Genomic DNA, 121,896 nt, shown 5'->3' with positions numbered 1-121,896 from the left:
TTCTTTCACAATGTGGTTAAACAATAGCTTTTCCATGGGGCTTTTGATGGGAACTTCAGAAGAACTGCATTTCTTCCTGAAGACTGAGAACCACAGGGCAGGTTTCTCCACCAGTCTGAAGTGGTTGTGGCCACAGCTGTCCATATCAAGTTCTGGGTCCTGTCTGTGCTGCTTGGTCCAGGAAGAGCAATGTTGACAGGATGTAAACCCGAACATAGTGGGTTTATAGTGTCAAGAAGGAAGGATTTGTGAAGATACTAAAAGCTATTGAGCTGACTGACTTAAATAGGTGTTTCTATGATGTGTGAATTATTTCACTAAAGTTGTTTTTAAAAATGTCAAGAACTCTTATTTAATAGGACCTGTGGGTCTTAGACTGACTCCTGGAAGCCCTGTTAAGATCCTGCTTCAAGCTTTGTGAGCTTACAGGTAGTCCATCTTATATATAGTTTCTTTTTCCTATCAGCACGTTGTTCATATTTTTGAAGTTTGGTAGCCCTGGGAACAGTGGTAACTGGAGCATTGGTGTTGGTACTAGAGTGTTAAAAAGTGAAATGTCTTTGGGCTCTGTGCTTCCTGGTTTGTTGAATTTTAGCAACATCTGAGTCATCCCTTTGCCTCTGGTCTTGGAGGCCGTCCCCAGGGACTCTGTGTCCAACTGTGTTGATGGGAGCCTCATAAGCCCAGCAGAAACTAAGTGGCTGCATGTTGCTTGGACATTTATGATAAGAAAGTCATGAGGAGTGACACGATCGGGAAGTGAATGAATTGTTGTCCTTTCTTTAGCTAAGTATGTGCAGAGTGTTGATTTACTCAAAGCAAGAAGGGTTCTGAACGTCCTTAGGATTGTCCAAATATAATGAAATACCTGGTTCCCAGTGTGACTATTTTACTCTATAATTGAAAAGCAAAATTTGAGGGAGGAGCCAAGATGGTGAAACAGCATGAAAGCTTTTTGTGTGTCTCATGTCCATGAAATACAGCCAGACCAACACTGAACCATCCTAGAAAACTGATTGGAGGATTAAAACAATAATCTGCACAACCTGAACCACACAATTCATCAAGTATGCAGTGCAGAGAGCTGAACTTGGGGAGTGAGAAGCTGCGAAACATAAGGGAACCCCTTTTGCAGATAGAGAGAGGACGGAGACTGGGGGGGGAGCATACGGGAAAAGCACCCCTCCCCAAAAGCAGCTGGAGAGAAAGTGAAAAATTGGAAACAGCCGCAGGGACTAAACTAAAAAGGGAGAAAGGAGAAAGGAGAGAGTTTAAATTCCATTAAGACTGTAAACAAGGGGAGCACAAAGGCTGCAACTCTGCAGCTGGATACCTGGCGGTGCTCTGGTGGGAAAGACGAATCCCCAGGAACAGAATGGGGCCCAGAGGTTCTCGGGCCACATGGAGAAAAGTGGTTCCACTGCTGGAAGGACATTTGATGGAGACTGTTGAAGCCACTTGGTTCCAGCAGACCCCAGAAGGCGGCCACATTCACTGGTGCTGGGGCAAGGTCATTAAAGGGGAAGCCTGTAGCCAGATGTGTGTTGTGATTTTCCATAATCCCTGATACACTACTGCTACACTGTCTCACGAACGTTTTCTGGGGTGGGCTGGCACCTGGCCACAGTCTCAGGGCACGGGCAACAGCAGGGTCCAGTGGACGTTCCTGGGTGTAGCTGACATTGGGCCATTGCTCACTCAACCATTTCTCAGTGAGACCCTCCCGCAGAGGGGCGGAATGGGTCAAAGCTACAGTCCTTTGGAAGTAAGGGGCTAGGTAAAACAGCCACATCTGAGACAAAACTCAGGAGAGAGGTACTGCCTGGGGCCTGGTCACAGAGAGTGAAAAAGTGGGGAGTGGATGAGAGCTGAAGACGGAGGACCAGTGCGCGATTGCTGATCCGGGAGAACAGACTGGGTAGCTGGGTGGCACCATTTTCACAGCTCCCACGCAAGCGCATACACACCTATGAGCACCGCAACAATTCACCCCAGTAGGTTAGCAGCACAATCTAGTGGAGAGTGGAACTGTTACACTGAGCCCTGACCAACTGGGCCAACTTCACTCTTCAAGAGCACAAGCCTCACCACTGGCTTAATTTATGAACTATAAAGAGCTACATAGACTGACTTCTAGGGGAAAACAAAACAATTTCAGCCCTACTTCAATCTGTTGACAGGTTCATCTATTCAATTTTTTTCTTTTTTTCTTTTTCCTTTTTCTCTTTTATGATTCTTTTCTTTTTCTTGAATGCAGAAAGAGAAAAAATTCATTTTTATTTTCAATTTTTATTAAAAATATCTGTCTTTAATTTTTATTACTATATTTTTAAATTTTGTGTAAATTTTTTCAAATTCTACTTTACTTCCATCATTTTATTTTAGTCTACTTCAGTGTAATCACCTTTTCAAATTTTCAAACAATTTCCTTTTCTTTCTTTCTTTTTATTTTTTTCTCTTTTTCATTTCTTTTTCTTGAATTCAGAAAGAGAAAAACTTCATTTTTACTTTCAATCTCTTTTAAAAATATTTTTATTTAATTTTTATTACTATATTTTTGCTTTTATGTAAATTTTTTCAAATTCTATCTTACTCCCATCATTTTATTTTAGTCTACTACAGCGTATTCACTTTTTCAAATTTTCAAATGATTTCTTTTTTCTTTTCTTTTTTCCTTTTTTAATCTTTTTTTTCATTTCTTTTCTTTTTTCTTAAATACAGAAAATAAAAAATTTCATATTTGTAAAATTTTTATTGAAAATATTTTTCTTTAATTTTTTTATACTATATTATTTACTCTTGTGTATATTTTTTCAAATTCTATATTACCCCCATCATCTCATTTTAGTCTACTTCAGGGTATTCCATTTTTTCAAATTCTCAAACGATTTCCTTTTTTTTCCTCCCCCCCTTTATTTCTCTCTAACATGTCAAACCACTTTCAACACCCAGACCAAAACACACCTAGGATCTAGCTTCATCTATTTGATTTGTGTGTGTGTGTTTAATTTTAATGCTTTTTTAATTTTATTTTTTTTAATTTCAATTTTTCTACCTCATTAATTCCTTTTTTCCCTTCAAAATGACAAAACGAAGGAATTCACCCCAAAAGAAAGAGCACGAAGGAATGACAGCCAGGATTTAACCAACACAGATACAAGCAAGATGTCTGAACCATAATTTAGAATCATGATAATAGGAACACTAGCTGGAGTCAAAAATAGATTAGAATCCCTTTCTGCAGAGATAAAAGAAATAAAAAATAGCCAGAATGAAATTACAAATGGTATAAATGAGCTGCAATCATGGATGGATGCTGCAGTGGCAAGGATGGATGAGGCAGAACAGAGAAGCAGCGATATAGAGGACAAACTTATACAGAATAATGAGGCAGAAAAAAAGAGGGAGATTAAGGCAAAAGAGCACGATTTAAGAACTAGAGAAATCAGTGACTCATTAAAAAGGAACAACATCAAAATCATAGGGGTCCCAGAAGAGGAAGAGAAAGAAATAGGGGTAAAAGGGTTATATGAGCAAATCATAGTGGAAAACTTTCCTATCCTGGAGAAAGACACAGACATCAAAATCCAGGAAGCACAGAGGACCTCCATTGGATTCAATAAAAACCGACCATCAATAAGGCATATCACAAAATATTCAGGCAAGGAGAGAATCATGAAAGCAGCAAGGGAAAAAAAGTTCCTAACCTATAAGGGAAGATACTTCATGTTTGCAGCAGACCTATCCACAGAAACTTGGCAGGCCAGAAAGGAGTGGTGGGATATATTCAGTGTGCTGATTCAGAAAAATATGCAGCCAAGAATTCTTTATTCAGCAAGGCTGTCATTCAAAATAGAAGGAGAAATAAAAAGGTTCCCAGACAAAAAAAATTAAAGGAGTTTGTGACCACTAAACCAGCCCTGCAAGAAATTTTAAGGGTAACTTTCTGAAGGGAGAAAAGATGAAAAAATATATATAAAAATAAATAAATACCAAAAATAGCAAAACATTAGAAAGGACCAGAGAACATCACCAGGAACTCCAACTCTACAAGCATCATAAGGGCAATAAATTCATATCTTTCAGTACTCACTCTAAACGTCAATGGACTCAATGCTCCAATCAAAAGACATAGGGTAACAGAATGGATAAGAAAACAAGATCCATGTATATGCTGTTTACAAGAGATACACATTAGACCTAAAGACACCTTCAGATTGAAAGTAAGGGGATGGAGAACCATCTATCATGCTAATGGTTAACAAAAGAAAGCTGGAGTAGCCATACTTATATCAGACAATTTATACTTTAAAATAAAGACTGTATCAAGAGATGCAGAAGAGCATTATATCATAATCAAGGAGTGTATCCACCAAGAAGACCTCACAATTGTAAACACTTATGTGCTAAATGTGTCAGCGCCTAAATATATAAATCAATTAATCACAAACATAAAGAAACTCATTGATAGTAATACCATAATAGTAGGAGACTTCAACACCCCACTCACAGAATGGACAGATCATCTAATCAAAAAATCAACAAGGAAACAATGGCTTTGAATGACACACTGGACCAGATGGACTTAACAGGTATATTCAGAACATTTCATCCTAAAGCAGCAGAATGTACATTCTTCTCCAGTGCACATGGAACGTTCTCCAGAATAGACCATATACTGGGACACAAATCAGTCATAGGTAAGTACAAAAAGTTCGAGATCATACCGTGCATATTTTCAGACCACAATGCTATGAAACTTGAAATCAACCACAAGAAAAAATTTGGAAAGGTAACAAATATTTGGAGACTGAAGAACATCCTACTAAGGAATGAATGGACTAACCAAGCAGTTAAAGAGTAAATTAAAAAGTATATGGAAGTCAATGAAAATGATAACACCACAACCCAAAACATCTGGGATGCAGCAAACGTGGTCATAAGAAGAAAGTATATAGCAACCCAGGCCTTCCTACAGAAGGAAGAAAGATCTCAAGTACACAACCTAACTTTATGCCTCAAGGAGCTGGAAAAAGAACAGCAAATAAAACCCCAAACCAGGAGAAGACAGAAAATAATAAAGATTAGAGCAGAAATTCATTCCATTGAAACAAAAAAAAAAAAAAAAAAAAAACACCAGTAGAACAGATCAATGAAACCAGAAGCTGGTTCTTTGAAAGAATTAACAAAATTGATAAACCACCAGCCAGTTTGATGAAGAAAAAGGAAAGGACCCAAATAAATAAAATCAAGAATGAAAGAGATCACAACCAACACAGCAGAAATACCAAAAATAATAAGAAAATATTATGAGCAATTATTTGCCAATAAAATGGGTAATCTGGAAGAAATGGACAAATTCTTAGAAACATATACACTACCAAAACTTAAACAAGAAGAAACAGAAAAGTTGAACAGACCCGTAACCAGTAATGGAATCAAATTTGTACCTGAAAATCTCCCCTAAAAAAACAAGAGTCCAGGGCCAGATGGCTTTCTAGGGGAATTCTACCAAATATTTAAAGAAGAGTTAATACCTATTTTCTTGAAGCTGTTCCAAAATAGAAATGGAAGGAAACTTCCAAACTCATTCTATGAAGTCAGCATTACCTTGATTCCAAAACCAGAAAAACACCCCACTAAAAAGGAGAACTAAAGACCAATTTCCCTGATGAACATGGATGCAAAAGTCCTCAAGATATTAGCCAACCGGATCCAACAATACATTAAAAGAATTATTCACCATGGCCAAATGGGATTTATACCTGGGATGCAGGGCTGGTTCAATATCCGCAAAAACAATTAACGTGATTCATCATATCAATAAAAGAAAGGACAAGAATCACATGATCCTCTCAAGAGATACAGAGAAAGCATTTGACCAAACACAGCATCCTTTCTTGATAAAAACCCTTAAGAAAGTAGGGATAGAAGAATCATACCTCGAGATCATAAAGCCATTTATGAATGCCCCAACACTAATATCATCCTCAGTGGGGAAAAACTGAGAGCTTTTCCCCTAAGGTCAGGAAGAAGACAGGGATGTCCACTCTCACCACCATTATTCAACACAGTATTGGAAGTCTTAGCCTCTGCAGTCAGACAACACAAAGAAATAAAAGACATCCAAATTGGCCAGGAGGAGGTCAAACATTCGCTCTTCGCAGATGACACGATACTCTATATGGAAAACCCAAAAGATTCCACCAAAAAACTGCTAGAACTGATCCATGAATTCAGCAAAGTGGCAGGATATAAAATCAATGCACAGGAATCGGTTGCATTCCTATACACCAACAATGAAGCAAGAGAAAGAGAAATCAAGGAATCGATCCCATTTACAGTTGCACAAAAAACCATAAAATACCTAGGAATAAATCTAACCAAAGAGATGAAAAATCTATATGCTGAAAACTATAGAAAGCTTATGAAAGACATTGAAGATGACACACACAAAAAGAAAAAGATTCCATGTTCCTGGATAGGAAGAACAAATATTGTTAAAATGTCGATACTACCCAAAGCAATCTACATATTCAATGCAATACCTATCAAAATGACACCAGCATTCTTCACAGAGCCACAACAAACCATACCACAATTTGAATGGAACCAGAAAAGACCCCGAATAGCCAAAGCAATCTTGAAAAAGAAAACCAAAGCGGGAGGCATCACAAGCCCAGACTTCAAGTTGTATTACAAAGCTGTAATCGTGAAGACAGTATGGTACTGGCACAAGAACAGACACTCAGATCAATGGAACAGAATAGAGAACCCAGAAATGGACCCACAAACGTATGGCCAACTAATCTTTGACAAAGCAGGAAAGACTATCCAATGGAATAAAGACAGTCTCTTCAGCAAGTGGTGCTGGGAAAACTGGACAGCGACATGCAGAAGAATGAACCTGGACCACTTTCTTACACCATACACAAAAATAAACTCAAAATTGGTAAAAGACCTCAGTGTAAGACAGGAAGCCATCAAAATCCTCGAGGAGAAAGCAGGCAAAAACCTCTTTGATCTTGGCCGCAGCAACTTCTTACTCCACACGTCTCTGGAGGCAAGGGAAACAAAAGCAGAAACGAACTACTGGGACCTCATCAAAATAAAAAGCTTCTGCATAGCGAAGGAAACAATCAGCAAAACTAAAAGGCAACCAACAAAATGAGAGAAGATATTTGCAAGTGACATATCAGATAAAGGGTTAGTATCCAAAATCTATAAAGAACTTATATCAAACTCAACACCCAAAAAAAACAAAGAATCCAGTGAAGAAATGGGTGAAAGATGTGAATAGACACTTGTCCAAGGAAGACATCCAGATGGCCAACTGACACGTGAAAAAATGCTCATCACTCCTCATCAAGGAAATACAAATTAAAACCACAAAGAGATACGACCTGACGCCTGTCAGAATGGCTAACATGAACAACTTAGGCAACAACAGATGTTGGCGAGGATGTGGAGAAAGAGGATCTCTCTTGCATTGTTGTTGGGAATGCAAGCTGGTGCGGTCACTCTGGAAAACAGTATGGAGGTTCCTCAAAAAACTAAAAATGGAACTACCCTACGACCCAGCAATTGCACTACTAGGCATTTATCCGTGGGATACAGGTGTGCTGTTTCAAAGGGACACATGCACCCCTATGTTTATAGCAGCACTATCAACAATAGCCAAAGTATGGAAAGAGCCCAAATGTCCATCGATGAATGAATGGATAAAGAAGAGGTGGTATTTGTGTACAATGGAGTATTACTCAGCAATCAAAAAGAATGAAATCTTGCCATTTGCAACTACGTGGATGGAAGGGTATTATGCTAAGTGAAATTAGTCAGAGAAAGACAAAAATCATATGACTTCACTCATATGAGGACTTTAAGAGACAACACAGATGAACGTGAGGAAAGGGAAACAAAAATAATATAAAAAAGGGAGGGGGACAAAACAGAAGAGACTTATAAATATGGAGAACAAACTGAGGGTTTCTGGAAGGGTTGTGGGAGTGAGGATGGGCCAAATAGGTAAGGGGCACTATGGAATCTACTCCTGAAATCATTGTTTCACTATATGCTAACTAATTTGGATGTAAATTTAAAAAAATAAGTAATAAAAAAAAAACCCCATAACCACCAATGAAAAAAGAAAAGAAAAGCAAAACTTGTACCCCTATGAGAGTGAGAGAGGCCGACAGACAGACAGGGAACACATAGAGATAAGTAGATTTCTTTAGATTGGCATGTACCAGATCCTTAGAGCAGGATCTGGAAAGTCTCAGTAGTCAGGAATAACCCTTGCATTAAGGCAGAATCATTCCACATGAATGCCTCCCATCTAGATAGAATTGATTCTATTTGTTTTGAGACCATGAAGGAGGAAAATTCTTGATCGTCTTTATGAGAATTTTCCCGCTGTACCTAGGCTGCTTCTCACAGATTGGTTCAGCTCTCTCTCCCTACCTCATCTCTGAATTCTTCCATTAACTAACTTGTCTTGCATTTCCCACCTCCACCTACTCATGGCCATTGACTATGAGAACCTAGTGTTATTGGCCCCATTGGATCTAATCGAGTTCAGCGTCACCTACCGATATCAGCAGCCAGACAGCTGCCAGATGCACCAAGAGTGCCCACAGCCGAAGATTTTTTACCTTCGTGACAAGATGGCCTCTGTCTTTGGTGCATTTGAGCCCCATGACCAACCGTTGTGCTGACAGCTACTTCTTTCTTTCAGACAATGGCTAGTCAAAGACAGTGGGTGTCTACTTTCCACCATTACACATTTTTGTGACCTCATCTCTGAGAGCTGAAGATTAAAATGTTATAGATTTCAGAGGCTACTTTCTAGACAGGTTCCTTTGCACAAAATTAAGCATGGTATGTGAATTAGTGTGAGTTGCATTGTGAGTGTTTTGCTCCTAAAATGCTTCTAAGTCTGGTTTTTGTAGAATGAGATGTATTCTGTTGTTTTGGTGACCATAGCCAAGAATTTTATATTCTTTGAGAGATCATTTTTCAGAGTTGCTATTGATTGATTTTGGCACAATACCATGAAATAGAAACATGAATTCCTTTCATTGGCTATTTGGAGATGTGTGTTCAGGTAACTTAAAATCCCACAGATATTACCAAAATATACATGATCACCTGATTGTGCGAATCTTTGTGTACCTCAGAAATCTGACATTTTGAACTGTGGTTCAGAATCAAAGCGAATATTGAAAGAAAACATCAAAATGTGAACCATAATATGTAATTTATTTTTGGAAAAATAATCCCATATTATTATAATAGCAGTTGCCCATCTCTCTCAGATATATCTGTATCGGTAAACATCTTTCTCTAGAACAATCTCATTTCTATCTCTAGTACATTTTGTGTTTTACTTCCTCCCATTCTTCCATGAATTTTGGGCATAGTTTGGAGATATTCCGAAGGATTTTATCCAGGTATTTTGTGAAATACAATAGAAGTCATTGACTTCTTATCTACTATAAATTTGCATTTTCTTAATTTTTCTATTTTACTTTGGCTTACAAATTCTTACTATTAAAACAGAGTTGCAATATGTTTGTAAGCAAAATAAAATTTCTCAGTGTTGCCTATTACATCTTTCCTACAGCTTCAGTGTCGTATAATTTGTATAGAATAACAACACCTTTTTAAAGAATACAGTTTGTCGATATTTGACATATGTAGGCAGCAATGAAACCATGGCCACAGTGATAGAAAACACAGTCATCACCCCACAAGTTTGTTCCTGCTCCTTTGTAAGCCATCTGTCCTCTTGCTCTTCCATGAGGAGACATTTGAGAGGTGTGCTTATAACCTCCTGGAAGCTGGTAGAGGGTTTATAAAGATGATTCTTTGTGACAGATATATTGTAAACATCTTTAAGATTCCTCATCATCTCCGATATTATTTCAGCCTGTCCATATTTTGTCTGACCATTTCCCTCTTGGCTCTGATGTGTTTGAAATTCTGTGGAAACATAACATTATTACTGCATCCATGGGAACTTGTGCTTGTCTAATTTACCTCTGGAGAGCTGTTTTTGCTGCGAGTTTACTAAAGTACCTTATACATAGACTTGTAATCATAAGTAAGCAGAAAATTTTATAGTCACTGGACCTTTTATATGCACTCAGTATTACAGATTTCCCTCTAATACGTTCAATTTCCATTATCATTTAGATCAAAATATGTTAAAATTTCTGTAGAAATGTCTTCTTTGACCTATATGGACTTTTTAAAAAATTCAACTATAATTAACATACAGTGTAATATCAGTTTCAGGTGTTCCACATGGTTCAGTGATTTCATGCATTTCTCAGTGCTCATCACAAGTGTATTCTTGATCTACTTGACCTCTTTCACCCATCCCCCCACCCAACTCCACTCTAATCCATGTCTTTTTGAGAAACTTGTTGTTTAATCTCATGTTTTTTTTGTCATTCTCCAACTAAGAACTTTTTGTTCTTGATGTCTAGTTTGAGTCATTTGTGGTCTGAGAACCTACTTCCTATGATTTTATTTACTTTGTTCAGATCTTGCTGTGACATCTCAAGTACCTGCTATAATTTTATAATGTCTTCAGGGAATGACTCTGTTCAAGAAACACTTTCTGCACTTTCTGGAAACGTTTGTTTTCATTTCTGTTGTTGCTTGTGTGTTTTCTCTAGCCATCTCCCCCTTCCTTTCTGATTTGAAAACCTTTGTTGTTGGTGATGTGGGAAAAGTCATAGGACCTGATTTGATAAAATTGTTTGTCAGTTCAGGAAATAGCCAAATGAAGAAAACGTTTCTCCCGTGTTTCTCGTGGGTCAGAGGCATCTTGTAGTCCAAAGATTTTGCCTTTACTTTTGTTTTGTCTGATACTCTGAAACAATTTGTGGTTCTGGAGTTTATTGTGGCTATTGGACTTGACAAAAAATAATTGGAAGTAAATGGTGCATTGGTTATTAAATTAAAATAAGTCTGCCATTTCCATTATTGAAGATTAGTAGTTTGGTATCTGTTTAATAGAATGGAAACATAGCTTTTGGTAAAAAATAAGATATCTACTTTAATTCTCTTCCTTAGAAATGGTTGTTGAAATATCAGCAAGTAGAAAGGAAATTCTTTCTATAGCTTATTCTACTTCTAAGATTTTAGTATGCTAGGCCTTGGCTACATTTTTCTAGAGTGTTTCCTGAGACAGAGGAAATAAAAACAAAATTAAACTATTGGGGCTATATCAAAATAAATCACTCCTGCTCAGCGATGGAAACAATCAACAAAACTGAAAAGCAACTTACTAAATGGGAGAAGTTATTTGCAAATGACATAGCTGATAAAGGGTTAGTACCCAAAATATACGAAGAAATTATACAACTCAACAGCCCGAAAACAAATAGTACAATTTACAAATGGGCCAGTCACAAACACACATTTCCACGAAGGAGACATTCAGATGGCCAACAGATACATGAAAAGATGTTCAAGATCATTCATGGTCAGGGAAAGGCAAATCAAAACTACCACATGATATCACATTACACCTGTCAGAATGGCTAAAATCAATAAGACAGGAAAAAAAACTAGTGTTGGAGAGAATGTGGAGAAAAAGGAACCCTCATGCACTTTTGCTGGGAATGCAAATTGCTATTGCCATTTTGAAAAACAGTATGGAATTTCCTCAGATAATTGAAAATAGAATTAATTTGTGATTCAGTAACTGCACTACTGGGTATCTGCCCAAAGAATACAAAAAAAACTACTTATAAAAGATATATGCATCCCTGTGGCGGAAAAGCTTAGGAATCCCCTGGGCTTACACCAATGGGTTAACAAGTCACAAAGAAATACAAAGTCAATATAATGCTCGCACCCAAGTTTGGGTAAACCAGATTGGCATTCCAAGAATAGGGGGGTGCAAAGACAGCCCACAATAGGGAGGGGGTGCTGAGCCCCCCAAAATAGAGAGAGGCAATGTCCTGAAATAGAAATGGTGCAAAGGTGCCCAATTCACAGGAATAACAAGTTTAGATATTCAGGGTGAAACCACCTCAAATTTAGTACCATAGCAGAAAGCTGCTTTTATAGGAGAATAGGGCCAGGGGAGGCAAATTGGTGAATTGGACTTCAGACCACTGCACTGCAGGCAAAGCAGCCCAGAATGGAGATGGTTAACAAAAGAAAAGATGGCTTATTAACCCTGAGGTTATTCCCCCTATCTGTCTCATCCCCTAGGCTGGCAAAGATAAATAGGCACGGCGCCTCCTGTCTGCTGTTAACAGCCATCTACCCATCTGCCCGGTGCCTGGATTTTGTTTTATATTGACCCAAACCCCAAACACTGTATATCTTCAAAATCCCCTTTTCCCTGTCATATCCACAAGTTAATGTTCCTAGTTTCTTTGACTCTTTGTACACACCCATCACGTTTGCAAGCCTTCTGATCTGAATAAATATGGGGCAAGGACCCTTATTCAGTGCTCTTGTCTTTTTCCTGGACATTAGCCATCTCTCGTTTGAATCCTGCATCCGCTCTTTTGCTGGCCAAAAGAGAACTTTAGACTTAGAGTCTATGACACACCCCTATGTTTACTGCAGCGTTATTTATGATAGCCAAATTGTGGCAGCAGCCCAAGTGTCCATCCATAGATAAGTGGATGAAGAAGAGGTGATATATCCATTAACACACATACACACACACTAGAATATTACTCAGCCATAAAAAGGAAGGATATCTTGCCATGTGCAACAACATGGATAGATATAGAGGATATAATGCTAAGTTAAAGGTACATACCATATGATTTCACTTATATGTGGAATTTAAGAAACAGAACAAATGAGCAAAGGGGGGAAAAAGAGAGAGATGAACCAAGAAAGAGATTCCTAACTTTAGAGAACAAAGTGATGGTTACCAGAGGGGAGAAGAGTGGGTGGATGGGAGAAATAGGTGATGAGGATTAAAGAGTACACTTACCATGATAAGCCCTGAGTAATGTACAGCATTGTTGAATCCCAATATGTGTACCCGAATTGAACATAACACTGTATATTAACTATATTAGAATTGCAACACTTAAAAAATAATTTATTTTGCTGAACCACACCTTTATTATAATACCACATTCGATTATGATTTTGACTTTTTGTCACGAACTATACTTTTATAAAAAATATCGTTTCTACATCAAATTTAATTTTCTTTATCCCTCTTCTAGGTAAAGAGTCGAATATATGAAGGTAAGATTTCAGGCTTCTATTTTCCTTGTAATCTATTCTTTTTAAATCTCTTTTTTGGGGCGCCTGGGTGGCTCAGTCGGTTGGGCGTCCGACTTCAACCAGGTCACGATCTCGCGGTCCGGGAGTTCGAGCCCCGCGTCAGGCTCTGGGCTGATGGCTGATGGCTCAGAGCCTGGAGCCTGTTTCTGATTCTGTGTCTCCCTCTCTCTCTCTGCCCCTCCCCCGTTCACGCTCTGTCTCTGTTCCAAAAATAAATAAACGTTGAAAAAAAATTAAAAAAAAAATAAATCTCTTTTTAAAAGATTCAAAATCCTGACGTGGGCTCGATGTCACAAACCATGAGGTCATGACCTGAGCCAAAATCAAGGGTCGGATGCTCAACCGACTGAGCCACCCAGGTGCTCTGTAATCTTTTCTTAATACAGCTGTTCACTGTGGTTTCTAATTCCGCTAGAAGTAAAGACATTGACTTATCAGGTATAGTTAGCCCCTTAACTAGTTAGCCCCTTAGCCTTCTTGTTTGCATCCTAAGTGACAACACAGATTGAGTAGCCACCAACTGAGACAGGTGACCAAGTAGAGGAAAAAATCGGACAATTAGAGAGAAGCAGATGAGTTTACCTCTGGTCAGAAATGTTTAAGAATCCAGTGGCAGGAGTATATTGGCGTGACCTGCCTACTGGGGGAAATGCACAGATTAAGGCACTATCTGAGCCTGTCAAGAAGCTCAAGGCTTAGAGAAGAAGTCAGATATTGCCAGGCCACGTGTGTGTCACTAGAGAGGTTTAAAACATGTGTTACAAGTCCTGGGTGGAGAGAGCCTCTAATGCCAGTGGAGAGTGAGTGGAAGTGAACAAGATGCAAAATGGGGCTAATGGATTGTGTATAGGCTTCACGGACTGTGCTGATTAAGGGATTTGGCACATAGTGGGTCCTCACATGCTGGCGTTGCTATGGGGAATATAGCACTGCTGGTATAGAGAATGGCAACCTCAGGGCATCAGAGCTCTCCCATTGTACAAATAGCAGGTAAGTTTGCAGTTTGGGACCAAACAATAGAATTCAATGCCTGAAGATTCTGGAGTGCTGGGCCCTGTTCTAGGTGCTGTCCATGTGCTATCCACCTGTAAGGTGAGTGTTTCCTACATGGTGTTTACCAGTGATGCAGGTGGTAACCTTTGCATCTTGGGCTTTCACCATCTTGTGATTTGGGGAGTTATCCAGGGTTCTAGCTACTAAGTAGTAAAGTTGACATTTTACCCAACTGTGTTTGATTCCAAGGCCATATCCACCTGAGTGAGCATCCCACCCTGGTTCTCATGGATGGGACCCTGTGGAGCAGCAGAAAGATATTGGAGGCCTCTGAGGGCCAAAAAGTGACATTTAGAATACTTTGTCTCTCAGTATTTGTTTAAATGTTTATTTACTTATTTTGAGAGAGAGAGAGTGTGTGCATGAGTGGTTGAGGGGCAGAGAGAGAGGGAGAGAGAGAGAATCCCAAGCAGCCTCCATGCTTTCAGTACAGAGCCTCACATGGGGCTCAATCTCACCAACCGTGAGATCATGACCTGAGCCAAAATTAACTGATTAGGCGCTCAGGCGCCCGCTCTCTTGTTATTGTTATTTTTATTGTTATTGTTATTGTTATTTATTTATTTATCTATATATCTATTTAAAGGATTTATTTAATTTTGAGAGAGAGTGAGAGTGCAAGTGAGGAGGGGGCAGAGGGAGAGGAGGACAGAAGATCTGAAACAGGCTCTGTGTTGACAGCAGCGAGCCTGATATGGGGCTTGAACTCATGAGCGGTAAGATGATGACCTGTGCTAAAGTTGGATCTCAACTGACTGAGTCACCCAGGTGCTCCTTTCATTATTTTTAAAGGTTGGGTGAAAGTGGGGGGAAAACGTGGAAGAAATTAGGCAGGTTATTTTTTCTTTTTGACTTTTTTTAAAAAGTAATTGCACTGACTTGTTTATTTGATCATGAAGGACAGAATATAAGTATGTAGGATGCTTGATTAATCTCCATTTCTCCTCTGGTGATGTCAGAGCAATTTGAGCTGTTCATATATTCTAAGAAGAATGTTGCTTAATGATGGGATATTAGGAAACACCTGGGTGGCTCAGTCGGTTGTGTATCTGACTTTTGATTTTGGCTCAGGAAATGATCGCAGGGTCATGGGATCGAACCATGCCTCGGACTCCGCACTGAGCCTGGAATACGCTTAAGATTCTCTCTCTCTCCATACCTTTCACCCGCTCATGTGTTCTTTCTCTCTAAAAGAAAAAGAAAGAGGAGAGATATATAGAGAGAAACAGAGAGAGGGAGAGAGAGAGGAAGAAGGAAAGAATGAGAGAAGGAAAAATAAAGTGCCACTAACTAAAACTTGCTTTCTTCAGGGACCACAGTAATGCCAAAATGTTATATGTGACCACAGTGCCAGATCATATGCCTTTGCTGTTGACACAATGGGTGGTTTGATTTTCCTGTTTTGGTACTAATCCTGAGAGATTGCTCTTTTATCTTTTTGGTTAATTTAGATCAAATATCTGAGAAGATTAAGTACTACATGAAGGAAAATGCAAAACACGCAGAAAAAAATGTCCATTTGTGAATAGAAGGTATAACCATCCTCCCCCCTTTTTTCATTTTCATGATTTCACCTGGAATTGTGTTCACTTCTGGTTCACTGATTTTGCCATCTCCTCTTTCATCCTGATGTCCCATTTCATTCCATTGTCTACCAGGCTAAATTCAACGCAATCATCACACATGTAAAATACCACATTCTTTATTTCTGTAATGACTTACCCACCAAAGATAAGTTTTTATGTCAACGTAGTTAATATTTTTGAATTCTCGGGGCGCCTGGGTGGCGCAGTCGGTTAAGCGGCCGACTTCAGCCAGGTCACGATCTCGCGGTCCGTGAGTTCGAGCCCCGCGTCGGGCTCTGGGCTGATGGCTCAGAGCCTGGAGCCTGCTTCCGATTCTGTGTCTCCCTCTCTCTCTGCCCCTCCCCTGTTCATGCTCTGTCTCTCTCTGTCCCAAAAATAAATAAAAAACGTTGAAAAAAAAATTAAAAAAATATTTTTGAATTCTGAATCCTTTATTACATATTTGTGTAGATCAATGGAGTGAAGAAATGTGCTCAAGAAACCATGTGGCAAAATAAGCTTCCCTCTTACAAAGCACATAGATGTAAGATAAAAATCCCTTCTTTGTCCTGGGGCACCTGGGTGGCTCAGTTGGTTAAACATCCAACTCTTGGTTTCAGCTCAGGTCATGTTCTCATGTTTTGTGAGTTTGAGTCCTGCATCAGGCTTCGTGCTGATGGTGGGGGCCTGCTTGGGATTCTCTCCCTCTGTCTCTCTTTGCCCTTCCCCTGCTCACTCTCTCTTTCAAAAAATAAATAAACAATATTAAAATACCTTCTTTGTCCTTTAAAAATGGAAGTAAAAGTAATGAGTAAGTATTCCTGATGACTATGTGTTTTGTTGAAGAATAACAGTGAGACACTTGAGTGCACTAATGAATTTTTTAATAAAATCATTCCAAGTGCACACGCTTCATTGCAATCTGAGAGAAATCAGAATGTCAAGAATTGGGACTTCCTGAGTGATCATAATTTGACGTTTGCGCCCTTTTGGTCATTGGGTGAATTGAGCCCCTCAACCCTCCATGCTGTTCACTACTGTTTCAAGCAGTAACACTATAGTACCTCTTTTATTTAGGAGTTAGGCAGCATTTGTTTTCATAACCCTGGATTAATTTTTATATCATTCAGTGCTGCTGGGAGAGAGCACTAGAGGTTTCTTGCCATGTCGAATGGTTCTGTTCCTCTTAATGCAGAGCAGAGAATTTTGAGAGAATCTGGTGACAATATTTCTCTTCCATAAAGAAAAGTCATTCATTGGAGCTGTTTGGCTTGAAATATTTTACACTTTCTTCGCTTTTTCATTGTCATCCAGTCACAGTTCCATTGACTGGAAACCAAGATAGTTGCTGTGAAACATTTACATCTTCCGCTGTTCTCTTCATCCTTCATTTCTTTATGTGTCTGTCTTTTCTCTTTGGCCCAAACTGGATCGACTGTTTTTAATCATACAGGGGCTAACTGTGGGGTATGTTCTATTGACAGTGCTTCTTTGTACACGTTTGGTTTCTATCCTACTTGCAAATCAGGGAAAGGAAAAATCTACAAAGAACTTGAAAGGTGCTATTTTAGTAAACACTTCAGAAGTTTCAGAAGTAAATTCCCTCTATTTCCTGCAGGATTTCCATTGTACACTTTAGCTTTGAAGAAAAACAAATCTCTCATGTCTTAGAATATTTGATTTATATGTTATCTACTGAGTGATCTTCTTCTTGGGAAGAAGTCACTAGAAAGAATGTTTTGTTCAGGTTCACCTCTCTCTTTACGAAGTTCATACCAGCGAAGTGAAATCGAAGTCTGAAGAAACAGGCTGTGCAGAAAGAAAATGCTCAAGTTAAGATCCACAAGAATCAGGTAAAAAAAAATTACTATCAAATGTTATATGAATCAGAAATGAACATCATTATGTTCCTTTTGAGTTTCTCTTCTTTAACTGGTAAAATACATGCATTAGAAAGTTTCCCATCATAAATATTTAAGTGTACATTTTAGTAGTGGTAAGTACATTCACGTTCTTCTATAGTCACTCCATCTTTCTCAAATCTGTCTTAAAGTCAGGAGATACTGGTGCATGCATCAAGGGTTTAATGCAGGGAGTCTTGACGTCTCATAAATGTAACCTGGAAGAGGTGTTGCTTGGAGGGAAGAAAACTGCACTTGATAGAATGAGTTTGGTCTGGGAAGGTAAAAAGTGGCTTCCTGCCTTGGGAATCCTGTCCTTTCTCCTCTCCCCCTTCATGGCCACACTCGTAGTAACAGGTGCACACACTCAAGTACACTGTTGGGTTTTTTTTGTTAATTTTTAAGGTTTATTTATTTTTGAGAGAGAGACAGAATGCAAGTGGGTTAGGGGCAGAGAGAGAGAGGGAGATACAGAATCCGAAGCAGGCTCCAGGCTCTGAGCTGTCAGCACTGAGCCCGATGCAGGGTTCGAACTCACGAGCCATGAGATCATGACCTGAGCTGAAGTCGGATGCTCAACCGATTGAGCCACCAAGGCGTCCCTCAGGTACACTGTTTTATGCTTGACAGACAGCAAAAGGGAACTGGGGGACAACTTTGATGCACTTAAGTGTGGGAAAGGGTCAAAGGATGCCAAGTGGGACACACTGCAGAAAAATGTAGACGTTTGTGTTGGAATGTGTGGACAAAGACAGAAGCTCACAGGAGAGTAAGACTTTCAGGAATTAATTGTTACAAACACTGTTGTAAGAACAAATGTGTCAGGAAGTGGGGATAATTTTCTTTCTTTGAGGACATTTAACACCAACACTTTTATTGTAGTAATCATTAAAAATTGTGTTTCTCCCTTCTGCCTTGATTTCTGTGATCTGCACCTTCCTTCACTTTGTGGAAATCTCAGGGTTTATTTTCATTGTCCTTTACATTTCAGTCCCATCGTAGCGACATGACTGCCATATGTATATATTTTATTGTTAAACTCTAGACATTGGGTAGGAAATATTGGGAGGAGAATTCAGGTGTACTGTGATGGTATCCTGCTGCAAATAAGATGGGAGTTTATGTCTAGCAGGAGATCAGGGGTGCCGGCATTACTGCATCCTGTGAACTCAGTTTTCCTTCCTTTCACTCTTTTCCCTTCCTAACCTTTCCCTGCATTCCTTTTCAAGGAGACAATATTCTGAAGGTGGGCAATTCACATCACTTTCTTTTCGTCAGTGTATTTTGCATTCTTCTCAACTGGTGTCTTTGAGGCAGGTGGCAGGAGTTCCCTCGTGAACTGTAGAAGTGTCCAGTAGGTCATTGTACAGTGTGAATAACACCATGTCCAAGAAAGATGTCTCTATGGCCTTGATTGTGCTTCCAGGTTCCATGCCAAGGGAGCCTGAACCGCTTCTGGACCCCAGGCGTGTGGTGTTGTCAGACTTTGGTATTGGGTCCACATGGGGAGAGAGCCTTACTAGGGTTAGGGTTCGATCCCTGGATGTCACCAGGGCTGAAGCGACTCCAGTCTCATGATCTCCCTAGAGGGCTGAAGTGAGGGCCATGCGATGGTGAGGGTCAAGTGTAGGGTTAGGGTTGGAGATAGGCTTAGGTTTCGGTTGAGGGTCCTGGTTAGGGGTAGGGTTAGGTCCCAGGAGGCTCGAGGCGCTGAACCCACAGCAGTGCAGTGGTCTCCCCGAAGGGCTCAGTCGAGGGAACAAGGGAGGGTGCCAGTCAGGATAGGTCTTTGGCTTCCAAGGCCACAGAACTCTATGGACCACTGGTCGGGTAGGTCTCAGGAATTCTCTGGCGCAGCTGTGGCTGGGCCTGGGAAAGGACATGGTGAGCTTCCGGGTTCCATGCTGAGTGACCCTGCACTGCTTCTGCACCCCAGGTGCGTGGTGTTGTCAGACTTTGGTATTGGGTCCCCATGCGGAGAGAGACTTAGCTAGGGTTAGGGTTCAGTCCGGGGACGTTGCCAGGGCCGAAGCGACTCCAGTCTCCTGATCTCCCTTGAGGGCTGAAGGGAGGGCTCATGCGACGGTGCGCTTCAAGTGTAGGGTTAGGGTTCGAGGCTGGCTTAGGTTTTGGTGGAGGGTTCCAGTTAGGAGTAGGGTTAGGGTTAGGGTTAGATCCCAGGAGGCTCCACGCGCTGAACCCACAGCAGTGCAGTGGTCTCCCCGAAGGGCTCAGTTGAAGACACAAGGGAGGGTGCCGATGAGGATCAGTCTTTGGCTTCCAAGGCCACACAACTCTATGGCCCTTGGTCGAGGAGGACTCAGGAATCCTCTTGGGCAGCTGTAGCCGGGCCTGGGAAACGACATGGTCAGCCTCCAGGTTCCATGCTGAGTGACCCTGCATCTCATCTGGACCCCTGGCGCATGGTGTGTCCGAGTTTGGTATTGGGTTCTCATGGGAGAGAGCTTTAGCTAGGGTTAGGGTTCAGTCCAGGGACGTCGCCAGGGCGGAAGCCACTCCAGTCTTGAGATCTCCCTCGAGGGCTGAAGTGAGGGCCCATGCGATGGTTCGGCTCATGTGTAGGGTTAGGGTTCGAGGCCGGCTTACCTTTAGGTGGAGGGTTTGGGTTAGGGGTAGGGTTAGGGTTAAGTTCCCAGGAGTCTCCATGCGCTGAACCCACAGCAGTGCAGTGGTCTCCCTGAAGAGCTGAGTTGAGGGCACAAGGGATGGTGCCGTTCAGCATCAGTCTTTGGCTTCCAAGTGCACACAGCTCTATGGGCCCCTGGTCAGGGAGGCCTCAGGAATCCTTTTGGGTAGCTGCAGCCAGGCCTGGGAAACCACATGGTGAGCTTCCAGGTTCCATGCTGAGTGACCCTGCACCGCTTCTCGACCCCAGGCACGTCATGTTGTCAGACTTTGGTATTGGGTCCCCATGGGGAGAGAGCCTTAGCTAGGGTTAGGGATTGGTGCAGGGACGTTGCCAGGGCAGAAGCGACTCCGGTCTTGTGATCTCCCTCGAGGACTGAAGTGAGGGCCCATGCAACGGCTCAGGTCAAGTGTAGGTTTGGGTTCGAGGCAGCTTAGGTTTCGGTGGAGTGTTCCAGTTAGGGGTAGGGTCAGGGTTAGGTTTCGGTCCCAGGAGGCTCCAGGCGCTGAACACAAAGCAGTGCAGTGGTCTCCCCGAAGGGCTCAGTTGAGCGCACAAGGGTGGTTGCCGGTCAGGATTAGTAATCGGCTTCCAAGGCCACAAACCTCTATGGGCCCCTGATCAGGGAGGCCTCAGGAATCCTCTCGGGCAGTTGCATCCTGGCCTGGGAAATGACATGGTGAGCTTCCAGGTTCCATGCCGAGTGATCCTGCACCAGTTCTGCACCCCAGGTGCGTGGTGTTATAGATTTTGGTATTGGGTCCCCATGGGGAGAGAGCCTTAGCTAGGGTTAGGGTTGGGTCCAGAGACGTTGCCAGGGCCGAAGCGACTCCAGTCTCGTGATCTCCCTCGAGGGATGAAGCGAGGGCCCAACAATGGTGCGGCTCAAGTGTAGGGTTAGGATTCGAGGCTGGGTTAGGTTTCGGTGGAGAGTTCCAGTTAGGGGTAGGGTTAGGTTTAAGGTTAGGTCCCAGGAGGATGCAGGCGCTGAACCCACAGCAGTACAGTGGTCTCCTCGAAGCGCTGAGGTGAGGGCACAAGGGAGGTTGCTGGTCAGGATCAGTCTTTGGCTTCCAAGGCCACAAACCTCTATGGGCCCCTCATTGGAGAGCCCTCAGTAATCATCTCAGGCAGCCCTAGCCGGACCTGGGAAACCACATGGTGAGCTTCCAGGTTCCATGCTAAGTGTCTCTGCCCCATTTCTGCACCCTGGCTCGTGGTGTTGACACTTTGGTATTGGGTCCCCATGGGGAGAGAGCCTTAGCTAGGGTTAGGGTTCTGTCCAGGGTCGTCGCCAGGGCCGAAGCGACTCCAGTCTCGAGATCTCCCTCGAGGGCTGAAGTGAGGGCCCATGTGACGGTGCGGCTCAAGTGTAGGGTTAGCGTTCGAGTCCGGCTTAGGTTTCGGTGGAGGGTTGCGGTTAGGGGTAGGGTTAGTGTTAGGGTTAGGTCCCAGGAGTCTCCAGGCGCTGAACCCACAGCAGTGCAGTGGTCTCCCCGAAAGACTGAGTAGAGGGCACAAGGGAGGGTGCCAGGCAGGATCAGACGTTGGCTTCCAAGGCCACACAACTCTATGGGCCCCTGGTTGGGGAGGCCACAGGCATCCTCCTGGGCAGCTGCAGCTGGGCCTGGGATTCGACAAGGTGAGCTTCCAGGTTCCATGCAGAGTGACCCTGCACTGCTTCTGGACCCCAGGCGCGTCGTGTTGTCAGACTTTGGTATTGGGATCCCATGGGGAGATAGCCTTAGCTACAGTTAGGGTTCGGTCCGGGGACGTCGCCAAACCGAAGCGACTCCAGTGTCGTGATCTCCCTCCAGGGCTAAGTAGGGCCCATGCGACGGTGCAGCTCAAGTGTAGGGTTAGGTTTTGAGGCTAGCTTAGGTTACAGTGGAGGTTCTGGATAGGGGTAGGGTTAGGGTTAGGGTTAGGTCCCAGGAGGCTCCAGGCGCTGAACCCACAGCAGTGAATTTGTCTCCCTGAAGGGCTGAGTTGAGGGCACAAGGGAGGGTGTTGGGCAGGATCAGTCTTTGGCTTCCTAGGCCTCAGAAGTCAATGGGCCCTGGTCGGGGAAGACTCAGGAATCATCTGGGTGCTGCAGCCCGGCCTGGGAAACGACATGGTGAGCTTCTAGGTTCCATGCCATGTGACCCTGCCCCGATTCTGCACCCCTGGCACGTGGTGTTGTCAGACTTTGGTATTAAGTCCCCATGGGGAGAGAGCCTTAGGTAGGTTTAGGATTTGGTCCAGGGAAGTCGCCAGGGCCGAAGCGACTCCAGTCTCATGGTCTCCCTCGAGTGATGAAGGTAGGGCCCGTATGATGGTGTGGCTCAAGTGTAGGGTTAAGGTTCGAGTCAGCTTAGGTTTCGGTGGAGGGTTCCGGTTAGGGGTAGGGTCAGGATTCGGGTAGGTCCCAGGCGGCTCCAGGCGCTGAACCCACAGCAGTACAGTGGTCTCCCCAAAAGACTGAGTAGAGGGCACAAGGGAGGGTGCCGGTCAGGATCAGTCTTTGGCTTCCAAGGTCACACAAATCTATGAGCCCCTGGTCAGGGAGGCCTTAGGCATCCTCTGTGTCACCTGCAGTAGGGCTTGGGAAACGACATGGTGAGCTTCCAGGTTCCATGCCAAGTGATCCTGCCCTGATTCTGCACCCCAAGCGTGTGGTGTTGTCAGACTTTGGTATTGGGTCCCCATGGGGAGAGAGCCTTAGCTAGGGTTAGGGTTCGGTCCAGGGACGTCACCAGGGCTGAAGCGACTCCAATCTCGTGATCTCCCTCAAGGGCTGAAGTGAGGGCCCATGTGACGGTGAAGCTCAAGGGTAGGGTTAGGGTTTGAGGCCGGCTTAGTTTTCAGTGGAGGGTTCAGGTTAGGGGTAGGGTCAGGGTTTCGGTTAGGTCCCAGGAGGCTTCATGCGCTGAACCCACAGTCGTGTAGTGTTCTCCCTGAGGGCTGGTTTGAGGGCACAAGGGAGGGTGCCGGTCAGGATCAGATGTTGGCTTCCAAGGCCACACAACTCTATGGGCCTCTGGTTGGGGAGGCTTCAGGTATCCTCTCGGGCAGCTGCAGCTGGGCCTGGGAAACCCCATGGTGAGCTTCCAGGTTTCATGCCGAGTGTCCCTGCCTCGATTTTGCACCCCAAGCGCGTGGTGTTTTCAGACTTTGGTATTGGATCCCCATGGGGAGAGAGCCTTAGCTAGGGTTAGGGTTCGGTCCAGGGACGTCGCCAGGGCAAAAGCAACTACAGTCTCGTGATCTCCCTCGAGGGCTGAAGTGAGGGCCCATGAGAAGGTGCCGCCCAAGTGTAGGGTTAGGGTTAGAGGCAGCTTAGCGTTCAGTGGAGGGTTCCAGTTATGGGTAGGTCAGGGTTAGGGTTAGGTCCCAGGAGGCTCCAAGCGCTGAACCCACAGCAGTGCAGTGGTCTTCCCGGAGGGCTGAGGTGAGGGCACAAGGGAGGGTGCCATTCAGGATCAGAGTTTGGCTTTCAAGGCCACACAGCTCTATGGGCCTCTGGTCGGGTAGACCTCAGGAATCCTCTCAGGCAGCTGCAGCCGTGCCTGGAAAACGACATGGTGAGGTTCCAGGTTCCATGCAGGGTGACCCTGCACCGCTTCTCAACCCCAGGCGCGTGGTGTCATAGGTTTATGGTTTGGTCTTCAGAAGTTGCCAGGGTCAAAGCGACATCAGTGTTTTGAATTCCATGGAAGGCTGATATGAGGACACATGCTCCGATGTGGATCTGTTGTAGAGTTAGTGTGATATATAGGGTTAGGTGTAGGGTGAGGATTCTGGTTAGGTTTACCATTATGTTTAGGGTTAGGTCCCTGGAGGCTCCAGGCATTTACCCCAGATCAGAGTAGGTGTCTCCCCAAAGGCCTGAGTGGAGTACACAAGGGTGTGTGCCCGTCAGGATTATTCTCTGCGTTCCAAGGCTAGACAAATGTATGTGCCACCTTTAGGGTAGGCTTTAGAAATCATCTCGTGCAGGTGCAGTCGCGCTTTGGAAATGACATGTTGATATTCCACGTTCCATGTCGAGTATTTCTTCACTGATTCTGGAACCCATGTGCATGGTGTTATTAGAAAATATACAAATGTATATATTCTGATGGAATGATATCTCCCTTGATGTCTTTGCGGTTTTTAAGTGCCCTACTATGATTGTATGAGTATCAATTCTTTACTTTAGGTTTTGACTGTTTTGTGTATTGGATGTCTCAGGTTGAGCACATATATGTTCACAATTGTTGTATCTTTCGTTGGATTATACCTTTTATCATTATAGTGTCCTTCTTTCTCTCTTGTTAGAGTTTTATTTTTAAATCTATTTGTCTGATATAGGTATGGCTACTGCTGTTTTCTTTTGTTACTTTAGTTCTATAATTACTCTCTTGTAGGTAGAGGTTAGATAGGTCCTATATTTCATTCATTCTGTCACCCAGTGCCTTTTATTATGAGGAGAGAGAGCACGGGGATGGGAGGACAGGGTGGGGGGAATGGGGGAAGATAGAGAGAAAGAGAGAGAATGAGAGTGAGGATGTATCTTAAGCAAGTTCCATGCTCAGTGCAGAGCCCAATTGGGGCTCAATCCAATGATCCTGGCATCATAGCCTGAGCCAAAATCAAGAGTCAAAATCTCAAGTGATTGAACCATCCAGGTGCCCCTATCTGTCACCCAGTGCCTTTGATTTGAGCATTTATTCTGTTTCCTTTCAAAGTAATTGATAGACATGTACTTGTCCTTTTATTACTTGATGATGGTTGTTTCTGAATATTTTTGATCCTTTCTTCTCTTTCTCTTTTTTATGGTTTGCTGGGTTTCTTTAGTACCACAGTTGAAATTGCTTGTCTTTATAGTCTACATATGTATTGGTGGTGTTTGATTTGTGGTTATTATTAGGGTTGTACCTAACCACTTGTGCATATAGAAGTCTATATTAAGTTGATAGTTGTTTAAGTTTGAACCAGTTCTTTACTCCTCTCCTCCCCGTGTTGTAGATATGTAGTGTCATATTTCAAAACCTTTCATATCGTGAATACTTTGGCTGATGTTTTACAGATATACTCATTTTTATTGCTTTTGCGTTTTGCACTTTAATATTGTCACTTTAGGTGTTTCTTTTCCACTTAAAGAGTCCCCTTTAACATTTCTTGCAGGGGTGGTTTGTTGGTTGTGAACTCGCTGAGTATTTATTCCGGAACCTCTTGATCTCTCCTTCCATCTGAATGATAATGTTGTGGATAGACTCTCTTTGGCTGCAGATGTTATCCATTCAGCACCTTTACCATGCCGTGCTGCTCACTTACGGTTTCAAAGTTTCTTCTGAAAAACATCCAGTGATAACCATATGGGGTTTCTCTTGTAGGTAATTGTCATCTTTTGTTTTCCTGCTGTTAAATTTTTTCTTTATCACGACATTTTGCGTTTTAATTACTATGACTTGATGTGGATCTGCTTCTGTTGAATATTTTGGGGGTTCTTTGTGCCTCCTGCTTCTGGGTCTGTTTCATTCCCCGCATTAAGGAAGTTTTCATCTATTGTATCTTCAAATAAATTTTCTCGTTCCATTTCTCAGAGTTCTGAGAATGAGAAATAGGACAGGAGAGACCTATGAAGTGTCTCTGATGAGTCACTGGATTTGCATGCGTGGGGGATAGATTTGGGACTCAAATGAACAATCTACCTTTAACTTAAAAGAACTAGAAAAAAACAACAATCTACCAATGTCCAATGTTCTCAAAAGGGAGAAATTAATCCATATGAGAGTGGAAACGAATGAAACTGAGACCATGAAATCAATAGAAAATATGAAGAAGACCAAAAGTGGGTTTTCTGAAGAGTGAAACAAAATTTTCAAGATTATACACCGACTATGCTAAGACAGAGAGAGGACCCAACTCAAAATAATTATAAATAAAAGTGTAGACATTACACCTGATACCAAAGAAACATAAAGGAGACAAAGAGGCGACCATGGCTAAATTAGATGCCAGCAAACTGCCTACCTAGAAGAAATGGATAGGTTCTTAGAAACACACAATATACCAAGACTGTATCAGGAAGAAATAGAAGGTTTGCACAGACCCATTAAAGGAAGACTGCTTCAATACAAGAAGATAACCAAAGTAAGTAAATTGAATCAGTAATCGAAATTCTCTCAGGGAAGAAAAGCCCAGGACCAGGTAGATTCACTGGTGAATGTGACCAAACGTTTGTAGAAGAAATAACAGCAGTCCTCTCACTGATTCAAAAGGAATGAACACCATAAACTCATTTCACAAGACTGGAATTACCCTGGTAGGAAGCCAGAAAAGGATACTACCTGAACAGAAAACTATAGGCCAGTATTCCTGTGATGAATATAGATGAATAATTCCCAGTGACATACAGGCAAACCAAATTCAGGATCACATGAAAAGGATCATTGACCGTGATGTAGATTTTTTTTTCCCTGTAAAGGAAGGATGTTTCAGAAATGCAAATCAATAAATATGACCCCTCACATAATTGAATGAAAGAAAAACCAACCAGAAACCAGACTCTTAACTATAAATAGTAAACGGAGGATTACTAGAAGGGAGGTGGGCAGGGGGATGGGTTAAATGGGTGATCGGCTAAGGAGGGAGTTAGTAGTGAGGAACACTGGGTGTTGTATGTAAGTGATGGATGACTACATTGTATATCTGAAACAAACATTACACTGTTTGTTAACCAACTGGAATTTAAATAAAAACTTGAAAAAATAAATACTAAAGAAATACATAAATCAATTTAAACTAAAATAAATATATTTTTAAATTTTTTCTTAATGTTTATTTATTTTTGACAGAGAGAGAGAGAGAGAGAGAGAGAGAGAGAGAGAGATTGGGCACGATCAGGGAAAGGACAGAGAGAGAGTGAGACACAGAATCCGAAGCAGGCTTCAGGCTCTGAGCTGTCAGCACAGAGCCTGATGCGGGGTTCGAACCCATAGACTGTGAGATCATGACGTGAATCAAAGTCGGACGCTCAACCAACTGAGCCACCCAGGCGCTCCATAGATTTTAAAAATTAAAAAGAAAAATCCTGTGACGATATCAATAGACACAGAAAAAAAGTTCTGAGAAAATTTAGTATCTATTTGTGCTAAAAAACTCTTTAAAAATTCCCTGTAGAGGGAACATATCTCAACATAAGAAAGGCCATGTATGTGAAGCACATATCTAACATCATACTCAATAGTGAAATTGTGAAAGATTTTCCTCTAAGATCAGGAACAAGACAAGGATGCCCTAGATATGTGAAGGGGATTGGGTGATTCAGGCTTCTGGTTATGGAATAATAAATTACAGATAGAAGATATAGCATAGGGAACATTGAGAATGGTACTGGAATAGTGATGCATGGTGACAGATTGTAGCTACACCTGTGGTAGCGTATCAGAATGTATACACTTGTCCAATCACTATGTTGTTCATCTGAAACTAATGTAACATACTGTATCAGCTATTCCCAAATAACATGACTTTTTTTAATAAGGTAAAAGAATGAAATAAAGTTCAGTGTAAAAGAACTTGTTAATGTCTAATCAAGAAATGCATTAAAGTTCCAAACTAGAAAGTCACCATATCAAATTCTGTAGCTTTCCTATACACTAACCAAATTATCTAAGAAGAAAAGAAAACAATCCATTTACAATAGCATCAAAACCAATAAACTGTATAGGAATAAATTTAGCCAAGGAAGTGAAAGATCTCTCTACAAAAAACTGTAACACCCGTGTACAGAAATGGAAGAAATTCAATTTGGATGAAAGAAACAGGAGGACACACAAGTCAGTGAAAAGCCATCCCACGTCCATCTTTCGGAGGAATTAATATAGATACAATGTCCATACTACCCAAAGCCATCTAGAGATTCAGTGCAATTTTTATCAAGACTCCAATGCAATTTTTATGCAATTAGAAAAACATATCCTAAAATGTATTTGGAACCACAAAAAGACCCCAAGTAGCCAATGCAAGAAAGGACAAAATAGGAGGCACCACACTTCTTGATTTCAAGCTGCATTCTAACACAAAGAAATCAGGTATGTCACTGGCATAAGCACACACACAAGACAATGGAACGGAAATTGAGAGCCCAAACTCAACCCTTGCATGCACAGTCATCTAGTATTTGACAAGGGAGTCAAGAATACACAGTGGAGAAGGGTAGTCTCCTGAATAACTGGGGCTGGGGAAATTGGATATTCACGTGCATGAGAATAAAGCTTAGCACCTTATGTTATACCACTCCAAGAATTAACTTGAAATGGATTAAAGATGTAAATGAATAATACGGAAACAAAATTCTTCCTCATCGTTTCAGCTCTTACTATGCCAACACGGAGCTGTTGAGGTGGTGAAAGGTTGGGTGGAGAGTAGTCCTGGACATAGAAACCTGTGTGTGTGGAACAGACTTTCTTTAGTAGTCTGGAATTATCCCTCTGATCCTTTAAGACTAGCTGCTTCCTTCACTACATTTGCAGACACAGCTAGTACCATGCTGCCAGCAACGCACTGATTTGTCTCCTCCAACTCTTAGAAATTCTAGGTGGGACCCAGTGGGAAGGGTGGAGTTTAGAAGCACTGATGCTGCCCTATTGAAACCAGGTGAGAGGAAGGAGACAGGTGCCATTCGGCTTCATTGGGGTGTAGGTATGTTAGTGTTGGTGTTGGTGTTGGATTTTTCACTTTTTACCCTAACACATCTCAAAAGTTTAATTTCTGTCCTGCAGGTCCACGTGGTTTCCAGGATATTTCCTCCTTTCCCAGAAGTGCCCTCCATGTCATACCCCGTGGGCTGACATTTATCACCACCCATGGGCTTTGGACCACCCCCATCTTCTCCAAACTGGGGTCCTCTGGGACCTCACCTTCCTCCTCCACCATGTGGAAAGATGATATGATCAGTATGAGTTGACTTATAAAACACGTTTTGAGGCGCCTGGGTGGCGCAGTCGGTTAAGCGTCCGACTTCAGCCAGGTCATGATCTCGCGGTCCGTGAGTTCGAGCCCCGCGTCGGGCTCTGGGCTGATGGCTCGGAGCCTGGAGCCTGTTTCCGATTCTGTGTCTCCCTCTCTCTCTGCCCCTCCCCCGTTCATGCTCTGTCTCTCTCTGTCCCAAAAATAAATAAAAAACGTTGAAAAAAAATTAAAAAAAAAAACACGTTTTGTCTTTTACTTGTTATGTGTTTGGAGAAGAGGCAGTGATGGCACCACAGGGCTTTCAGGTCAGCCTGAGTGAGGACAGTGTAATGTGCTTCAATTTCTCACGACATGCATGAAATGGGCAGTCATTTCCACCTAGTGAGCTGGGCAACACGTGTCTCTGAGAAGGAAAGAGGCCTTATACATGCTGACAGACATAACACTCCCTAGTATGTAGCTTGTACAGAGACCATGTGCTGGGCTCTCTGAGGGATGAAACACACCCCTAACATACTTTCTAGGAAGTTGACACCTGAGCTGTTCACAGCTGCTTGATTAGTTATAAAAACACCTGAACCAGGGCCCTGTAAACCTTCCTCAAGAGACAGGATCAGATCTCCCTCTTGTCCTCAAGGGTCACCCGAGGCACATGAAAAATGCTCTGTCCCTGGTAAGGGACCTGAGAGTGTGAATGAATTGAATATAATGAAACATGTTGTGAATGGTTTGTTTTTCTTCCACACAGTTTATGCAAGTCAGAATCAACCTCTATCCACCTCCATCCTTTATGAGACCTAAGACATGATGCAGCTCCCATGGGAAATATCAGTTTTGTCTCTACCAAGGATGCAGAGAAAGACAAGGTAAATTCTGTTGCCTGTTTCAGTTGCAATGCTTTCTGGAAACTTTTATCTGGCCTTGTCTGGTTTTCTTTGTCCTCTGGTGTCTTTACTGTTTGATTTACGTGCTCACAAGCCTCCAGGCTTCTCCAATGTAACATCATCATGTTAGCTAGTGCCTCTGGACACCACAAGTACATGGAGGCTGAGGACCACGTGGCTCTCAGTGTTTGTGGAAGTAACTTGAGGAGGATGATACTTCACTGCACCCTCAAGTCTTCTGGAGCGTCTGACTCCTTCTGCACCTTCTTTACACGGGATTATCCTGATTATTTTCATTTTTTCCTATTTCAGTGTAGGCCACGAATTTGTTCAGAATGTCTGCTATGAGCCTCATGACTGGAATAGATAAAAACTCTTTCCAACATTATATTGTGTGCTTTGTGCAGTGCTGAGGGTTCTTAGAAAAAATTCAGAATTCATTACTGGTCCTTCTGTGTTGGAAAATGTATGATAGAGAATTTCTCCAGTTGTCCCCTAGGTGGAAATACTCTGAATTTTCAGAAGTGGCATGTGTAATAAAAAATGTACGTGGAACTGCAGTCGTGAAGGGAGAGAATCAGTGATTACCTGCAGGGCCAATACCTCACAGAGTTCTTCAGTTGTGTTTATATGAGTAGGTTCTCTTGTGTCCCGGGAGCAGTTGTAATTGGTACTTTGTCTCATGATACCTTATGGGAGTTTTGCCCCTGAAATTGAGACATGTTTCTGTTCATTCTTTTATGTAGAATTTCTACCTCCCTTTTACAATGGCACAAAATAGCTCTGCAACTCATATTGTATTTAAAAGCTGAATTACCTGTGAATTAAGATAAACATACTTGAGACCAATGAATATTCACAGGTAATGTGTTTCCCTCAGAAAACACATTTTCAGGTCCCCTGCTTGACTCCAGGAATCCCCATCTCCTCAGAGGTCTCTGTGGCCTTGCACAGAAGATGTCTTTGTCAGGGAGGGAAGCAGAGTGAGGACAGGCATGGGATGGCAGGTAGATCTTTGACCTTGGTGTGGCCCTGGATCTCTGTGTGGTTCTGGTCATTTCTTTCATTCCTTCATGTTCTGTCTGTTCTCAATGTGCAAAGAAAAAGTCTGCAGATCTGGTGGAAGAGGACACCAGAGGGATCCTGGACACAGATGCCTGCCTCTCTGGAATACGTTCCTTTATTAGACTGGCATTACTGCCATCAATCTTCTAGAACAGGACTCCTTGGCTTTCTGCATTTTTAAACATGGGCAGTGACGTGTGGCGACAGTCGTTTTTCCTTGTGGCATCTGGTACTTTCAGGCTATAGGTGGGACCTCATGGAAGGGTAGAGTTTTCTGACACTGATGATCTGTTCTACTAGAACCCATGAATGAACAAGGGGCCAGATGCTGACACCTGCTTCATTGTGTTTCAGCTCCTGTGGGCGTTCTGCTTCTGTCTGTCATACCAACACACCTGTCACTTCTGTAGGTCCCTATGGGTGCAAGAGGACCTCCTTCTTTCCCAGGTCCATCCCCCACATATACCCTTTATCACTGTTCATGGGCTCTATGGGCTACCTCCAGCTCCTTGATGTTCTCAGGGACAGGACCCACCACCTCCACCTCGACTATTTGTGAGATGAACTGAGCTGTATGAGTTGACATGTTCAGCACGTTCAGCTTTTGTGTTGTTGAGTCTTTGAGAAGACATAGAGATGGCCTCACATGCTTTGTAATGCAAGGGTGCTGCTGGATGAGGACACTGTTAAGATTCCTCAAGTTTCTCAGGACATACATATGTTGGGTTGTGTCATTTCCATTACTGAGCTGGGCTGCATATATCCTTTGTGGAGAAGGAAAGAGTCTTTTAATAGAAAAGCAGGCATATCAGTTCTGCAGATGTGCCCAGTACACAGTCCATATCCCTGGCTCTGTGAGAGATGAGGCAAACCCTTTCTATCAGGGGCTTCAACTGTCCTAATGGGGAGAGAGTCACATGCGTTAAATTACATGGAGCTTCTGGTCTACAATAATGGCAGCTCCAATAATGGGTCCTCAAGTACAAGAGACGGAGACATGAATCTCATGGGAATGAATTGGAGACTGTGCATGAGAAGGGAGAGCTGAGATGGTGCATAGGGGAGGGTGTTGGACTCAGTGAGATGGAATTGGAGTCCATTTGTGGCAGGGCCCACAACCTGGGCAGGGAGAGTGAGCGCAGAGTAACATCCACCCAGAGCTGCTGTATGGGTTCAAGGATAGTTCATGCAGGTATCCTCTCTGAAATGCCATTGTGGCCAAAGTGCACCTAGTTCATTATCTAAATAAAGACTGTTGTTTCCCTTGGAGTTTCTCCTGAAGTTTCTGGATCCTTGTGAAAGAATGCCCTGGAGAATTGTAGTTTAACTTGGTTCTTATGGGATGCTTGTCTGCCTAAGTTTGTGTGCCTCTGTGAGACTAAATGTGATGAAGGGTTGTAGATTAGCTGTGTGGCTTCCTTGGCCTTCAGCCTGAATCAGACTCTTGGCAGGAATTCAGGGTTGACCAGGAAACGCCCCTCCTGGAATCTTGTCACCGCACCCCTGAACCTACTGTCATGACCCTGCATGAAGGTTTGCATCTCTGAAACTTCCCTCACAATTTCCAGAGGCACTGCCTGTGATCCTGCTGTCTCAGCCCTAATGCCAGCTCTCAGTGGGGCCATCTCAGAGCCTCAGCATTGTAATCTGAGAAGCAGGAACAATGTTGGTCTCTGAGGTCAGTGCGATGAAGAGGTGGTTAAGCACATAAGGAATTTGTAAAATGTATGGGATGAGTGGGCATTCACCCTTCTCAGGGTGGAAATGAATGTATCTGCACACAGAAGGTCATCAACAGATGTTCATTCAGTTTCATGAAACTAAGGGTATAATGCCTGAGGTTGGGAGATTGGTAATTTCTGTTTCAAAAGATACAACAAAGACCCCTGTGTTTTTTCTATTAAAATTCAGGTCCTACTTTACAAAGAAGGAAAAGATAAGTATGAGAATGTGTATATTCAGGCATCTACATCTAAGATCTGAGGTAGACACACAAATGCAGCCACACAAATATGTGCTCATCCAAGGCCACAGATGTATTGTAGAAGACAAAATGCATAGAGGAGAACAGAAGATCCCTTTGCAATAAGTCAAAATCACTTTGACGTAGAGGACAATCCGTTTGAAATTTGGAGAGTACACTGAACCATTACAAACCAGCTATGGTTATTATATATTTAGAGATGGTGTCTAATCTGCCCCTTGGTCTGAATGCTTTCCCTGCCCACCCTGTCCACTCCACTTTGTCCTTCCTAATGTCCCCTAATACACTTGTCACAGTTGTGTTTCTGTGTCAGCGTCTGCTTCCAGGAAAATCAACACTCATTCCCCATCAAGCGTACACTTTGGGGTTCCTGTATACACAGTTAGCCAACACATAGTATGTACAGGATTGGTGGAAGAAGACATATCATTCTTTGGGGTTGTAATGCCTGGAAGGGACCTATGGTTCCATCTGAGGAGTTGGATACATCCTTTAGGGAGATCTGGTGGTGGTTGTTATATCTGTAGATAGATACTCATGAGCACACGGCGTGCGTGCTAGTTGATGGAGTTTGTGCTGATGAGGAGGGCAGGTATCTGTCTCCAGGAAAGGGTCTCTTCCGATGGTGAGGAATGGATTCAGGAGACCAGTAAGGAGGCCTTGCATTAACTCAGCTCTTGTGCCCTTGTGCACCTTACCAGCTGCCCCCAATAGCACCAATCCAGGTGGCCTCCAAGGGGCTAAATGGTGCAGCTTTTGTGGTGAGTCACATGATGTCTCACAAAACTTCCCCTGTTGCCTTATTGAGGGATGGGGAGGGCAGAGCTCCATGGTCTGAGATAGGTTCCTTGGACACCACCCAGGAGAGTTGTGTGTAAGCATATGGCTCCTTCTACATCGGCCAAGCCAATCCACTTTGCCCCAGGGACACTGAACCCTGTAAGCCCCTTTTTCCTCCCAGCTTGGGGAAGCAGCCAGCCCTCCAGGGGCTTTTGGGTCATGGCTGGGCCACCAAGGGTAAATGTCTGGCTATCCACATGCTGCCAGCATTGCTCTAGCAAATGTCAACATGACCAGCTGCTGTACAGGGGATTCTCCTCCATTGTGATTGGGGCCTGGGACAAAACAAGACATGAGAGAGGGAGAGACAGGAGTGCCCTGTGCTCCTTGACAGGGCTGCATGCACATAGCAGATATCCTGAAGCCTGGGGAGAAGTGGAGAAAGAGGCAGGCAGGGAGAGAGACACTGAATAAGTGATAGGGGAACTGGGCAAGTCCTGGAGAGTGAAAGGAAGAAATAGAGATGTGGTTAGAGAGAAACAGAGACAAAGAGGAAGTACAAGGAGAAAGTAGAGACCTTGTCCAGGAATGTGGATGGGGTGAGATGGGCCAGGGGAGAGGGGATGTATGAAGTGTCTCTGAGTGCTGGGGCAGAAATGGCAGGTATCATGGACATCAGTTTTCCGTGACTCCAAGACTCCAACATCCCTGGGGCCAAGCTTTGCAGAGGCTATTGCATTTGAAAAGATGGGTATCCCTCATTTCTCCTGGAATTGTGGGGGCACAGCCTCATGTTCTGTCATAGAGAGGGAAGTCTTGAGGGAGAGTGTGCTGCTCATTGGCAGGTAAACGCCAGAGCCTACCCTGTGGGGAGAGGACCCAGACCCATCTCCCTCACTGCCCCAGGCCCTGTTGGATTTCCCCGGCACTCCCTACCAGCTGGTCTTCCTCATGTTCTGAACCCAGGCATCAGGAATTGTGTTGCCCCCAGGTCCAGCAGTCTGTACCTGGCAGAGTTGAACTGCTGATATTGATAAAAAGTATTTGACAAAAAGGTCCATATTCTCCCTCTGGAACTAGCGGTGTGCATCAAGATCGTGGGTTTCTATCCTCCTGTCCACTGCCAAACTGAGGATACCAGATGGTAGGTGAACCCTTTAAAACACCATAGTCTTCTCTTACATCAAATTCAAAGACATTTTCTTGTCCCAGCTTTCTTTTAATTTTGAAGAGATGACAATTAGTAATTGAAGGCATAATGGTCCTATAGGAATTTGACCTCTATGACTGATGGACATTATTTCATACATCTGTATCCCTAAAGCACATTTCGTTGGAAATATTAGCCAAGGATACATACAGTAAATTCATAACAGATGCATAGCTCCCTGTAAGTTGCATTCTGACCCTGTCACATATGTGTCATCAAAGATATTATTAGTGACTATTTAGATAAGCTCTCAACATCAAGATGGTGATATTAGAGAATCTGGTATAAATGGAGTTTCACAGATTCTAAATTAGGAACGATTTTTTAAATTTATAATGTTTCTGTTTTTCTTTTTTGGAGACAGCCTGAGGGAGGAAGGGGGGAGAGAGAAGGAGACACCGAATCTGGGGCAAGCTCTAGGCTCTGAGCTGTCAGGACAGAACCTGACGCAGGGCTCAATCTCATGGACTGCAAGATCATGACCTGAGGGGAAGTCGGACGCCTAACTGACTAAGCCACCCAAGTGCCCCAAGAATGATAGTTCATTGGCAAAAAAAAAGAGAAATTAAAGATAGCATAAAGGATGTCAACTTTTAATTGAAATATTCTTCACACATTTGTTGTATTAGTTTTAGGCATACATTTTAGTCATTTCATATGTCTATAAACTATGTTGTACTTCAGCACAAGTGTAGCTATCCTGTGAAAGCATGCAACAGTATTATTACAGGATTGACTCTATTCCATTGGCTGTCCCTTGTATCCCTAGGACTCATACATTCCATAGCTGGAAGCGGTTATCTCTCTCTCAAAGGTGTCAATTCTTTATCTAACCTAAATAGTCTGGTGGGAAACACAATTGTTTGCTCAGCATGTGTAAATTGGCAGTCTATTTTTCTGTGGACATTGCTTAAAACATTACAAATGGTGTCATTATGTTAATAAAGTCGGTTTCATTCTTCACTCAAAAGAAAGGAGAAGGAAAAGATTTCTTTGTGTCCCAGGCCCTGTCACTAAGACCCTTCCCAATGTGGAGCACAGGCTGAGTTGACCAGAGCACCTTCAGTCCCTCAGCTGAGAGACCAGGGCCTTCAACACTGCAGGAATTCCCATGGTAGCCAGCAGAGAGAGCTCAAGCACCACAGACCCGGAGGAGGGGTTCCTCTGCCTAGGCAGTGATCGCCAGCAGAGGGCGCACCATCGGCTTTTCTGACCCAGGGCACTTCAGAGCAGGAAGGGCTGCTGTTGCTCCCAGAGGACTCAGGGCCTCTGCCGCTGTCTCAGGACAGAGAGCAGAGCTGCGTTTCCAGCGGGTTCTGCCGCCAGCCCCAGGGGAGACCTTGGGAGCTTTGCAGCAACTTGGCATCTCCTGAGTCGCCAGAGAGAAGCTGCCTTGTTGTACTGAGTGCTGAGGAGGGGGCGCTGGGTGGTTTCCCTGGGCTAGCTGGTTGCTAAGCAGCACAGGCCCTTGCATTTTCTGGGCTGTTCCCGTGTTTCATTCCTCCACTTCCTGGACGTATTTTATTAAAGGACTCATGGATTGCGGGGTCCCACGACATCACCTCATCGATGCAGTCGATGGTTTGTTCCAGATTCAGCCTTGTTTCCGGGTAGAAACCCTGACAGAAGTTCAGAAGAACGGGAGCTGCATTCCATTAGGACTTGAATACACGAAATGTTCGTCTCAGGACCTTCTAGAAGAATGAGCTGGGACCCACTTTCCGAGTCCTGCTGGAACCAGAGACCGAGGTAAGGGCACAAACTGTCCCCCACATCATACATGCTTTTTAAAAAATTTATGGTTATTTTTCCAACCTAATGAAGTGATTGAAAACTACAGAAAACCTGGTAGGTAGGTGTCTTAACCTTATGTGATCTTTTACTTTAAGTTGCACTTAGTAAACATGCAGTGTAATATTAGTTTCAGGTGTACAATATAGAGCAACACTTCCACGCGTCACCTGGTGTTCATCCCAGGTGCACTTCTTAATCCCCAGCAGCTGTTTCACCCATTCCCCCACCTCACTGTGGAACCCCTCAGTTTGTTTTCTAGTTAAGAGTCTGTTTGTCACTGTCTCCTTCCCCCCCCCCTTTGTTTTGTTTTATTTCCATGTGTTAGTGAAATCATCTGGTATTTGTGTTTCTCTGATAGGCTTATTTCACCCAGCATAACATTCTCTCGCTCCATCCACCTCGTGGAAAATGACAAGATTTCATGTTTTTCCGGCTAAATATTACATTCCATATACTACATCTCAGTTTTATTCATCAGTTGATGCATGCTTGGTCAGTTTCCGTAATTTGGTTGTTGTAGAAAATGCTGCTGTAAACATCATGGTGCATGTATCCCTTTGAAGAATTATTTTTGTATTCTTTCTGTAAATACCTCGTAGTGAAATTGCTGGATCGTAACATAGTTCTATTTCCATTTTTTTTTGACGAATCTCCATGATGTTTTCCAGAGTGGCTGCACCAGTTTTCATTCCTTCCCACAATGCAAGAGGGTTTCTCTTTCCCCACATCCTTGTCAACACCTGCTGTTTCATCATTCATTGATTTTAGTCATTCTGACAGATGTGCCGTGTTATCTCATTGTACTTTTGAATTGTATTTCCCTGAAGATGAATAATGCTGAGCATCTTTTCATGTTCTCTTGGCTATGTTTATGTCTTCTTTGGGAAAATGTCCATTCATGTCATCTGCCCATTTTTAATTGGATTTCTCATTTTTTGTGTGTATAACTTTATATATTTTGGACAGTAACCCTTTATCAGATGTCGTTTACAAATATTATTCTGTAGGTATTTTAGTTTTGTTGATTATTTCCTTGGTGACAGAAGCTTTTTATTTTTATGAAGTCCCATTATTTTTGCTTGTGTTTCCCTTACCTCAGGAGATATATCTACAAAGATGTTTGTACAGACAATGTCAAATAAGATACTGCCTGTGTTACGTATCCTCTGGGATTATTATGGTTTCAGGTTTCACACATAGGTCTTTATCCGTGTTGGATTTATTTTTGTGTATGTTGTAAGAAAGTGGTCCATTGTTGTTTTTGTTTTGTTTTCCAGGTTGCTGTCTAGTTTTTCCAAAACCATATGTTGAGGAGACTTTTTAAAAGTTTATGTATTTATTTTTGAAAGAGAGAGCATGCAGAAGAGGGGCAGAGAGAAATGGAGAGGGAGAATCCCAAGCATGCTCTGCACTGCCCTGAGATCATGATCTGAGCTGAATCCACAATCACACGCTTTGGAGCCACACATGTGTCCCAAGAGTATCTTTTTTTTCCCCATTGGATATCCTTTCCTGCTTTGTTGAGAATTAATTGACCATATATGTGTGAGTTCATGTCTGGGTTTCCGTTCTATTGATCTTTGCGTCTGTGTTTTTGTTGTTGTTGTTGTTGGTTGCCAGTACCATACTGTTCTGTTCAGTACAGCTTTGTAATATAACCTGAAGTCTAGAAGTGTGATGACTCCAGCTTTAGTTTTGGTCTTCAATTTCTTTTGGCTGTTCTAGTTCTGTGACAAATTTTTGTGTGGTAGGGATTTCATTATATGTGTAGATTGTTTTGTGGAGTGTAGACCTTTTAACAGTATTTTGTTCTTCATATCCATGAACATGAAATGTATTTCCTTTTCTTTGTGTCTTCTTCCATTTCTTTCATCAGTGTTTCATAGCCTTTAGAGTACAGATCTTTTACCTCTTTAGTTAGGTTTATTCCAGGTATCTTGGGGTATTTGGTGCACCTGTCAATGGGATTGATCCCTTACTTTCTCTTTCTGTTAATTCATTATTCATCTACAGAAATGCAATAGATTTATGTACATTGATTTCTGTATATTTTGATTTGTCGAATTCATATATCAATTCTAACAATTTTTGTGGGAGTCTTTCATGTTTTTTATAGAAAGTATTATGTCAGTTCCAAATAGCGAAAGTTCTATTTCTCCCTTGCCAATTTGGATGCCTCTTATTTCTTTTTGTTGTCTGATTACTGTGGCTACGACTTCTAGTACTATGTGGAATAAGTGGTGAGAGGGATCATCCCTGTCTTGTCCCTGACTTTGGAGGAAAAACTTTCAATTTTTCCCCATTGAGGATGAGATGAGCTGTGGGTTTTTCATAGATGACCTTTATTATGTGCAGGTAGGTTGAGTCCCAATCTACTTGCTAGGGGGGTTTATCGTGAATGGATGTGACATTTTGTCAAATCGTTTTCCTGCATGTCTTGAAAGCATCATATTGTTCTTATCCTTTCTTCTGTTACTGTGGTGCATCATGTTGATTGATCTGTGAATGTGGAACCACGCTTGCAGCCCAGGAATATATCCCACTTGATTATGGTAAATGATTATATTAATGTATTGTTGACTTTAGTTTGAAGGTATTTTGATGTGAATTTATGCATACATACGCATCGTGGTATTGGTCTGTAGTTTTATTTAAAAATTTTTAAACATATTTAAAATATTTATTTATTTAGAGACATAGAGTACATAAAAGTGAGGGAGGGGCAGAGAGACAGGGAGAGAGAGAATCCTGGTCATGCTCCACACTGTCAGCACAGGGTCCAACGTGGGACTCGAACCATGCGCTGTAAGATACTGTCCTAATCCGAAATTAAGAGTTGGACACTAAGCCGACCGAGCCACACAGGCGCCCCGGCAGTTTTCGGTTTTAGTGGAGGCTTTATCTGGTTTTGGTATCAGGGTAATGATGGCCTCATAAGATGAATTTGTAAGTTTTCCTTCTTTTTTTATTTTTTGTAATAATTCAAGAAGAATACGTATTATCTCTTCCTTAAATGGATGGTAGAATTCATTACTGAAGCCATCTGGCCCTGAACTCTTGTGTTGGGGGGATTTTTTTTTTATTACTGATTTAATTTCTTTCTGTTTTCAGATTTTATGTATCTTCCCATTTCAGTTTTCGTAGTTTGTGTGTTTATAGGAATTTGTCCATTTTTCTCAGAGTGTCCAATTTGTTGCATATAGTTTTTCATAATATTATCTTCTAACTGTATTTTTGTGGTGTTGACTGTTATTTCTCCTGTCTTATTTGTGATTTTATTTGAGTCCTTTCCTTCTTCTTTGTGAAAAGTATGCCTAGGAGGTTTTCATGTTGATTACTGTTTTCAAGGAACCAGCCCCTGGTTTCATTGATTTGGTCTAGTGTCTTTTTGGTTTCTATATTCCTTATTTCTGCCTTAATCTCTATTATTTCCTTCCTTGGTTGTTCTTCTCATTCCTTTAGTTATAAGTTAGGATTGTTTGGGATTTTTCTTGCTCTTTATGGTAGGCTTGTACTGCTATATACTTCCATCATAGACTGCTTCTGCCGCATTCCAAATATTTTTACCAGTGTATTTTCATTTTCATTTGTTTCAGTGTATTTTCTCATTGATTTCCTGTTTGACCCATTCATTTGGTAGCATGTTATTTAACCTCCCTTTATTTGTGGCCTTTCCCCCTGTGTGTGTGTGTGGTTAACTTCAAGTTTCCTAGCTTTGTGGTCAGAAAAAATGCGTGGTCTGATCTCTGTCTTTGGGTACCTGTTGAGGCCTGATTTGTGACCTAGAATGTGATCAATTCTGGAGAACGCCCCATGTGCACTTAAAAAGAATGTGTACTCTGTCATTTTAGTATGGAGTGTTCTGAATATATCTGTTAAACCCATCTGGTCCAGTGTGTCATTCAAAGCCATTGTTTCCTTGTTGATTTTCTGTTTACAGCTTCTGTCCATTGATGTGAGTGATGTGTTAAAGTCCTCTACTATCGTTATATTATTATAAATGAGTTCCTTTATGGTTGTTGTTAAATGTTTTATATACTTGGTGGTTGCATGTTGGGGGCATCAAAATTTACAATCATTGGATCTTCTTGTTTGGTTGTCTCCTTAATATGAGATAGTGTTTGTCTTCATTTCTTGTTACAGCTTTATTTATTTTTTTAATTTAAGTCTTAGTTGACATACAGTGCACTCTCGGATTCAGGAGTAGAATTCAGTGATTCATCCCTTACATACAACACCCAGTGCTCATCACAACAAGTGCTCTTCTGAATACAGGTCCCCCATCTAGCCCAGAGCTGACCCATCTCCCTCCATGAACCTTCACTTTTTTTTTCTCTATCATTAAGGGACACATGTGGTTTGTTACCACTCTTCTCTTTTCCTGCCCCCTTCCCATGTTTTCATCTGTTTTGTTTCTTAAATTCCACATGAGTGAAATCATATATTTGTCTTTCTCTGATTGACACATTTCACTTAGCATAACAAATTCTAGCTCCATCCACATCATTGCAAATGGCAGGATTTCATTCTTTTTGAAGCTGAGACATATTTGATTGTATATACATATGTATGTATGTACATATGTATGAACATATATATATATATATATATATATATATATATATACATACACATATGCATATACATGAATACACAGACACACACATACACAGGCCCCACAACTTCTTTATACCTTCATCAGTTGATGGATACTTGGGCTTTCTCCATAATTTAGCTACTGTTGATAAAGCTGCTATAAATATTGGGTTCATGCAATTTTACTACTAGGTATTGGCCTAAAGGGTACCAAACTGCAGTCTCGGTTTTAAAGTGTTTTTGCCCAATATAAGTATTGCTACTGGGTTTCTTTTGATATTATTGGCATGATAAATGTTTTTTCATTCCCTCAATTTAAATATGCAGGTGACTTAAGTCCAAATAAGGCTTTGTAGGCAGCACCTAGATAGGCCTTGTTTTTTTGTTTTTTTTTGTTTGTTTGTTTCTTTTCTTTCTCTATCTCTTTTTTTTTTTTTTTCCATTCTGTCCCCCTATCCAATGTCTTTTGATTGGAGCATTTAGTCGATTTACATTAGAGTAATTAATGATAGGTATATATTTAGTGCCCTACTCGTTGTTTTACCATTGTATCTTGATGTTTTCTCTGATCCTTTCTTGTCTGTAACAATTTTGGTCTTTCATTTCCACTAAAAGAGCCCGATTTATATATTCTTTTCTTTTGACTGGTAGTATATTTCTTTACTTATTTTTAATATTTCTTCTTTTTTAAAATTTAACCCCAAGTTAGTTACCTTATAGTGGAATACAGTTTCAGGATTAGAATTTAGTAATCCGTCAATTACAAAATATATCCAGTACTCATCCCAAGTGCTGTCTCTAATGCCCATCACCCATTTAGCCCATACCCCTATTCAGTAACCCTCCAGGAACCCTGAGCTTCTTCCCTCTATTTAACGGTGTCTTATCGTTTGACTCCATCTCTGTTTGTATCTTATTTTTGCTTTCCTTTCACTACGTCCTTCAGTGTTATGAATTCTCTCATCTGTGGAATTTAATATGATATGTGTCTTTCTCTGACATATTTTGCTTATCATAATAAAGTCCAGTTCACTCCACGTTGTTGCAAATAGCAACATTTGACTCCTTTTGATCGCCAAGTAATATTCCATTGTATGAATATACCACATCTTCTTTATCCATTCATCTGTCAATGGTCATTTGGCCTCTTTGCATAATGTAGCTATTGTTGATAATGCTGCTATAAACATTGGAGTTCATGTGCCACTTCGACTCAGCGTTAGTGTATCCTTTGTGTAAATACCTAGTAGTGCAATTGCTGGGTCCTAGTTCAGTTCTATTTTTGGTTTTTGTAACGAATCTCCATACTATTTTCCAGAGTGGCTACACCATTTTGCATTCCCACCAGCATTGCAAAACCTTTGCCTTTGCATCCTTGCCAACATCTGTCGTTTCCTGAGATGTTAATTTTAGCCATTCTGATAGGCGTGAGGGGATATCTCATTATGGTTTTGATGTGTATTTCACTTATGAGGAATGAGGTTAAGCATCTTTTCAAGTGTGACCAATCTGGATGTCATGTTTGTTAAAGTGTCTCTTCATGTCTTTTGCCCATTTCTTCACTAGATTATTTGGTGTTTGGGTGTTGAGTGTGATAATTTTTTATAGATTTTGGATACTAACCCTTTATCTGATATGTCACCTGCAAATATCTTCTCCCATCCCATTCACTTGCCTTTTAGTTTTGCTGATTGTGTCCTGTGCTGTGCAGAAGCTTTTTATCTTGATGTCCCAATAGTTTATTTTGGTTTTTATTGCCCTTGCTTCTGGAGACATGACAAGCAAGAAGTTGTGGTCAGGATCAAAGAGGTAGGTTGCCTGTTTTCTCCTCTAGGATTTTGATGGTTTCCTGTCTTACATTTAGATCTTTCATCCATTTTGAGGTGTGTGTGTGTGTGTTTGTGTGTGAGTGAGAGAGGGAGAGAGAGAGAGAGAGAGAGAGAGAGAGAGAGAGAGAGAGAAGTTTAAGAACATAGTCCAGGTTCATACTTCTCACTGTCCAGTTTTCCCAGTACCATTTGCTGAAGAGACTTCTTTTTCCTTTGGATATTCTTTCCTGCTTTGTGAAAGATTATTTAGCCATATGTTTGAGGCTCTATTTCTGGGTTCCCTATTCTGGTCCTTTGATCTATGTGTCCGTTTTTGTGCCCATACCATACTGTTGATGATTGCGGCTTTCTAATGCACCATAAAGTCCAGAATTGTAATGTCTCCATCTTTGTTTTTCTTTTTCAACATTACTTTGGCTCTTTGGGGTCTTTTCTGGTTCCATACAATTTTAGGATTGTTGTTTCTAGCCTTGTGAAAAATGCTGGTGTTATTTTGATAGGAATTGCATTGAATTTGTCGATTGCTTTGGGTAGTATTGACATTTTAACAATATTTGTTCTTCTAATCCATGTGCATGTGATTTTTTTTTTTCATTTTTTTTGTGTCTTCTTCAACTTCTTTTATAGACGTTGTATGGTTCTTTTAATTTTTTTTAATGTTTATTTATTTTTGAGAGAGAGTGAGCGAGCAAGCGAGAGCGCATGACCAGGGGAGGGGGAGAGAGAGAGAGGGAGACACAGACTCTGAGGCAGGCCCCAGACTCTGAGCTGTCAGCACAGATCCCATCGAGGGACTCAATCCCACAAATGCAGAATCATGTCCAGAACTGACGTTCTTAACGCACTTAACCAACTGAGCCACCCAGGAGACCCTCTATTGTTTTAACTGTATTGATCTTTTCCCTCTTTTGTTGGGTTTATCGCTGGGTATTTTATGGCTTTCAGTGCAGTTATAAATGACATCAATTCCTTGATTTCTCTTTCTGTTGATTCATTACTGGTGTATAGAAATGCAATCAACTTCTGCATATTGATCTTATATTCTGATACTTTCCTGAATTCCTGTATCAATCCTAGAAGTTTTTTGGTGGAGTCGTTTGGATTTTCCATGGAGAGTATCGTGTCTGTGAGCAGGGAAAGATTGACTCATCCTTGCCAACTTGGACACCTTGTATTCTTTTTGAGGTCTGATTGCTGAGGCTAGGACTTCCAACAGTATGGTGAATAATAGTGCTGAGAGTGGACATCCCTGTCGTGTTCCTGATCTTAGGGGGAAAGGTCTCAGTTTTTCGCGATTGAAGATGATATTAGCTGTGGGACTTTCGTATCTGGATATTCTCATGTTGAGGCACCATACTTCTATCCCTCCTTTCATGAGGTTTTTTTTTTTTTCCAGCAAGAAAGGATGCTGCTGCATTTTGTCAAACGTTTATTCTGCATCTATTGAGGAGATCATGTGGTTGTTATCCTTTCTTTTATCAATGTGATGTATCACATCAGTTGATTTGCAGATATTGAATCGGTTGGGCATCCCAGGAATAAAATCCACCTCATTGTGCTGAATAATCCTTTTTATGTATTGTTGGATCCGGTTTGCTACTTTTTGTTGAGAATTTTTGCATCCAGGGTCATCAGGGAAATTGGTCTGTAGTTTTCCTTTCTGGTGGGGTCTTTGTCCAGTTTGGACTCAAGGCCATGCCAGCCTCATAGAATGAGTTTGGAAGTGTTCCTTCCATTTCTCTGGCCATGACCTTATCTTGTTCTTTCATTTGGGATGCATTCCTCTTGTCTTGGCATTTTGGATGAGTATTTGCCCTCTCTGTTACCAAAGCTCATTATGTTCCCTCCTCTGAGATGAATGGCTTTATGAAGAGGAGATCATCTAGTGTCCAAGGCCTGGCACGTCACGGATTGTCTTTGGTGTGTGTTGCATGCACTGTTTTGTGTTCTGGCTGCACTATCCTTCAAGCCAGTTGTATGAGCAATGTATGGTCCTTGGCCAGAATGTGGTGACAATTACCTAGGTCTGCTACGATTTGCTTGTTAAATGAGACTTGAAACGATTGCCACTAGAAGTGAAGCAGAACTGTCTGGTCAAGAGAGGTGGTGTGGTCATGGGCTTCCACTGGTGTTCTGGGGAATGGGCCAGCTCCATTGGGACTGAGGCAAGATTCAATGACCTAGGCCATTCTCTCCAGAACACAGGAATGTGGGGCTGCTGTAAGCATCTTAGGCACCCAGTGTGGGGATTGCCTTGTTTCCAGCAGATGGCTCTGTGGTTTTTTTGCTGGGGGGGGGGGGAGTGTGTGCAGAGCAGGGAAATGGCGCCAGGCAGCTCTTCTGTCCTCTTTGTCCCCTCCTTGTGAACACTGCTTCTCAGGGATGTTCTCCACGATGAGTGTATAATCTCCCCAATGTGTGCACCAGGCGTTGTACAGATCACTGTTTCAATGCCATCTGCCTGCAAGTTGTTTGCGCCTTCTCTTCAGGAGTAGGCCAGTGCTATCATGGCTGTATCCCAGGCAAGACTGCTAACCTTTGAAACTCCACATTCTCGGGGTGCCTGGATGGCTTGGTTAAGTGTCTGATTCTTGATCCTGGCTCAGATCATGACCTCTTGGTTGTGGGATTCTCTTTCTCTGTTGTCTTGCCCCTCCCTTGCATGTGCTCTCTTTGTCTCTAACTTGAATAAACTTAAAAAAAAAATAGTGGCATGGAATACCTTATTTAGGCAAGACTGCCTCTGAGGGGAATCACAGGGATCTATCAGTTAAATTTCCAGCATTGACTAGGAAATTCTTTGCTGACTGGTTAAAGGTTACATTCCTGCAGGAATGAAATTAGGTTTAGTGACATGTGGCCTTAATGTAAGTAACTCCATGATGGGCCTGTGATTTTTCTTAACATTCCAAACCCAAATTTTTACACATACATTTTTTTCATTAAATGTATAGCCCTAAATAAGATTTTAGCCATCTACTGCCAGCCCAAAGATCATATCCTGTGAAACTGTGACTATCTCCTAATCATAGGTGAAGATCGACTCTGTGGCTCTAAGATCTTTGTGGCTCTAAGTTACTTTGATCTATGTTACTAAGATCTTTGTGAGTATAGGTTACTGCTGGCCTTTTGAAGTCTTTGACGCAGGGACTCCCAGCCAGGTTGCTGAGCCATCACTTAGGCACAGAAGCACGCTTTCCAAGTCACCCCGCCCTAAAGCGTTGTCTTTCCCTCTGGTACTTCTGAGACGTACCCTTTGGCAAGTCACATATCCTCATGCAAACATGTCAAATGGGCACAGAGAAAGCTGCTTGCCTGTGACTCCCCCTTCATGGTCACATCTTATCCTTCTGAAACTCTTTGAACTCCCTATCGTTCTTCCAGTCTTTGAATAGCTCTTTGATTTGGAAATATTTGATTCTCTTGTATTCCTGCTAAAAATACGCGTGAAAATATTAAAGCAAGTGTTCTTAACAATAAGTGAGCCAGTCACAATGCTTCACCTGGCCGCGTGTATGTTTTTATTTTTGACAATGTTCAGGCATGATGTGACATACATCCTGTAAAATCTGAGTATCATTCATTATCTAGCATAACCACCTTTATGGAAAGCCATTCAATGACATGCTCGTTCAAGATCAGAAAAACACTTAATTTACATACCACATAATAGAGTGGTATATACATACGTTATTATCTTAAAATATGTAAAGTAGATGTTTCTATGAAGTGTTTATCATGCATTCAGTTTTCTGTACCATGAATGCTATTATTTAAATTAAACAATAGTAAGAACAACAAGAGTAGGTACATGTCCATCACTAGTAACCAATACTGGAACTAGTTATATAATCTTATGTGTTGAAAAACCATGGTTACTAATAATCTTTTCTTTCATGATGGGTTTCTAGTTACCAAAAAAAATTGGGAAGATAATACTGAGTATCCACATACATCAGACTGTTTTCTCGCTATTGATGTCATAATGGTTGGTACATGATCACAATCAATGTATCAAAGAGATATGGTAGTATGAAGTAAAGTTTATATTTGTATTCAGATTGCTTTGGTTTTAAACTCTCCTAGCCCAGGCTCATCCCACCTGGCACATTACAGTCATCCTGTCTCCTTAGGCTCCACTTGGCCATGACAATTTTTAGATTTTTCCATATATTTCATAATCTGCAAAGTTTTGAGGGTACGTTTGTAGAATGTATTTTGTAGAATGATCCTTGGTTGGGATATGTCTAACGTTTGTTCAAATGCTTAAGCCAGAGTTATTGTGTTTTGGAGCAGAAGATCCAGAGGCATAGTGCTGATATGCCCAAATTTGAAAGACCCCCAAGAACAAACCACCAGAGTCCAGAGTCAAAGCCAAGCGGCAAGGGTCGTTTATTGCAGGTTCGAACCCGGACCTCTGCGCACTCGTTACCGGTGATGCTAAGAGGTCCCGAGCAAGGATCTTACAGCTTCTTTTATAGACAGGCACAAACAAGTTAGGGATTTTTTTTTGGTGGTTACAGAGCTGTTATTGGTTGACATTTAAATTTGAACACTCAGCAGAACTTGATTGGTTCCGCCTTTTTTTCAAACCACTCAGCAGAACTTGATTGGTTCCCGCCTTTAGGTCAGACCACAACCGGGCACGCCCTGGCTGGTTCTGGGAACGGCGGGGGGAGGGGGGGAGGTCTTTTCTTTGCAGTTGTGAGTACACCTGGTAATTTTTCTCTTAGTCTCTCATTCCCCCCTTTCTTTGGTGCCTTAAGAGCCAATCTTGGATCTTATGTGTCTGACTCAAATGTTTCGGTAATGATACGTTGGTACTGGGTCCTAAGGACCATCAGTTGGATCGTGTTAACTCAGTCTTTGATAAAGGCAACTAGTTTATTAATAATATAAGGCCCAAAGGTGAGGAGGAGAAGGAGGCGTATAAGGGGCCCAGCTAGAGCAGAAAGCAGGGTGGTTAGCCATGGGGACTGATTGAACCAAGACTCAAACCAGCCTTGTTGTTGTTCTCATTCATGCTTCCGTTTGGCCAGGCCTTCTCTAACTTTAGCCATGGACTCTCGGACTACTCCGGTGTGGTCAGCATAAAAACAACATTCTTCTCTTAAGGCTGCACATAAACCTCCCTGTTGGAGGAAGACTAGATCTAGTCCCCTTCGGTTCTGTAGGACCACTTCAGAAAGGGAGGTCAGAGATTTTTCGAGGTGCGAGATTGAGTCCTCAAGTCTGGCTATATCCTCATAAATGGCTGCCCTTAGGCTATTGAACCCCCGGTGCTGGATGGCTAGTGACGAGATCCCTGTTCCTGCCCCTATGGTACTGAGGCCAAATAAGGTGGCCAAGGTTATGGCCGTAAAGGGTTCCCGTTTTGTTCTTATTGACTCTCTTGCTTCTGTCCCTTCTGTCCACAGATCATAAACAACATTTTCTCGGTGGTAAATAACCTTTGGAAATACTGATACCATGATACAATATTCGGTTGACGAATTAAAAACATTTCTGCTAACACATGGGGTGAGCCCTGTCTTAGAACAAATCCACCAACTGTCAGGAGCTGGAATTATCCATTTAGATTCATCTATAGAGTAATTAGTCAGGGCACAGAGCTGGATATGGCTAGAGGGGACCTTTCCTATACAAGTCCCATTGCCAGTGACCGCTTGCAGTGTGAGGCCGGGGCCCTTTCGATTCCACTTGCAAGCTGCTGGCGACTCTTCTCCTGATTGTGAAAAAGGGGCAGCTAGACCTATGGCTTCATAGAAGGGGGGTTTTATATCATAACATAGCCAGCAGGCCCTTGTTGCCTCAGGGTCCGATTGGTTTAAGGCCTCATACGCTGCTGTTAGCAATTTCCATAGGGAGTCTATGCCTTCTGGGTTCTGATTTTCTTGGACAGCTTGTGCTTTTACTCCTGGGGTAAGGATGGGGGTCTTGCTGGAGGGAGTAGTGGAGATCTGCCCGGGGATAAGCTTATCTGTTTTTTTTCCTCCAATACCTGATTTGGCCCCACAGGTTGTACAAGAGGGGAGACTTTTAATTTTATTTGAATGGCAGTCCCAAAGAGGGGATATTTATATAAGTAGAGTCTCCAAGTGAGTCCTGAGACCCATCGCCTGTCTTTTTTTCCTTCCTCTGTAAATCTTACATGAATAAGGTTACAGTTTTCATCATACCTGGTGCAGGTACATGGTCGGACATAGGACATTTCAATAAATTGGGGTTTTACTTCCCACTTCCATTCTCCATCATTGGAGGTGACCCAACCCCAGGCTGCGCAATAGAGGGTTTCAAACCCTCCACATGTGCACCTCATCGCCCCCGTCCTAAATCCCAGACATGCATAAAATCCATTTCTACTTATTGATACCCTCCTTTGCAGTTGCCTCCATTTACCTCCTTCCATTTCTTCTAATGGACTAACTTTTTCTAAATTAAAATATAAATCTGGCCACCAGATATTTAATGGGGCAGTTCCTAGGGTTTTGTTGTAGATTTCACGAGTCTCTAAGTTAGTAATTTCCCATGTCAAATTATAGGGGGTGTGGGGGTTTGGATTTACAGACAGAATTTGCAGAACAATCAAGAGAAGGGCAAGTACCATAGTTATGGCTCAGTCCATTGGCGGCGTAGGGTCAATTTTAAAGGATTGTTCTTAGTCTGATCAACAGTCCAGGTTGTCTTTGAAGGTCCGATGAGGTCTGAGAACGGGTCCACTGGTTTGGCGTGGGCGAAATGGATCCAGGTGGTGATTCTGTCTACTTTGATGGCAGTAGGCATTGTCAGGATGACCTGGAAGGGTCCTTTCCACCTGGGCTCCAGAGTTCCCTGCCAATGACGTTTTATGAGGACCCAATCCCCTGGCCGGAATTGATGTGGAATAGGCAGGGGTCCAGTCTCATAGAGTTCCTTTAATTTGGGCCATACATCTTCATGGACCCTCTGCAAGGCTTGTAGGGAGAACAAGAATTCAAGACTATTATTGTTCTCAGCTTTGACAAGGTTATCTTTTAGGTTAGGGATGATGGGGGGTGGTCTACCATGTATTATTTCATAGGGCGTGAGTCCCAGTCTGTATGGGGTATTACGCACCCTGAACAGAGCGTAGGGGAGAAGGACCACCTAATTAGCGCCAGTCTCCATGGTCAATTTGGTTAGGGTCTCCTTTAATATTCTGTTCATTCTCTCTATCTGTCCTGAGCTTTGGGGTCGGTATGCACAATGTAATTTCCAATCAGCCCCAAGTATGGAAGCCAGTCCCTGACTTACCTTAGAGACGAATGCAGGTCCATTATCTGACCCTATCATTACTGGAAAACCATACCTGGGCAGGATTTCTTCTAGGATCTTTTTGGCTACAATCTGCGCCGTTTCATTCTTGGTTGGAAAGGCTTCAGTCCATCCTGAAAAGGTATCTACAAAAACTAGCAAATACTTATATCCATATTTTCCTGGTTTTACCTCAGTGAAATCTACTTCCCAATAGGTCCCCAGTCTGCTCCCTCTTTGTCTTACCCCTGTTGTCTGAGGATTGCTACTCGCATTGTTGAGTTGGCACACTGTACATTTAGTGACTACTTGATCGACCTTATCAGAGACATTTCTGATTTTTAGTCCAGTCTGTCTCAGTAAGTCCAACATTCGCTGGGAACCTAAGTGGGTGCTGCGATGGATCCGCTCTAGATCTTGCCATCCTAGTTTATCTGGGAGTATAATGCTGCTTTTGGAGTCTCTCCACCAGCCATCTTTGATTCGGGTCATAGGAAGTTTACTCATCCATTGAATGTCGCTTTCTGAATACTCAGGGCTGGGGGGCAATTCCCGGGGTCTGGGGTCTGGCAGCTGTAGGGTAATTGCGCAGGGGGCCGAGCTATGTTTTTTTGCAGTCTGATTGGCCAAATTGTTGCCCCAGGAAACTGGATTGGTTGTCTTCTGGTGTCCTGGGCAATGCACAATCGCTAGCTTTTTGGGTTCCCATAGGGCTGCTAGCAGGGCAGGAATCTCTTCCTTATTTTTTATGTCTTTCCCTTCGGCTGTGAGGAGCCCCCGTTCTCTGTATATCGCCCCATGTACATGAGCGGTGGCAAAGGCATATCGGCTATCAGTGTACACGGTTAGCTTGTGGTCTCTTCCTAATTTTAGGGCCTGGGTTAAGGCTATTAGTTCAGCCTTCTGGGCCGAGGTTCTGGGGGGTAGGGCTTCTGCCCAAACCACCTTTGTTTCTGAAGTTACGGCCACCCCCACATACCTTTGTCCTTGGTGAATGAAGCTGCTTCCGTCGGTAAACCAGATGGCGTCCGCATCCAATAATGGTTGGTCTTGCAAGTCCTCCCGGACCCCATAAACTTGAGCCAGTATGTCGGCGCAGTCATGAAGTGGGGTTCCCATGTCTGGGTCTGGCAGCAGTGATGCTGGCTTCAGGGCCATTGGGGGGAGGTGAAGATGACCCTCTGACTTGCAGATCTGAGCCTTCTTTGCTGAGGCGCGGTAGCCTAAGATTCCCAGAGTTCGCAGGAGACCTTCGGTTCCCTGGATGCAGGCTTTGGGCATCTCAGCAGCTATTAAGAGATCATCAACATACTGTAGGTGAGTTATATTAGGGTGTTGTTGTCTGTACTCACTTAAATCTTCGTGTAGAGCCTCGTCAAACAGGGTCGGAGAGTTTTTGAATCCTTGTGGCGGTCTGGTCCAAGTGAGCTGGCCATTTATGTCCCTGTCTGGATCTGTCCACTCGAATGCAAATAGCTCTTGACTTTTAGGCACTAGTGGTAGGCTGAAAAAAGCATCTTTTAGATCCAGAACAGTATACCATTGTTTTTCTGGGCTGAGGGCGCTCAAGAGAGTATAGGGGTTAGGAACGGTTGGATGTATGTCCATCACCCGCTTATTGACTTCTCTCAGGTCCTGCACTGGTCTGTATTCCCCGCTGTTGGGTTTGCGCACGGGCAGCAGGGGGGTATTCCATGCTGAGTGGCAGGTGCGTAGGACCCCGAAGTCAAGGAGGCGGCGGATATGCAGTGTGATGCCATTTTTGGCTTCCGCAGGCATGGGGTATTGGCGCACGTGGACGGGGTCCGTCCTGGGCTTGACCTCTATAAATAGGGCTGGGCGATGTTTTGCTAGCCCCATACCACCCGTTTCTGCCCACGCATCTGGGAAGCGTTGAAGCCAGGGCTCGATGCCCTGATCCAGAGGAGTGGGTTCCTGATGGAGCCTATATTCATCTTCTAGTTTCACAGTGAGTACAGATATGGGTTGGTTGTGGAAGTCAGTCACTGTGGGTCCCCCCGGTTGGAAATGAATTTGGGCCCCCATTTTGGTAAGCAAATCCCTCCCCAACAGGGGGCAGGGGCTGTCGGGAATGACCAGGAAGGAGTGGGTTACCTTCCCAGTTCCTAAGTCCACAGCCCTCTGAGTTGTCCAGGGGTACTTCTTTATTCCAGTGGCCCCTTGTATGATTTTTCAGATACTCTTCCATGTGGCTTGACCAGAACTGAGTGCTGTGCCCCGGTATCAACTAGGAACTGGACCAGGGTCCCCTCCACTTGCAATGTTACCCTAGGTTTGGGGAGGGGATCCGAACCCCGTCCTCCCTATTCTGTATCTTGGGTAAACAGTATGGGGGCTATTTTAGGCTGCCATTGTCCTTGGCTGGGGCGGGGTTGTTTCTTCTTGGGGCATTCTCGTATCCAATGGCCTTTTTCTTTACAATAGGCGCATTGATCTTTATCTAAGTGCCGCCTGGGAGGGCGTGTTGTTTGAGTGCCTTCTGGGGGTGGCTGCTCTTTCTGGACTGTAGCGGCCAGGACTTTAGTCATTTTCTCTGTGGCCTTGATCTGTCTCTCTTCTGGGGTGTCCCTGTTGTTGTAGACCCGTTGTGCTATATGGAGCAGATCCTGGATCTGTTTACCTTCTAAATCCTCTAGCCTTTGGAGTTTTTTCTTAATGTCAGGAGCTGCTTGATTTACAAAGGACATAATGACAGCAGCCTGGTTCTCAGGGACTTCTGGATCCATGGGGGTAAACTGCCTAAAGGCTTCCATTAATCTAAGTAAGCAGCTGGACTCTCTGCCTTTCCCTGTATGACCAAATATACCTTAGCCAAATTGGTGGGCTTGCGAGCTGCAGCCTGGAGACCCGCCATCAGAGTCTGGTGATAAGTGAGTAGCCTTCCCCTACCTTCTGCCGTGTTGTAGTCCCATTCATCCTGTGGAGGTCTGGTTAGGGGGAAAGCCGCATTAATGAGGTCAGTGTTAGATGTCGGCTGACCATCGTCTCCGGGAACCAGCTTTCTTGCTTCTAATTGGATCCTCTCTTGCTCCTCTGTAGTGAACAGGATGCGGAGGAGCTGCTGACAGTCATCCCAGGTGGGCTGGTGGGTGAACATGACACTGTCTAAAAGAGCTATTAGGTCTTTAGGGTTATCAGAGAATCGAGCGTTCTGTGTTTTCCAGTTGTGAAGGTCACTGGTGGAAAAGGGCCAATACTGGAGTTGGGGGTTGCCTGTTTCATTGAGGGGTCCTATTTCCCGCAGGGGTAGGGCCACAGTGGAGTCAGGGAGGCGAGGGTTTGGCTCACGCTGGGTGCGCCCGCGGGTTTGGCCAGCTGGCCCCTCGCGGTTGGTTTCATTTTCAATGGGGCCCGGCGCAGCTGCTGCCTCCCGTCCTCCTGGTCCCGGCGCAGCTGCCGCTTCCCTTCCTCCCAGTTCCTCTAGGGGGGCAACTAGTGGGACGACTGGCGGGACAGCTGCTGTGGGCAGGGCCTGGGGTACGAGGGGAGGGGGATGATAGGGTGGAGGGTCTAGGGATAGTAGGTTCTGAATATCGGGCAATATGGGATACAAGGGCGCGGCTGGTGTCCTTGATTTTGGGGGATCTGCAGGCTGCATGGCAAGGACCTTACACAACCCGAGGATAGGAAGGGGGCCAACCAAGGGGGTGGATTTTCCACTAAATTCTGCCATACAAGAATGTAGGGAATCTGATCCGGGTGTCCCTCGCGACCCGGTAGAAAAATCTTTGATTTCACCCTAGCAATTATAGGGAGGCAGAAAGTTCCTTCGGTTGGCCATCCAACGCCGAAGGTTGGCCATTCGGAGTGGCAGAGGGTTATTAATTTTCCCCGCCAGATGTCTAAACTCAAATTCTGTCCTCTGGTTCTAAAATCCCTGAAGTTAGCAACGAGGAGAGAAAGAGGAGAGCTTTGAGATTGGCCCATCTGTATCCTGGAGGTGGAGGAAAGGATTAAAAGGAGAAACAGTAAAGTTATGAGGATTTCTGCCCGGGCCAGGCCAGGTCACCTGTGAAAGAGAAGGAGTTTAACACTTAAAGGTTATAGAATAGAGAACACAACACTTAGATCGCTAGCGTGTTTCAGGTGTCTGCCACCCGAACAGAAGAATTCCGATGGGCCCAAAAAGGTGCCCCAGATGGGTGCCAGTGGATGTCTCCTACTGGACCCGACCGACTGCCCTATAGCGCGTCCGCCAGGGCTGTGTCAGTCACCGATACAGATCCTGCGCGGGAGAGCCAGAAACGAACAAACAGAAACGGACAGAGCCGGCTCACTTACCGATTGGTCTCAGGGACGACCTGTTGACTTGGGGTCTGGTGGGCTTGGGGGGATCCCGGACGAGCCCCCAAATGATATGCCCAAATTCAAAAGACCCCCAAGAACAAACCACCAGAATCCAGAGTCAAAGCCAAGAGGCAAGGGTCATTTATTGCAGGTTCGAACCCGGACCTCTGTGCACTCGTTACCGGTGACGCTAAGAGGTCCCGAGCAAGGATCTTACAGCTTCTTTTATAGACAGGCACAAACAAGTTAGGGATTTTTTTTGTGGTTACAGAGCTGTTATTGGTTGACATTTAAATTTGAACACTCAGCAGAACTTGATTGGTTCCCGCCTTTTTTTCAAATCACTCAGCAGAACCTGATTGGTTCCCGCCTTTAGGTCAGACCACAACCGGGCTCGCCCTGGCTGGTTCCGGGAACGGTGAGGGGTGGGGGGAGGTCTTTTCTTTGCAGTTGTGAGTACACCTGGTAATTTTTCTCTTAGTCTCTCAGTGCCATCCATAATTATCACTTCACATAAAGTTTGTTAACTCTGAAGATTGGGCTCTTTTTTGGTTCCATAAAAGTTTAGGACTGTTCTCGTTCTGTGAAAACTGCTGTTGGTATTTTTTTTTTAATTTTTTTTTCAACATTTATTTATTTTTGGGACAGAGAGAGACAGAGCATGAATGGGGGAGGGGCAGAGAGAGAGGGAGACACAGAATTGGAAACAGGCTCCAGGCTCTGAGCCATCAGCCCAGAGCCCGACGCGGGGCTCGAACTCACGGAGCGCGAGATCGTGACCTCGCTGAAGTCGGACGCTTAACCGACTGCGCCACCCAGGCGCCCCTGCTGTTGGTATTTTGATGGAAATTGCATTAATTCTGTCAATTGCTTTGGGAAGTATAGACATTTTCACTATATTTGTACTTCTGATCTGTGAGTATGGAATGTCCTTCCATTTCTTTGTGTCATCTTGAATTTCTTTCATCACTGTTTTATGCTTTTCAGAGTATAGGTCGCTCACCACTTTGGTTAGATTTATTCATAGATAGCTTATTTTTGGTGTACGACTGTAAATGGGACTGTTTTCTTAATGTCTCTTTCTACTGCTTCTGTATTGTCTAGAAATGCAACAGATTTCTGTACAATGATGTTGTATCCTGTGACATTGCTGAATTCATTTATCAGTTCTAGCAGTTATTGGGTGGACTCTTTAGGGTTTTCTATATATAGTGTCGTGTAATCTGCAAATCGTTTTGTTTCGTTTGTCTGCTGGCTGTGGCTAGGACTTCCAGTAATTTGTTTACTAAAAGTGGTAAGAGTAAACATCCTTGTCTTCTTCATGAACTTACAGGAAAAGCTCTGATTTTTCCCCATTAAGGTTGATTATAACTGCAGGGTTTTCATAGATAACCTTTATTATGTTAATGTATGTTTCCTGTAAACCTACTTTAGGGGGCTACATGCATGAACGGATGTTGTACTTTGTCAAATGTTCCTTTCTGCATGTATTGAAATGACAGTATACTTCTTTTCTTTTAACGTTTATTAATTTTGAGAGAGAGCGTGAGCAGGGGAGGGGCAGAGAGAGAGGGAGACATAGAATTCGAAGGAGGCTCTTGGATCTGAGCTTTCAACACAGAGTCTGACGCGGGACTTGAACTCAGGAATCATGAAGTCATGACCTCAGCTGATGTCAGACTGTTAAAGGATGAGCCACCCAGATGCCCCGATCATCTGGTTCTTATCCTTTCTCCTGTTTATGTATTGTATCACATTAATTGATTTGCGAATATTGAACCACTTTTGTAGCTTGGGAATAAATCCCACTTAATTGTGGGATATATTTACAGTTGTTATATCTTCTTTTTGGATTGTACCATTTACTGTTATATACTGTCCTCCTCTGTCTCTTGTTATGTGCTTTTTTTAAGTGTATTTTTTCTGATACAAGTATTGTTACTCCAGCTTTCTTTTGACATTAATTTGTGTGATGTTTCTCTATCCTCACTATCATTCTTGAGGTGTAAAGTGGGTCACTTGTATGCATCTGAATCTGTTTTGTTTTTTCATCCATTCTTACTCCCTACATCTCTAGATTGGAGTATTCACTCCATTTCCCTCAAAATTGATTGATATGTATATATGTATTGCCATTTTATTGCCTGTTTTGTTGTGGTTTCTAATGATTTTCTCTGATCCTTTCTTGCCTTTCTTTCACGTATTGCTTATTTTCTTTACTGGTATATTTTGATTTATCTCTATTCTTAGCATATTTATGACTGGTTTTAGTATATGGCTACTGTTAGGTGTTTATATAACCTCTTCTGCATTTAGCAGTCTGTATTAAGTTGATGGTCATTTACCTTTTAACCCATTACTTTCTCCTCCCTAGGTTTTTGGTAGATGTTATTATATTTCAAATCCATTTCTCTGAGTTCTTTAACTGATTTTTTCCAGAAATGTTGATCTTTTACTTGAATTGTGTCTTCTACCTCTATACTGTCACTGTTGGTCTCTCCTTTCCACTCAAAGAATCCCTCTTAATATTTCTTGCAGGACTGGTTTAGTGGTACAAACTCCTTTAGGTTTTGTTTGGGAAAGTCTGTGTCTCCTTCATCCTGAAAGATAGCCTTGCTGAATAGAGTATTCTTGGCCGCTGATTTTTCCATTCAGCACTTTGAATATGTGATGTCACTCACTTCTGGCTTGCCAAGTTTCTGTTCAGAAATATATAGCTAGCCTCATGGGTCTTCCCTTGTAAGTTAAGGACTGTTTTGCTGCTTTTACGAGTTTTTCTTTATTCTCACCCTAATTTGTAAATTTGTTTACAATAGGTTTGTGTGTTGGCCTGATTTTGTTGATTTTGATGGGAGTTCTCTAGTCTCCCGGATGTGGATGTTTGTTTCCCTCCCCCAATTAGGGACGTTTTCAGCTATTATTTCCTCAAATAAATTATCTGCCTCATTCTCTCTTCCTTCTGGGACCCCTACAATATGAATACTATTATCTTTCCTGTAGTCACTGAGTTCCTTTAGTCTCATCTCATGTTGCAGAATTCTGTTCTCTCTCTTTGGTTTAGTGTGATTAATTTCCATCACTCAGTCTTCGAGGTCACTAGTTTGTTCCACTGCTTCTTCCATCACTCTGTTCATTCCAGCAAGCATGTTTTTCCTTTATTGTGTCCTCAGTGTCTGTGTTATATCTTATCTCTGTCAGGGGTCTCACTCTTCTACTCATTTCGCAACTCCAATGAGTATCCTTATGATCATTGCTTTAAATTCTGTATCAGGTATGTTATTTGTATCTCTTTGGCTTAGATCTCTGGCTGTGGCTTTGACTAGGTCTTTCATTGTAGATAAACGTCTCTGTGTGTCCATTTTGTTTGTCTCCCTGTCTCTATTTCTCTGTGTTAAGAAAGTCAGCTGTGCCTTCTGATCTTGAAATTAATGCCGTTATGAAGAAGAGGTCCTGGAGTCCTCAGCAGTGCACGTCTCCATTTATAGGACCTGGACCTTCAGGAGGATATCATATGGGTGTTGCTCACTCTCTGCTGTTGTGTCTGGGTTACTTTTCCTTTCAGTGCAGGGGTCTGCACTGATTGCGTGCCTGTTGTGGGCTGTGCTTGCTCTCAGTGGTGTCAGTGGGACCCAGCCAGGCCAGCTGAGTCAAAAATCAAGAATCAGCATGAATACATGTGTCTCCTGTGGCCTGGGCATTGTGTAAAATGCCATGTTTATGTTGCCTCTCTACACAGGCAGGGACCTGGCTATCACTCATCCTTCTGGATCACCCAGTGCTGGGTCAGCTGACCTCCAAAGCGCCAGGATCTAAACTCAAGGGAATTCAGCACCCCTGGGTTTTAATGCCAAATGTTATGGAGATTAGTCTTCCCTGTGTCTGCTCCCTGGTGTGAGGGCTCACTTTCTCTGCTCCTTCTGCAGGCATCCAACCTCCACCTTTCTGACCTTCCTAACCTTCCTGATGCAGCTTCTATTTATGTGTGGAGTTTGTTGTGCCAGTCTTGGATCCCTCTCTGGTTCATGGACTTGGATGTGGAAGTTATATAGTTGAAAACATGGGACAGGGTGAGCTCAGGGTCTGCTTACTCTATTATTAATTTTTTAAATGTCTTATTATTTTGGATTTTTGAGACATGGGCAGACAGACTCATCTCACCCATGCACTTCAGGATTTGAAAGGAACGTTCCCACATTTGCTTCTAGTATTTTGTGCTTTGAAACTCTCTTTAATGAGGTATAATTTACATATAACAAATAGCCTCAAATTAAAGGCTATTAAAGGCATTATAATTTGATGAGACTTGATCTCATGGATACAGCACCATGAAGTCATATGGTTGCTCTCTAAACCTTAAATCATGATCCCTTTGTGTCTAGCGCTAATGTTGCTTTTGAAGTAAGGACTTTTTTTTTTTTTTTTTTTTTTTTTTTACGTTTTCAGATATTGCCCAGGTGTCTGAATACCTGCACTAGGGTACCTACCTCCTTTTCTGATAGACTTTATTCCCATAAGTATTGCAGTCGGTCTACCTTTGGACTTTATCCTATGTTGTATCTTTTAGTCTGTTCACGTAATTTTGTTGCAGTACTTTAATGCTGAGGGATGCATAATTGGATTGATTTTCACTAAATGGTGCAAGCTGCAGTTCCAATCATGACGGAAAGCACATGCTTCCTGTGTTAGGTACTCAAGAGTAAGGCAGATACCCTGGGCACTTGAGCTGAGTATATCATTCTGTGTTTTTGCCAGCCCTCTTCCCTTCCCTGGGAGATAAGGGTCTCGTTTTGGTCACACAGAAATGTAGGTGAAGTCAGCAGAGAAGGGTCCCTTCTCTTCCGTTTGTCTCTCAAACACCCTGTCACTACCTTATGCCTGTCCCTTTCCCTGACTCAATCCTCCAGGCCCACTGCTCCACTCTAGCCATGATCAGGGTGTCCTCCAGCTGCTGGCCTCTGCTCTGGCCATCGCTCAGTGAGGAAACTACAGGAGGATTATGTAGTTCATGGGTCTGATCAAGAAATCTCTGTTCCTCAGAGTCCTCCTACACGTGGTGCTGTCTGTGGAGACCTGGCATCCTGGGCGTGGGTCTGACCCTCACTCCTCTCTACAGTCACTGCTGGTCCCTCATCCTTCTCCACCATTAGAACTCAGCCATTTCCTAAAGACAGATACCTCTCTGTCTGACCCCAAGACACCATGGAGTCAGGGGATATTTCCAAAATAATTGAGCATAAGCACCCCATCAATCTAGATATAGGAAGTTCCCATCACCCCGGAAAACTCCCTCAGGCTCCTTTGAAGAAAGGGTGATCTTGCTTCTATCCTCCATCACCACCATTTCTGCCACTTTGTTACCTGTGTGTACAGGAACCCCACTGTGTGCACTCAATGGGGAGTGAGAGTAGATGGCCCTAGAAGCAGACGCTGACACAGAGACAAAACGATGAAAGGTAGATTAGGGGACAGTAGGAAGGAGAAAGTGGAGGGGACAGGATGGGCAGGGAAAGCATTCAGGTAGATCTGACACCTTCTTAAAATGTATATACAAACACGATTGTCTGTCACCGTGAACAGTCCTCTTCAAATTTCAAAAGAGTTGTCCTATAAGGCAAAGAGATTTTGGTTTATTTCCCTGTGATCTTATGTTTTCCTACATGCATTCTGTCTTCTGTAGTTTATCTGTGGCCTCAGATGAACACTGTAGTGTGTGGCTGCATCTGTGAGATTATGTGTAATAGAAAATGATTGTCTTCAGATCTAGGTCTCTGAATGTACACATTCTCATAATTATCTTTTCTTTCATTGTGTGGCAGGGCCCGAATTATAATAGAAAAACGAGGGGCATTGTCTTATTTTTTAAAACAGTGATTCCCACTCCCTGGGCTGAGTTGTTAGCAGTCTTAGTTTAATGAACTCCCGTGACCATCTTTTTTGGAGGATCATTGTGTGGAGATATCTTAATTGAAACTGCAAGAAGCGTGTTCCCAGAGATTTTGCAGATGCCTTATACACTGAATGTCTTCTTTTTCTCTTGTTCTTAGAAACAAATATTACCCCTGTTTTCACAGATAACACAGCTGAGGCTCTGTGTAGGTCCCACTGAGAACTGTATTAGGGCTGAGACAGCAGGAACACAGGCAAAGCCTCAGGATATTGTGTGAGAAGTTTGAGGAGATGCAAAGCTGTAGTCAGGGTGATGACAGGGGTCCAGCAGTGGTGGCATCTGGCCAGCCCTGAATTGTAGGATGACTCAGCTGATCTAGACCCTGTCTCCACTTTTAGTCTCACTGAAAGATATGAACTTGGGCATACAGCATTTTCATAACACCAAGTTAAATTCCCATATCTCCAGGGCTCTTTTCCCCCACAAATATCCAGAACCTTCAGGAAAATCCAGGGAGACAACAATCCTTTTAGATGATTACCTGCATGCACTTTGGCAACACACTGACATTTTGGAGATGAACACTGCATTGTGCACTGAGAGTGATCCCAAATAGCAGTTCCTTATGGTCCTCACACTCCCTGCTCAGGCTGTGGTCAGGAATGACCTCCAACTGCATCTCACTGACCCCAACACCCTCCCCTCTGCACCTCCTCAAACTCCACATACTGTGCTCAACTTCCCTTCTATTCCTGTATGATTCAAGGTTCCCCCGGTTTTGAACTGGATCCTTCACTGGTGTTTCCATTTTGATGATCACAAGGTCTGCATCATTTAATGAATGTCCCTCTTTCACACAGGACACCTGATGCTCTAAAAGTTAGGGGTGCACCTCATTCATTACAGAACCCAAAACATTGTGTCTCCAACATACGCACCAGTACTGCTGATACGTCTGCTTTTGTGTGAAAAATCCTCTTTCATTTGACAAGAGAAATGTATAGCTCACTGTATTACAGGGACGTGACACCGCCCATTGTATGCATGTCCTGAGAAACTTGAGATATGCTACAGTGTCCTCAGTTTGTAAATGGATTGCCAAGACTCACAACCGTCTCTACATCATTGCCACAAAGTCAATCATGAAGAAGATGAATATACTTTACCAGCTACTCATCCAGTTCAGGTCATCTTAACAAACAGAGTAGGTGGAGGAGGGGGATGTGGCCCCTAGCCCATGACTGGTGGTGAAGGGTGGTCCATGGGGTACAGCCTGCAAGGCAATCCTGGGAAAGGACCAGGACTCTTGCATACAAAATAGCCTGCGGAGAAGAAATGAGAGGTATGTTCATAGGATAGAACAGAGCACCAACACCGGCAAAAAGCAGAAACCCAAAGAAGCAGTGCTCATATCCTACCACCACCAGGTTCTAAGAGGGCAGCATCAGCGCCAAAATCTCTACCCATACTTTGGGTCCTCACTTTGAGGTGAGGAATGGATGTGATTGGGATAAACTAGTGTCCCCATGTGTCTGGAAACGTAGAAACAGCAAGGGCCCTTTTCCTAGAAGATTTATAGGCTGAATACTAAATTAACAAAGTAGCATATTCCAAATAGGAAGGCAACTATGTCCAGGATCACACTCCACCGTTCATCCCCTGCACCACAGAGGCTTTTTATTGTGTATGTGAAGAACTACAGAATGAGAAGGAATGACAATGCCAGTGTCCACACATGGAATCATAGCCCTTGTGGCTCAAAGTTCTGCCTCTAAGCCCCTGCCTGTGCCCAAACTACTGTCCCGACAATGGGGTCTCCTCCTCCCTGGAAGTGCTATCCATGGGCACAGAGACATATGGGGAGATGGGGATCCGAGGGCCTGTAGAGGACCTGGGAAAGCATGCTCTTAGAGAAACAGGTAGCCTATATTTGTTAGTTGGGTTCAGCTAATTTATTTGAATTCAGAGGTACTTCTCAGCTTAAGTACAGTACATTTTGCAGGGTAATTGTGTTCCCTGGAAAAATGAGCTGAAATTCTAAAAGACAAAATTAATACAAATGCACTTTGTTTTCATGTTTTAGCTGTACCTGTGACATAGGACATGAGAGAACGTGCTCATGTGAACACAAGTGAAGGACACCGTGGGGAATTGCCACACAGGTAATTTTGGATTTTTTCTCTTCACAACTTAAGTTTCAGTGCATGTTTTCTATGACAAATATGCCACCTCCTATAGTTCAGAGTATTTGTGTCCAGGGCACACCTGAGGGGATTCTGGACAGCATGTTTACCAAAATGCTGATGCGTATGAAGTTTGCTTTGTCTAAAACCATTCTAAATGACACATTCAAAAATATAAGTTGCGGTGAAGGCAGTTCACATTTTCAAATTGTAAGGATACCCACAGATTTTTCTGACCACATTAAAACCCTCAATAGAAGGAAACAGGAGAGGAAAAAACAGCAAGAGCAATGATTCCACATTGAGGAGATCCACAAAGAATGAGGCAAGGTAGGAGACTTCCAAGTGGAGTGTGGTGTCATCCTCCTTGATTTATTCCGGGAACACATTGGAAAAGCCCTATGGTCCCCACCTTTAGGCACGCTTAGCTGCTCAAGTTACCACAAACAGATGCCAGCTGGAAAACGGAATCCCATAGGCTCGGCAGTAAAGGTTTTGCATTTGGGAAAAAAAACAAAAACAGCAGACAAACCATATGACACACAAACCAGAGACAGTGGCAGGAGAGTGTCCTGTACAGAAAGATGTGGCTGTCCGTAAAGACTTAGAACTGAAAATGGCCACAGCGTTTACTTTGTGCTTCTCGGCAGTTTTGGCAGAGCCAGTGTTGATGTCACTCTTGATTGTGATACCTACTTCTGGATCTGCAAAAAGCCCCAGAAGGGATGGAGGTTTATTCTGATTTGAGTAGACTGTTTGGAGATCAAAAACAAAAACAAAAGACCCTCCCCTTATACTTCCAACAACTTAAACTCTTTGCCCTAGTGAGATCCCAAATTACATGCACAGGGTGTCCCACATGCCTCCGGTGATCCCCAAGAAGAACTTGAAGAACCATCCCTTATAACTTGATGAAGACTCCTAAAAGCCCTGATTCAGATGTATTCATCACTCATCAAACAACTATGGATGGCTGGGGGCACAACTAGATGGACATACATTACGTTGTGCCTCAGGCCTCACAGATCCCAGCACGTGGACTGTGTACAGGGCATTTCTGCTGAAGCGCTATGTCTGATTTACTGCATACAGCCCCATTCCTTCTCCACAAGAGACGTCTGTACCAACCCATGGTGGGGGAAAGGACAAAGATGAGATCCTGAGAAACTTGAGGAATATGGTGATGGCAGCAGACACATTCCCCTTGCATCACAATGGTCTGTGGTACCGCCTCTGCACCTTGGCCCAAGACCTAACAGCAACAAAAATAAGGTGAGTGTGTTTTATAAGTCAACTCCTAGTGCTTAGATCATCTTACCAAGTGTTGCAGGTGGAGGGGTTCCGGGTGGCCCCAGGGCCACCAAGGTTCAGGAGGTGGACATGCCTAATAGTCCATGGGGGCGGGGCATCTCCAGGGTAGGGCATGCAGAATCGCCCAGTTAATGGAGGAGGTCCCCAGGATCCAGACTGCCCTGCAGAACAGAAGTGACAGCTACATCCATATGCCAGACAAGAGAACCAATACCAAAATCAGCTGTAACCCAGAGAAGAATGTGTCAGCACCTGCCACCTTCTATGCCACCAGGATCCAAGAGAGTAGCATCAGTACCTGAAAACTCTGTCCCTGCCACTGGATACCACCTACAGCTTGGGGTAGTAGATGCAAGAGGTTAACCTACTGCCACCACACAACACTGCCCATGTCTGTGGAAGTAAAATGGCAAGGGTCCTGTCCTAGAGGCTTAACAGAAGTAATTACAGATTAATGAAGTAGCATTCTCCAGACAGGCAGCCATCGATGTCCAGGTTCACCCTGCATCCCTCCTCTACAGTGACTCAGATGTTCTGCTTTTGGTATTTAAGAACACACACACACATACAAATGAGTGGGAATACACGGCTCATATTCTGCTCATGGAATCACAGCCACTCCAGGCAAAAAGTTCTACAGCCGGACCCTCACTGTGCCTCCTCTGCTCCTCTCCCTGAGAAAGGATTCTTCCCTCTTGAAATGTTGTCAAAGGCCTTGGAGACCTCTGGGGAGTGGAGGATGCCTGGAATCTTGCAGGGGAATGAGAGTCTTCTGTGAAGAACAAGTTACTTGTGGTGAATGTCTACAAAGCTCAGATGTGTTCATCTTAATTCATAGGGAATTATGACTTTAAGCATTCTACAGGACACAGAGTAATTATGTGCAATGGAAAAAAAGAAGGAGAAATTCCCATAACAGATTTCATGCAAGTGTTTTGGTATAAAACTCCTGGTATGTGTCATGAGACTGTATCAGCTCTAACAGTGACTGGGGACACAACCAGAAACTGCTCATACAAACACAATTGAAGGACACAGTGTTCAAACTATTTTTACCTAAGGTACAGCTGGAAGGATTCTGGGCAAGTCATTTACTAACAAAGACAGGAAGGTGATGAGTGATTACATTGACTTTATCTAGGACCACTCTAAATGGCACAGGGCACAAAATATAAAGTTGGAGTCATGATGTCATTTCTAACAGGTTCATCTCCTAGCCAGAATCAAGAAAGGAAGACACAGCAGCCACACTGTTCCCACAGAGGTGAGGTCTGGAAGGGGTCACCCAGGCCAGGAGACTTCTGTTTGGAGTGTGCAGTCATCCTCCTCTCATTATTTCTTGAAACTCACGGAAAAACCTTAAGGCACTCAGTCTCTAAGTGCTTTTGGCTTCTAAACTTACCACAGAAAGCTGATAGACTAAAAATTGAGAAGTCTGTTGGCTCCTGGGTTATGAGTATGTATTTCGAAAACAAAGAAGAAACAGACATATCACACAACACGCAAAATGAGACAAGGCCGGGAGAGCGTGCTGTACATAAAGATGAGGGTTTCCCAAAAGAGTTACAACTAGAATGGCCCCGGCATTTACCTTGTCCTTGTCTGCATTCTTGGTACAGCCAGAGCCGCTGTAACTCACAGAGGTTTCAGCAGTTTCTCAATCTACTAAAGACCCTAGAAGGGACAGAGGTTTATTCTGCTTTTAGAGGACTGTGCGGAATGAAAATCATTCCTCAACTCATTCCTCAAATATCTTAAACTTTTCCCTACAGTGAGGTCCCTGACCAGAGGCAGAGGGTATCCCACATGCCTCAGGTGACCCCCAAGAATAAGGGAGAGAACCATCCCCTCACCTTGATAAAGACCTCACAGTGTCCTAGTTCATGTTGTTTTGTAATTAATCACATAACTGTGAACAGGTCAGGCACAACCAGCAATTTAGAATTCATCAGTAAAACAGTTTTCTCAGTATACATCATGGGAAATCACGATTTCATTCCAGATCAAGAATAAATATGAGGATGCTTGGATTCAGCATCCGACTCTTGATTTTGGCTCAGATAATGATCTCACAGCTTGCGAATTCAAGCCCAGCGTTGGGTTCCTCACTGACAGTGTGGAGCCTGCTTGGCATTCTGTCTCTGCCTCTCTCAAAATAAATAAACTTAAAAAAAAGAATAACATTGAGAATACTGGTTTGGTGTATATCCTCAATGAGTCCTCAAGAAGTGCATTTCTTCAGACTTCAGGCAAATTGTTCAATCTCTCAGCTTATCTACAAGCTGCCTTCCACATGAGAGCAGTTAGTATATGATGAAAGACTAATTTGACACTATTGAGAAAAGAAAAACTGTGAGAAGTTAGCAGTGAAGCTGCAGAGTTGCACTGATACCATCAGAGGATTAAGCTAAGCTTTATGGAACTTGAATTGAGGGATGTAGGGCTACAGTTCCCAAAAACAAACAAAAAGAAAGACCATTAAAATTAGTGAATAAATGACCTTCTCCTCAAACTAGTCTTCATATTGAGTCCGGGTGGGAAGAAGGATGAGGCCCATGTCCTGTCATCCTTTCCAGGCTCTTCAGACAGGGGGATGCTAGAGGAGGTGGGAGGGTCACCATCAGAGGAGAGGCATGAGCTCCACCAGTCACAGGGACAAGTGCCTCACTGTCTGCGGCACCAGAGGAGAACACCCTTCTGTCACCCCTTCAGACCACCTGCCATCCTTAGTGCTTGTGATTCTTTCCAGACCACACGATGATCACCCACAGGAACAGGCTGCACAGCAGTAATTAGACTGCGGCACATCACAACGTGCTCCTTACCTCTCCTTGCAGGGTTCTGCGTCTCTGGTCTTGCAGCCATTGGTTTCTGCCTCGTGTATCCCTCAGGCAGCCTCTTTGCTTCCATCCCATCCAGTCTTGGATACAGAAAAATAATGGACTTCTATAAGAGTTGCAACACCACGTCGTTTCCTAGACAACAAACAGTGCAGGCGTCATCCCTGGAAACACCCATAAAAACGCAAGTCAAATGACCACACCTGTATTTCAAGTAAGCGACCTCCCTGCCCTGCTCCGCCATCTCCCTGTCTCAGATCTGAGTCTTGATCTGGGGGAGAAAAAACACATCCACCTTCAGTCGTGCCAGACTGTGCACCAAAGAAAGAGGAGGAAACAAGAAAACACTTACCTAGTTGTCCTGAGCATTCTTCTCATGAACTGCGATCTGAAAAAGCCAACAATGAAAAGCCCGTGGTTAGGGATTCCAAGGGTGACTACACTCACTCACGTGAGGTGCTAAGAGTTCAGTATGTCAGGAAGAACGCAGGTTACCTGGTTTCTAAAGGTGAGCTCTGCCTGCTGTTCCCGTGTTTGTTCAATTTGTTGCCTGTGAGTTACAAATGCTCTTGTCAGATAAGGCCCAATATTGGGTATGATTTTAATTTTTTTTTTTCAACGTTCATTTATTTTTGGGACAGAGAGAGACAGAGCATGAACGGGGGAGGGGCAGAGAGAGAGGGAGACACAGAATCGGAAACAGGCTCCAGGCTCTGAGCCATCAGCCCAGAGCCCGACGCAGGGCTCGAACTCACGGACCGCGAGATCGTGACCTGGCTGAAGTCAGACGCTTAACCGACTGCGCCACCCAGGCGCCCCTGGGTATGATTTTAAATAAGCTGCCCATGTTCCCAACAACCTCATATCTGTCCCCTGATACAATTTATTATTACACATGAAACACTTTGCCCATGATTATCAATGTACAGTAGGATCAAAGCTATTGTTACATCCTTTCATTACTCATTCCATGCCTGTAGGGTTCAGAATTCATAGAATTCCTTCCCATTTTCAATCTTTGTCTAACTCCTCATGTGACAAGTGTCTTTTATCATAAAGATCTATTCTTCTATAACTTACATCCTCACCATGTTTCCCAGGGTTGCAAAGACGAGGGCCATGAAATGGCACTACCACGTTAATGGGTATGATTCATTGTACGACACACTGCTTTCCTACAGATGATGACAATTGACACCATCCCCGAGGAATGTTAGCATGGACAAAGTTTCCACGCAGTCTGGCCACTAATTGAGATCTGCAAATGTTTAGAAACTTAATTGTTTTATTCTTTCTAAAACTGACCTTTTTTATCTGTTAATATTCTATGCATATGTTGACTTTAAACATTCCAAAAAGATTAAAAACCAAAAAATGAACAGCGGTTTCATGAGCTTCTGGTAATTACTAGCTGAACTCACTTGTCCTTGTTTATTTCTTCTGTAGCTATTTTTTTCCTAATGTTTATTTACTTTTGAGACAGACAGAGAGTGAGCACATGCATGAGCGGGGGAGGGACAGAGAGAGATGTAACAGAATCTGAAACAGGCTCCAGGCTCTGACCTGTCAGCACAGAGCCTGACACGGGGCTCAAACTCACGGACTGTGAAATTATGACCTGAGCTGAAGTTGGACGCTTAAACAACTGAGCCACCCAGGTGCCCTTTCTGGAGCTATTTTCAAATTTTACCTGCAGCTGCCAGCTGATTCTTCTTTGCCACCAGTTCACAGTGTCATTTTCAGCTTTCTAAGATGGGAAAGATACATACACAGTCAGGAACAAGGTCCAGAAGTTCCCCCTTTTTACCTCCCAGCACTCTTGAAGGCCTATGCAAATATCCCTTCCCCAACTTCTCCCATAAATGCACAGACTGACAACCCAATCAGAGAAATGAAGTGAACACCCCATTTAAGTCCAAGAAAATTCAACTTCTGTCTGCTGCCACGTCTCTGCTATTGGAACTGTCTTTCTAGTTCTCTTGTTTCCTCTCCTTTATCATAAAGTCATCAAATAACATTGTACTTTGTGCCTTCCCAGAGTTGGTCTTTTGTTTGAGATGGTGAAGACTCATTTCATCAGTGAGTGAGAAACCATATCTGACCAACTGTACCCATTAGGATGAAGCAGGGGATCATCACTAGTCTTACACCTCCATGGGGAGCCCTGATTCTCAGGCCAAAAGTTGTACCATGACACAGGCAATCACATGAAAGACGACCTTCCAGAATATGGTTTCACTAACATTGCAGCTCACTCCCAGACATCGCTAGAGTTCAGGACTGCAACCCCTGCCTCCACCTTCAAAAGGCCAATCTTAGAACAACATCATCTCCAGAAGTACAACCTGATAAGAACTGTCACACAGTCTGGGTTTACTTCCAGGAAACAGATTTCAGATGGAAAACTCCCAACTTCATGGAGCCAAATCTACTTTAACAAGACTCATTCCATTGATAGTGAAGGCAGCAAAAGGCAATGCTTGGCAAGGCTGGGTGGCTGTGTTGCCCTCAGACTATTCTCTTTGTGGTGTTGATTGAGACGGATTCAACTTGACACTTGATGTACTCAAGAATCACATGCAAAATTGAAAATCTCTTGGAAAATGACACAAAAGCACTAGACAGAGAAAGGCACATGCATTTCCTTCTGGCCTCTCAGGCCGTCCTTCAGCAAATGCATGCTGGAGTGGTTGTAATGTAGTGGCTCTGTTGTAAGGGGTTGAAGATAGAGAGGTGGTCAGGGTGCTGTACCCACTCACAGAAAGAGCTTACCAGTTAACAAAAACAAGATGCCAGTGAGACAGAGCAAGCCCTAACCCCAGCTGTGGGAAGGACGAACATAAGGAGTCTAAAGTCCCCCATCTCCTCCTGAGAACAAAAGGAAATACTGTACAAAGAAGGAAACATGATTGAATGCACCAAATATCTGACAACCCCACGAAGACACACAAGACCAAGATGGAGAAGAAGGAAGCCCAGGACAAAGCCAGCCTGGCAGTTGAACCCAAACTCCCTAGGACTCATCATTGATGTGGGAGGCATACATTTGAATGGCAAAGAAGCTGAACAACTTTATGGGCACAGACTTAGAAGTAAACAAGTGTAGTTCAGGGGCGGCCAGCAAAGATGAGCCCTAGTGAACCTGCGGGCTTTGGCCAAGACTCAGAAGAGTTACACTTAAAAAATCAGGGGTCAGGAAACAACTTGACTTTCTTAGGGATTGGGCCTGCAGTGAGCAATCTCACTGGCAGAATGGATGCAGGGATCCAGTACTGCTGGTACCCCTACCCATTTTCCAGAAAGCAACTTCCATTGTTTATGCAGCAAGATAATTCAATTTTTTCCCCACACATTTTTGACCCATGTCTGGTCCTGGACAAAATTGACCTAATTGCTGGGTGACAAAACAGTGTGATGCGATTGAAACCTATAGGACAGTGTAGGTGGATCCAGAGTCGATCCAGGTATTAATGTTATTAATGATGGTACCCTCCCTCTTCCGCCCCCAAAACATGGCACAATGTGTGACAAGCACTTAGGACAGAAAGGAAAATGCAGGTTACATTACAGAAAGCAAGGTAGGAAGGGAAGGTGCAATTCTACCAAACGCATTGGGCAAAAATACTCTCGACCCAGTTCCAAAAGAAATACAATTATCTCTACTGGCTGCCATGTTCTCCCATACAATCCTGTCCTTGTGACAGTTCTCACATGAACATCTTACTTTTCTAAAATTTTTTTTAACATTTATTCATTTTTTGATAGAGACAGAATGCGAGTTGGGTAGGGGCAGAGGAAGATATAGAATCCAAAGCAAGCTCCAGGCTCTGAACTGTCAACACAGAGCCCGACACGGGGCTTGAACTCATGGACCGTGAGATCATGACCTGAGCCGAAGTTGGACGTTCAACCGACTGAGCCACCCAGGCGCCCCCATCTTACTTTTTTGTAGGCACTTTTCCTTGTTCATAGAATTCTTCCAGGTTATGTGCTTTCTCCTTCAGCTGTTTGACTTTTGCTTCCTTTGTGGCTTTCACAGACCTCAATGCATTACACTTGTCTTCCAGGGCGTTTTTATTTTCTGGAAAAAAAAAAAAAGGTGTTTGCTTGATAAACATGCACATGACCTGAGTCTTGATTTTGGTGAGACACAAAAAGCGCAAGAACCATGAAGGCATGAAAGTATTCTTTCCCTTACCAATGCAGAGTCATTGCCATCATATGGGGATTTCTCCCCAACAGAAAATATAACTTCTAGTTGACAGTTTTTGGACCTCAAGGCTCTTAGCTCTACATCCTCGAATTCAACATTTGCATCTTGTGGTTAAGGTAGATATGAGGAAAGACTTTCACGGAAAACTGATCACACAACAATTTGTACCTCACACAGCAAGATCGTGCATTGCAATCAACAAACACCTTGAGGCATGAATATAACTATAAGACAAAGATGATGGAAAATAGTTCATGTCTAACAACTCATGGCTTTCTTAGTGGTGTATGTATGTATGTATGTATGTATGTAATGTATGCCTGTTTATCCCCCCATTCACGTTGAAAATTTACTATTCAGCATTCAGAGAGGAAGAGACTATTGAGCACCTGGGTGGCTCAGTCAGTTGAGCATCGGACTCTTGATTTTGGGTCAGGTCATGATTGTAGGATCATGTGATCCAGACCTGTGTTGGGCTCCTCACTGAGCATGAATCCTGCTTAAGTTTCTCTTTCCCTCTGCCCTCTCCCCCACTTGCATGCCCCCTCACTAAAATTAAAAAACAGGGGCGCCTGGGTGGCGCAGTCGGTTAAGCGTCCGACTTCAGCCAGGTCACGATCTCGCGGTCCGTGAGTTCGAGCCCCGCGTCAGGCTCTGGGCTGATGGCTCGGAGCCTGGAGCCTGTTTCCGATTCTGTGTCTCCCTCTCTCTCTGCCCCTCCCCCGTTCAGGCTCTGTCTCTCTCTGTCCCAAAAATAAATAAAAACGTTGAAAAAAAATTTTTTTTAAAAAACAAAATCATAAAGCATAATTTAAACATATTTTTAAAGGGAAAGGATTATACACTTTGGCTATCACCCTTTCTCTCTCAACTATATTTGGGTATTTTCTACATATCTTGGAGGGCAGAGTTGAATGATGTGATAATTACCTAGTTGTGAAAATAAAAGATAACTCCTAGTCCTTGAAATAGCAAAACTCATCTTGGCGGTCCTAGTAAAATTCCAGCTCATTGGTCAGAAAGAGTTTTGGCTCCCAGAGGCCCACTGTCTACTGTGGTAAATGGCAGGCAAATATGCTTTGCTCACTTCACCCAATGAACAAAAGGCCTCCAAAGCCAAATTACGGTAAAACTCAGCAGCCAACTCTTACCACTTCCTGTGTCTTCACATTTCTTTCTCTCTGAGTTTGCAAGGTAGCAAGGGCACTCTGAACGGTGTCATTTAAAATTTCATTAAAGTTGGTGCCTTGGGGGCTCAGTCAGTTAAGCATCTGACTTCGGCTCAGGTCATCATCTCATGGTTTGTGAGTTTGAGCCCTGTGTCAGACTCTGTGCTGACAGCTCAGAGCCTGAGGCCTGCTTCGGATTCTGTGTCTCCCTCTCTCTCTGCCCCTGTCTCTCTCTCTCTCTAAAATAAATAAACACAAATAATTTTATGTTTACTTGTACTCCACAAGTACAAAAAGATAGAGATCATACCATGCATAGTTTCAGACCCCAATGCTATGAAACTCGAAATCAACCACAAGAAAAAATTTGGAAAGATAACAAATACTTGTAGACTAAAGAACATCCTACTGAACAATGAATGGTGGAATGCAAGCTGCTGCAGCCACTCTGGAAAACAGTACGGAGGCTCCTCAAAAAGCTAAAAAGAGAACTATCCTACGACACAGCAATTGCAATACTAGGCGTTTATCTAAGGGATACAGGTGTGCTGTTTTGAAGGGACACACGCACCACCATAATTATAGCACCACTATCAACAATAGCCAAAGTATGAAAAAAGCCCAAATGTCCATTGATGGATGAATAGATAAAGAAGATGTGGTGTGTGTGTGTGTGTGTGTGTGTGTGTGTGTGTGTGTGTGTGATGGAGTATTACTCAGCAATCAAAAAGAATGAAATCTTGCCATTTGCAACTACATGGGTGGAACTAGAGGGTATTATGCTAAGTGAAATTAGTAGTCAGAGAAAGACAAATATCATATGACTTCACTCATAGGAGGACTTTAAGAGACAAAACAGATGAACATATAATAGAAGGGAAACAAAAATAATATAAAAACAGAGGTGTACAAAAAGCGCACACATAAATATGGAGAACAAACAGTGGGTTACTGGAGGGGTTGTGGGGGGGATGGACTAAATGGGTAAGGGGCACTAAGGAATCTACTCATGAAATAACTGTTGCACTATACGGTAACTAATTTGGATGTAAGTTGTAAATAATAAAAACTAAAATTAAAAAAAAGAATGAATGGGTGAACCACGAAGTTAAAGGGAAAATTAAAAAGTACATGGAAGTCAATAAAACTGATAACACCACAGCCCAAAACCTCTGGGATGCAGCAAAGGTAGTCATAAGAGGAAGTTTAGCAATCCAGGTCTTCCTAAAGAGGGAAGAAAAGTCTCAGATACACAACCTAAGCTTATACCTTAAAGTAATGGAAAAATATCATCAATTAAAAACCAAATCCAGCAGAAGACAAGAAATGATAAAGATTACAGCAAAACTCAATGCTTTAAAAACTGAAAACAAAAACAAAAACAAACAACAGCAACCCCCCCCCCCCCAAACAGTAGAACAGATCAATGTAACCAGAAGCTGGTTCTTTGAAATAATTAATAAAATTGATAAACCACCAGCCAGTTGGATCAAAAAGAATAAGGAAAGGACCCAAATAAATAAAATCAAGAATGAAAGAGGAGAGATCAAACCAACACAGCATAAATACAAACAAGAATAAGAGAATATTATCAGCAATTATATACCAATAAAATGGGCAATCTGGAAGAAATGGACAAATTGCTAGAAATATACAAACTACGAAAACTGAAAAAGGAAGAAACAGAAATATGAACAGACCCATAACCAGTAAAGAATTGAATTAGTAATCAAAAATCTCCTAAAAATCAAGAGCCCAGGGCCAGATGGCTCTCCAGGGTAATTCTACCAAACATTTAAGGAAGAGTTAACACCTATTCTCTTGAAGCTGTCCCAAAAATAGAAATGGAAGGAAAACATCCAAACTCCTCCTATGAGTTGGCACTACCTGGATTCCAAAAATAGACAAAGATCCCACTAAAAAGGAGCAGTATAGACCAATTTTCATGATGAACATGGACGCAAAAATCTTCCACAAGATATTAGCCAACCAGATCCAACGATACATTTAAACATTATTCACCACGACCAAGTGGGATTTATACCTGGAATGCAAAGCTGGATCCATATCCACAAAATAATCAATGTGATTCATCACATCAATAAAAGAAGGGACAAGAACCACATGATGCACTCAGTAGATGCAGAGAAAGCATTTGACAAAATACAGCATCCTTTCTTGATAAAAGGATTCCACCAAAAAACTGCTAAAATGATCCATGAATTCAGCAATGTGGCAGGATATAAAATCAATGCACAGAAATTACTTGCATTCTTGTACACAAAGAAGCAACAGAAAGAGAAATCACAGAATCAATCCCGTTGACAATTGCACCAAAACCCATAAAATACCTAGGAATAAATCTAACCAAAGAGGTGAAAAATCTGTACAGTGAAATCGATAGAAAGATTATGAAAGAAATTGAAGATGACAAACACACAAAAACAAAAAACATTCCATGCTCCTGGATAGGAAGAACAAATATTGTTAAAATGTCAATAGTACCCAAAGCAATCTACATATTCAATGCAATACCTATCGAAATAACACCAGCATTCTCCACAGAGTTACAACAATCCTTCAATTTGTATAGAACCAGAAAAGACCCTGAATAGCCAAAGCAATCTTGAAAAAGAAAACCTAAGTAGGAGGTATCACAATCCTGGACTTCCAGCTGTATTACAAAGCTGTAATCATCAAGACAGTACGGTACTGGCACAAGAACAGACACTCAGATCAATGGAATAGAATAGAGAACCCAGAAATGGACCCACAGATGTATGGCCAACTAATCTTTGACCAAAAGAAAGAAGGTCCAATGGAATAAAGACAGTCTCCTCAGCAAGTGTGCTGGGAAAACTGGACAGTGATATGCAGAAGAATGAGCCTGGACCACTTTCTCACACAAAAAGACACTCAAAACGGATGAAAGACCTAAATGTAAGATAGGCAGCCATCAAAATCCTCAAGGGGAAAGCAGGCAAAAACCTCTTAATGTTGGCATCCACAACTTCTTACTCAACATGTCTCCAGAGGCAAGGGAAACAACAGCAAAACTGAACTATTAGGACCTCATCAAAATAAAAAGCTTCTGCACAGAGAAGGAAACAATCAGCAAAACTAAAAGGCAACCAACAGAATGGGAGAAGATATTTGCAAACGACATATGAGATAGAGGATTAGTATTCAAAATCTATAAAGAACATACCAAACTCAACACCCGGTGTTGACAAGTAATCCGGTGAAGAAATGGGCAAAGACATGAGCAAACACTCCTCCAAGGAAGACATCCAGATGGCCAACCGACACATGAAAAAATGCTCAAAATCACTCATCATCAGGAAAATAGAAATCAAAACCACAATGAAACACCCCCTCACCCCTGTGAGAATGGCTACCATTAACAACGCAGGCAACAACAGATGTTGGCGAGGAAATGGAGAAAGAGGAACTCTTGCACTGCTGGTGCACTGCTGCACTGACTGGCACTGTTGGTGCAGCCACTCTGGAAAACAGTATGTAGGTTCCTCAAAAAATGAAAAAGAGAAGTTCTACAACCCAGCAGGTGCACTAGTAGGTATTTATGTAAGGGATACAGATATGCTATTTCCAAAGTTTATAGCACTACTATCAACAATAGATAAAGCATGGAAAAAGCCCAAATGTCCATCAATGGATGAATGGATAAAGATATGGTATATATACATACATATATACATAGTATGTATATGTATGTGTGTGTATATGTATGTATGTATGTATATATATAAATATGTATATATATATATATATATATATATATATATATATATACACACACACACAACACACACACACACACATACACAATGGAATATTAGACATCAAAAAGAATAAAATCTTGCCATTTGAAACTACATGGATGGAGAGCCTCCTGGGGCCTAACCCTAACCATAACCCTAACCCTAACCATAACCCTCACCCTACACTTAAACCTATGTAGCACATGAAATGTAAACCAATCCACAGCCGCACATGTGCCCTCACTTCAGCCCTCCATGGAATTACAACATTGGTGTCGCTTCGGCTTTAGCGACTTCCCTATACTGAACCCTTACCCTAGCTAAGTGTCTATCTCCATGGGGACCTAATTCCAAAGTCTGACAACAGCACACAAATGAGTTCGAGAATCCGTGCAACAATACTCGGCATGGAACGTGGAACATCACCATGTCTTTTGCAAAGTGTGATTGCAGCTGAACGACAGGATTCCTGAGGCCTATTCCAAGGGTGGCCCAAACATCTCTCTGGCCTTGGATCCTAAGAACTGATACTGACCGGCACTCTCCCTTCTGTACTGCTCTCAGCCCTTCTGGGAGACAACTGCACTGTTGTGGGTTCAGTGCCTGGGCCTCCTGGGACCTAAACCTAACCCTAACCATAACCCTAAACATAACCCTCAACTTACACCTAACCCTATCTCTAACTGAACCCTATACTTGACCCCCACCATCACTAGGGCCCTCAAGACAGCCCTCAAGGGAGATAATGAGAGTGGAGTCGCTTCAGCCCAGTCGACTTCGTTGGACTGAACCCTAACCCTAGCTAAGGCTTTCTCCCCATGGGGACCCAATTCTAAAATCTGACAATAGCACCCACAAGGGTTTGAGAATCGGTGCAACAATACTCAGCATGGAACGTGGAACATAACCATATCATTTCAAAAGCACGTCTGCAGCTGCACAAGAGGATTCCTGAGGCCTACCTGAAGGGTGGTCCATACATATGCCTGGCCTTGAAACGCAAAGACTAATCCTGACAGGCACCCTCCTTCTGTCCTACACTCAGCCCTTCGGGGAGACAATTGCTCTGCTGTTCGTTCAGTGCCTGGAGCTTGCTGGGTTAGGACCTAACCCTAACCCTAATCGTAACCCTAATCGTAAACTTCAACCTACACCTAACCCTATCTCTAACCCAAACACTACACTTGACCCGCACACTCACATGGGCACTCAATTCAGCCCTCCAGCAAGATCACGAGACTGGAGTCTCTTCAGCCATGGCCACACTGCTGGAACGAACTCTAACCCTAGCTAAGGCTCTGTACACATTGGGACCCAATTCCATGTCTGACAACAAATCGCACGCTGGTTCAAGAATTGGTCCAGAAATAGTTCACATGGAAGTTGGAACATCACCATGTCACTTCCAAAGCATGACTGCAGCTGCACGGGAGGATTCCTGAGGCCTACCCAAAGGGTGGCCTATACATTTGTTTGGTCTTGGAACCCAAATGCGAAGACTGACGGGCACCCTTCCTTGTGTACTACACTCAGCTCTTCAGGTTGACACCTGCTCTGTTTGGGGTCAGTGTCTGGAGTCTCGTGGGACCTACACCTAAACCTAACAGTAACCCTAACCGTAAATGTCACCCTACACTGAACCCTATCTATCTCATTAAGTCTACACAAGACCCACAGCTTCGCATGTGCCCTGACTTCAGAGCTCCATGGATTTACAACACTGGAGTTGCTTTGGCCCTGGTGACATTCCTGGACCAAACCCTAAACCTATCTAAGTGTCTCTCCCCATGGGGAACCAAGTCCAAAATCTGACAATAGCATGCACAAGGGTTTGAAAATAGGTGTAGAAATACTTGGCATGGAATGTGTATCATCACCATGTTATTTCCAAAGCGCGACTGCAGCTGCATGACAGGATTCCTGAGGCCTATTCGAAGGGTGGCCCATACGTCTCTCTGCCTTTGGATCCTAAAGACTGATACTGACCAGCACCCTCCCTTGTGTATTCCACTCAGCATTTGGGGATACAACTGCTGTGCTGTGGGGTCAGTGCCTGGAGCCTCCTGAGACCTAACCCTAACCCTAATCATAACCCCAACCATATCCTTCACCCTACACCTAACCCTATCTAGCACACTAACTCTAAACCAGATTCACAGCTGCGCATGTGCCCTCACTTCAGCCCTCCATGGAATTCAAAACACTGGTGTTGCTTCGGACTTGGCGAACTCCCTGTACTGGACCCTGACCCTAACTATGTATCTTTCCCAATGGGGACTCATTTCCAAAGTCTGCAACAGCACATACATGGGATTGTAATCGGTGCATAAATACTAGGCATGGAACGTGGAACATCACCATGTCATATGCAAAGCACGACAGCAGCTGCACGAGAAGAATCCTGAGGCTTACCTGAAGGGTGGTCCATATATTTATCTAAAGTTGGAACCCAAAGACTAATCCTGACCAGCACCCTCCATTGTGTACTCCACGAACCCCTTCGGGGAAACAACTGTTCCCTGTGGATCAGAGCCTGGAACCTGATGGGACGTAACCCTAACCCTAACTGTAAACCTAACCATAAACCTAACGCTACACCTAAACGATCTCTAACTATAACCGACACTTGACCTACACCCTCGAACAGACCCTCAAGACAGCCCTCGAGGAAGATCACAAAACTGGAGTCGCTGCAGCCCTGGTGACTTCCCTGGACTGAACCCTAAACCTAGCTAAGGCACTCTCCCCATGGGGACCCAATTCCAAAGTCTGACAACAGCACGCACATGGGTTCGAGAATTGGTGCAGAAATACTCAGCATGGAACATAGAACATCACCATGTCATCTGCAAAGTGCGACAGCAGCTGCAAGAGAGGATTCCTGAGGCCTATCCGAAGGGTGGGCCATATGTTTGTCTGGCTTTGGAACCCAAAGACTAATGCTAACAGACACCCTCTCTTCTGTACTGCACTCAGGCCTCAGGGAGAAAACTGCTCTGCTGTAGAGTCACTGCCTTCAGTCACCTGGGACCTAACCCTAACCCTAACAGTGAACTGAACCATAACCCTCACCCTAAACCTAACAGTATCTAGCACACTAACTCTACAGCAGACTTACAGCCACACATGCTCCCTCATAACAGCCCTCGACTGAATTTACAACAGTGTTGTTGTTTCAGCCCTGGCGACATCCCTGGATGAAAACCTTACCCTAGCTAAGGCTCTTATCCATGGGCACCCAACACCAAAGTCTGAAAACACCAAGCGCCTGGGGTCCAGAAGCAGTGCAGGATCACACGGGATAGAACCTGGAATCTTAGCATGTCGTTTCTCAGGCCCAGCTGCAGCTGCCCGAAAGGATTGATGAGGCCTATACGACCAAAGGCCGATACAGTTGTCTGGAATTGGAACGGAAAGACTAAACCTGAACGGCATCCTCCCATGTGCCCTCAACTCAGCCCTTCGGGGAGACAACTGCACTGCTTTGGGCTCAGTGCCAGGAGCCTCCTGGGACCTAACCCTACCCCTAACCAGAACCCTCAACCAAAACCTAACCCTATGTCGAAACCTCACCCTACACTTGACCCACACCGTCATAGGCCCTCACTTCAGCCTTTGAGGGAGATCACGAGACTTGAGTCACTTTGTACCTGGTGACATCCCTGGACCGAACCCTAACCCTAGCTAGGGCTCTCCAATGCCTGGGGTCCAGAAGCGATGTAAGATCACTCAGCATAGAACCTGGAACATCACCAAGTCATTTCCAAGGCCCGACTACAGGTGCTCGAGAGAATTCCTGAGGACTAACTGACGAGTGGTCCATAGAATTGTATGGTCTGGGACCCAAAGACTAATCCTGACTGGCACCCTCCCTTGTGCCCTCAACTCAGCCTTTCAGGGAGACAACTGCACTGCTGTGGGTTCAGTGCAGGGAGAATACTGGGACCTAACCCTAACCCTAACAAGAACCCTCAACAGAAACCTAACCGTATCTCAAACCATAACCCATGACTCACACCGTTGCGTGGACACTCAATTCAGCCCTTGAGGGAGATCACGAGACTGTAGTCGCTTCGGCCCTGGTGTCGTCTCTGGACCAAACCCTACCCTAGTTAAGGCTCTCTCCCCATAATGACCCATAGCAAACTGACAACACCACATGCCTGTGGTCAAGAAACGGTGCAGGATCACTCAGCATAGAATCTGGAATATCACCATGTCATTGCCAAGGCACGGTGGCAGCTGTCAAGAGTATTTCTGAGGCCTACCAGAACACTGGCCCACACTGTTGTCTGGCCTTGGAATCCAAAGACTAATCCTGAGGGCACCCTCCCTTGTGCCCTCAATTCAGCCCTTCAGGGAGTCAACTGCACTGCTGTGGCTTCAAGGCCTGGAGCCTGTTGGGACCTAACGCTAACCAGAACCCTCAACCAAAACCTAACCCTATCTCGAAAACTAACCCTACACTTGAGCCGCCCCGTCGCATGGGCCCTCACTTCAGCCCTTGAGGGAGGTCACAAGACTGGAGTTGCTTTGGCCCTGGCGACGTCCCTGGACCAAAACCTATCACGAGCTAAGATTCTTTCCCAATGGGGACCCAATACCAAAGTCTGACAACACCAAGCGCCTGGGGTGCAGAAATGGTGCAGGATCACTCACCATATGATCTGGATCATCACCATGTCATTTCCAAAACCCAGCTGCAGCTGAGAGGATTCCTGATGCCTACCCAACCAGTGGCCCATAGAGATGTCTGGCGTAGGAACCCAAAGACTATTCCTGACCACCACCCTCCCTTGAGCCCTCAACTCAGCCCTTTAGGTAGACAACCACACTGCTGTGGGTTCAGTGCCTGGAGCCTCTTTGGACCTAACCATAACCCTAACCCCAGCCAGAACTGCCAACCAAAACCTAACCCACTCTCAAACCCTAACTGTACACTTGACCTGTACCATCACACAGACCCTCACTTCAGCCCTCGAGGGAGGTCATGAGACGGGAGTTTTTTCAGCCCTGGTGATGTCCCTGGACCAAACCCTAACCCTAGCTAAGGCTCTCTCCCCATGGGGACCCAATACCAAAATCTGACAACACCACGTGCCTGGGGTACAGAAGCTGTGCAGGATCACTCTACATAGAACCTGGAACATCACCATGTCATTTCCAAGGCTGGGCTTCAGGTGCTCAAAAGTATTCCTGAGGCCTAATCGACCAGTGGCCCATAGAGTTGTCTGGCCTTGGAACCCAAAGACAAATCCTGACTGGCACCCTCCTTTGTGCCCTCAACTAGGCCCTTTGGAGAGACAAGTGCACTGCTATGGGTTCAGCGCCTTGAACCTCCTGGGAACAAACCCCGAACCCTACTCCTAACCCTAATCAGAAACCTCAATTGAAAACGAAACCTAACTCGAACCCAAACCCTACAATTGCTCCGCATCGTCCTATTGGCCCTCACTTCAGACCTCGAGGGAGATGAAGAGACTGGTTTCGCTTGGAGCTGGTAACGTCACTGGACTGAACCCTAACCCTAGATAAGGCTCTCTTGTCATTGGACCCAATAACAACGAATGACAACACCACACGCCTGGGGAACACAAGCGGTACAGCATCACTCTGCATAGAACCTGTAATATACTATGTCCTTTTGAAGGACCGGCTGAAACTCCAGAGAGATTTCCAGAGGGCTACCCACCTAGTGGCCCATACAGTTGTCTAGCCTTGGAACTCAAAGACTAATCCTAATCAGCACCCTCCATTGTGCCTTCAAATTAGACTTTCAGGGACACAAATGCACTGATCTGGATTAGCGCCTGGTGTCTCCTGGAACAGAACTTTAAACCTATCCCTAAAACTAAGCAGAACCCTCAAGAGAATCCTAACACTATCTCAACCCTAACCCTACAGTTGACACGCACTGTCGCAGGGGTTCTCAATTCAGCCCTGGAGAGAGATCACGAGACTGGAGTCGCTTCGGCCCTGGCAACATCCTAGGCAAACCATAACCCTAGTTAAGGCTCTCTACCCATGGGGACCCAATAGCAAAGTCTGACAAAACCACACACCTGTGGTCCAGAAGCGGTGCAGGATCACTCAGCATAGTACCTGGAACATCACGATGTCATTTCCAAAACCTGGCTGCAGCTGCCAGAGAAGATTCCTGAGGCCGACCAGACCACTCTCCCAAACAGTGGTCTGGGTTGGAAACAAAAGACTAATTCTGACAGGCACCCGACCTTGGAACCTCAAATAAGCCCTTCGGGGAGACAACTGCAATGCTGTGGGTTCAGTCCTGCAATGTCCTAGGACCTAATCCTAAATTCTAACCCTAACCCTAACACAAACCCTAACCTTAATCCAACCCTATTTCCTATCCCTATCCCAAACCATGACACTAACCCTACCCTAGCCCATACCCCAACCGCAACCATAATACTAACCCGAAACCCAACACTGTAACCCTGAACCCTAAACCCCAAATCCTAACCCAAATCCTAACTGTAGCCATAAACTTAAACTGTAAACCTGAACACTAAACTCTAACCCTAATCCCTAAACCATAAATCCTAAACACTACCCCTAAACCAAACACTAACCCTGACCTAACCCTAAATCCTAACCATTAACACCAAACCCCGAAAACCTTACCCCTACCCCAAACCCTAAACTCCAAACAATAAACCTTAAATCCTATCACCTATCCCCTGACCCTGACACCACCCTGTGACCCTAACCCTTAAGCTAATACTGACACTAACCCTAACACCTAAGCTCTACCCTAACCCTAACCATCACCCCAACCCTAACCCCTAAACCCTAAACCTAACCTTCACCATAATCCTACCCTTTTAACTCTAACCATCTAAACCTAACCCTAACCCCTAACCGCTAACCCCTAACCGCTAACCCTAACCCCTAACCCTAACCCTAACCCTAATCCCATGGACAGTCCTTCATCACCAGTCTTGGGCTGTGAACCACCCCCCCACCTCCTCTTTTGGGTAGATAACCTGAAGTGGATTAGGGATTTGTAAAGCATATTCATCTACTTCGTGAAACACTTTGTGGGAAAAATGTAGAGATGGTTGTTAGGGCTTGGAATTCAACTGCAAAACTGCCTGAGGACTTTGTAACATATCTCAAGTTTCTCAGGACATATGTTCAATAGACTGTATCATTTCCCTGTAATGAGGTCAGCTTTAGGTTTCTCTTGTCAAAAAGAAAGAGGATTTTTACACAAAGACAGATGTATCGAGCGTACTGGTGCATATTTTACAGACACAGTGTTTTGAGTTCTGTGAAGGATGAGATACACTCCTAAGTGTAGGTGCATTTGGTGTCCTGTGGGAAATGGGGCACATGCATTATATGACACAGACCTTGTGGTGACCATAATGGAAGCACCAGTGAAGGAGTGGGGTAAACTTGAATCACACAGGAATAGAAATTTGAGGAATTTGAGGACATTAAGCAGAGTTTGAGGAAGTGCAGAGGGGAGGGTCCTGGGTTCAGTGAGATGCAGTTGCAGCCCATTCCTGACTACAGCCTGAGCAGGGAGCATGAGTTCCACATGGAGCTGCTATGTGGGATCACTCTCAGTGCACAATGCAAGGTTCCTCTCCAAAATGTCATATTTGTCAAAGTGCACCTAGGTGATCATCTACAAAGTTTGTTGTCTCCCTGCTGAAGGTTCTGGATATTTATGGGTGAAAAAATGCCCTGGATATATAGGAAACTTAACTTGGTCTTAAGGAAATGCTTGTCTGCCTAAGTTTATATCCTTCAGTGAGACTAAAAGTGAAGACAGGATCTAGATCAGCTCAGTGCCTGCATTGGCCTTCAGCCTGGGTCAACCTGCAATTCAGGGATGCCCAGATGCTACCCCTGCTGGACCTCTGACATCACCCTGACTACAGCTGTGCATCTATCTCCTTAAACTTCTCTCACAATATCCCGAGGGTTTCCCTGTGTTCCTGCTGTCTCAGCCGGAATACCAATTCTCAGTGGGACCTACATAGAGCCTGAGCTGTGTTATTTGTGAAAGAGGGGTAATATTTATTTCTAAGGACATAATGAAAAGAAGACATTGAATACAGAATGCATCTGCAAAATATCTGGGAAATGTCCACTCACCCTTCTCACAGTTTCAATTAAGATATCTCCACACAAATGATCATCAAAAAAAGATGGTCACAGAAGTTCGTTAAACTAAGACAGTTAACGCCTCAGCCCAGGGATTGGGGATCGCCACTTTAAAGAAGAAGACAATGACACACTTATTCTATTAAGATTCAGGCCCTACCAGACAAAGAAAGAAAAAGATAATTACGAGAATGTGTATATCAGAGTTCTACATCTGAGATATGGACAATCATATTCCATTACATATAGACTTGCAGATGCATCCACACACTAAAGTGTTCATCTGAGGCCACAGATTAAGTACCGAAGAGGGAATGCATGTAGGAAAACATAAGACCATAGGGAAATAACCCCAAATTTCGTAAATCTCACTGCCTTTTACGACAACTATTTTGAAATTTGAAGAGGACTGTGTGAGGTGACAGAGTATGGTGATTATCTATCTTAAAAATGTGTCAGATCTGCCTGCATGCTTTCTCTGCCCACCCAGTGCTCTCCACTTTGTTTTTCTTAGTATCCCTTAATAGTACTTTCACTGTTCTGTCTCTGTTTCAGTGTTTGCTTCTAGGGGGACCTACTCTCACCCCCCATCGAATGCACACAGTGCGGTTCCTATACACACAGGTAAAAAACTAGCAGAAATTGCAGTGATGGAGGATAGTAGCAAGATCGCCCTGTTTGCAGAGGAGCCCGACAGAGTTTTATGGGGTGATGGTAACTTGCTATATCTAGATGCATGGGGTGCTTGTGCTCATTTATTTTAGAAATATTCACTGACTCCTGGTGCTTGGGGCCAGATAGACAGGTACCTGGCCCTAGCATATGGCTGATTTCTAACGGTGGGTAAGTATCAGGGACCAGCAGTGACTGTGGGAGATGAGTGAGGAGGCCACACATGGAGTCAGATCCTCCCTCAGGATGCTATGTCTCACGGACAGCAACCTCGTGCAGGAGGGCTCTGAGGATCACATATTTCTTGATCAGTCCTGTGAACTGCATAATCCTACTCCAGATTTCTCACTGAGGGATGGACAGGGCAGAGGCCAGCAGCTGGAGGACACCTTGATCATGGCTGGAGTGGAACAGTGGGCCTGGGAGATTGAGTCAGAGAAAGGGAAAGGCAGAAGATAGTGGCAAGGATTTTGAGAGATAAAGGGAAGAGGAGAGAAGGCAATGTTTTCTACTGACTTCACCCACATTTCTGTGTGAACAAAAGGAGATTCTTGTCTCACAGGGAAGGGAAGAGGGCTGGCAAAAAGACAGAGTGACATTCTCAGCTCAAGTGCTCAGGATATCTGCCTTGCTCTTGAATACATATCACAGGAAGCCTGTGCATTCTGTCATAAGTGGAACTGCAGCTCATACCATTTAGTGAAAATTAAAGCGATGATGAAGACCTCATCATTAAAGTATTGCAATGAGAGTATGTGAACATACAGAGAGATACAATAGAAGCAAAAGTCCAAGGGTAAACCGACTGCAAAACTTATGGGAATATAGACTATCGGAAAAGGAGATACCCCAATGCCAGCTTTCAGACACCTGGACAATATGTGAAAACGTGGAAAAAAAAGTAGTCCTTACTTCAAAAGCAACATTAGCATTAGACACAAAGGGATCGTGATGGAAGGTTTAGGGAGAAACCATATGATTTCATGGTGCTGTACCCATGGTCCTGTACCCTCAATCTCATCAAATTATACCCTTTAACTTGAGGCTTTGTTATATGTAAGTATACCTCATTAAAGAGAGTTTCAAAACATAAAATAATAGAAGCAAATGTGGGAAAGCTCCTTTCCAATCATAAAGTGCATGTGTGATATGAGTCTGTCTTCCCATGTCTCAAAAATCCAAAATAATAAGACATTTAAAAAATTAATAGTAGCAAAGTAAGAGGACCCTGAGCTCACCCTGTCCCATGTTTTCAACTGCATAACATCCACATCCAAGTCCAGAAAGCAGAGAGCGATCCAAAGACTGGCAGAACAAACTCCACACCTAAGTAGAGAGAAGCTGCATCAGAAAGGTTAGGAATGTCAGAAAGGTGGAGGCTGTCTGCCTGCAGAAGGGGCAGAAAAAGTGAGCCCTCACACCAGGGAGGTCACACAGGGAAGACTAATCTCCATAACATTGGGCATTAAAACTTAGAGGGGATGAATACCTTTGTGTTCAGAGCCTGGAGCTTTGGAGGTCAGCTGACCCAGCACTGGGAGATCCAGGAGGATGAGTGATAGCCATATCCCTGCCTGTGTAGAGAGGCAATGTAAACATGGCATTTTACACAATGCCAAGGGAACAGGAGACATATGTATTCATGCTGATTCCTAAGTGTGTTGGAGGACTTCTCCAACAATGAGGGAGCTCACAGGCACCATTCTTCTCCTCCAGCCTCCCAGAATAAGCATAGAAGCACCCACAAGAGGGTGAGGCTGCAAAGACTCTTGCTAGCTAACCCATTAGCAGTGTGCCAGTCCCAAGGTTCACTAGGGGACTCACCAAACCAAGCCTGCTGGTCTCAGGGCAAACATTTTTCAAACCACAAGGTCACCCTGTCTGACAAGCTGCATGCATAGCTGCCACAGCAGACTGTGCACATCTGCACCTCACCCAGCTGTACATATCCAGGTACCCTCATCTGTCTCACTAAGCCACATGTCCTCAGGCACAGACATGCTCTGTGCATATCCTCAAGCCCCTAGCTTCCACCGCTGGTCCACAACCCCCAGGCACCAAAGGACATCGGGAAATCTGGCATAGGACTAGTAGCCCTGTGCAATTTTGCTAACACTCCTGTCCTGTGCCCAAGTTATCCAGCGGGCATACCACCCCACAGCTGGCCTGCCTGGGTCCCACTAACACCACTGAGATAAAGCACAGCCCACAACAGGCAGACACCTGCAGTGCAGGTGCAGACACCTGCACTAAAAGGAAAAGTAATCCAGACACAGCAGCAGGCCGTGAACAATACCTATACGATAGCCTCCTGAAGGTCCAGGTCTTATAAACGGAGATGTGCACTGCTGAGGTCTCCAGGATCTCTTCTTCATAACGTTATTAGTTTCAAGAGCAGAAGGTACAGCTGACTTTCTTAACACAGAGAAATAGAGACAGAGAGACAGACAAAATGGACACACAGAGATGTTTATCCACAATGAAAGACCTAGTCAAAGCCACAGCCAGAGATCTAAGCCAAAGAGATGTAAGTAACATACCTGATACAGATTTGAAAGCAATGATCATAAGGATACTCATTAGAGTTGTGAAATGAGTAGAAGAGTGAGACCCCTGACTAGAGATAAGAAATAATACAGTAGACATTGAGGACACAATAAAGGAGAGAGAAGCATGCTAGAACTAACAGAGGGGTGGAAGACGCAGAGAAACAAACCAGTGACCTCGAAGACTGAGTAATGGAAATTAATCACATTGAACCAAAGAGAGAGAACAGAATTCTGCAACGTGAGATGAGACTAAGGGAACTCAGTGACTATAGCAAAGATAACAATATTGATATTGTAGGAGTCTCAGAAGAAAGAGAAAAGGGGGCAGAAAATTTATTTGTGGAAACAATAGCTGAAAAATGCCCTAATTGGGGGAGGAAACAAACATCCTCATCCAGGAGGCTAGAGAATTCACATCAAAATGAACAAAATCAGGCCAACATCCAGACATATTGTAAGCAAACTTGCAAATTACAGTGACAATAAAGAAAAACTCTTAAAAGCAGCAAGACAAAGAGACCTTCACTTAGAAGGGAAGACCCATAAGGCTAGCTACCAGATTTCTGAACAGATACTTGGCAAGCCAGAAGCAAGTGACATCACATATTCAAAGTGCTGAATGGAAAAATCAGCAGCCAAGAATACTCTATCCAGCAAGTCTATCATTCAGAATGGAAGGAGACACAGACTTACCCAAACAAAAACTAAAGGTGTTTGTACCACTAAACCAGTCCTGCAAGAAATATTAAGAGGGACTCTTTGAGTGGAAAGGAGAGACCAAAAGTGACAGTATAGAGGTAAAAGACACAAATCAAGTAAAACATGAATATTTCTGTAAAAAATAGTTAAGGAACTCAGACATATGGATTTGAAATATAATAACATCTACCAAAAACCTAGGGAGGAGAACATAATGGGTTTCAAGGTAAATGACCATCAGCTTAATACAAACTGCTAAACGCAGAAGAGGTTATATAAATAACCCAGCAGTAACCATATATCAAAAACCAGTCACAAATATGCTAAGAATAAAGATAAAGAAATTAAAATATTTCACTAAAGAAAATGAGCAAAACATGAAAGACAGACAAGAAAGGATTGGAGAAAATCATTAGAAACGACAAGAAAACGGGTAATAAAATGGCAATACATACATACATATCAATCTTTTCTTTGAAGGTAAATGGAATGAATGCTCCAATCTAGAGACATAGGGTGTAAGAACGGATGAAAAAACAAAAGCTGGAGTAGCAATACTTGTATCAGAAAAAATGCACTTAAAGTACATAACAAGAGACAGAGGAGGACGTTATATAACAGTAAAGGGTACAGTCCAAAAGGAGATATAACAACTGTAAATATATCCCACAATTAAGTGGGATTTATTCCCAAGCTGCAAGGGTCGTTCAGTATTCGCAAATCAATCAATGTGATACAATATATCAACAGGAGAAAGGATAAGAACCATATGATCGGGGCACCTGGGTGGCTCAATCCTTTAGCAGTCTGACGTCAGCTCAGCTCATGACCTCATGATTCGTGAGTTCAAGTCCCACATCGGACTCTGTGCTGAAAGCTCAGAGCCAAGAGCCTCCATCGAACTCTGTATCTCCCCCACTCTTTCTGCCCGTTTCCTGCTCACACTCTGTCTCTCTCAAAATTAATAAACGTTAAAAGAAAAGAACCATACGGTCATTTCAATACATGAATAAAAAGCATTTGGCATACTACAACATCCTTTCATGATTATAACCCCCTAAAGTAGGTTTACAGGGAACATACATCAATGTAATATATGTTTTCTATGAAAACCCTGCAGCTATAATCAACCTTAATGGAGAAAATCTGAGAGCTTTTCCTATAAGGTCAGGAAAAAGACAAGGATGTTTACTCTTACCACTTTTAATAAACATAGCACTGGGAAGTCCAAGCTACAGCCAGCAGATAAATCAAACGAAATGAAATGAAACAAAACAACATAAATTAAATTAAATTAAAGTAAGGTAAAGTAAAGTAAAAGTAAAAGAAAAACTAATCCAAATCTGTAAGAAGTGAATCTTTCACACTTTGCAGATTACATGACACTATATATAGAAAACCCTAAAGAGTCCACACAATAACTGCTAGAAGTGATAAATGAATTCAAAAATTTCACCGGATACAAAATCATTGTACAGAAATCTGTTGCATTTCTAGACAATAATGAAGCAGTAGAGAGAGAAATTAAGAAAACAGTCCCATTTACAGTTGTACACCACATAATAAGGTATCTATGAATAAATCTATCCAAGGTGGTGAGCGACCTATACTCTGAAAAGTATAACACAGTGATGAAAGAAATACAAGATGACACAAAGAAATGGAAGGATATTCCACACTCATGGATCGGAAGTACAAATTTCATGGAAATGTCTATACTTCCCACAGCAACTGACACAACTAATGCAATCGCCATCAAAATAGCAACAACATTTTTCATAGAACTAGAATGGTCCTAAAATTTGTACAGAACCACAAAAGACCCAAATCTTCAGAGTAAACAACCTTTATGTAAAGTGATAATTATGGATGGAACTATGCCTCTGGATCTTCTGCTCCAAAACACAGGAGTCAGCCTAAGCATTTGAACAAACATTAGACATATCCCAAATTCTACAAAATACATTCTACAAAAGTACCCTCAAAACTTTGCAGATTATGAAAAATATGGAAAAACCTAAAAATCGTCATGAGCAAGTGGAGCCTAAGGAGACAGGATGACTGTAATGTGCCAGCTGGGATGAGTCTGAAACAGAAGAAGTTAAAACCGAAGCAATCTGAATACAAATATAAAATTAGTTAATACTACCATATCTCTTCGGGATATTGATTGTGATCATGTATCAACTTAGAGGACATCAATAGTCAGAAAACACTCTGATGTGTGTGGAGACTCAATAATATCTTCTCAATTTTTCTGGTAACTAGAAACCCATCACGATTGAAAAGATTATTAGTAATCATGATTTTATGTTTTCAACACATAATATTATATGACTAGTTCTGGTATTAGTTACTAGTAATGGCCATGTACCTATTGTTGTTCTTACTATTGTGTAATTTAAATAATAGCATTCATGGTACAGAAAACTCAATGCATGATATACACTTCATAGAAACATCTACTTTACATATTTTAAGATAATAACGTATGTATACACCACTGTATTATGTGGTATGTAAATTAAGTGTTTTTTGGATCTTGAATGAACATGTCATTAAATGGCATTCCATAAAGGCGGTTATCCTAGATAATGAATGATACTCAGATTTTACAGGATGTACTTCACATTATACCTGAACAGTGTCCAAAAAAGAAAACATACATACACACGGCCAGATGGATCATTGTGACTGGCTCACTTATTGTAAAGAATCCTTGCTTTAATATTTTCACGCATATTTTTAGCAGGAATACAAGAGAATGAAATATTTCCAAATCAAAGAGATGTGCAAAGGCTGGAAGAATGATAGGGTGTTTTAGGGGTTTCAGAAGGAAAAGATGTGACCATGAAGTGGCAGTCACAGGCAAGCAGGTTTCTCTCATCCACTTTGACAGGTTTTCATGAGGGGATGTCCATCACAGCATGTGATCTGCAAAAGGGTAAGACCCAGAAGTACCAGAGGGAAAGACAACGCTTTAGGAAGAGGTGACTTGGAAAGGGTGCTTCTGTGCCTAAGTGATGGCTCAGCAACTTGGCTGGGTGTCCCTGGGTCAAAGATTTGAGAAGGCCAGCAGTAACCTAGACTCACAAAGATCTTAGTAACATACATCAATGTAACTTAGAGTCACAAAAATCTTAAAGCCACAGAGTTGATCTTCATCTACGATTAGGAGATGGTCACAGTTTTATAGGATATGATAATCAGGCCGGCAGTAGATGGCTAAAATATTATTTAGGGCTATGTTTTTAATAAAAAAATCAATGTGCAAAAATATGGGTTTGGAATGTAAAGAAAACTCACAGGACCGTCATGGAGTTACTTACGTTAAGGCCCCATATCACTAACCCTAAATTCATTCCTGTAGGAATGTAACCTTTAACCAGTCAGCAATGAAATTCCTAGTCAGTGCTGGAAATTTAACTGATAGACCCCTGCCATTCCCTCAGGGAGGAAATCTTGCCTAAATAATGTAGTCCATGCCACTAAATTTGTTTTAAGTTTATTTATTTTGAGAGAGAGAGAGAGAAAGAGAGCACATGCAAGGGAGGGGCAGAAATAGAGGGAGAGAGAGAAGCCCATGACCACGAGGTCATGATCTGAGCCAGGATCAAGACTCGGACACTTAACCAAGTAATCCAGGCACCCTGAGAATGTGGAGTTTCAAAGGTTAGCAGGCTTGGCTGGGATACAGCCCTGAGGGCACTGGCCTAGCCCTTGAGAGAAGGCAGCAAACTACCTACAGGCACATGGTATGGAAACAGTGACCTGTACATTGCCTGGTGCACACAGTGGGGCGATTATACACTCATCATGGAGAGCATCCCTGAGAGGCAGTGTTAACAAGAGGACAAAGGAGCTAGGACAGGCGAGGTGTGTGGGACCATTTTCCTCCTCTTCCCCACAGCATAGACACAGAGCCATCTGCTGGAAACATGGTCATCTCCACACTGGCTGCCTAAGATGCTTACACCAACCCCACATTCCTGGGCTCTGGTGAGACTGGCCTTCTAGGTCAATCAGGCTTGACTCAGTCCCAATGGAGGTGTCCCCTTCCCCAGAAGACCAGTGGAAGCCCATGACCACACCACCTCTCTTGACCAGACAGTTCTGCAGAGCTTCACTTCGAGTGGCAGTCATTTCAAGTCTCATTTAAGAAGCAGATCGGAGCTGACCTAGATAAAACTCAGCACATTCTGGCCAAGGACCATACATTGTCCATACAACTGGCCTGAAGAATAATGCAGCCAGAACACAAAACAGTCTATGCAACACACACCACAGACACTCCCTGATGTGTCAGCCCCTGGACACTAGATGACCTCCTCTTCATAAAGCCATTCATCTCACAGGCAGCTAACATAATAAGCGTTTGTAACACAGAGAAGGCAAAAACTCAGCCAAAATGCCAAGACAAGAGCAATGCATCCCAAATGAAAGAACAAGATAAGGTTATGGCCAGAGAAGTGGAAGGAACACTTCCAAACGCATTCTATGAGGCCAGCTTGGCCTTGAGTCCAAACTGGGCAAAGACCCCACTAGAAAGGAAAACTACAGACCAATTACCCTGATGAACCTGGATGCAAAAATTCTCTACAAAAATTAGCGAACTGGATCCAACAATACATACAAATAATTATTCACCACAATGAATTGGATTTATTCCTAGGATGCACCACCAATTCAATATCTGCAAATCAACTGATGTGATACATCACATTGATAAAAGAAAGGATAACAACCATATGATCTTCTCAATAGATGCAGAAAGAGCATTTGACAAAATGCAGCATCCTTTCTTGATGAAAAAAAAGCACTCATGAAAGGAAGGATAGAAAGATCTTGTCTGAATATCAGTATGTCCAGATACAAAAGTCCCACAGCTAATATCATCTTCAATGAGGAAATACTGAGAGCTTTCCCCTTAAAATCAGGAACACGACTGGGATGTCCACTCTCACCACTGTTATTCCACAAACTGTTGGAAGTCCTAATCTCAGCAAGCAGACAACAAAAAGAAATACAAGGTGCCCAAATTGGCAAGGAGGGTCAAACTTTCCCTCTTTGCAGACATGATACTTTCCAAGGAAATCCAAAAGACTCCATGGAAAAACCGTTAGGACTGATACTGGAATTCAGGAAAGTCTCAGGATATAAAATCAATATACAGAAGTTGATTGCATTTCTATACACCAATAATGAGTCAGCAGAGAGAAATCAAGGATTGATGTACTTTACAACTGCACTGAAAACCATCAAATACCCAGGGGTAAACATAACCAAAGAGGTAAAAGATCAGTACACTTAAAACAATAGAGGGGCGCCTGGGTGGCTCAGTCGGTTAAGTGTTGACTTCGGTTCAGGACATGATCCCGCATTTGTGAGTCTGAGTCCTGTGATGGGCACTGTGCTGACAGCTTGGAGCCTGGAGCCTGCTTCAGAGTATGTCTCCCTCTCTCTGTCTTTCTGACCCTCCCCTGCTCATGTGCTCTCTCTTTCTCTCTCTCTCTCTCTCAAAAATAAACAAACATTAAAAAAATAAAGGAACAAACCATACAACGTCTATGAAAGAAATGGAAGAAACATAAAAAAATGGAAAAACATTCCATGCTCATGGATGAGAAGAACAAATATTGTTAAAATGTCAATACTACCCAAAGCAATCGACACATTCAATGCAATCCCTATCAAAACAACACCAGCATTCCTCACAGAACTAGAACAAACAACCCTAAAATTTGTAGGGAGCCAGAAAAGACTCCAAATCGCCAAAGTCATGTTGAAGAAGAAAACAAAGCTGGAGACATTACAATCTGGACTTTATGGTGTATTAGAAAGCCGCAATCATCAAGACAGTATGGTACGGGCACAAAAACGGACACAGACATCAATGGAACAGAATAGGGAACCCATAAATGGACCCTCAAACATATGGCCGAGTAATCTTTGATAACACTGGAAAGAGTATCCAATGGAAAAACAAAAGTCTCTTCAGCAAATGGTACTGGGAAAACTGGACAGTGAGAAGAATGAATCTGGACTATGTTCTTAAACCACACACACACACACACACACACACACACACACACACACACACACACACCTCAAAATGGATGAAAGATCTAAATGTAAGAAAGGGACCATCAAAATCCTAGAGGAGAAAACAGGCAATCTACCTCCTTGATCCTGGCCACAACAACTTCTTGCTTGTCACGTCTCTGAAGCAAGCACGTCTCCTTCTGCACAGCAGAGGACACAATCAGCAGAACTGAAAGGCAACTGAATGAAATGGGAGAAGATATTTGCAGGTGACATATCAGATAAAGGGTTAGTATCCAAAATCTATAAAAAATTATCACACTCAACACCCAAAAACCAAATACTCCAGTGAAGAAATGGGCAAAAGACATGAAGAGACACTTTAACAAAGATGGCATCCAGATTGGTCACACATGAAAAGATGCTCAATCTCACTGGTCATCACTGAAATACAAATCGAAACCACAATGAGATATCCCCTCACACCTATCAGAATGGCTAAAATTAACATCTCCGAAAAAGACAGATGTTGGCAAGGATGCAGAGAAAGGGAACGCTTTTGAAATGCTGGTGGGAATGCAAAGTGGTGTAGCCACTCTGGAAATAGTATGCAGATTCGTCAGAAAAACTAAAAATAGAACTACACTAGGCCCCAGCAATTGCACTACTACGTATTTATCCAAAGGATACACTAATGCTGAGTCGAAGTGGCACATGCACTGCACTGTTTATAGCAGCATTATCAACAATAGCTACATTATGCAAAGAGCCGAAATGACCATTGACAGATGAATGGATAAAGAAGATGTGGTATATTCATACAATGAAATATTACTCAGCAGTCAAAAAGAATGAAATCTTGCTATTTGCAACAACATGGATGGAACCAGACTTTATTATGCTAAGGAAAATATGTCAGAGAAAGACACACATCATATGATTTCTCTCATCTGTGGAATTTAATACAACTGATGAACATAGTGAAAGGAAAGCAAAAATAAGATACAAACAGAGAGGGAGTCAAACGATAAGAGACTCTTAAATACAGAGAAGAAACTCAGCGTTCCAGGAGGGTTACTGAATAGGGGTATGGGCTAAATGGGTGATGGGCATTACGGGCGGCACTTGGGATGAGTATTGGGTATATTTTGTACTTGACGGATCACTAAATTCTACTGCTGAAACTGTATTCCACTATAAAGTAACTAACTTGGGCTTAAATAAAAAAAAAAAGAAATATTAAAAAGAAGTAAAGAAATGTACTACCAGTCAAAAGGAAAGAATATTTAAATCAGGCTCTTTGAGTGGAAATGAAGGACTAAAAGTGTTACAGACAAGAAAGGATCAGAGAAAACATCAAGAAACAATGGCAAAACAACTAGTAGAATGGCACTAAATATATACCTATCAATAATCACTCTAAATGTACAATGACTAAATGCTCCAATCATAAGACATTGGATAGGGTGTCAGAATGGACAAAACAAACAAACAAACAAACAAACAAACAAAAACAACACCTATCTAGATGCTTCCTACAAAGCTTTATTTGGACTTAAGTCATCTTCAGATTTAAAGTGAGGGAATGAAGAAACATTTATTATGCCAATAATGTCAAAAGAAAGCCAGTAGCAATACTTATATCAGGCAAAATAACCTTTAAAACCAAGACTCTATTTTGGGACCCTTTGGGTAAATACCTAATAGTGACATTTCATGAACCCAGTATTTATATCAGCATTATCAACAGGGATCCATAGAGAAAGCCCAAGGATCCATCAACTGATGAAGGTATAAAGAAGTTGTGGTGTGTGTGTGTGTGTGTACGTATGTATACGCATATGTACATATGTACATATGTGTACGTTCATATATACAAACATATGTACAATGAAATATAACTCAACTTCAAGAAGAATGAAATCTTGCCATTTGCAATGATGTGGATATAGCTAGAATCTATTATGCTAAGTGAAATATGTCAATCAGAGAAAGACAAATATATGATTTCACTCATGTGGAATTTAAGAAACAAAACAGATGAAAACATGGGAAAGGGGCAGGAAAAGAGAAGAGTGGTAACAAACCACATGAGTCTCTTAATGTTAGAGGAAAAAACTGAAGGTTGATGGAGGGAAGTGGGTCAGCGCTGGGCTAGATGGGGGACGAGTATTAAGGAGAGCACTTGATGTGATGAGCACTGGGTGTTGTATGTAAGGGATGAATCACCAAATTCTACTCCCGAATCCGAGAATGCACTGTATGTCAACTATGACTTAAATTAAAATAAATAAATGAATGAATGAATAAATAAATAAATAAATAAATAAATAAATAAAGGCATAACAAGAGATGAAGACGAACACTATCTCATACTAAAAGGAACAACCAAACAAGAACATCCTATGATTGTAAATTTTGATGCACCCAACATGCAATCACCAAGTATATAAAATATTTAACAACAACCATAAAGGAACTCATTTATTATAATGTAATAATAGTAGAGGACTTTAACACATCGCTCACATCAATGGACAGAAGCTGTAAACAGAAAATCAACAAGGAAACAATGGCTTTGAATGACACACTGGACCAGATGGGTTTAACAGATATATTCAGAACACTCCATACTAAAATGGCAGAGTACATATTCTTTTCAAGCGCACATGGGACATTCTCCAGAAATGATCACATTCCAGGTCACAAATCAGAAGAAGAACAGCAGAAGGAAGGAAGTAATAGAGATTAAGGCGTAAATAAGGGATATACAAACCAAAAAGACACTAGACCAAATCAATGAAACCAGGGGCTGGTTCTTTGAGGACAGTAATCAACATGAAATCTTCTAGGCAGACTTTTCAGTAAGAAGAGAGAAAGGACTCAAATAAATAAAATCACAAATAAGAAAGGAGAAATAACAGTCCAAACCACAAAAATACAGTTAGAAGATAATATTACGAACTATATGCAACAAATTGGACACTCTGAGAAAAATGGACAAATTCCTATAAACACACAAACTATCAAAACTGAAATGGGAAGATACATACAATCTGAAAACAGAAAGAAATCAAATCAGTAATAAAAAAAAATCTCCCCCCAACACAAGAGTTCTGGGCCAGATGGTTTAACTGATGAATTCTACCATCTATTTAAGGAAGAGGTAATATGTATTCTCCTCGAATTATTACAAAAAATAAAAAAGAAGGAAAACTTACAAATTCATCTTATGAGGCCATCATTACCATGATACCAAAACCAGATAAAGCCTCCACTAAAACCGAAAACTTCCGGGACGCCTGTGTGGCTCGGTCGGTTTACTGTCTAACTCTTAATTTCGAATTAGGACATTATCTTGCGGTGCGTGCATTCGAGTCCCACGTTGGACCCTGCCATGACAGTGTGGAGCATGGCCAGGATTCTCTCTCTCCCTATCTCTGTGCCCCTCCCTCACTTTTATGTACTCTAAGGGAAGAAATAAACATTTAAAAAATGTTAAAAAAATTTTTAAATAAAACTGTAGACCAATAGCCTGATGACTATGTATGCAGAAATTCTTATTAAAATACCTTCAAATTAAAGTTAACAATACATTAATAGAATCATTTACCATAATAAAGTGGGATATATTCCTGGGCTGCAAGCGTGGTTCCACATTCACAGATCAATCAACATGATGCACCACAATAATAGAAGAAAGGATAAGAACAATATGATGCTTTCAACAGATGCAGGAAAACTGTTTGACAAAATGTCACATCCATTCATGATAAAAACCCTCAGCAAAGTACATTGAGACTCAACCTACCTGCACATAATAAAGGTCATCTAGGAAAAACCCACAGCTCATCTCATCCTCAATGGGGAAAAATTGAAAGTTTTTCCTCCAAGATCAGGGACAAGATAGGAATGACCCCTCTCACCACTGTTATCCCACATAGTATGGGAAACCCCAACCACAACACTCAGATAACAAAAAGAAATAAGAGGCATCCAAATCGGCAAGGAAGAAGTAGCACTTTCGCTATTTGGAACTGACATGATGTGTTCTATAAAAAACATGAAAGACTCCCTTAAAAATCGCTAGAATTGATATATATGAACTCGACAAATCACAATATACAGAAATCAAGCTACATAGATGTATTGCATTTCTAACACAAATCATGAATTAACACAGAGAGAAAGTAAGGGATCAACCCCATTGACAGGCTCACAAATACCACAAGAAACCAGGAATAAACCTAACCAAAGAGGTGAAAGACCTGTACTCTAAAGGCTGTGAAACACTGATGAAAGAAATGGAAGAGGACAGAAAGAAATGGAAATACATTTCATGTTCACGGATGGGAAGCACAAAATACTGTTAAAATGTCTACATTCCTCAAGACAATCTACACATATAATGAAATCCCTATCACACTAACAAAAACATTTGTCACAGAACAAGAACAAATAATCTCAAAATTTGTATGGAATAACAAAAGTCCCCAAACAGCCAAAACAAAATTGAAGAAGAAAAGCAAAGCTGGAGACATCACAATTCCAGACTTTAGGCTATATTACAAAGCTGTACTGATCAGAACAGTATCGTACTGGCAAAACAACAACAACAACAACAACAACAACAACAACAACAACAACACAGAGGCAGACATCAATAGAATAGAAACCCAGAAATGAACTCACACCTATATGGTCAATTAATTCTCAACAAAGCAGGAAAGAATATCCAATGGGAAAAAAGATAATCTTGGCACACATGGGTGGCTCAATCAACAAAGTGTGTGATTGTGAATTCAGCTCAGGTTATGATCTCAGGGCAGTGCAGAACATGAGTGGGATATTCTCTCTATTTCTCTCTGCCCCTCTTCTGCATGCTCTCTCTCTCTCTCTCACAAATAAATAAACTTAAAAAAAGGCTCCTCAACTATGGTTTTGGAAAAACTGGACAGCAACCTGCAAAACAAAACAAAAACAACAGACCGCTTTCTTACAACATACACAAAAATAAATCCAACATGGATAAAGACCTATATGTGAAACCTGAAACCATAAAAATCCCAGAGGATAACACGGGTAGTATCTTATTTGACATTGCCTGCACAAACGTCTTTGTAGATATATCTCTAGAGGTAAGGGAAACAGAAGCAAAAATAATGAGACTTCATAAAAAGTAAAACCTTCAGTCACCAAGGAAATAATCAATAAAGCTAAAACATCAACAGAATGATATTTGCAAACGACATCGGATAAAGGATTAGTGCCCAAAATATATACAGTTATACAGCACCCAAAAAAGGAGACATCTGATTAAAAATGGGCAGACACGAATGGATATTTCCTGAAGGAAGACATATACATGGCCAAGAGACACATGAAAAAATGCTCAACAATACTGATCTTCAGGGAAATACAATTCAAAAGTACAATGAGATAACACATCACATATGTCACAATGACTAAAATCAATGAAGGATGAAACAGCAGGTGTTGCCAAGGATGTGGGGAAAGAATAACCCTCTTGCACTGTGAGTAAGAATGCAAACTGGTGCAGCCACTCTGGAAAACATCATGGAGATTTCTCAAAAAAAAAACAAAAAAAAAACAAACAAAAAACTGGAAAAAGAAGTACCTTACAATCCAGCAATTTCACTACAAGGCATTTCCACAAAGAATACAAAATCTTCAAAGGGATACATGCACCGTGATGTTTACAGCAGCATTTTCTACAACAGCCAAATTACGGAAAATTCCCAAGCATCCATCAACTGATGAATAAATTGAGATGTGGTATATGGAATGTAATATTATTTAGCCGTAAAAACATGAAATCTTGTCATTTGCCATGAGCTGGATGGAGCGAGAGAATGTTATCCTGGGTGAAATAAGCCTTTCAGACAAAGACAAATACCAGATGATTCCACTAACACATAGAAATAAAAGAAAACAAAGCGGGGGGGGGGGGGGGAAGGAGACAGTGACAAACAGACTCTTAACTAGGAAACAAACTGAGGGTTTCCAGAGCAAGGTGGGGAAGGGGTGAAACAGCTGCTGGGGATTAAGAAGTGCACCTGGGATGAGCACCGGGTGACGTGTGGAAGGGTTGCTCTATATTGTACACCTGAAACTAATACTACACTGAATCTTTACTCACTGCAATTTAAATTAAAGATAACGTACGTTAATGACAGGTACCTCCAGGTTTTCTGTAGTTTGCAATCACTTCACTAGGTTGGAAAAATAACCATGAAATTTTTTAAAAAGCATGTATGATGTGGGGGACAGTTTGTGCCCTTACCTCGGTCTCTGGTTCCAGCAGGACTCGGAAAGTGGGTCCCAGCTCATTCTTCTAGAAGGTCCTGAGACGAACATTTCGTGTATTCAAGTCCTAATGGAATGCAGCTCCCGTTCTTCTGAATTTCTGTCAGGGTTTCTTCCCGGAAACAAGCCTGAATCTGGAACAAACCATCGACTGCATCGATGAGGTGATGTCATGGGACCCTGCAATCCACGAGACCTTTGGTAAAATACGTCTTGTTCAAATACTGTCCAGGAAGGGGAGGAATGAAACACGGGAATTGCCCAGAAAATGCAAGGGCCTGTGCAGCTCAGCAATCAGCTTGCCCAGGGAAGCCACCCAGTGCTCATTCCTCAGCACTCAGTACAACAAGGCAGATACTCTGTGGGACTCAGGAGATGCCAAGTTGCTGCAAAGCTCCCAAGGTCTCCCCTGGGGCAGGCGGCAGAACCTGCTGGAAATGCGGCTCTGCTCTCTGTACTGAGGCAGCGGCAGAGGCCCTGAGTCCTCTGGGAGCAATAGAAGCCCTTCCTGCTCTGAAGTGCCCTGGGTCAGAAAAGCCGATGGTGCGCCCTCTGCTGGCCATCACTGCCTAGGCAGAGGGCCCGCCCCTCCGGGTCTGTGGTGCTCCAGCTCTCTCTGCTGGCCATCATAGGAATTCTTGGAATGTGGAAGGCCCTGGTCGTTCAGCTGAGACACTGAAGGTGCTCTGTGCAACTAAACCTGTTCTCCACATTGGGAAAGGTTTTAATGACAGGGCCTGGGACACAAAGAAATCTTTTCCTTCTCCTTTCTTGTGAGTGAAGGATGAAACCGAATTTATTAATGCAATGACATCATTTGTAATGTTTTAAGCAATGTTCACATAAAAATAGACCGCCAGTTTACACTTGCTGAGCAAGAGATAATTGTGTTTACCACCAAAATCTTAGGTCAGATAAGGAATGAACACCTTTGAGAGAGATACTGGCATCAGCTATGGAATGAATGAGTCCTAGGGATACAAGGGACAGCCAATGTAATGGAGTCAACCCTGTAATAATAGTGTTGCATGCTTTCACATGATAGCTACACTTGTGCTGAAGTACAATATAATTTATAGACATATGGAATGACTACAATATATGCCTAAAACTCATAAAACAAATGTGTGAACAATATTTTAATTAAAAATAGACATCCTTTACCCTATCTTTAATTTCTCCTTCTTGCCAATAAACTATCATTCCTGGGGCGCTTGGGTGGCTTAGTCGGTTAAGCGTCCAGCTTGACAAAAGTCGTGATCTTGCAGTCCATCAAAAGAAATCTGCAGTAGCAATACCTTTATCAGACAAAATAGATTTGAAAAGAAAACTGTAACAAGAGACAAAGAAGGACACTATAATAATAAAAGATACAATCCAACAAAAAGAACAATTGTAAACATATATGCACTCAACCTGAGAGCATGCAAATACACAAAACAGTCCAAAACTAAAGAATTGATAGTCATCCAATAATAGTAGCACACTTTAACACCCCAATGACATCAATGGAGAGATATTTCTATCAGAAAATCAACAAGGAAGTAGAGACTTTGAATGATAGAGTAGACCAGATGGACTTACCCGATATTTTTAGACATTCCATCCTAAAACAACACAATACACATTCTTTTCATGTGCAAATACAACATTCCCCACACTCGATAAAATATTAGGTCATAAAACAAGCGAAAACAAAATCAAACCGATCGACGCCATACCACGTGTCTCTTCAGACCAAAATGATATGAAACTAGAAGTCTACAACAAGAAAAAAAAATCTGGAAAAGGCACAAAATCATGGAATTTAAATAACATGCTACTAAAAAATCAATGGCTCACCAAGAAATCAAAGAGAAAATCCAAAAAAACATGGAAACAAATGAAAATGAAAACACAACAATCCAAACTTCTGTAAGCAGGAAAACTGCTTCTAACAGGGAAGTTTATAGCAATACAAGTCTGCCTCAGGAAAAACAAAAACAAAACACTGAAGCAAACTCCATAAACTTATAAGTATAAAAGCCAGACAAAGGACAACAAAACTCCCAAACAGCAGAATGAAGAAAATTATTAAAATCCCAAGAAATAAATGATATAGAGCTTAAAACTATGCACCCCATGCACCAAAAACGGATGAGGCAGTAGGTGAAATCCTATCATAACGAGAGAGGGCAAGGTGATGGTGTGAAACAGTCCAGAGCCAAGCTCGAATGGGGCGAGGTGAAAACAACCACCAGTGCAGACAGACAGGGACGAAAAAAATGAGCACAATCCCACCCAGAGGGGAGGGCTGTGTCCACGCATGAACATCTCCCCGCTCCAAGTGGGTGTGCAAGCATGACCTACTTTATGTCCTAGCCCTAACCCTAACACTAACCCAAATCACAAAACCTAAACCTAACAGCTAACCCTAACCATAACCCTAATACTAAACCCTGCCCCTATCCCGAGGCCTAAACCCAACACTAACCCTACTGAACCAACAAAGTAAACATAACCCAAACTAACCCTAACCTTGACCAAAAAACTCTAACCCTAACCTTATAAATCTAACACTAAAGCCCTAACCTTAATGCTCTGTCTGAACCTGCTAACCCTACATTATAAAACTTAAAACTAACCCTAACCATAAAACTCAAACACTAACCCTAACGCTAACCGTTAATCCAATCCCCACACCCGTAACACCAACCCAAGTCATAGACCTAGACCTCACCTTATCCCTAAACCTAATGCAAAAACTAACACTAATGCCATCAACTAACCCTAACCCGACCATCTAACCATTACCCTAACTCTCAAACCCAAACCATAACCCTAAACCTAAGGCTAACCCAAGCCCAAACCTAATGCCTAAACCTAACTCTAACTCCAAACCCTAACCCTTAACCATAACACTAAACACTAACCATAACCCTAAACATAACCCTAATGCATAAACCTAACTCTAACCCCTAACACTAACCCCTAACACCAACCCTAACCATAACCCTAACCCCTAACACCAAATCCAATCCCAAACCCTAACCCAAATGCACACGACACACAGGAATGATGTCACATCCACACTGGTGAAGTCCCTGGTCAGAACATTAACCCTAGTTAAGGATCATTCTAGATGGGGACCCAATTCCTATCGCTGAGAACACCACAAACAAATGGCCCAAAGCGGTGCAGAATTACTTGACATGGAACATCGAACATCATCATGACATTTCCAATGCCCGCATGGAGCAGCACAAGGGGGTTGATGAGGCCCAAGTGAAGATGGCACACACACGAGGCTGGCCCTGTAACACAAAGACTAAGCCTGAACAGCCCGTTCCGATGAGGCCCACACACAATCCTCTGGGGAGCCCACTACCCTGCGGAGGTTCAGCGCTTGGAGCTTCCTGGGACCTAACTCTAACCTTAACTGTGACACTCACATACCGCTCAAACTAAACCTCACCCCAACTCTAAACCTAACCCTACACATGACCCGCACCCGCACATGGACCCTCATTCAGCCCTCCAGGATGATCACAGCACTGGTGTCGCTTCAGCCCTTGCAACATCCATGAAACAAACCTTAACCTTGGCAAAAGCTTTCTCCTAATGGGGACCCAATTCCCAAGTCTGAGGACATGATGGACATGGGGCCCAGAAGCGGAGAAGGATTACATGGCATGGAACCTGGAACATCACCATGTCATTTCTAAAGACCAGAAGGAGCTCCACAGGGGACTTCTTGAGGTCTAACCGAGGAGTGGCACTGGCACCCAAAACTCAGCCTGACTGGGACCCTCCTTAGACCCCTCTACTCAGCCCTGTGGGGTGATAACTGCCCTACTCGGGGTATAGTGCTAGGAGCCTCCTGTGACCAAGCCCTAATCTTAACAGTGACCCACAGTATACACGTGAACCTAAACCTCACCTCATCTTTAACACTCACCCTACACCTGACTCCCACCATGCATGTGCCCTCACATCATCGATACAGGGAGATCACAGGACTGGTGTCACTTCGGCCATGGAGATTTCCCTGGCCAAAACTATAACTGTAGCTAAGGCTTTCTCCATATGGAGACTGAATTTCCAAAGTCTGACAACAGCACACACAATGGGTTGAGAAGCGGTGCAGGATAATTCTGTGTGAAGCGTGGAACATCACCATGTCATTTCCAAAGCAGGGCTTCAGATACACAGGAGGATTCCTGAGGCCTACCAAAGAGTGCGGATATAGGTGTGGGGCCATGGAACGCAAAGACTAATGCTGACCAGTACCTTCCCTTCTGCACTACAGTCAGCCCTTCGGGGAGACAACTGCACTGTTGTAGGTTCAGGGTCTAGAACCTCCTGGGAACTAATCTCAACCATAAACAGAACCGTAAACCTAACGCTACACCTAAACCTAACATGATCTCTCACACTAACTCTAAGCCAGACCCACACCCGCCCATGTGCCCACATTTCAGCTCTCCATGGAATTCACAGAATGGTATCGCTTCGGCACTGGCGACGTCCCTGTGCCGAACCCTAACCATAGCTAAGGCTGTCTCCCCATGGGGACCCAATTCCAAAGTCTGACAACAGCATGCACATGGGTTCCGTATCGGTGCAGAAATACTCAACATGGAACATCACCATGTCATATCCAAAGCACAACTGGAGCTACAACAGAGGATTTATGAGTTCTACACGAAGAGCGTTCCATACACTTGCCTGGACTTTGAACCCAAAGACAAATCCTTACTGGAAACCTCCCTTATGTACTCCACTCAGCCCTTCAGGGGACAACTTTGGGGAGACAGCTGTACGTTAGGATTCCTGAGCCCCGCCAGAAGGGTCACACATACATATGACTGGCCATGGAACCCAAAGACTAATCCTGACGGGCACCCTCCCTTGTGTACTCCACTGAAACCTTCGGGGAGACAACTCATCTGCTGTGGGGTCAGTACCTGGAGCCTCCTGGGACATAACACTGACCCTAACCATGACCCTAACCATAACCCTCACCCTACACCTGACCCTATCTAACACACTAACTCTAAACCAGACCCACAGCCGTGAATGTGCCCTCATGTCACCCTCCATGGATTCAAAACACTGGTGTCGCTTTGGCCCTGGCAATGTCCCTGGACTGAACCCTAACCCTAGGTAAGGCTCTCTCCCCATGGGGACCCAATTCCAAACTCTGACAACAGCACGCACACGGGTTCAAGAATCGGTGCAGAAATACTCGCCATTGAACGTGGAACATCAAACGTCATTTCCAAAGCGCTATGGCAGCTGCACTAGAGGATTTCTGAGGCCTAACCAAAGGGTGGCCCATATATTTGTCTGGCCTTGGAACCCCAAAACTAATCCTGACCGGCACCTTCCCTTGTGTACTCCACTCAGACCTTTGGGGAGACAATTGCTCTGCTGTGGGGTCAGTGTCTGGAGACTCCTAGCACCTAACCCTAACCCTAAACATAACCTTAAACATAACCCTCACCCTAAACCTAACCCGATCTGTAACCCTAACCCAACACTTGACCCGCACCGTCGCATGGGCCCTCACTTCAGCCCTCGTGGGAGATCATGAGACTGGAGTCGTTTCAGCCCTGGTGACGTCCCTGGACTGAACCCTAACCCTAGCTAAGACTCTCTCTCCATGGGGACCCAAAACCAAAGTCTGACAACAACACGCGCCTGGGGTCCAGAAGCGGTGCAGGATCACTCGGCATAGAACCTGGAACAACACCATGTCCTTTCAAAGACCCGGCTGCGGCATCCTGAGAGGATTCCAGAGGCCTAACTGACCAGTGGCCCAAAGAGTTGTGTGGCCTTGGACCCAAGACTAATCCTGACCAGCACCCTCCCATGTACCCTCACCTTATTCCTTCGGGAAGACACCTGCACTGCTGTGGGTTCAGCGCCTGGAGCATCCTGGGTCCTAACACTAACCCTAAGCCTAAGCCTAACCAGAACCCTCAACTGAAACCTAATCCTTTCTCAAACACTAACCCTACACTTGACCATCACCATTGCATGGGCTCTCACTTCATCCCCGGAGGGATATCACGAGACTGGAGTTGCCTCGGACCTGGCAATGTCCAGGGACAGAACCTTAACCCTAGCTAAGGCTGTCTCCCCATGTGGACCTAATACCAAAGTCTGACAACACCACATGCCTGGGCTCCAGAAGCGGTGCAGGATCACTCAAGATAGAACCTGTAAGGTCCCCATGTGCTTTTGAAGGCCTGGCTGCAGCTGCCCGATAGGATTCCTGAGGCCTACTACACCAGTGGCCCACAGAGTTGTCAGGCCTTGGAACCAAAAGACTAATCCTGACTAGCACCCTCCCTTGTACACTCAGCCCAGCGGGGAGACATCTGCACTGCTGTGCGTTCAGCGCCTGGAGCCTCCTGGGACCTGATTCTAACTCTAACCCTAAACGTAATCCTAACCAGAACCCTCAACTGAAACCTAATCCTATCTCGAACTCTAACACTACACACGACCCGCATCGTCGCTGGGCCCTCAATTCAGCCCGCGAGGGAGATCACGAACCTGGAGTCGCTTCGGCCCTGCCGACTTCCCTGGATCTAACCCTAACCCTTGTTAAGGCACTAACCCCGGGGGAACCAATTCCAAAGTCTAACAACAGCACACACACGGTTTTGAGAATCGGTGTAGAAATACTCTACACTGAATGTGGGACATCACCACGTCATTTCCAAAGCGCGACTGCAGCTGCACGAGAGGATTCCTGAGGCCTATCCGAAGTGTCTCCCATACATTTGTCTGGAATTGGAACCCAAAGACTTATCCTGACTGACACCCTCCCTGGGGACACCACTCGGCCCCTCAGGGAGACAACAGCACTGTTGTGGAATCAGTGCTTGGAGCCTCCTGGGACCTAACCCTAAACGAAACAGTAACCCAAACCATATCCCTCAACCTACACTTAACCCTATCTCTAACCCTAACCCTGTGATTCACCTGAAACTTCGCATGGGCCCTCAATCAGCCCTCTAGGAAGATCATGAAAATGGAGTCGTTTCAGCCCTGGTGACTTCCCAGGACCGAACCCTAACCCTAGCTAAGGATCTCTCCCCATGTGGAATAAATTCCAAGTCTGACAACAACACGCACACGGGATCGACAATCAGTGCAGAAATACTCGGCATGGAACATGGAAATTCACCATGTCATTTGCAACGCGCGACTGCAGCTGCATGAGAAGATTCGTGAGGCCTACCCAAAGGGTGGCCAATACATTTTTCTGGCCTTGGAACCCAAAGACTAATGCTGACCGGCACCCTCCCTTGTGTAGTGCACTCAGCCCTTCAGGGAGACAACTGATCTACTGTGGGTTCAGAGCCTGGAATCTCCTGGGACCTAACCCAAACCCTATCCATGAGCCAAACCATAATCCTCACCCTACACCTAACCCTATCTAGAACACTAACTCTACAGCAGACTCACAGCCACGCATTTTCCCTCACTTCACCTTCCATGGAGTTAACAACACTGGTGTCGCTTCAGCCCTGGCAACTTCCCTGGACCGAATCTTAAACCTAGCTAAGGCTCTCTTCCCATGGGGTCCCAATTCCAAAGTCTGACAATACCACGCAGACGGGTTCGAGAATCAGTGCAGAAATATTCGGTATGGAGCATGTAACATCACCATGTCATTTCCAAAGCGCGACTGCATCTGCACAACAGGATTCCTGAGGCCCACCTGAAGGATGGCCCATACACTGATCTGGCCTTAAAACCCAAAGACTAATCCTGACCAGCAGCCTCCCTTGGGTCCTCCACTCAGCCCTTTGGGGAGACAAAGGCTCTGCTGTGGGGTCAGTGCCTGGAGCCTCCTGGGACCTAACAGTAACCCTAAACGTAACCCTAACCATAACACTCACCCTACACTTAACCCATTCTCTAACACTAACCATACATTTGACCCGCACCCTCCCATGAGCCCTCATTTCAGCCCTCGAGGGAGATCACAAAACTGGAGTCGCTTGAGCCGGGGCGATTTCTCTGGACTGAATCCTAACCCTAGCTAAGACTCTCTCACCATGGGGACCCAATTCCAAAGTCTGACAACAGCCCACTCAAGGTTCGAGAATCGGTGCAGAAATATTCGGCATGAAAGGTGGAACATCACTATGTCAGTTTTTAAGGGTGACTGCAGCTGGAAGAGAGGTTTACTGAGGCCTACCCGAAGGGTGGCCTATATATTTGTGTGGCCTGGAACCCAAAGGCTAATCATGACTGGCACCCTCCCTTGTGTCTTCCACTGCAGCCCTTCTGCACTGCCTTGGGGTCAGTGTCTGGAGGCTCCTGAGACCTAAACCTAACAGTAACCCTAACCAGAACCCTCAGGCGAACCCAAACCCTATCTCGAACTCTAACCCTACACTTGAAGCGCACCGTCACATGGGCCCTCACTTCAGCCCTCAAGGAAGGTCATGAGACTGGTCTCGTCAACACTGGCGATGTCCCTGGATTGAACCCTAACCCTAGCTAAGGCTCTCTCCCCATGGGTACCCAATACCAAAGTCTGACAACCCCATGCGCCTGGGGTCCTGAAGCGGTGCAGGATCACTCGCCATAGAACCTGGAACATCACTATGTTGTTTCCAAGCCCCAGCTGTAGCTGCCCCTGAGAATTCTTGAGGCCTACCCGACCAGTGGCCCATAGAGTTGTCTGGCCTTCGAACCCAAAAATTAATCCTGACGAGCACGATCCACTGTGCCCTCCACTCAGCCCTTCAGGGAGACAACTGCACTGCTGTGGGGTCAGCGCTTGGAACCTCCTGGGAACTAACCCTAACCCTAACACTAGCCAGAACTCTCAACAGATCCCTAACCCTATCTCAATTCAAAGCCTACTCATGACCTGCACCTTCGCATGGGCCCTCACTTCAACCCTCCATGGAGATCACAAAACTGGATTCGCTTCGGCACTGGTGATGTCACTTGATCAAACCCTAAATTTAGCTAAGGTCTCTCCCCATGGGGACCCAATACCAAAGTCTGAAAACACCACATGTCTGGGTGCATGAAGCGGCGCAGATTCACTTGGCATAAAAACCTGGAACATCACCATGTCCTTTCAAAGGCCTGGCTGCAGCTGCCCAAGAGGATTCCTGAGGCCTCCCTGAAGGGTGGCCCATACATTTGTCTGGCCTTGGAACTCAAAGACTAATCCTGACTGGCATCCTCCCTTGTGTACTCCACTCAGCCCTTCAGGGAGACAGTTGCTCTGATGTGGGGTCAGTGCCTGGAGTCTCCTGGGACATACCCAAACCCTAACTGTAATCCTAAACTAACCCTCAACCTGCACCTAACCCTATCTATAACACTAAATCTACAGCAGGCCCACAGCTGTACATGTGCCGTCACCTCAGTCCTCCTTGGAATTCATGATACTGGTGTCGCTTCAGCCCTATTGATGTCCTTGGTCCAAACCCTAACCGTAGCTATGGCTCTCTCCCCATGTGACCCAATTCCAAAGTCTGACTACAACACGCACACGGGTTCAAAAATAGATGCAGAAACACTCGGCATGGAACCTGAAACATCACCATGTGATTTCCAAAGCGTGAGTGTGTCTACAAGAGAGTATTTCTGAGGCCTACCTGAAGAACGTCCCATTGAGTTGTCTGGTCTTGGAACCCAAAGACTAATCCTGACTGGCACCCTCCCTTGTATACTCCACTCAGCCCTTCGTGGAGACAAGTGCACTGTTGGGGTTTCAGTGCCTGGAGCATCCTGGGACCTAACTCTAACCCTAACCTTAACCCTAACCATAACCCTCAACCTACACCTAACCCTGTCTCATTAAAAAGGACAACATCAGAATCATAGGGCTCCCAGAAAATGAAGAGAGAGACAAAGGGGTAGAAGTGTTAAGTCAGCAAATCATAGCAGATTTTTTTTTTTTTACCTGGGAAAAGGCACAGACATTAAAGTCCAGGAAGCACAGAGGACTCTCATAAGATTCCACAAAAATCCACCAGTAAAAGGAATATCATATTCAAATTCACAAAATACTCAGGCAAGGAAAGAATCATGAATGCAGCAAGGGAAAAAAGTCCTTAACCAACAAGGGAAGACAACAAAGATCAGGTTTGCAGCAGACCTACCCACAGAGGCTTGGCAGGCCAGAAAGGAGTGGCAAGATATACTCAATGTGCTGAATCAGAAAACTATGCAGCCAAGAATTCCTTATCCAGCAAGTCTGTCATTCAAAATAGAAGGACAGATTAAGTTTCCCAGACAAATAAAACTTAAAGGAGTTCGTGACCACTAAACAAGTCCTCAAGGAATTTTCAGGGGGACTCTCTGAGGGGAGAAAAGATGAAAAAAAAAGAATAAAAAAACACCAAAAGTACCAAAGACTGGATAGCACAAAAAACACCACCACAAAATCCAACGCTACAAGACACATAATGGCAATAATCTCATATCTTTGAGTACTCACTCTAAACGTCAATGGGCATAGATGCTCCAATCAAAAGACACAGGGTAACACAGTGGAGAAAAAAAACCAAGATCCATCTATATGCTGTTTACAAGAGACCCATATTAGACCTAAACACACCTTCAGATTGAAAGTAAGGGGATGCAGAACCATGCTAATAATAATAATAGCATGCAGAACCATGCTAATGGTTGCCAAAGAAAGACGGAGTAGCCTTACTCATATCAGACAATCTAGACTTCAAAATAAAGACTGTAACAAGAGATGAATAAGTGTGTTGTATCATAATTGAGGGGATCTATCCACCAAGAAGACTTAGCAATTGTAAACATTTGTGCTCCCAATGTGAGAGTACCCAAAGATATAAATCAATTAATCACAAATATAAAGAAGCTCATTGATAATAGAACCATAATAGTATGGGACTTCAACACCCCATTATGACAACAGAAAGATCATTTCAACAGAAAATCAACAAACAAACAATGGATTTGAGTGAGTCACTGGACCAGAAGGACTTAAAAGTTATATTCAGAACATTTCATCCTAAAGCAGCAGAATATACATTATTCTCCAGGGCACATGGAATGTCTGCAGAATAGATATCATACTGGAAAACAAATCATCCCTCAACAAGTACAAAAAGTTCCAGATCATACCGTGCATATTATCAGACCACAATTCTATGAAACTCAAAATCAACCACAAGAAAAAATTTGGAAAGATAACAAATACTTGGAGACTAAAGAACATACTACTAAAGAATGAATGGTGGAATGCAAGCTGGTGCAGCCATCTGTAAACAGTATGGAGGTTCCTCAAAAAACTAAAAACAGAACTACGCTATGACCCAACAATTGCACTGCTAGGCATTTATCGAAGGGATACAGGTATGCTATTTGGAAGGGACACATGCACCACCCCCATGATTATAGCAGCACTATCAACAATAGCCAAAGTATGCAAAGAGCCCAAATGTCCACCAATGGATGAATGGATAAAGAAGTGGTTATACACACACACACACACACACACACAAATGGTGTATTACTCGGCAATCAAAACGACTGAAATCTTGCCATTTGCAACTATGTGGATAGAACTGTAGGGTATTATGGTAAGTGAAATTAGTCAGAGAAAGGCAAAAATCATATGACTTCACTCTCATGAGGACTTTAAGAGACAAAACATATGAACACAAGGGAAGGGAAACAAAAATAAAATGAAAACAGTGAGGGGGACAAAACAGATTGGACTCATAACTATGTAGAACAGAGTGTTACTGGATGGGATGTGGGAGGGGGTTGGGCTAAATGGGTAAGGGGCATTAAGGAATCAACTCATGAAATCATGGTTGCACTATATGCTAACTAATTTGGATGTAAATTTTAAAACATAAATAATAAAATTTAAAAAAAGGAATGAATGGGTGAACCAAGAAGTTAAAGAGAAAATTAAAAAGTACATGGCAGCCAACAAAACGGATAACACCACACCCCTAAGACTCTGGGATTCAGCAAAGGTAGTCATAAGAGGAAGTTTATAGCAATCCAGGCCTTCAAAAGAGGTAAGAAGGTCTCAGATACACAGCCCAACTTTATACCTTAAAGAGCTGGAAAAAGAACAACAAATAAAACCAAAACCAGCAGAAGACAAGAAATGATAAAGATTACAGCAAAAATCAATGCTATCGAAACTGAAAACAAAAACAAAAACACACACAGAAAAACAACAACAAAAAATAACCCCCCTCCCCCCCGCACACATACAAAACAGAACAGATCAATGAAACCAGAAGCTGGTTCTTTGAAATAATTAATAACATTGATAAACCACTAGCCAGTTGGATCAAAAAGAAAAAGAAAAGGACCCAAATAAATAAAATCACGAATGAAAGAGGAGAGGTCACAACCAACACAGCAGAAATACAAATAATAAGAGAATATTATCAGCAAATATATGCCAATAAAATGGGAAATCTGGAAGAAACAAATTCCGAAAAATATATAAACTAACAAAACTGAAACAGGAAGAAATAGAAAATTTGAACAGACCCATAACCAGTAAAGACATTGAATTAGTAATCAAAAATTTCCCAAGAAAAAGAGCCCAGGGCCAGATGGCTTTCCAGGGGAATTCTACCAAACATGTAAGGAAGAGTTAACACCTATGCTCTTGAAGCTGCCCCCAAAAAAGAAATGGAAGGAAAACTTCCAAACATTTTCTCTGAACCCAGCATTACCTTGATTCCAAAACCAGAAAAAGGCCCACTAAAAAGGAGAAGTATACACAAATTTTCATGATGAACATGGATACAAAAATCTTCCATAAGATATGAACCAACCAGATCCAACAATACATTTAAACGTTACTCACCACGACCAAGTGGGATTAATACCTGGAATGCAAAGCTGGCTCAACATCCACAAAACAATCAATGTAACTTATCACATCGATAAAAGAAAGGACAAGACCCACATGATCCTCTCAATAGATGCAGAGAAAGCATTTGACAAAATACAGCATCCTTTCTTGATAAAAACCCTCAAGAACGTAGGGATAGAAGGATCATACCTCGAGATCATAAAAGGCATATATGAAAGACCTGACGCTAATATCATCCTCAAAGGGGTAGAACTGAGAGCTTTCCTCCTAAGGTCAGGAACAAGACACGGATGTCCACTCTCGCCACTGGTATTCAACATAATATTGAAAGTCTTAGCCTCAGCAATCAAACAACACAAAGAAATAAAAGGCATCCAAATCGTCCAGGAGGAGCTCAACATTTCACTCTTCATAGATGGCATGAAACTTTATGTGGCAAACCCACAATAGTCCAACAAAAAACTACTAGAAATAATACAGGAATTCAGCAAAGTGGCAGGATATAAAATCAATGCACAGAAATCTGTTGCATTCCTATGCACCAACAATGAAGCAAGAGAAAGAGAAATCAGGGAATCGATCCCATTTACAATTGCACCAAAACCCATAAAATACCTAGGAATAAATCTAACCAAATAGGTGAAAAATGTATACACTGAAAACTATAGAAAGCTTATGAAAGAAATTGCAGATGGCAAACACACAGAAAAGAAAAATATTGCATGCTCCTAGATAGGTAGAACAAATATTGTTAAAATGTCAATAGTATCCAGAACAATCTACATAGTCAACACAATACCTATCAAAATAACACCATCATTCTTCACAGAGCTACAACAAAGAATCCTACAATTTGTATGGAACCAGAAAAGACCCTGAATAGCCAAAGCTATCTTGAAAAAGAAAACCAAAGCAGGAGGCATCACAATCCTGGACTGTATTACAAAGCAGTAATCAATAAGACAGTATGGTCTTGGCACAAGAACAGACACTCAGATCAGTGGAAGAGAATACGAACACAGAAATGGACCCAGAGACGTATGGCCAACTAATATTTGACAAAAAGGAAAGAATATCCAATGGAGTAAATACAGTCTCCTCAGCAAGAGTGCTGGGAAAACTGGACAGCGACATACAGAAGAATGAATCTGGACCACTTTCCCACACTCAAAATGGATGAAAGACACTCAAAATAGATGAAAGACCTAAATGTAACATAGGAAGCCATCAAAACCCTCGAGGAGAAAGCTGGCAGAAACCTCTTTGATGTTTGCTTCCACAACTTCTTAGTCAACAATTCTCCAGAGGCAAGGGAAACAAAAGCAAAAATGAATGATTAGGACCTCATCAAAATAAAAAGCTTCTGCACGGTGAAGAAAACAATCAGCAAAACTAAAAGGCAACCAACAGAATGGGAGAAGATATTTGCAAATGGCATATGAGATAAAGGATTAGTATGCAAAATCTATAAAGAACATATCGAACTCAATACCCATAAAAGAAGTAATCCAGTGAAGAAATGAGCAAAGACATGAGCAAACACTTTCCAAGGATGACATCCAGATGGCCAAATGAAACATGAAAAAATGCTCAACATCACTCATCATCATGGAAATACAAATCAAAACCACAATGAGATAACACCTCACCCCTGTGAGAATGGCTAACATTAACAACTCAGGCAACAACAGATGTTGGCGAGGAAGTGGATAAAGAGGAACGCTTGCACTGCTGGCGGGAATGCAAACTGGTAGAGTCACTCTGGAAACCAGTAGGTAGGTTCCTCACAAAATGAAAAAGAGGACTACCCTACAACCCAGCAGTTGCACTGCTAGGTATTTATCCAAATGATACAGATATGCTATTTTGAAGGGAAAAGTGAACCCCAAAGTTATAGCAGCACTATCAACAACAGCTAAAGTATGGAAAAAGCCCAAATGTCCATCGATGGATGAATGCATAAAGAAGATTGTATACACAATAGAGTATTACTTAGCAATCCAAAAGAATAAAATGTTGCCATTTAAACTGCATGGATGGAAATAGAGGGTATTACGCTAAGTGAATTTAGTCAGAGAAAGACCAATATTATAGGACCTCACTCATATGAGGACTTTAAGATACAAAACAGATGAATATAAGGGATGGGAAACAAAATAATATAAAAACATGGAGGGGGACAAAAACATAAGAAAACTCTTAAATGTGGAGAACAAACAGAGGGTTACTGGAGGGATTGTGGGAGGGCTGATGTGCTAAATGGGTAAGGGGCATTAAGTAATCTACTGAGATCATTGTCCCACAATATGCTACCTAACTTGGATGTAAATTTAAAAAATAAATTAACTAAAAAAAAAAACAAAAACAAAAAACTAACCCAGTGAATAAAAGACATCCCAACAGAATATTGTTGAAAAGCTGAGTCAGTCATGAGTCCCCACTAAGATTTGTACCTAAGTGGCTTTCTTAATTTCCCTAGTTTCTCATAAATACGGACAATGTGCCCTGACACAAATCTACTCTTGCCCTGCCTCAAGGTGAGCAGAAAGATGATATTCACTTTTGACTTGGCTTGTTAAAAAGAAAAGAGAAAAGCAAATTCATTTGAGATAAAGCAACTTTTACTCATGATGCAAAATCTGCTTGACTACTTTGGACATAATATATTGCATTTATTTATGGCTGACTTTGCCAAAATTAGTGAATCTTTTAAAATGACCAAATATTTCACATTTCACTTAGTTGCAAACACACACACACACACACACACACACACACACACAGACAAATAGCATGAAACAAAAGTGAATAGGATATAACATAAATGCAGTAAGGACATAAAAGATTAGTTTTCCTATAAAAGGTAAAATAACTGCTTTGGGAACAGTTTTCCATTTGATAACTTCACAAGCAAATTTATATTGACTTCCAATTTATTAACCATTTTTAGAAATACTATGTTTAATGATAACTCTAAATACAAATGGGATTATTTTTCAGAAAGAGGGAAACATATTTTTCTCCTTAGTATATTAATTAAGCTGAAAACTGAAAGGATATCAGTTTTGTAAAAGACAATCCCAACAGACAACATTGTTGGTATCTGAACCATCATGTCAGTAAAAGTACAGTCAGTGAGGCTGTATCCTTGACTGAAAATCATGCACCATTTGTGGAGGGAACACCAGAAACTCTCCTCCAACATGATGATTGTCATTCAGGAGCTGTACTTTTTTTTATTTGATGAAATGGCATGTTCAAACTATCTTTATCATGACTCCAGTCTCTGGCTTTTTAAGTCCAGCTCAGTTCTAAAATGGTCTTAATTTATTTGCGTCGGGTAACTTCTCTTAATCCTGAATGCCCAAATACAAGAGACCCCAAATTAATTTTTTGATCATTAAAGAAAATAGGTCTACCAAAACAACATATACCAAACCTTACTAGCTATGATAGTATGCTTATCTCTTCCAAGTTACTAAAAGATTACTGCTTGTTTTCAGCTTAATGGTCAACCTGGCATTTAATGGGAGCCTAGGGAAACAACAGTAATGTATGCTTGGAATTTCAGGCTATTTCTTTGTTTCAATCAGCAATCACTATAAATTTGTTATGGTCTACAGATTTATTCTAGACCTATTTTCTATGTTTAAGTTTATATTTGAGAGAGAGAGAGAGAGCATGAGCCAGGGAGGGGCAGAAAGAGGGAGACACAGAATCTCAATCAGGTTCCAGGCTCCCAGCTGCCAGCACAGAGCCCAAAATGGAGCTCAAAGTCATGAACAGTGAGATCATGACCTGTGCCAAAGTCAGATGCTTAACCAACTGAGCCACACAGATGCCTGTAGACCTATTTTAAATTTGCAAATTAACATCAGACTCCAAAAGTATTGACTATTATCTAAGCCTTTAGCTCATTCACAAGGTGCATTGACTTTGAACAAAATTAATTTTGATAAGATGCGCTAGTCTTCTATCTGTAGGAGCTACACAGACATAGAAGCAGAAAACCAACAGCTTCCTCATACACAACTTAAGAATCATCTCTACACCACTGATGCCAATTTAAAACAACCATTATATGGCTACTGATCAACATTCATAAGGTCATGGCAATGGTTTGGAAATGCCAAATGAAACCAGAGCTCAACACGTAAGGAGTCACACCATGACCCTTAGGATTTCCATCTACATGTCCAAATGACAACTATTAACAGCTGCTTTCCTGTCAATTAATGATGGTACAGCTTGCATGAATGCAAATATAAAATACTTTTTAAAACAAAGCTCATTCTGAAATAGACAATCTATGCAGAAAAATCCTAAGTTCTATTTCAAACAATCAGCTGCACCCAAAGAAAGAACGATACTCTCTTAACTATTAATAACTGACTTTCAAAGTCTATGATGGTTTTTCACCAATACACCTCAGTCGTGTTACCAAGAACACATGGCAAACTCTTACAACAAAGGCAATGACCTTTACCTCTATATTTTAGGAAAAAATAACAGCTATTATCTTTACATTATGCATTCATTGTATAATTCAGACCTGTTACAAAGGAAACAAACTCTCTCAGTATTCTTACTGGCTAAATTTTGAAAAGGGAAGAATACATTTATATAATCATTAAGGATAACAGAAATTGCAGCAGTAAAAAATAAAAGGATGTGATATTGAAATTCAACCTGCGGGTATAATTACTCAGATACTAAACTTAATCCCATTTCCTGAATTGTTACACCAGCTTTACACGTACCATTGCTTATATTATACCAGGCTGAAGTATGGCTTTTCCCTGTTCATCTTGGGGACATGTGGTAGATGAAAGAAAGTGGGCTTTGTAGCCCATGAGAACAAAGTTATCCAAAGGACAGCACTTACTAGTACTGTGATCTCAGAAACATAACCTATTCTCTTTTGAGCTTCAGATTGATTTTCAAAATGAAAATAATCATACTTACCTCACCTGGAGGTTATGATGTCTGGGCTAAAGATGTAATTCCAGTGCCAGCCAGGAACTTGGAGTATAGAGGTAGAGGGAAGATGCAAGCCTATACAAATAAATAAACAGAGTTATAACTTGGGCTAAGGGCAAACTGGGATTAGCACTGTGTGAGCAAATAATGGGGACAAGGGCATAGAGGAAAATAAACCATGTAGGTGGTGACTAGGTACAACAGACAGAAACTGTTATGGAATGGATTTGCCCCCAAAATCCATACATTGAAGACCTAACTACCCATGGGACTGTACTTGGATACCAGATCTTGAAAGGTAAAGAGGAGGTCGAATGAGCTCATTTGCAGGGAGGGACTCTAATCTGATAACTGGTGTCCTATAGGAAGAGAGTGGGCAAACTACACACACAGAAGGAAGACCACGTGAAGACAGTGGGAACGAGGTCATCCACCAGTCATGGAGAGAGGACACCCACCCTGGCCACACCTTGATCTAAAGTGTGAGAAAATAAATAAATCAATTTCTGTTGCTTAAGCCACCCAGTCTGTGATACATTGTGATGGCGGACCCAGCAAAATAATATGAAATCCCAATATTTACTTGCTCAGCAAATGGTGTGTGAGCCTTTGGAGTTATGCACTGTTCGAGGGCCCTAAGGAACCAGCCCTAAACAAAGCTAGTTTGGTCTTTGGACCCCATGGAGCCGACAATCTGGCAGGGACTGCAGTAGGCGACATCCAGCAAGCAAGAAAGAAAAACAGATGGTGCCAAGGGCCAGGAAGAAAAAGAATTCAGGGAAGGGATATCAGGTGTTCAGGTCGGAGAAGGAGCAGTTTTCAGTTTTAGATAGAGAGCTAGCAGAGACTCCACTAAGCAGGTCATGTGAGAGCAAGCTTATGACGGAAATGAGGGAGTATGTCATGCTGGCACGTGGAAGTATATCCCCGACAGAGAGAGGCAAAGTGAGTGCAAAGACCTGAAGCAGGAGTATGTGCCTGACAAGCTCAGGGAGCAGGGAGGGGCCAGTGTGGCAGCATCACACTAAAAAAGGGGAGGGGACTAGGAGAGACCTACAGGGAGGTAACAGAGTCTGGGGAGGGCACTTGTGTGGTTCACAGCTGGAGTCAAGTGTCTGGAGACATGAACTGCTGTGGGCAGTGCATAAAGACTTAGAGGCCCCAGCTGCTGGCATATAGAAGCCTGAGGCTGGCTGAGATCACCCCAGAGTAAGGGCAGATGGAAAGCAGATGGGGGTCAGGAAGAAGATGAGGACCAACCAACACAGACACTGGTGAGCAGCGGCCCAGATGGTGGGAGGAGGAAGGAAGTAATTTTCAAAGAAAGGGAGTAATCAAGTGAGACTGTAAAATGGTGCCACGTAATCCACATACTGGAGTTTGAGACTTCACTGTGACCTTCAGCGATGTGCGTCATCCATTAAAGAGATGAGAACTAGGGATGAGTGGGAGAGGAAGCCCATTCAGACTCAGCTGACAGAGAAACAAGGGAAGTTCTGCAGGCACCGGCACGTGCAATGCTAGGCATAGGAAAACAAAGCAGGTGATGCTGGATGGGAAGTGATTGCTCCCCGTGGGCCGGGAGAAACAGCTGCAGGTGCACAGGAAACAATAATGCTAGTATGTGCAACACGAAATATTTGTACTTGCTTAAGCTCTATCAGAGCGGATAACCATGGATAGTTAACCATGAGATAAAAATAACCTAACTGTAAAGTCAACATCAAACCAATTGTTGACCCAACACAGATAGGCAATCAAGGAAAGATGAAACGAACTAAAAGGAACTCAGTGAACACAAACCCCACCTGCTTACCAGTAAAATCACCTCTAGCATTTCTAGTTTTAGAGGCCCCACCTGCCTAGGGACATTAATGAAATGGCCATGGTATCCTGACCATGGAAAAGTAGCATAATCACTTGTTTCCTAAATAGTGACTCATTTGAATGGCCACACAAGGGTTTTACTGTCTCTTCCAATCGGTGAAATGGACCTTCCCGTGAAGAGGCGGGAATAGGGCAAGAAGACAAGTAGACTGATGGAGCTGCTTTAAAATGTTTTTAGCTTCACTCTTTTTTGAGAGAGAGAGAGAGAGAGAGAGAGAGAGAGAACACACGTGGGGAAGGGGCAGAGAGTGAGACACAGTATTTGAAGCAGGCTCCATGTTCAGAGTCATCAGCACAGAGGTGAAGTGAGGGTTCGAAACCACAAACCGTGAGACTATGACCTGAAGTGGGACACTTAATCCACTGAGCGGCCGAGGCAGTGCAAAATACGTCTGGCCTAAAAGGAACATCAAGGCTACATCGCCGATGAAGGGGTGCAGAAGGGGCACATGCATGATCCCCTCCCGTGCTGAGGTGTGGGAGAGAACATGAGTGACACCCCTCCATCGCAGGGACAGTGGCGCAATGGTGACCCGCTTCCTTGATGTGGGAGAGAACATGTGTTAAACCCCTCCTGTCCAAAGGGGGGGAACGCTAATACTTGAAAGCCTTTCATACCCAGGGTGGAGGAAGTACTACCTAAGCCTTACCCTGCCCCTTATGTCAGTGCCAACCCTAACATTTACCTTAAGAGATGTGTGTTTCTTCAACTGTGAAAGTGAAAGAACAATTTGTGAAATATCACATTTAATAGTGACAACACTACTCTCTCCCTAAAAGGTGGCACTGTGCATGGGTGACCATCTCACACACCAACCAGGTGCAAGGCAGAATCCTGAACCACCTCTGGCGTCAAGTGGGGTGGGGCACATGTTTGAACGCCCTCCAGCGCTGAGGGTGGTTCTGTGCATGTGTGAACACCCTTCCCACCGAGGTGAGTGGGCCAAGCATGAATGCTCTCCCTTGCTGAGGGAGGGTTGTGTGCCTGTAAAAATGGTCTACCTCACAGAGCGGGGGTTGTGGGCATGCCTGAACCCCCTTCAGCAAGGAGGGGGGTGCTTTGTACATGCGTGAACACCATGCTGGTGAGGGGAGTGGGGACCATATGTCAACACCCTCCCTGGCCGCAGAGTTGCAGGGCACATGCACGAAAGCACCGCCCTTCATAGAGAGGGGCTTGTTCGTATGTGAGAACACCCTGCCATGACAAGGGGGTGTGGTGCATATGAGAACCTTCTCCCAGTGGAGAGGGCTGGG

At 43.1% G+C, this 121,896-nt stretch overlaps 1 protein-coding gene and 4 long non-coding RNA genes across 7 annotated transcripts in view; 1 reads left to right on the top strand and 4 right to left on the bottom strand.

The window, feature by feature from the left end:
* Positions 1-17,103: 17,103 nt before the first annotated feature.
* LOC147574629 (uncharacterized) lies at positions 17,104-68,743 on the top strand. Its single transcript, XR_015243354.1, has 7 exons — positions 17,104-17,746; positions 30,133-30,250; positions 36,838-37,056; positions 63,077-63,155; positions 64,202-64,448; positions 67,325-67,835; positions 68,428-68,743. It is a non-coding gene; the product is annotated as an uncharacterized LOC147574629 (long non-coding RNA).
* LOC147574630 (uncharacterized) lies at positions 47,025-55,436 on the bottom strand. Its single transcript, XR_015243358.1, has 2 exons — positions 55,101-55,436; positions 47,025-50,479 (listed from the first exon to the last, which is right to left on the bottom strand). It is a non-coding gene; the product is annotated as an uncharacterized LOC147574630 (long non-coding RNA).
* LOC147574631 (uncharacterized) lies at positions 47,895-54,492 on the bottom strand. The gene is made up of 2 exons (XM_086684672.1): positions 53,709-54,492; positions 47,895-52,087 (listed from the first exon to the last, which is right to left on the bottom strand). The coding sequence occupies exons 1-2, from the start codon at positions 54,490-54,492 to the stop codon at positions 50,652-50,654; spliced, it is 2,220 nt and encodes a 739-aa protein (XP_086540798.1). The 3' UTR covers positions 47,895-50,651.
* Positions 55,940-101,222, bottom strand: LOC147574628 (uncharacterized). 3 transcript variants are annotated; one of them, XR_015243357.1, is made up of 10 exons: positions 100,897-101,221; positions 69,018-69,074; positions 67,823-67,877; positions 67,680-67,715; positions 67,531-67,598; positions 67,313-67,407; positions 64,495-64,648; positions 62,160-62,315; positions 59,256-60,710; positions 55,940-59,217 (listed from the first exon to the last, which is right to left on the bottom strand). It is a non-coding gene; the product is annotated as an uncharacterized LOC147574628 (long non-coding RNA). The 3 variants fall into 3 exon arrangements; XR_015243356.1 differs by having other exon boundaries at positions 67,313-67,598; positions 100,897-101,222; XR_015243355.1 differs by having other exon boundaries at positions 67,313-67,715; positions 100,897-101,222.
* A 17,539-nt stretch (positions 101,223-118,761) lies between these two features.
* Positions 118,762-121,896, bottom strand: part of LOC147574627 (uncharacterized) — a 7,248-nt gene continuing 4,113 nt past the window's right edge. Inside the window, exon 5 of the long non-coding RNA XR_015243264.1 lies at positions 118,762-118,827. This is a non-coding gene — a long non-coding RNA (uncharacterized LOC147574627). The remainder of the gene's footprint in view (positions 118,828-121,896) is intronic.

Source organism: Puma concolor, chromosome D4, assembly GCF_028749965.1.
Source record: "Puma concolor isolate L17-30 chromosome D4, mPumCon1.1.hap2, whole genome shotgun sequence".
Classification (NCBI taxonomy): Eukaryota; Metazoa; Chordata; class Mammalia; order Carnivora; family Felidae; genus Puma; species Puma concolor.
This window is presented reverse-complemented; position numbering and strand designations above follow the sequence as displayed.

What these genes read in the sequence shown, in the direction of transcription:
- LOC147574631 (XM_086684672.1), bottom strand. Translation starts at nt 54,492, where the DNA reads ATGGCAGAATTTAGTGGAAAATCCACCCCCTTGGTTGGCCCCCTTCCT. An exon ending in GGACTACAACACGGCAGAAG is followed by an intron (nt 52,088 to 53,708) that starts GTAGGGGAAGGC and finishes ATCTCTTAATAG; the next exon opens with CTGCTGAGATGCCCAAAGCC.